Raw genomic sequence first — 144,179 nt, 5'->3', positions numbered from 1 at the left:
GCAAAAGGGGTACAAGTGCTATAACCCCTCTACTCGGAAGGTTCGTGGAAGTCGGGATGTCATCTTTGACGAATCAAAATCACGGTACAAACCCGAGCGGATTCCTCCTGAATCATCTACGAATGACCTCGACAACACAGACGATGATCAACTAAGGTCAATAACCGAGGAGAGTCCTATCTCAACCAGATTGAGCGGACCACAAGAACCTCCAAGAAATCAAAGCACATGTCGGCCAAGTCCAAAGATGGACAAAGGGAAAGCCAAAAAGCTGGAATATGAAGACACCGGCAACGAATCGACTCACTCACTCGATAGTGAGTTCAATGGGTTTGATATGCCTCTTTTGAGGTCACCCAGAGTTAAGAAGGCACTTACATCGACATACGAAAACCTTCGTCGCTCCACCCGTGAGAAGAATCCTATTAGCCGATTCGGCTACAAAGATTATATGGCATACCATTATGCCTTTATGATAAAGGTGGTAGCAGTTTGAGAATAGGAGAGCATTACCGAAGCCGCTAAAGATCCACAATGGGTCGAAGCGATAAACGAGGAGATGCAAGCTCTCAGCAAGAACGAGACATGGGATCTTGTCCCACACTCACACCAGAAGAAGGCAATCGGATGCAGATGGATATACAAAGTGAAGTATAATGCCGACAATTCTGTCAACCGCTACAAACCTCGACTCGTAGCAAAGAGCTACACACAAACACATGGAGTCGATTATGAATAGACCTTTGCCCTAGTGGCAAAGATGACGTCTGTGTGGATCGTGATCGCACTTGCAACGGCGAAAGGGTGGCACCTCCACCAGATGGACGTCAAGAATGCCTTTCTTCAAGGTGAATCAGAAGAGGAGGTGTACATGATACAACCACCCGGCTTCAAATCCAACATTCATTCGAAAGCCATTTGCCGACCCAAGAAGCCTCTCTACGTCCTTAAGCAAGCACCACGTGCTTGGCACTCGAAGATAACACAATATCTTCATCGAATTGGCTCCTGAATGTCAAAATCCGATAATTCTCTCTATGTAAGAAGTGATTCCGAAAGTCTGATCATCATCATCCTGTACGTGGATGATCTGGTCATTGGAGGTGAGCATCTAGTCGACATCAACAAGGTCAAATACCTCCTTTCCAACAAATTCAAGATGACGGACATGAAAGAGCTCCAGTACTTCCTTGGCATCGAGGTAATTCAGACTCCAGCTGGGATTATGATCTCCCAACGACACTACATTCTCAACATGTTATACAAGTTCGAGATGACTGAGTGCAAGTTTGTGGCAACACCTCTCGACCGAAACCTCAAACTAGATGCCAATTCTAGCACCACAAAGTGTGAGTTGACTCAGTATCGACAACTGATCGGTAGTCTTATCTACCTCATGATCACTCGACCAGACTTGAGCTATCCGGTTGGCCTTTGTAGCCAGTTCATGAAAATGCCACGAGATATCCATTTTGATTGTGCTAAGAGAGTGCTACGATACGTGAGTGGAATGATGGACTATGGCATTCTCTATAAGTCGGCCACACCAATTCAACTTGAGGGGTACACAGATGCCGACTGGCCAGGCTACAAAGCCGACTGACGATCAACCTTTGGTTTCGTCTTCTCCCTCGGAAGTGGAGCCATATCCTGAAGTAGCAAGAAGCAACCAACTGTCACTCTTTCGAGCACATAGGCCAAATACAGGGGTGTAGCGGTGGCTGCATCTGAAGCCATATGGCTTAAGAGGATATTGAAGGATCTGGGCTTTCCCATCAAAGATCCAATTCCCCTTTACTTCGACAACATGATCAATATTTATCTGGCTCGGAACCCCGTGTTCCACGCACGCACGAAGCATATCGAAGTGCACTATCACTTCATTCAAGAGCGCGTTCAGGCTGGCGATGTCGACCTTCAACATATCACTACGAATCTTGAGACAACTGACATCTTCACCAAAGCCCTAGGAGCCGACAAGCTTTGGCAATTCCTGCTAGACCTTGGATTGATGGTCCCGGACTTGCCAAGCTTGAGGGGCAGTACAAGCGAAAACCGGATACGAGCTGAAGCGGACATCAACCGAAGTAGCTGACCAAAGTTGAGCTTGAGGGGGCGTGTTGAGAATCAAGCTCAACCTAGTCTAGTGTGTGAACCTAGTCTTGCATAGTTTTTTAATGCCGATGTCTTCAATTTAGGTTCAACAATTCGTGAAGCAATTAGAGACGCAACGTATCAACATAACACACTTGGAGAAACCGTTATATTCATGAAATTGTAAGGGGAATCTGATATGTCCATGGTCACTATGTATGTAAGATGGATTCGATATGTCGGACTCCATCATCATTACGCTCCAATGTGGGATAACACAATTGGAGACGCGGGGTATCGATCCCCATACCTCTCGCATGCGAAGCAAGCACTCTACCATTTGAGCTACATCCCCTATCTTGTGTGCTCGTAAATGTTGGGGTCTTCAATCCACGGTTCAACAACACGTGAAACAATCGAAGGCGCAACATATCAAGTTAACACAATTGGAAAAGGGGGGTATTGGTTCTCGTACCTCTCACATGTGAAGCGAGCGTTGTACCATTTGAGTTACATCCCTTATCTTGCATACTCTTTAAGGCCAAAGTCTTCATCCAAGTTTAACAAAACGTGAAGCAATCGGTGATTGAATGTATCAAGATAACACAATTGAAGAAGTAGTTATATCCATGAAAATGAAAGGAAGATCCAATATGTCCATGGTCATTATGCTTCAATATGCATGTAAGATGGATCCGATATGTCGATGATCATTATGCTCCAATGAGAAGTGGGGTAACACAATTGGAGAAGTGGATATCAATCCCCTCACAATTGAAGAAGCGGTTATATTTATGAAAATGAAAGGAGGATCCGATATGTCGAAGGTCATTATGCTCCATTAATATTATGCACATAAGATGGATCCAATATATCCATGATCATTATGATCCAATGGGAAGTGGGGTGACACAATTGGAGAAGCGGGGTATTGATCCCTGTACCTCTTGCATGCAAAGCAAGCGCTCTACCATTTGAGCTACATCCCCTGTGTTATACATCTTTAATGTTGAGATCTTCAATCCATGATTCAACAACACGTTGCTGTGAGGAATTCCGGCTACTAGTAGAAAAGGTATCTGAGAACACATGAACGGGGCGCGCATTGATGCACTCGAAATGTCTTTGTACAATCATGTGTAAATAAGTTAGTGTTAGTTTAAGTATTGAGGAATACTAGGTAGGAGTGATTCGATAGGTATTTTAAGGCAACACGCACAGAGAATAAGAATAATATCCGATGGAGGAAATTCAACCCGGAAATCTTTGCCCGAAAGCGAATGGCTTTATGGTGATGTAACAACCTCCCCTTGCTCTATAAAAGGGGAGGTTTGAGATTGTTTGAGGGATCCACGATTTGGGAGGATGAAGTGCTGTTGGTTTGAGTTCCGAACTCTCTCTCTTCTCTCTCTGTCTAGTGCTCTATACTGAGTCTAGGAAGAAGGTGAAGTCTTTGCTTGTGCAGGAAGCTCGTGAGCTCCCGACTAGAGGTTCACCGTCCTGAGTTTATGTGTGTGTGTGTGTGTTTTGAGAGCGCGTAGCTCTGATACCGGGGAGGTTCGGTTGTACTCTTCTTTGCATAATCTATTTCGTTTCATTGTATCCGATTGCTCTTTGTGTGTTGCGTACGCGTCACCATTTTGTCATTAGAGGTAGACCCTTATAATTTTAGTTCTTCTTTCTCTCATCCCTATTTTCGTTTTAGGGTTTTGGTTCTAGTTTCCACTCTCTCTCATTTTCTTCCCTTGATTTGGGTTTAGTTCTTCTTCTTCTTCTTCTTCCTATTCGGTTAGGTTTTCTTCTAGTTGAGCTTGAGGCCGGCCGATACGACCACAGTTTTAAATCGTACTATGGCTTTCGTGCCCTATAATGGAATTAGCTTGATGAATCTTGTCTTGGTCTAGCTCTTTCTCTTGTCAATCTTCTCACATTGTTCTTCCCCCTTTACTGCCTAATCCAAGACCCCCGTGTTCCCGCCTTATCCGACATGCAGGCGTAGATTTTCGCGACATCATTGGTGAACCTGATGTGAACAAGGCGGAAAATGAGTTAGAAAATGAGGGGAAGTGAACTTGCGGAGGCAATGGCGGTGGCTGTCGACTGCTTGTTGAGCGCTCTTGAGGGCACGAACACCCTCGACTGAACCATCGAGGTTATAGTCGGCGCGATTAGTCGGTTCAATGGCACGTGACAAGCTACATGGAGGCTTACCGGCCCGAAATGATGATGAGGGATATTCCAGTGGATAGATGGCTGGTCTGCTTCCCTCGAGTTGTTATGCCTAGCATCCATGCCGAGGTGCTCGAGGGGCAAGAAGATTGCCGTAACTGGGCAGAATTCGAGGGGCGCCTCCTCGAAAGGTACGGCTCGGACGACTTGCTCCGGCTGACGAAGAAAGAATTTATGGATTGGGTCAAGCGCCCTGTCAAAGGCCTGAATATGTCAGCGCTTCTTCAGGAATTCGAGAAGTTGGTGCACAACTCTCGACACTAGACTGGACCGTGCTCGATACGAGGAAGGTTCTCATGTTTGAGAAGTTGGTCGACTTGCTTAATTGCGAGAAGGTGGGTCTCCTCTTGGAGAAGGATGAAGGGCTCACGACCGACTGGGCCATGGTTAAAAGATTTTGCGTCCATTTCAAAAAACAACGCGATTGGAATAATGCAGGTCCATTGGCAACGGGCCTGGTGGCTGGGAAGAAGCTGGAGGAACTGATTCCGGCACGGCCGGAGGAGACAAGATGATGGCTCAAATCGGGGGCGACTCCAACCAACATGGTTGCAGGACCATATGGTGGCGCGACAATAGAGGAACTACCCAAGATGGTGCGCGATCTCTAGATCGCACAGGCCCAGAGAGATGGCAGGTGCTAGTCGCATGACAGGAGGCTTCCGAATGACCAACGATGCATGTGGTGTGATGCCGTGGGCCACGTCCAGAGAGAGTGCACCGATTTGGGTACACGCGTGCGACACGCGGAGGCCCCTCGAGGTGAGCACCAGATGAGGAGGCATGAAGAGGATAATGGAGGAATCCGTGGCCCGAAACACCGAGGCCATTCACTACTTGGTGTCGGTAGGGATTCGAGTAGGCGGAGAGAAGGGCACCGTATCTGGAAGCAAAACCGGAATTTGGCCGCTTGTACAAGAAGGCCTATCGGGGGTAAGGCTAAGGAAGGAAGAGGTGGACCGCGCGGAGAGGCGGGTCCAAGAGGGCTTTCCATGCGTCCAACGCGATTGGAATAATGCAGGTCCATTGGCAACGGGCCTGGTGGCTGGGAAGAAGCTGGAGGAACTGATTCCGGCACGGCCGGAGGAGACAAGATGATGGCTCAAATCGGGGGCGACTCCAACCAACATGGTTGCAGGACCATATGGTGGCGCGACAATAGAGGAACTACCCAAGATGGTGCGCGATCTCTAGATCGCACAGGCCCAGAGAGATGGCAGGTGCTAGTCGCATGACAGGAGGCTTCCGAATGACCAACGATGCATGTGGTGTGATGCCGTGGGCCACGTCCAGAGAGAGTGCACCGATTTGGGTACACGCGTGCGACACGCGGAGGCCCCTCGAGGTGAGCACCAGATGAGGAGGCATGAAGAGGATAATGGAGGAATCCGTGGCCCGAAACACCGAGGCCATTCACTACTTGGTGTCGGTAGGGATTCGAGTAGGCGGAGAGAAGGGCACCGTATCTGGAAGCAAAACCGGAATTTGGCCGCTTGTACAAGAAGGCCTATCGGGGGTAAGGCTAAGGAAGGAAGAGGTGGACCGCGCGGAGAGGCGGGTCCAAGAGGGCTTTCCATGCGTCCAAGAGGGCACCGGATGGGACGATCTGGTCAAAGAGAAAACCGGCTTCATGGAAGCCGCGTGCCAAAAATACGAGGTTCTGGTTGAAGACAAGAGGGTCAGGAGGAGTAGGCCCCTCCAATCAGTACGAAACCCAAAATGGGTCAAGGAAGGAGGATGTTAGTTTCACTAACCGACAAGAGAAAGGAAAGGTGAAGATTCTGGGCTTCCGGTTGAGCTCGAAGATTGAGAGGATGATGGATCTGCAGAAGGTCCTGGAAGAAAGGATCCTCGACAACAAGGTGGAGCTCTTGTTGAGAGAGGTGCTAGGAATCGCGAAGAAGGAATCCCACAATTCCATCGTGGACCTGATGAAAAGGAAGTGGCTCTCGGCAGAGCTAGAGCCGGAGAAGCCGGTCGAAGTGAAGGCGGCCCAAATTCAAGAGGTGGTGATGGAAGAGGAGTTTCCGAATAGCCACTATATGAACCGACACTGGGCCAGAGCGACGATGGAAATCTAATGTTAAAGAGCCGGTGGTGACATTAATCAACCATGGATGGGAGATTAACCTAATGTCCATGGACATCTATAAGAAGGGTAAGTGGTCGATTAAGACTGGAAGATTCGTGTGGCAACTTGCACCACGGAAGAGCTTCACGGGGCATGCCCAAATGTCCGGGTAATAGTTGACGATGTTGAAATAGACCAACACTTCTTTGTATAGGACTAGTCATCGCATCCGATTATACTCGGTGAACCTTACATCACGGTGGCACAGATGGGGACTAAAGTGTTGGACAACAGTTCAGCATACGCGAGGGTAAAGAGCCAGGATGGTAAACACTCCATCTAACTTTCTTAATAGTGAGGCTGAATCATGAAAGAAATTGAGATTCTCTCAGCGGCGAGAGCCGAGAGGATTTTTAGAGAGGACTATCAAGGTGTGGGGTCGCGATCGTCCAGACAACGGGACGAAACCTCACACTTGTACAGTAGGCAGTAGTTTTTGGCCCTCTGTTAATGGAGGTTGTACCATAACCAACATCGGTGGCCGGGAGAAGAAACAAGTCGAAGGACGCTTAAAGGCAGCTTCGACGACACCCTCGGGGAGATCGAGAAGATAGCCGAAGAGGATCTTAACGAGGACCGGGTCGTTCAGGTAAATTCCATTGAGATGTACGAAGTCATCACGGACTTCAAGAAGATGATCGGGTGTCATGATATGGCAGGACTCGAACCCATGACCTTATGTTACGTGGGTCGAGCTCTTGACCATTAGACTATATGTTGTAATACAAAGAATATTATTTTCATTTAAGTTTTACTATAGAAAATTGATGTATATTACAAATTTCTCTAGAACTTTCTAGAAACTTTAGGAGTACTCCTGAGAACACTATAAAAGGAGGCACAAGGCATTATTTCGAACCAAATCGGTTCAACGCCAGTCTTAAGCCTCCTAGCTACTATTGTATATTCCCTTAACATAATATATATCTTTTGCTATCCTCATTCTCTCTCTCTCTCTCTCTCTCTTTCCTTCTCTCAAGAATTCTACACCTCCCTTAGTACTAATCCTCATCTTTTAGTACTAATTCCTTCTATGTTTTAGTACTGTTCCTGACAATACTTCTCTATCTTAGTACTACTCCTGACAATTTGAATTGATTTGCCTCTCCTTCCTTCTCTTCATTTATCTTCTTACTTCTCCCTCCCTTCATACTAATCTCTTATTCCTCTTTTCTCTCATACTATGGCCACTGTTAGCACTGAAGAATATCAATCCGTTCTCTCAGAGTTGCAATGCTTGAACGAGAAGTTCCTTGCTTTGGAACAAGAAAATCAACGGTTGTTGGGGGACCTTCAACAAATCTCCTTAGAAAAGCAACAAACGCAACAACAACATGGGGAACTAGTGGTACGCGTGCAACAACTCAAAGAAACCTTAGTAGCGATGCAACAACAAGGACCCAATACGCAAGTGATTCATAAAGAACCCAAGATCGGCCTTCCCATGAAATTTGATGGAACGCGATCATAGTTTAGAGGAATCCTTAATCAGGTATGATTAGTCATTCAAATGCATCCTTCTCAATATCCCACCTATGCATCACGAGTGAGACTAGTAGGCACTCTACTTAGTGGCACGACTTTGGCATGGTTCGCCCCCCTATTAGAAAAAAGCTCTCCTTTGTTAAATAATTTCGAAGAGTTTATTACCGAGTTTAAAACCTGTTTTGGAGATATCGAAAGTGTTAGAACAACAATCACCAAAATCTGAAGATTGTGCCAAGGTGAGTGGACGGCCTTAGCTTATGCTGCGGATTTCAGTCTTTTCGCCACCGATATTCCCTAGGATCACCAGGCACTAATAGAGCAATTTTGTTTTGGCCTACGTAATGATGTTAAAGATTTACGCTTAACTTTCCTTGAGGAGCCAAACTCATTGATAGAAGCAATCAGTTGTGCGGTGCGATGCGATAATCGCCTCTTCGAACTACATTCGGAACGTCAGTTCCAAATGCCATGGACAAGATCGGAGCCCACCTATGCTTCAATCGTAGCAAAGCCTTTCCCAAGGGAGTCATTCAATATGTCTCCAACAAATACTCTGACTCCAATGGAAATCGACACCACACGTCGTCGCGGACCACTATTGGAAGAAGAAAAGCAGCGATGCAGGGCAAATCAATTATGTCTTTATTGCGGTGGACTAGGGCATATTGTAGTGAATTGCCCCCATCGACCGAAAAGGCAGGTAAATCAAATAACCGCTAGTACTAATAGTACCCTGAGTTTATTCCTCTAAGTGTGTCTGATAGTCCTAATAGCCCAAGCCTTTCAAACAAATTTGAAATCCTTAGTCAACTAGAAGAAGAGTTAAACGATTAAGTCCAGCCAAAATAGGAGCCGTTTGGTTGGAGCAACTCTAGATCTATGCAGCCCATTAGTGGTTCCATTTCCTTTAAGCAAGTTAGCAATGTGTTCTTAGCTCAAGTAATGGTTAGTACTAAAAGTACTCCTCCAGTACATGTCTTAGCACTCTTAGATTCCAAAGCCAACTCTTGCTTCATGGATAGGAATTTTGCCCAAGCTCATTAGATATCACTAAAGAAACTCCCATGTCCAGCCTCTGTAGTAGTCATTGATGGTCGTCCCATTGCTTCTGGGAATATTATAGAAGAGTCAGAACTCGTTAATATTGTCCTAGATAACTTAGCGTGTGTAGTATCATTTAATATAATTAGTATCCCAGAACATCCCATTGTTTTGGGATTACCATGGTTCGAATTACATAACCCAGCCATAGATTGGAGAACAAGAGAAATACGGTGTCGACAAACCTGAGGATCTACTCATAAGATTGCAACCATTTCGCTACATCAGTTGCATGAGGAAGGATGCAAGGAAGAAATGTTTCTCTTCGCAATATCAGTAAACCCCTCCAGTATCAATAAAGAGGAGTCCACCGTTCAACTTCCAGAGAAGTATCGTCATTATGCCGATGTGTTCGATAAAGTACGAGCTAATACACTTCCTCACCATCGACCGTAGGAATGCCCCATCGATTTACAATCGGGATAAAAGCCACCATGAGGACTGAACTACAATTTGTCACCAACCGAGCTAGAAGTCCTTCGAGCCTATATAGAGGAGAATTTGGCAAATGGTTTCACTCGACATTCGAAATCTCCAGCCAGCACACCCATTTTCTTCGTCAAGAAAAAGGATGGATCACTTTGTCTCGTCGCAGATTACCGTAGGTTGAATAAAGTCACCATCAGGAATATGTATGCACTTCCCCTTATCTCAAGTCTTTTAGAACGGATCAATGATGCAAGGTTCTTCACAAAGATCGACTTACGAGGAGTGTATGACCTCGTACGGATCTGACTAGGAGATGAATGGAGGACTGCATTTCGCATCAGATATGGGCACTTCGAGTATACGGTCATGCCATTCGGCCTCACTAATGCACCAACAGTCTTCCAACACATGGCAAATGATATATTCCGAGATCTCTTGGATGATTTTTTGATCATCTATTTGGATGATCTACTGGTTTATTCGAAGACCCAAGAAGGGCATGTTTCTCGAGTACTGTTAGTACTAAAATGACTTTGAGAACATGGACTTTATGCAAAGTTGGAAAAATGTAGTTTTGGGTGCAACCAGGTAGAATTTCTGGGTTATGTCATTTCCTCGGAAGGCATCTCCATGGATCCAGCTAAGGTCAAAATGGTGGTAGAGTGGTAGACTCTGCGTTCGTTGCGAGATGTGCAATGCTTTTTAGGCTTTGCCAATTTTTACCGCAAGTTCATACAGGATTACTCAAAGCTTGTTCTGCCTCTCACACAACTTACCAAGAAGGGAAAATCGTTCGTTTGGTCTGAAGAAGCGGACATTGCTTTTGAGAGTCTTAAGAAGGCATTTACATCAGCTCCTATTTTAGCTCATGTTGATCCAGAAAAACCATTCATCATTGAAGTAGATGTGTCAGATTTCGCCTTGGGTAGCATTATGTCTCAACAAGGCGATGATGAAAAGCTACATCCCGTGGCTTTCCATTTACGCAAGTTTGACGCTGGGGAAATCAACTATGAAATTCATGATAAGGAGCTATTAGCAATAGTGGATTCTTTTACACAATAGAGACATTTTCTAGAGGGGTTTTCTCATCAAGTCATGGTATTCGGTAATCACAAAAACCTTGCCTACTTTCAGAATGCTCGTATGTTAAATCGACATCAAGATCGGTGGGCCCAATTCCTCACTCGTTTCGACTTCAAAATTACATATAATCCGGGAAAGCAGCAAGGGAAGGTAGATGCATTATCACGACGTTCGTATCTAGCACCGCGTCTCGGCGAGCAGGATTTCGATAACTGTTGAGAGACAAGCTCAACATTCGTGCGTAATACGATGCGTAACCTAGTGTGTAGACTGGTTGCGTAAATTGGTACGCATAACATGGCCGTATCGGTGTGAAAACCATGAGGCCGTTGGGAAGATATTCCTCGTAAGGAATAATTTTGGAGTTAGTGTAGTAGGCTCATTTATGAGTGGTTAAGTACTGTCAGTACTTGTGTCAGCCCTATTGTCAGGGCTTCTATAAAAGGTGCTCACTAAGCACGGTGTATATATAGATTAAGTATTATTTTGAATTGATCTTCTGTGTGCTCTCTCTGTCTCTCCCGCGTACTGTGTATATTCAAGCTCTCCATTAAACCTGCGTATTTTCTGTGTTCGGTTTTCTATTGCTTCTGCACGCTATTCTTTTTCATGGTATTAGAGCACGAGGGTTGAAAACCTCTACAACCGACATAGCTTTAAAAGAAAACTAACCAAGAAGAACAGGAAAAACAAAATGGATAGGGGCATGGCTAGCTCACTTCCTATCGAGAAGCTCGACAGAAACAACTACGTGTCTTGTCCTACAAGATGCACCAGTACCTGCTCGGGCACGGTTACTGGAGCTATGTCGACGGAGCAAATGACACAACACCCAAATCGACACACAGAGATTTCCCGGCGTGGGAACAGTCGGCGAGCAGAGTACTGTATTGCTTCGTGTCTTGTGTGGGCGACCAACTCCTGAGCTATATTCGGGATGCGAAAACTCCAAAGGATGCTTGGGGAAACCTGAAGAAGATTTTCGCCGCAAGCACTACAACCAGGAAGCTTCAACTCCGACAAGAGCTGAGCTACCTACGACAACGCGACTTGTCGGTGGCTGATTACACCTCGAAGATCAAAGAGATATGTGACTCCTTATCCTCTATCGATGTGAATGTGGAGGAAGGCGAGATGGTGCAAATCTGTCTTGGGGGACTGGCGTTGAAGTTCGGAGCGTTCTGAACTGCTGTGTGTACACGGGAGAATATGCCATTGTTTTTCGACTTACAATCAATGCTCCTTATAGAGGAGAACCACACGGGTGCATCGACGAGCACGCATGCCGACAACAAGATGTTGTACACGAGGGGAGATAGGCCCCGTGGTCGTGGCGGACGAGGCGAGTCGGTGCGCAATGGAGGCGACCGACGAGATCAAGGAAGAAGGCACTGAAGTGATGCCGACAACAATTCCGGACCCTCCGGAAATAGGGGGAGTCGAGGCGATGACAAACCGAGAAAGGAAATCAGCAGCGATCGCACTATGCCGAAGGATCCGGAAAAGCCAGAAAAGGGTCAGTCTTCGTGACGAGACACGAAGCAAACTTGATGAAGAAGATCACCCCGAAGTCGGACGAGGTGTGGTATGTCGACTCCGGCGCGTCAAACCACATGACGTGCCACAAGGAGTGGTTCTCGTACCTAGAAAAACCGATGCAACCGGGAATAGTCGCAATTGGAGACGACACTCCGCATCCGATCACGAATGTCGGTGAAATTCTCTTGAGCCATGTCGGGCAGAAAGGGAAACTCATGAACGTGTTACATGTTTCGACAATCACGAAGAATCTGGTGTCTATTGGGCAGATCGTTGACCAGGGGATGCAAGTCCGGTTCACGCATCTTGGGTGCTTCATCGAGGAAGAAGGCAGAGTTATGGCGCAAGGGCGTAGAGACGGGAGGATGTTCATCCTCGACTCTAGTGACGGTGGCACCACAATGTTCGCGAAAGGACAAAAAGTCGAGTCGGATATCGACTTATGGAACAAGCGGATCGGCCACGTCAACTATCAACGACTTTAGGACCCGCAATCGAAACAGGTGGTGTTCGGATTGCCCAAATTTAGTGGCCGGAAGGCACGAATTTGTGAAACCTACCAGCTAGGGAAGCAACACTGACTTCCTTTCCCCAACGAGCATAACTGGAGCCAGAACAAGCTCGACTTGATACATTCCGATGTATGGGGGCCAACACAGAACGTTAGTCTTGGCGGGAGTCGATATTTCGTCTCCTTCATCGACAACTATACGCGGCACACATGGATCTACCTCATCGAGGAGAAGAGTGAAGTCTTCGACTGTTTCTGGGACCTCAAAGGGTTCGTGGAAACGGAAACAGGACGAAAGATCAAGTGCTTGCGGTCGGATGGCGGAAAAGAGTAATTTTCTGGTCAATTCAACGGGTACCTACAATAGATGGGAATTCGACGCGAATTCAGTTGCAGATATACGTTGGAGCAAAACGGCGTGGCCGAGAGGAAGAACCGGTCAATTGTAGAAACGGCACAAGCAATGTTGGAGGAGAAGAGCTTGCCCAAGTTCTATTGGGCCGAGGTGGTACAAACCGCGGTGTACATTCAGAATTGGATCGGAGAAAAAGTGTTGGCGCATGAACTGTATTTCGGAAGGAAGCTGAATCTACGACACTTGAGAGTTTTCGGTAGCATTGCGTATGTGCATGTGCCAAAGGAGAAGCAGAGGAAGCTGGACGCGAAAGCTAAGAAGTGTATCTTGGTCGGCTATTCGGACGAGCAGAAGGGGGTTATAAGTGTTATAACCCTCGCACCAAACAAGCGCGTGTGAACCGCGACGTTGTGTTTGACGAGTCCACGTCCTGGTACTTGCCTCCGACTCCGGACCTCACCTCCAATCCGAGTTCTGACGGTGAGGTCAGCGTGACCGAGATGCCTCTGGATGAGCCTAAAATCAGGACCTACGAAGAGAGTTTGATTTCGTTTCGGTTAAGCGGACCGGATGGACGATTGACTCTGTTCGACCAGTCCAATGAAGAGCCGGCGAGTAGTGGAGACTCGGCCGTGCATTCCCTGTGCAGCAAGCCGAGGAGACAGCTTACGCGCAAGGAAAAAGGGAAGAAGAAAGTGTCAGATTACGGCTCGGATAAGAACGAGTCGAATCGATGTGAGTCCGACTCCGAGGGAAGTGATGATGGATCTTCGAGAGTGAAGTCCGCGTCTGCTAAGATAGCCTCAACATCGACTAATGAGCAATTGCACCGATCTACCCGCCAAAAGAACCCTCTTGTGCGGTTCGGATACAATGAGTACATGGCGCATCACTATGCGCACATGACGTGTGTAGCGGAAGTGCGTGAGCTAGAGAGCTACGCAGAAGCGGCAAAGGAGGCGAATTCGCGTGCCGCAATGGAGGAAGAGATGCGCTCAATGGAGGACCTGGTTGACGCACCGAAAGGTGTGAAGCCGATCAGATGTAGGTGGGTGTAAAAGTTCAAGTACAACACTGACGGCTTGATCAACCGATACAAGGCCCGGTTAGTAGCGAAAGGCTACGTGCAGAAACACGACATCGACTACGATGAGACGTTTGCGCCTGTCACAAAGATGACAACCGTCCGTTGTCGTGAAGATTTTCGTCCATGAGCGGAAACCCGAGCAACGAGAGCCAAAGAGCGATGTGCAACGTTGCACACGTACATAATGTATTTGTAATAATAATAGGGGCAAAGGGTATGGTGCTAGAAATGCCCCATAAGATCCCTAAGGTATAAAGGCGATGTGGTCTTGTGCGCACATCCACGCGAGAGAGGGAGAGAGGTACTATGCGGTACATAGGTACCTAGTTGTTTGTGAGGAGGTGGGAGTTAAGGGGCCATCAATCTCACCCTCCCCAAATCAAGGCAAATATCCATTTTGAATGAAAGGGGATATTTTAGTCTCACTTTTGTAAACGGTCTTCCCTCCTTGTGCTATAAAAGGAGAGGGAAGGCACCATTGTGGGGGTTGCCTATTTTGAGTGTGCGAGGTATACCACATAGGTCGAGCGTTAGGGTTAGGGTTAGGGATTCTTTATCTTTATCTTCATCTTTGTCGGTTAGGGTTTCGAGTAGTCATTTGGTACGGCCTATGCGGCCACCATTTTGTAATCGTTCATTTCGTTTTAATACATCTTGTTGTTCATCTTGTCTCCATCTTCCTCTTGTTCGATCTAGTCTCTTGTTTATTCTTCTTCTTCTTGAGCAAAGCTTCCATTCCGTGTCCGATTCCTTCTCCTCTACTCCTTAGTCCAAGACCCCCGTGGTCCCGCCCTTTTCCACGCACGCGCGTAGCAACGCGACACCGTGTTTTGCTCGCGGTAGCTGCGGCAAAGGGGTGGCACTTACATCAAATGGATGTAAAGAATGCGTTCTTGCAAGGTGAGCTTGAGGAACAGGTGTACATGGTACAACCCCCCGGATTTCACTCCAGAATGAACAATTCGGCGGTGTGCCGATTGAAGAATTCCCTTTACGGACTAAAGCAAGACCTGCATGCCTGTAATGCGAAGATCATGCAACAATTGCGTCGGTTGGGCTTTGCGAAGTCAAAATCGGACTCCTCACTGTTCATCCGGAAAGGTCGACTCGGGCCGGTTAGCATTTTACTTTATGTTGATGACTTGGTCATCACCGGCGTCGACCTAGGTGAGATTGACCGCGTGAAGCTCCAACTTGCGGCATCATTTGACATGAAGGATTTGGGGGACCTTCATTACTTCCTCAGGATCGAAGTGATCCGCACCTCCGAAGGAATACTGATCAGCCAACGACATTACATACTGAGTATGCTCTTCAAATTCGGGATGGCAGACTGTAAGTTCATCTCGACTCCTCTAGATAGAACCGTCCAGCTTCGCCCCGATTCCGGAAAGGTATGCGACCCGACGAGGTTCCGATAGATAGTCGGAAGCCTTACATACTTGACCATCACCCGACTAGATCTCAGCTACTTGGTCGGGGTGATTAGTCAGTTCATGGTGCGACCGACCGAGGAGCACCTTCCGTGCGCACAATGCGTACTCCGGTACGTTAGTGGCACTAAGGACCGGGGGCTACTATCTCGGACCGATACTGCCGTGTAGTTGGTCGGTTACACCGATGCTGATTGGGCCGGAAATGCCGGCGATCACCGATCCACGTCTAGTTTCGCGTTCTCTCTTGGGAGTGCCGCGATCACATGGAGTAGAAATAAGCATTCGACACTTGCGTTGTCGAGCACCGAAGCCGAGTATAGAGGAGCGGCTGTCGCGACATGTGAAGCCATATGGTTGAAGCGGCTACTTAAGGATCTGCAGGTGGAGGTATCCGATCCAACGACAATCTACTTCGACAACCTCAACAACATTCAACTAGCTAAGAACCCCGTCTTCCACGCCTGGACTAAGCACATTGAGGTGCACTACCATTTCATCCGTGAGCATGTCCTCTCCGGTGAAGTTGAACTTCAGTATGTTCCGACGGATCGGAAGAACGCTGACATCTTCACCAAGCCTCTTGGTCTGGACAAGTTGCGACAATTCTTGGGTGCACTTGGGTTGCGTCACCTCGACCTGCTGAACTTGAGGGGTGGAGACATCCATGATGACCATGGAAGGGAGAAGGAAAGGAGCGGAAAAGATCGTGACGCCGAGTCGGATGACGAACTCGATTTCGGATTGGCTGAAGAAGCCGAGGGTGGATCCGCGGAAGAGTTCGAAAGCGGACATAAGGGGAGCAGTCGAAAGAAAGAGCCGAAGCCAACTAAGCGTGGGGGAGGCAAAGCCATCAAGGGTGAGAAGACCGAAGATGAGTTGGAGACGAGTCGGTTCGGATGTTTGATTCGGATACGCTGAATCAACCAAGGGCCAAGCGGAAGAGAAGGTAACAGAAGAGGCGCCAACACCGCAACAACAAGGAAGCTGAGAAGGGCCATGTAAGCAGACAAGCTGACTGGAAGGGTCAAGGCGCGTGGAATCGACCGGGTCAAGGAGCACGAGCGAGGCATAAAGCCAGAAGGAACCGGAGCGTAGATCTGGCGGAGCAGGTGGAACCTCAAGTTGAGCTTGAAGGGGAGTGTTGAAAGACAAGCTCAACATTCGTGCGTAATACGATGTGTAACCCAATGCGTAGACTGGGTGCATAAATCGGTACGCATAACATGGCCGTATTGGTGTGAAAACCACAAGGCCGTTGGGAAGATATTCCTCGTAAGGAATAATTTTGGGAGTTAGTGTAGTAGGCTCATTTATGAGTGGCCCATATCATGCCATGTACTAAGGAAATCTCCAATGAAGAAACCGCCGAAATGGTCAGGCTTGAAGTATGTCGGCATCATGGCCTTCCCGATAGTAGCATCAGCGACCGTGGACCCTAGTTCGTCTCGAAGTTCTAGAAGCACCTTGCTTAAGGTCACTTGTAACCTCTCCTCCGGCTACCACCCGCAAACAGACGGCCAAGCAGAACGAACAAATCAAACGTTGGAGCAGTATCTTTGGTGCTTTTTAAGATATCATCCAAATGATTGGGCAAATATTCTTCACTTTGCCGAATTTGCATATAATAACTCTGTCCACTCATCGACAAAGGTGACACCATTTTATGCTTACACGGCTTGTTACCCCCGGTGGTGTGTATTTGAAACCCTAGAGTTACCTACAAATCCTTGTGCAGAGATCGTTTAGAGCGGCTACGTAAGATACCAACGGATTTATCTACTCATCTACAGCAAGCTCAACAAACACACAAGGTTTACACGGATCGTCATTGGCTTACATCCAGCTTTGACATTGGAGATCGGGTATGGCTACTACGACGACACATCAAGACTACTCACCCATGCGAGAAGTTGGATTACCGACGATTAGGTCCTTACCATATTATCGGAAAAATTAATGATGTCGCTTTTCGTCTTGACCTACCTCCACAAATTCGGATACATCCGGTGTTTCATAGTTCTCTCCTCGAACCCTATCAAGACAACACCATCCCAGGTTGTATTAAACAACCTCCAGCCCCAATCGAGCTTGAAGATGGACATGAGTACGAGGTTGCGGTCATCCTCGATTCCAAGATTGTTCGCAACAAGCTCTATTATTTAGTCAATTGGCTAGGATATAGTCCCGACGAGCGTACTTGGGAACCAATAGAGAATGTGACCAATGCTGGTGATCTTCTTGAAGACTTCCATCGTCAATATCCAGACAAACCGGGTCGTCAATCCAAAACAACTCATGACACTCGTCGTTTTAAAAAGGAGATAGTGTCATGGTATGGTAGGACTCGAACCCATGACCTTATGTTACATGGGTCGAGCTCTTGACCATTAGACTATATGTTGTAATACGAAGAATATTATTTTCATTTATAGAAAATTGATGTATATTCCAGATTTCTCTGGAACATTCTAGAAACTTCAGGAGTTCTCCTGAGAACACTATAAAAGGAGGCACAAGGCATTATTTCGAACCAAATCGGTTCAACGCCAGTCTTAAGCCTCCTAGCTACTATTTTATATTCCCTTAACATAATATATTTCTTTTGTTATCCTCATTCTCTCTCTCCCTCTCTCTCTTTCCTTCTCTTTCCTTCTCTTGAGAATTCCACGCCTCCCTTAGTACTAATCCTCATCGTTTAGTACTAATTCCTTCTTTGTTTTAGTACTGTTCCTGATAGTACTTCTCTGTCTTAGTATTGCTCCTGACATCGGGTCGGATCGGACCGCCCGAGTAGATACCAAGTACAAGACTGTGGACCGAAAGGTGAGGCCAGTCGCGGCTCCCTTGCTGGAGCACAGTTGGGAACGGATGAAAGGGGTCGCGACGAACCCAAGTTTACGAGATCCGGCCGGCACAGGGCACCGGTTTACTGACGAGATGCTACAGGAGCTGAAGATCGGTGAGGGTGGCTTCCTATTGTCGGCGGAGGAGGACCGGTTTCGGAGGATGCTCGGAAGGCACGAAAAAGCCTTCGCATTCTCACAGGGGGAGATCAGGTGTGTTGATCTTGCTATCGTAAAGCCAATGGTGATCTTCATGGTACTACATGTACCGTGAAATCTCAAGCTGATTCCAGTGCTGAGAGCTCACATCACGAAGTTGATGGAGTTGCTCAAGCAGAAGATGCAGATGGGGATCCTCGAGTCATCGAGTGCTCCTTATTCAAATCAATGGTTTATGGTGCCGAAGAAGAACGGCACGCCGCGCTTTATTAAAGGACCTGCAACCCATCAACAAAGTGACAATTTGGAATGCATGAGTTGGACCGACCATCGATGAGTTCATGGAGGCCTTCGCCGGAAGGTCGATCTACTCGGTCAGAGACTTATACTTCGGGTACGACCAGTTCCAACTAGCCTTGTAGAGGAGGGATATCACGACGATGCGAACACCACTCTACCTAGTTCGAATGTGTACCCTACTGCAAGGGGAGACCAATTTGGTGGCACACATGGTCAACGCAATGAGCAAAGTATTAAGGGATTGCATCCCGGACATCACCATGCCGTTTTTGGACGACATCTTGATCAAGGGCTTTCTGGAGGATGCAAAGGACGGATCAATCTGAACGGACAGATGCCGAAAGTTTTTCGCGGACCACATCCCTCATTGTGAGAAGATGTTGCAGAGGCTTGAGGGCACTCAATTTACCTTCTCTGGGGAGAAGTCGGCTTTCGGACAATCAGAGATCCTAGTGGTCAGTCACCTGTGCAGACCATATGGCCGGAAACCGTCTCCGGCAAAGGTAGAAGGCATCTCAGCGATGAAGGAAGAGTGCAAGTCGGTCACGGAGGTCCGGCGGTTCCGAAGAGCGTGTGCATTCTACCACATTTGGATTCCGCAGTACGTGCATATCGCCGAACCACTCTATGGCTTGCTGAAGAAAAACCGAAAATTTGAATGAGGCACAGAGCAGACAAAGGCGGTTCAGAAACTAAAGGAGATGTTGACGGCACCACTGGCTCTCCGGAAAACTGTGTACAAGTTGGATACTCCGGTTTATGTAATGGTGGATACTGTCATGATATGCCAAGACTCGAACCCATAATGTTATGTTATATAGGTCGAGCTCTTGACCATTACATTATCTATTCTAATATGTAGGATATTATTTTCATTTAAGTTTTACTATAGAAAATTATTGTATATTCTAGATTTCTCTAGAACATTCTAGAAGCTTCAGGACTATTCCTGAGAACACTATAAAAAGAGGCCCAAGGCATTATTTCTAACCAAATTGGTTGAACGCCAGTCTTAAGCCTCATAGCTATTTTGTACTTACTCTTCACATAATATATCATCTGCTATCATCATCCTCTCTCTCTCTCTCTCTCTCTCTCTCTCTCTCTCTCTCTCTCGTGAGTCTTACGCAGTCTATCCTCTTAGTAGTAATAGTACTTCCCTTCTCTAGTACTAATTCTCTCTTTGTTTTAGTACTATTCCTGACAGTTTGAACCAAAATTTCCCTCTGGTCTTCTTTTCGGTTTCCCTTATCCTCTTACCCCTTTTTCCAATACTATGGCTACTATTAGCGCCCAGAAATATCAATCCGTTTTTTCCGAGCTACAGTGTCTAAAAGAAAAATTCGTTGCATTGGAACAAGAAAACCAACGATTGTTAGGGGATCTTCAACAAATTGCTTTAGAAAAACAGCAAATGCAGCAACAAGATGGGGAGTTGCAATAGCAACATGGGGAGTTAGCGTTATGCGTACAACAACTCGAAGCAACCATTGTAGCGTTACAACAACAAGGATCAAGTCCCCAAGGACTTCATAAAGAGCCCAAGATTGGTCTTCTTGTGAAATTCGATGGAACGCGCTCACAATTCAAAGGATTCCTTAATCAGGCACGCCTAGTCATGCAAATGCATCCATCCCGATACCCCATTGATGCATCCCTTGTAGGCCTAATAGGCATGTTGCTTAGAGGCTTAGCCTTGGCATGGTTCGCTCCGCTTTTGGAAAAACAATCTCCCTTAATAACTTTGAAGACTTTATTAGCGAGTTTAAAGCCTGCTTTGGAGATACTGACAACATCAGTATGACGATCAACAAAATCTGACGATTGCGTCAAGGCGATCGTCCAGCCTCTGCCTACGCAACAGATTTCCGTCTACTTGCCTCAGACATCCCCTGGGATGATCAAGCACTAATGGAGCAGTTCCGCTATGACTTGTGAAACGACGTCAAAGATTTACTTTTAACCTTTCCCGAAGAACCAAAATCTCTTACAAAGGCAATCAATCGAGCGGTCCGATGCGACAACCGCCTTTTCGAATGACGTTCGGAATGTCAATTTCAAATGCCATGGACTAGGCCAGAGCCCACATACGCCTCAGTCGCAGCTAAACCGGTTGCATGAGATGGATCTCAGGCAAATACTCTGATGTCGATGGAGATCAACACCATGCGTCGATGTGGCCCATTATCGAAAGAAGAAAAGCAACGACGACATGCCAATCGATTATGTCTTTATTGTGATGAACCAGGGCATATCGCCATCAACTGTCCCCATAGGCCAAGAAGACAAGTAAATCAAATTGTAGCCTGTACTAAACCCGAGTCAATTCCCTTAGGAGTGTCTGATAGTATTAATAGTGTCTGATAGTATCTCAAACAAATTTGAAATCCTTAGTCAATTAGAGGAAGAGTTAAATGTCTAAGTCCAGCCAAAATAGGAGTTGTTTGGTTGGACAGCCCTAGATTTGTGTAGCCCATTAGTGGTTCCATTCCCTCTAAGTAAGTTAGCAATGTGTTCTTAGCCCAAGTCATGATTAGTACTAAAAGTACCCCTCTAGTACATGTCTTAGCACTTTTAGATTCCGGAGCGAATTCCTGTTTCATGGATCGGAATTTTGCCCAAGTTTCTTAGATATCCTTAAGAAAACTTCCTTGCCCTGCATTTGTAGTAGTCATTGATGGTCATCCCATTGCTTCTGGGAATATCGTAGAAGAGTCAGAACCCATTCATGTTGTCCTAGATAGCTTTGTGTGTTTGGATTATCTTGGTTTGAAGTACATAATCCAGACATAGATTGGAGAACAAGAGAAGTCTGGGACCGATTTACAATTTGTCACCAACCGAGTTGGAAATCCTTCGAGCCTACATAGAAGAGAATTTGGCAAGAGGGTTTATTCGTCATTCGAAATCTCCGGCCGGTGCACCTATTTTCTTTGTCAAAAAGAAAGATGGATCCCTTCGTCTCGTCGTTATTTACCGCGGCTTGAATAAGGTCACCATTCGGAATAGGTATGCACTTCCCCTTATATCAAGTCTATTAGAACGTGTAAATGGTGTCAAGTTTTTTACAACAATCGACTTACGAGGAGCATATAACATCGTGGGGATCCGACCGGGAGACGAATGGAAGACCACTTTTTGCACCCAATATGGGCACTTCGAGTATACCGTTATGCCGTTCGGTCTAACCAATGCGCCGGCAGTCTTCCAACACATGGCAAATGATATATTCAGAGATCTCTTGGATATCTGTTTGATCATCTATTTGGATGATCTATTGATTTATTCGAAGATCCAGGAAGAGCATGATTCTCATGTACTATTTATTAGTACTAAAATGACTCCGAGAGCATGGTCTTTATGCCAAACTAGAAAAATGTAGCTTTGACTGCAAGCAAGTGGAATTTCTGGGCTACGTCATCTCCTCAAAAGGCATCTCCATGGATCTAGCTAAAGTCCAAACTGTGCTAGAGTGGCAAACTCCATGTTCGTTACGAGATGTGCAATGTTTCCTAGGCTTTGCTAACTTCTACCGCAAGTTTATACAAGATTACTCAAAGATTATTTTACCTCTCACACAACTCACCAAGAAGGGACAATCATTTCTTTGGTCCAATGAAGCGGACATGGCTTTTATGCATCTTAAGAAAGCGTTTACATTAGCTCCTATTCTAGCTCATGTGGATACAAACAAACCATTCATCATGGAGGCCGACGCATCGGATTTCGCCCTCGATAGCATCCTTTCACAACAAGGAGATAAAGAAAAGTTACATCCTGTGGCTTTCCACTCACGCAAATTTGATGCCGGGGAAATTAACTACGAGATACATGACAAGGAGTTATTAGCCATCGTGGATTCGTTTGTGCAATGGTGGCACTTCTTAGAGGGCTCTCCTCATCAGGTCATCGTCTTCAATGATCACAAAAATCTTGCTTACTTCCAGAACGCTTGTGTACTAAATCGACAGCAAGCTCGGTGGGCCCAATTCCTCACGCTGTTTGACTTCAAAATCACATATCGGCCGGGGAAGCAGCAAGGAAAAGCAAATGCACTATCACGACATTCATATCTTGCACCTCGTCTGGGTGATCCAACATTTGATATCAAAAGCAGGTAACCTTGGGACCAACACATTTGCACACAACGCGGAATTTTCACACTCCATTGGATTCCTGGATTATCGATGCCATACGTGCCAACTTCAAGACGGATAGTTTTGCTCAAGCCATTCTAGCGCAAATTGATGCCTCTCAGGCATCCTATTCCCAGTCTCAACAACCAGGTATGGACTACCGACAATTTGAATATCATGATGGTTTATTATTCTTTAAAAAGCTCGTGTATGTTCCCGATTGCTCTTGTCGCCTTCAAATCGTCCAAAATTGTCACAACACCCATACAACTCGACATTTCGGTAGTACTAAGACGTTGGATCTAGTTTGACGATCCTTTTGGTGGCCCCATATGTGACATTTTGTCGACGACTACGTTCAGACTTGTGATGCTTGTTGCCAAGCAAAGATGCCACGACATCGTCCATATGACTTGTTGGAATCCTTACCAATTCCAAGTAACCCGTGGCAATCCTCTTTTCTTGATTTTATCACAGATCTTCCAGTCTCGAAGGGTTTCGATGCTATCTTAACCGTTTTGATGCTATCTTAACCGTCGTCAATCGATATACTAAGATGGCACATTTTGTGCCTTGTACTAAGGCCATCACTAGTGAGGAAACCATAACCCTTGTCATGCGTGAGGTATTTCGGCATCATGGCCTCCCAGACAGTATCATCAGGACCGAGGACCTCAATTTTTCTCCAAAATTTGGAAGCATCTCTTCAAGATGCTCAAGGTCTCTTGCAACCTCTCCTCCGGCTACCATCCCCAAACCGATGGGCAAGCGGAATGAACGAATCAAACGCTGGAACAATATCTTCGGTGTTTTCTGAGTTATCAACAAGACGATTGGGCTTATATTCTCCACTTTGCAGAGTTTGCGTATAACAATGCTATTCACTCCTCGACTCGGGTCTCGCCATTTTACGCTTATGTCGGTTCCCATTCTCGCTGGTCTATGATCGACATTCCGGAGCTACCTACCAATCCTCGTGCCGGGGATCATTTGGAGAGGCTACGCAAGATTCAGACGGATCTATCTACTCATCTTCGTCATGCTCAACACACTCAGAAGACTTATGCATATCGTCATCGGCTTCCCTCCGCTTTTGCCATCAGAGATCGAGTATGGTTCTTACATCGTCACATCAAGACAACTTGACCGTGTGACAAATTGGATTATCGTCGACTCGGTCCTTTCCTAATTACCGGAAAGATTAATGATGTCACGTTCCGCCTTGATTTTCCTCCGCATCTTCAGATACATCCGGTTTTCCATACAAACCCGGTCCACAATCAACACCGACTCGTGACATTCGTCATGTTAAGGGGGGCGATAGTGTCATGAGATGGCAAGACTCGAACCCATAACCTTATGCTATATGGGTCGAGCTCATGACCATTACATTATCTATTGTAATATGTAGTATATTATTTTCAATTAAGTTTTACTATAGAAAATTATTGTACATTCCAGATTTCTCTAGAACATTCTAGAAGCTTTAGGACTATTCCTGAGAACACTATAAAAAGAGGCACAAGGCATTATTTCGAACCAAATTGGTTTCAACGCTAGTCTTAAGCCTCATATTATACTTACTCTTCACATAATATATATATCATTTGTTATCATCATCCTCTCTCTCTCTCTCTCTCTCTCTCTCTCTCTCTCTCTCTCTCGCCTTCGCTATCTCTCTCTCGTGAGTCTTACGCAGTCTTTCCTCTTAGTACTAATAATACTTCCCTTCTCTAGTACTAATTCTCTCTCTGTTTTAGTACTATTCCTGACAGATACGAGTCAGACGGGAATAAGATGGGTGGTTAATTATGAAGACGAGGACGGTGCACGGTTCCCCACCCGGTTCGGTGCAAAGGTGCTGAGCAAGTGGCAATGAGGATACGCCCAGGTTAAACGCAAAGTATAGGGTATCATTTCGGCGGTCAAGGCCGATATAGACTACTTAATCGGGACAGAAGTGATAATCGAGATGGATTGCCTATCGATTCTCAGTATGGTTTCCAGATGCGCGACTCCGGACCTGGTGATGCACAAGTGGATCCCATACATCAAGTCCCTAAATCTAGAGATATAAAACATCTCTGGAAAGGACAACACCATGGCCGATATGCTTTCAAGAGCAATGTTTGAGAACGAGGATGGCATGGTGTTGGAAGACAAAGAGTTCGGCGTGCATTTCTTCGAGTCGGCTGGAATGTCGACGAACAAGCAGAGCACTCTGGCCATAAGCGAGTTCGACAAGAATGACTATGATGGGGAATGGCTCCAGATTGGTAAGTTTCTAAGCATGTTGGGGCCAGATGAGGCATGGACGAAAGACAAAACAAACCGGATCCGGAAGAAGGCTTACTGGTTCTTCCTATAGAACGGTAAGATATGTCACGAAAGCCCCTGGTACGGACACCAGAGAACGTGGGCCACATTCAAGAAGCTGAAGGAGAAGTATTGGTGGCCAGGGACGTATCGTGATGCGCATCACTTCGTGACAACATGTGAAAGCTGTCAGATGCATTCCGGAATCTGGCACTGCAACGAGTTCCACCTAACCTACCCGCCAACTATTTACTTCAAGTGGATGGTCGATTTAGTAACGATGGGGGTAGGATAGATGCGGTACCTAGTGTTTGCAAGGGAAGATCTGACGAACCAGGTGGAGGGCCGGGCTTTAACGAATAAGACGACTGCCACGGTTTGCCATTTCCTGATTGAGGATGTGATTTGCTGGTATGGATACGTGGGAAAGATGGTAGCCGATCAAGTGGAGTTGGACACGCAAGAAGCTGAGAAGCTATATGACCGGCTAGGGGTCAAGCTATCCCTCACGACTGCGTACAATCTGGAGGCGAACGGGAAGGTCGAGCGAGGGCATGGGATGATCTTCAAGGTTATAGTAGGAGCATGCAATGGTCAAGTTGGAAAGTGGCCGAGGCTACTACCTTACGCATCGTGGGCCGACCGGACTACGCACAGTTTGGTAATCGGGTACATGTTGGTGGAACATATGTTCGGGCAAAAAACCGATCATGCCCGTGGAGCGGAGGATATGAGCAGAGAGGACCTGTTGGGGGCATGGATTCGACATCTCGAGCGAAGATCGGAGGACGTCGAACGAGCGACAACGAGAACAAAGGAGGCGTGGAAGAAAAACAATCGCCAATTTGACCGAACCCACCAGCTTCAGCCAAGGAAGATTGAGGAAGGTGACTGGGTGCTAGTATACTACAACAACCTCGACAATCAGCACCGGTCAACCTGGAAATTCACACGATGGTGGTTCGGGCCCTATGTGGTAAGAAGTGCCAACGACAATGCCACATATCACCTTGCGGAGCTAGACGGAACGAGAATTTCAACGCCAGTTGCGGGGAAATGGACTAAGGCCTTCAAGAAACAGCATGAAGCGGATCCAGATCCGGAGATTGAAGACGAGGGTGACGAGTTGGATGAAGACCGGACCAATGACAGATTAGGGAAGGAGGAGTTAAGAGTAAGCCGGAATCACCATCACTTTAGTACGTGGCACATGCCGATGGATGTGCGGTTTAGTGGGGGTGGATGTCATGAGGAACTTCGACTACTAGGGGAAAAGGTGTATTGAGAGCGTGTGAACAGGGTGTGCATTGATGCACTCGAAATGTCTTTGTACAATCATGTGTAAATAAGTTAGTGTTTGTTTAAGTATTGAGGAATACTAGGTAGGAGTGATTCGATAGGTACTTTAAGGCCACACGCATAGCAAATAAGAATAATATCCGATGGAGGAAATCGAGGGAAATCTCTGCCCGAAAGCGGATGGATTTATGGTGATGTAAGGGCCTCCCCTTGCTACATAAAAGGGGAGGTTTGATAGTGTTTGAGGGATCCACGATTTGAGAGGACAAAGTGCTGTCGGTTTGAGTTCCCAACTCTCTCTGATACCGGGCAGGTTCGGTTGTACTCTTCTTTGCATAATCTATTTCGATTCATTGTATCCGATTGCTTTCTCTGTGTTGCGTATGCATCACCATTTTGTCGTTGGAGGTAGACCCTTATGGTTTTAGTTCTTCTTTCTCTTATCCCTATTTTCGTTTTAAGGGTTTGGTTCTAGTTTCCGCTCTCTATCATTTTCTTCTATTGATTAGGGTTTATTTCTTCTTATTTTTCTTCCTATTCGGTTTGGTTTTCTTCTAGTTGAGCTTGAGGCCGGCTGATACGGCCACGATTGTAAATTGTAATGTGGCTTTCATGCCCTATAATGGAATTAGCTAGATGAATCTTGTCTCGGTCTTTCTCTTTCTCTTGTCAATATTCACACATTGATCTTCCCCCTTTACTCCCTACTCCAAGTCCCCCGTGGTCCTGCCTTATCCGACACGCACACGTGGATTTCGACGACAACATGAAGCAATCAAAGACACAACGTATCAAGATAATACAATTGGAGAAGTGGGGTATCGATCCCCGTACCTCTCACATGCAAAGCGAAAGGTCTAAAATTTGAGATACATCCCCTATCTTGAATGCTCGTTAATGCCGAGGTAACCTAGGTTCAATAATACTTGAAGCAATCTGAGACGCAATGTATCAAGATAACAGAATTGGATAAGCGGTTATATTCATGAAATTGAACGGAGGATCCGATATGTCCATGGTCACTATGCTCCCATATGAATATAAGATGGATCCAATATGTCGATGATCATAATGCTCCAATGCGAAGTGGGGTAACACAATTGGAGAAGCGTGGTATCAATCCCTGCAAAATTGAAGAAGTGATTCTATTCATGAAAATAAAAGGAGGATACGATATGTCCAAGGTGATTATGCTCCAACATGCATATAAGATGGATCCAATATATCCATGATCATTATGTTGCAATGGGAAATGGGGTGACACAATTGGAGAAGCAAGGTATCGATCCATGTACCTCTCGCATGCGAAGCGAGCACTCCACCATTTGAGCTGCATCCCTTGCCATGCATGTTTTTAATGCTGAGGCCTTCAATCCACGATTCAACAACACGTGAAGCAATCAAACTTGACGCAACATATCAAGATAATCCAATTGGAGAAACGGGGTATCAATCATCGTACCTCTCGCATGCGAAGCGAGCGCTCTACAATTTGAGCTACATCCCCTGTCTTGCATAGCTTTTAATGTTAATGCAAATATCTTCAATTCAGGTTCAACAACAAATGAAGTAATCGGAGACGCAACGTATCAAGATAACACAATTGCAGAAGCAGTTATATTCTTGAAATTGAAAGGAGGATCTGATATGTCCTTGGTCACTATGCTCCAATTTGCATATAAGATGTCCTTGGTCACTATGCTCCAATTTGCATATAAGATGTCCTTGGTCACTATGCTCCAATTTTCATATAAGATGGATTCGATAGGTCAAACTCCATGATCATTATGCTCCCATGCGAGTGGGGTAACACAATTGGAGAAGCGGGGTATCGATCCCCCTCTCGCATGTGAAGCAAATGCTCTACCATCTTAGTTAAATCCATGGTTCAAAAACATGTTGTCGTGAAGATTCCCGGCCACAGTGAGAAAACCGGGTGAGATAGAAAGGGTCGGCAATGTGCACCGTGTGCACATGTACATTCGAAAATGTGTATGAAATAAAAGGGGAAATTTATCCCACATTGTAACATCCTTCCCTCCTTGGACTATAAAAGGAGGAAGGGTCTCTTGTAAAAGGGTTGCCCATTTTGAGTTAGGAGGGTATACCACTTAGGTCCAAGGTATGGTAGCTTTCTCTTTACTTACTTCTCACTTCTTTAGGGTTTCGTCTAGGTCTTCTTCTTCATCTTCTTCTTCTTCTTCGTTGTTGTGTAGGTTGAGTCTTCGTGTCCATTTAGACCTTAGTCCGGCTCGAGGTTAGAGTTGTATTTCGTTGTCTTGTACGAATATATATATATATATATATATATATATATAAAAACTTCTGTGTGCGTTTTCTGTGCAAAACGTTGATGTTCTATTCATGAATCTCCACGGGTGCGTGTGCCGGGTGTTTTTGAGTGTCGGGTCTCAGAGCGCTATCCCAGGCCCCTCTTTGTCTGCGTTCGGTTTGAGTGTCGGGGTTTTGCTGATCCCATGTCCATGTGTGTGTGTGTGTGTGTGTGTGTGTGCATGCGAGCACAGTGAACCGGGTCGTAGTCCATGTATTTAATATTATGCATATAAATATATATACGCAAATATCTATCGGGCCTTCTGTACATACGGCTCGCGAAGGGCCAGCGGATGTCCATACCGTGTACGCGCGTGCTCGTCCTCTACGCGTCATGGTCGTATTTCGGGATGCGCCCGGATCGGTTGTCTCCGGGTCACATCCGGAACCATTCCGGCTGGAGTCTCGACAACATATCTGGCTCTGGAGAACTCGAACTTCAAGAAACCCATCTCTCCCCAGTCCAAGACCCCGGTGGTCCCACCCGGATCTGACACGTACACGCGGATTACCGCATCATATTTGGTGAACCCGACGTGAAAGGGCGGAAGGTAGGATGGAGTTGGAAGACGAAGAATTCGCGGAGATGGTGGCCGATGTGTTGATGGAGTTCGAACGAGTGACGATGAGACGAGAAGCGGCACAACAAGCTATTGAGCAAGTGGTCGAAAGAGTCGGTTGTTTCAACTGGGACAAAGTCCCATTCTACTTGGAAGCCTACAACACGGAAATGGAGGTGCGAGACATAGACAAGGTGTTGAGGTTGGAGTTCTTCTGTTGGGTCGTCGTCATCCATATGCATGCGGAAGTAAAGGAGCTCCGAGAAGCTCATAGTTTATGGGAGACATTCGAAGAGGTGCTCCTGTAGGCATACGGAGGACGGTCAAAGAGCCGAGGATGATGCGACTTCGACTAGTGGATTGTATCGGTGAAGACCCAACGGGGCACAATGAAGGCGTTCCAAGAGTTCGAGTGGCGCTTTAGTCGGCTCCCAGAGCAGGAACAAAGACTGGTGGGGGTGGACAAAGTCCTGTTGTTCGTTAGGTCGATTGATAGAGCAGAAAGGGAGGCCATTGGAATCGAGCTTGAAGATGACGACGGAGCGAATGGCCTTACCGAGGACTGGTCGGAAGTTGAACAAGTATGCTGACGGTTGGATGAGGAGTGCTTTGCGAAAGGTAAAGGTAAGATAACGCGCGACAACGCGTCTTAACAACAGGAAATGTCGAGGCCCTAGTCTGGGAAGCGTACAGGCTCTGAAGGCTATGATCGAGGAAGAGGAGATAACCGGCCTGTGGTCGGATTCCAGGGATCCAGAGCTAGTCGGCCTTCCGGACGAGGTAGACGTGGCCCATGTCGAGGCTGAAGGACGGTACGACGGGAGAGGGTGCAGAGCGTGACACCTTCTCGACTTGCGGAGAAAGACCGACCAAGGATAAGATTAGATTCGGGGAGATAACGATCGCGGGCTTGGAAAGAGACTAGTGGTTTCGGGCACCGTTTCCCGAAATTCCGGACATTGGAGAAGCCAGCCCAGGCGGGGCTTGCGCGATCAAAGATGAATGCAAAGAAGATCCCTCCACACTGATTTCGGAGACTTCGGCAGTCGAGCCCGGGTGTCGACATGAGACCGGAGAGTTGGAAGGTGGCAGCGAGGAGTCCTTGCATGATGCCAACAAAGATGGATTGGAGATGGCCAACAGGAAGGCCAAGGACAGAGCCGCGGCGGAGCGAAATATAGAAACGAGAGGCGGCACCGAAAGGAGCGTAGTTGGATGTCGGCCTAACCAGGAGTCGATCCGGTCGGCATTTTGATTCAGATGGAGCACGATCCGAGCATGGATCGTTCGTCCGAAACCGGGCCGAAATGCGGAGAACAACAGAGGCCACGTGGGCCAATTGGGTGAAGAAGGTGTTCCTCATAGCGGAACAACGTTATTGAAGGATGCGGAGGACACCAAACCAGAGAGGACTGACTCGGGAGTCGGGGAAAATGTGTGCTGAACCGAAGAAGTGCACAATGAAAAGCGGAACGAGAAGCGTGCAATATGGTTCTGTAAGGGACGAGTAGCGAGCACGGAGGGGATCAACGACGATGGGGAGAAACGGTAAAGGCGGTTGACCGAAGTATGGGTCCTCCACACTCGTTCCTGAGACTTAGGCGGTTGCATCCAACAACCAACGGAAGACCTAAGAGACGGAAAAGTGGCGGCGAGGACGCAGAGGTCACGGCCAATACAAAGTGATGAAAGCGGAGGACGGAGCGTGGGTTAGAAGGGCGATCCTATGGCGATCCTCGCGCCAATCCGGAGACTCTGGCAGTTGGCCCGAGAGCCGGCGTGAGACCTAGAGAGATGGACGGTGGCGGCAAGTAAACGGGATACCAAGATTTGGTGAAGTGTGGATAGGGCGATCCTCACACCGATCCGGAGACTCTGGCAGTCGGCTCGAGAGCCAACGTGAGACCTAGAGAGATGGACGGTGGCGGCAGGTGAACGAGATCTGAGAAAGCAAGAACCGAAGAGCGGAAAGAGGTATAAGGACGGCGATGCGGCCACAAACCAGAAACAGACCCGATCGGCAGGGTCGGAAGAACAAATGAAGGACATGCAAGGTGTGCGGGTCGTAGGCCTCAAAGGACAGAAGGCCCGAGAGGGATCCTCCACACTGGTTCCGGAGACCTCGACAGTTCGGCCGCCGTGGCAACATAAGACCGAGGAGATGGAAGGTGGAGGCGAGGGGACGAAGGCGGTATCATCGGAGGCACCGAGCAACCAAGGCATCGCGGGGACAACGGAGGCCAGGTAGGCCAAAACGGACAAGGTTTATCCCCGTACGGGTAGCAATGCCTAAGGCTACCAAGGAAACCCAAGTGAAGAGCGGTGTGCCGAGCCGGAAAGGGCACACCTGGAAGTGAAACGAAGGACGTGCGTGTGGCCATCGAGGGCCGAGGTATGAGCACGGGGAAAGACCGGAGTTCGGCACAGGCGGTGCCGAGCGAAGGAGGACAGAGGCTCTCACAAGGCAAGTCAAAGGCAGGATGGCACACAGTCAAGCGTGGAACAGACTGCAAGGGTCGGTGGCCCTGAAGGACATCAGAGGCCAAAGAGGGATCCTCCGCACATGTATTGAAGACATCGGCGTCTTGGTCAAAGTGGCAACGACTAGTGTGGCAAGCGTAAGCCCGAGGTGACAAGCAGATGGGGCGAGGGGGCCAAGCGGGCCGAGCGGGCCATTACGGGGTGTTCCTCGGGCACGGAGGACACTGGATATACTGTTGAAGTGAAGATGCGTGATCTGGTCGGGCAAGGGACGAGTAGCATGCACAGGAGGTTTGGCGTGCGACAAGGTTGATCAAAACGGGCGCAGGCAAGGTCCAACCTTCGACAATCAGTCGAGAGGAATGAAATCCACACCACGCAAAACGAAGGACGGGTCGTGACCGACATCCGGGATATCTACCGGACCGGAGAAGGGGTGAATCCGGAAACCGGGACCGGCTAACCGGGTGGAGAGGCCGGATGAGCTCGGAGCGGAGAAGGAAAACAACAAAACGAAGGGCGTACATATGGTCGATCAAAGGACCAAAGGTGCAAGCACGTGTACGAAAGGGGTCGTGGCAAACTACCCACCTAGAGGTCGGAACGAGCCTACGGAGAGGCAAGCGCAAGGAAGGAACCGAAGCGGACGTTTTGGGATCGGCGGAGGTCGACACGGCAACCAGGGTGCGGATTACGGAAGATCGGTTGTTCACAGCGGCCAGAATCCCTCACACTTCACTTTGTTGTGGTACATACCGGTGAATGTGCGGTTTGGTGGGGGCGGATGTCATGAAGATTACCGACCACAATGAGTAAACCGGGTGAGATAAAAAGGGTCGGCAATGTGCACCGTGTGCACATGTACATTCGAAAATGTGTATGAAATAAAAGGGGAAATTTATCCCACATTGTAACTTCCTTCCCTCCTTAGACTATAAAAGGAGGGAGGGGTCTCTCGTAAAAGGGTTGTCCATTTTGAGTTAGGAGGGTATACCACTTAGGTCCAAGGTATGGTAACTTTCTCTTTACTTCTTACTTCTTTAGGGTTTCGTCTAAGTCTTCTTCTTCTTTTTCTTTGTCGTTGTGTGGGTTGAGTCTTCGTGTCCGTTTAGACCTTAGTCCGGCTCGAGGTCAGAGTTGTATTTCGTTGTCTTGTACGAATATATATATATTTAAACTTCTGTGTGCGTTTCTTGTGCAAAGCGTTGGTGTTCTGTTCATCTCCACGGATGTGTGTGTCGGGTGTTTTTGAGTATCGAGTCTCTTAGAGCTATCCCGGGCCCCTCTTTGTCTGCGTTCGGTTTGAGTGACGGGGTTTTGCTCTTCCCAAGTATATGTGTGTTTGTGTGCGTGCGTGCATGCGTGCATGCGAGCACAGTGAACCGGACTGTAGTCCGTGTATTTATTATTATGCGTATAAATATATATACACAAATATCTATAGGGCCTTATGTACATACGACTCGCGAAGGGCCAACGGGTGTGCGTACCGTGTACGCGTGTGCTCGTCCTGTACGTGTCCCGATCGTATTTCGGGACGCGCCTAGATCGGTTGTCTCCGGGTCGCATCCGGAACCATTCAGGCTGGAGTCTTGACGGCATATCCGGTTGTGGAGAACTCGACCTTTCGGAAACCCATCTCTCCCCGGTCCAAGACCCCGGTGGTCCCACCCAAATCCGATACGTACGCTCGGATTACCGCGACAACGTGAAGCAAATGGATATGCAACGTACCCAGAAAATACAATTGGAGAAGTGGGGTATCTATCCCTATACCTCTCGCATGAGAAGCGAGCGCTCTACCATTTGAGCTACATCCCTTGTCTTGCATAATTTTTTAATTATTAACCGATTTCTTCAATTCAGGTTCAACAGCACGTGACGCAATCTCGGAGACGCAACGTATCGACATAACACACTTGGAGAAACCGTTATATTCATGAAATTGACAAGAGGATCCGATATGTCCATATCCATAGTCAATATGCACTAATATGTATATAAGATAGATTCGATATGTCGGACTCCATGATCATTATGCTCCAATGTGAAATAGGATAACATAATTGGAGAAGCGGGATATTGATCCCCGTGCCTCTCGCATGCGAAGCAAGCATGCTACCATTTGAACTATATCCCCTGTCTTGTATGCTCTTTCATGTTGAGGTCTTGAATCCACGGTTAAACAACACGTGAAGCAATCAGAAACGCAACGTATCAAGATAACACAATTGGAAAAGGGGGGTATCGGGCCCCGTACCTCTCACATGCGAAGCAAGCGCTCTACCATTTGAGCTACATCTCATATCTTGCATACACTTTAATGCTGAAGTCTGCAATCGATGATGCAACATATCAAGATAACACAATTGACGAAGCGGTTATATTCATGAAAATGAAAGGAAGATCCAATATGTCCATAGTTATTATGCTCCAATATGCATAATATAAGATGGATCTGATATGCCGATGATCCTTATGCTCCAATGCGAAGTGGGGTAACACAATTGGAGAAGCGGGGTACCGATCCCCGCAAAATTGAAGAAGCGGTTGTATTCATGAAAATGAAACGAGGATCCGATATGTCCAATATCATTAAGCATATGAGATGGATCCGATATGTGCATGATCATAATGCTCCAATGCGAAGTTGGGTAACACAATTGGAGAAGCGGGGTATCGATCCCCGTACCTCTCGCATGCGAAGCAAGCACTCGACCATTTGAGCTACATCCCCTGTCTTGCATACTCATTAATGTTGAGGTCCTCTCACATGTGAAGCGAGAGGTGTACCATTTGAGATACATCCCCCATCGTGCATGCTCGTTAATGCTAAGGTCTTTAATCCAGGTTCAATAATACGTGAAGAAATCATAGACGCAATGTATCAAGATAACACCATTGGAGAAGTGGTTATATTCATGAATTTGAAAGGAGGATCTCATATGTCCGTGGTTACTATGCTCCAATATGCATATAAGATGGATCTGATATGTCGACAATCATTATGCTCCAATGTGATGTGGGGTAACACAATTGGAGAAGCGGGGTATCGATCCCCGCCCAAATGAAGAAGCAGATTTATTCATGAAAATGGAAGGAGGATCCCATCTGTCCATGGTGATTATGCTCCAATATGCATATAAGATGGATCTGAAATGTCCATGATCATTATGCTCCAATGTGAAGTGGGGTAACACAATTGGAGAAGCAGGTTCACGATCCTTATACATTTCGCATGCGAAGGAACCACTCTACCATTTTGGCTACATCCCTTGTCTTGCATGCTCTTTAATGTTGATGTTCTCAATCCATGTTTCAACAACACGAGAAGCAATCGGAGATGCAATGTATGAAGAGAATACAATTGGAGAAGTTGGGTATCCATCCCCATACCTATCGCATGCATGGTTGTTAGGTACGTTAGGTACGGTACGGATACCATACATATATAACGTATTAATACGCGTATAATACCTCCCAATTAAAAAATACGTTAAATACGTTTTGTAATATGTTAAGTACTTATAAAATACGCAAAATACGTATTTTACGTATATTACGTAAAATACTTCTAGAATTTGAAAATTATTTACATTTCAAGAAAATATTTGTAATATTGTAAAAAGCACACACTATCTGTAGTCGTTGGATATGTACACCCCCCTTTTGAAACCATCTCCTCTAAACAAAAAATAGGCTCCTTGTTATGCCCTTGTTTGGCATTTCTTACCATCAATGAGTTTAGTGAAACCACATCTCACACCACTAGAGTGTTAAACAAGTAGTGGGCAGTCGACAATAACCCACAATTCACATACATGTTGACTATTGTGTTTTCAACAAGGACATCTTTTTCAAAGCCTATTTTGACGATGTCGGCATGTATTTCTCGGTCTTTTTGTCTATCTCTCAAGCTTCCACAAGCTTTCAACCCACAAGACAATGAAAATGCATGTGGCAAGAGGCAACAATGTTTCCTCATCTTTTCAAAACAATCCAATGCCACTTGAGTCCTTATTATGTCCATGTTTAGAATATCCCGATTCCCACCATGAGTGATCTCCATGAAACTATATCTCGAACCAAATTTCTCTCAAACACTTCTTGTGCTTCATTTAATGCACCACAAGAGCTTCTATTTCTAACCCTTTCTTTGCAACCTCGACATGAATTTCTTTACACTTGGCTAGAGATCCTACATTGGAACAAGCTTTCAATAGAGCCACCAATGTGATTCCATTCATTGAGATACCCTCACATTGCATTTGGTCAAAGAAATAGAATGCATTCTAACAACAAAATTTAGAGCAAAAACCTTAACAAGACATAACATCAAATATTTCAAGGTTCATGAAAGTAAATGAAGGTAAAAAAGAACCACATGATGAAAATTTTACTCTAATAAAATACGATATTGATACAACTCTAACTATGTCCAATGTATCAAAATGGAGCTTAGATCAAAGACAAGTAACATAAGGTTATTGAGCTTAATAATAACGTATAGAAATTAGAAGTATTTGTCTTTAGATCTGGTCCTCATCACCATCTTCATCATCGGATTCTGTGTTAGTTGATGACATCAACACTAGTTCTTCGTTCGTAAGATCATCGTAATTAGTATGAACTGCTTCTTCTATTGCATTGACATTATCTTGATGATCTAGTGGTAAAGAAGCAAATGTACTTGATCGTGTTATTCTCCTATTACAAGAAGACTGCTCATCATCTCTTCTTGGCCTTTGCCTTCATATTCGATTAGTAGGGACTCCATCACTTGATGTTGTCATATGTGATCTTGTCATGCTCCTTGTCCTTCTTCTCAAGCTCATTGTTTCTTGAAAATAAGTTTCATAGAATTCTCTATCCATATCATTTTCATGGCTAATAGATGGAATATCAGGAGTCTTAGAGACATCTATCTCATTTGGATTCACCTGCAAACAAGTTTATAAAAGCTTTAACTTCTAAGTATCACAAACTAGTGTGTCGATGGCAGAAACTAGTTATTAGTACTTAAGAATATTGAGGAATATAAATTATAAAAAGAATGAATAAAAAAATACCTGCATTGGAGATGCATTCACAGTCTCAAACTTGCGAACTAGCCGTAAGTTCTCTCGCACATATACCAATCGTTCAAGTTGGGCTACCTTTAGTTTGTTTCTATTTATCATATGTGTGAGAGCATGTACATTCCAATTACTTTCTGCTGCCCCAGAAGAGAAATCCTAATAAAAAGTAAAATATGAAATAAAATGTAGTACACAAAAGTGAGCTATTTCAAAACTTATAAAATTGATCATTTTTTCAACACTTGACACTTACTTGGGATAATATGCGAATAGCTAATGCTTGGAGCTTTGGAGTTCTTCCACCAAAATTTTCCCACCAAGTGACTGGCATCATCATAGATCTCTCCTCATGTGCTAATTCATAGCTAAATGTCCCTGTACCATTCAGATATTCATGCAATTCACAAAATAAGATATAACATTCAAGTGTCAAGTACAATTTTTCCACATAAATTAGTGGGTCTATTAATACGTGATACATACTACATCTTATATAGTTTTCAATAGATTTTCAAAAGAATAGATGTTTGTAGATACATTTTTCTGTGTGTATTCTTGCCTACCATAGCTACTCATATCCTTGGGTTGCACTTTCATATTAACCTTCATGTTCATGGCTAGTGAAAACATAATTTAAAACCAATTAAACGAAATACATGATTGAGCTGCACAAGCTATGAATGCCATGTGAAATACTCTAACTGAAACTAATTGAAGCTTAATTGAATTAGCCTCCCCTTCCAATGGCTGCTCTTTAGGTACTCAATTACTAATAAACTAACCAAGACTAGAACTTAAATTCATACTAAGACTAGAACTGAAAAGAGAAGACTACAACATTTTCAAAAGAATAGATGTTTGTAGATACATTTTTCTGTGTGTATTCTTGCCTACCATAGCTACTCATATCCTTGGGCTGCACTTTCATATTAACCTTCATGTTCATGGCAAGTGAAAAACATAATTTAAAACCAATTTAGCGAAATACATGATTGAGTTGCACAAACTATTAATGCCATGTGAAATACTCTAACTGAAACTAATTGAAGCTTAATTGAATTAGCCTCCCCTTTCAATGGCTGCTCTTTGGGTAATCAATTACTAATAAACTAACCAAGCATTCTAATCAAACATGAAATCAATAAGCAAGACTACACTATTGTTTTTAGGCTAGTAGGTCCATCTTTCTCTATGCTAGTGAATGAAAACCAAAAAGAAAATGTGACTTCATTGCATATTAAAGTTAGAAAACTACTATCCAAGCATATGCATATTAAGGTTAAACATACCTCACACTCACAAGAATTGGGCCCAATAAAAATTTGTCTTCTATATAGTGTAGATCTTTGTTTGTTGCCTTTGTATGAAGACAATTGATTGTCTTCAAACCAAGGTTTCGATTGATTCCTCGTCCTCTTTCTTCTTCTTCTTCTTCCTCTTCTTGGTCTTCTTGTTCTTGTTCTTCCTCTTCTTCCTCTTCTTGTTCGTCTTCCTTCGTTTTCTTCTTCTTCTTTCTTCCTTCTTCACTAAAATCGTTTTTTTCTTTTCTTTATTTTAGGGTTTTGCATACATTTTTTTTATAAATACGTATTATACCTATTGTTTTAAAAGTACGTTAAATACCGTATTAGAAAAATTTACATGATATTTGACTGAACAACATTGACATATAGTACGTACTATACAAAGTATGAGGTATTATACGTATTGATACGTTAAATACGCGTACGTAAACAACGCTGATCACATGTGAAGCGAGCACTCTACCATTTGAGCTACATCCCTTGTTTTGAATAGTTTTTATTGGCGATATCTTCAACTTAGGTTCAACAACACGTTAAGCAATCAGGAACGCAACGTATCAAGATAACACAATTCTCGAAGTGGTTATATTCATGAAATTGAAAGGAGGATCTGATATGTCCATGGTCACTATGTTCCAATAGGCATATAAGATGGATTCAATATGTTTGACTCCATGATCATTATGCTCCAATGTGAAGTGGGGTAACACAATTGGAGAAGGGGGGTATGGATCCCCAAACCTATCACATGCAAAGCAAGCACTCTACCATTTAGCTACAACCCCTATCTTGTATACTATTTAATGTTAAGATCTTCAATCCACGTGAAACAGTTAGAGATAACACGATTGGGAAAGGGGGGTATGGGTCCCGGTACCTCTCAAATACGAAACGAGCGCTCTACCATTTGATCTACAACCCCTATCTTGCATACTCTTTAATGTCGAAGTCTTCAATCCAAGTTCAACAACACGTGAAGCAATCGGCGATGCAACGCATCAAGATAACACGATGGAAGAAGTGGTTATATTCATGAAAATGAAAGGAGGATCCAATATGTCCATGGTCATTATGATCCAGTATGCATATAAGATGGATCGGATATGTCGATGATCATTATGCTCCAATGCGAAGTGGGGTAACACAATTGGAGAAGCGGGGTATCGATCCTGCACAATTGAAGAAGCGTTATCTTCATGAAAATGAAAGGAGGATCCAATATGTCCAAGGTCATTATCCTCCAATATGCATATAAAATGGATCCAATATGTCCATGATCAAAATGCTCCAATGCGAAGTGGCGTAACACAATTGGAGAAGAGGGGTATCGATCTCGCACAATTGAAGAAGCGGTTATATTCATGAAAATGAAAGGAGGATCCAATTCTCCAAGGTCATTATGCTCCAATATGCATATAAAATGGATCCAATATGTCCATGATCATTATGCTCCAATGCATGCGAAGTTTGGTAACACAATTGGAGAAGCGGGGTATCCATCCCCGTACCTCCCGCATATGAAGCAAGCGCTCTACGATTTGAGCTACATTCCCTGTCTTGCATGTTCTTAAATGTTGAGGTCTTCAATCCATGGTTCAACAACATGTGAAGCAATTGAAAACACAATGTATCAAGAAAATACAATTGGAGAAGTGGGGTATCGATCCCCATACCTCTTGCATGCGAAGCAAGCACTCTACCATTTGAGCTACATCCCCTATCTTGCATAGTTGTGCCAATGTCACCAACTGAGGTTTAACAACACGTGAAACAATCATAGATGCAACCTACCAAGATAACACAATTGGAGAAGCGGTTATAATCATGAAATTTAAAGGAGGATCTGATAAGTCCATGCTGGCAATGCATATAAGATGGATTTGATGTGTCGGACTCCATGATCATTATGCTCCAATGCGAAGTGGGGTAACACAGTTTGAGAAGCGGTGTATCGATCCCGTACCTCTTGCATGCAAAGCAAGCATTCTACCACTTGAGCGACATTCCCTATCTTGTATGCTCTTTAATGTTGAGGTCTTCAATTAGAGATGCAACATATCAAGATAACATAGGGTGTAATCGGTCCCCGTACCTCTCACATGCGAAGAGAGCGCTCTACCATTTCAACTACATCCCCTATCTTGCATACTCTTTAATGCCGATGTCTCCAATTCAGGTTCAACAACACGTGAAGCAATCGTAGAGGCAACATATCAAGGTAACACAATTGGAGAAACAGTTATATTCATGAAATGGAAAGGTGGATCCGATATGTCCATGTTGATTATGCTCCAATATGCATATAAGATGGATGCAATATGTCGGACTCCATGGTGGATCCGATATGTCCATGTTGATTATGCTCCAATATGCATATAAGATGGATGCAATATGTCGAACTCCATGATCATTATGCTCGAATGCGATGTGGGGTAACACAATTGGAGAAGCAGGGTATCGATCCCTGTACCTCTTGCATGCGAAGCAAGCGTTCTACCATTTGAGCTACATCTCCTATTAGTGTTGAGGCCTTCAATCCATAGTTCAACAACACGTGAAGTAATCGAAGACGCAATGTATCAAGATAACACAAATGGAATAGGGGGTATCGGTCCCCATACCTCTCACGAAGCAAGCGCTTTACCATTTCAGCTACATCCCCTATCTTTCATACTCTATAATGCCGAATTCTTCAATCCAAGTTCAACAATACGTGAAGCAATCGGTGATGCAACATATCAAGATAACACAATTGATGAAGTGGTTATATTCATGTAAACGGAAAGGACTATCCAATATGTCCATGCTCATTATGCTCCAATATGCATATAAGATGGATCAAATATGTCAATGATCATTATGCTCCAATGTGAAGTGGGGTAACACAATTGGAGAAGCAGGGTATCGATCCACGCACAATTGAAGAAGCAGTTATATTTATGAAAATGAAAGGAGGATACAATATGTCGAAGATCATTATGCTCCAATATACATATAAGATGAATCTTATATGTCCATGATCAAAATGCTCCAATGCGAAGTGGGGTAACACAATTGGAGAAGCGGGGTATCGATTCCCGTACCTCTTGCATGCGAAGCAAGCACTCTACCATTTGAGCTACATCCCCTGTCTTGCATGCTGTTTAATGTTGTTTTCTTCAATCCATGGTTCAACAACATGTGAAGCAATAAAAAATGCAGTGTATTCTAATAATACAATTGGAGAAGTGGGGTATCCATCCCCATACCTATCGCATGCGAAGCGAGCGCTCTACCATTTGAGTTGTACATCCCCTATCTTGCATAGTTTTCGATGTCTTCAACTTAGGTTGAACAACACATGACACAATCAAAGATGCAACGTATCAAGAGAACACAATTGGAGAACTTGTTTTATTCACGAAATTGAAAGGAGGATCCGATATGTCCAAGGCCAGTATGCTCCAACATGCATATTAGATGGATTCCATATGTTGGAATCCATGATTATTAAGCTCCAATGTGAAGTGGGGTAACATAATCGGAGAAGTGGTGTATCGATCCCCATACCTCTTGCATGCGAAGGAAATGCTCTACCATTTGAGCTACATGTTGTGTCTTGTATGCTCTTTAATTTTGAGGTCTTTAATCCACGATTTAACAACACGTGAAACAATCAAATATGCAACGTATCAAGATAACACAATTGGAAAAGGGGGTATGGGATCCGGTACCTCTCAAATGCGAAACGAGCGCTCTACCATTTGAGCTACAACCCCTATCTTGCATACTCTTTAATGCCGAAGTCTTCAATCCAAGTTCAACAACATGTGAACCAATCGGCGATGCAACGTATTGACGAGAACTGCACGCTCCCTATACACGACGCTCGGCCACAACCAAGCTTAGATCATACATAGAAAACGGGAAATAATGAACGACACGAAGAAGAGACGAGTACGCAGGATGTTTACGTGGAAAACCCAAACTAAGGGAAAAAACCACGGCAGCCCACAGGCTGGAAACTATCATTATGTTAGAATGTACAACAATGAGTTCATGGAGGCAACGACCTCGTGGTCACAATCCTCGCCACAGGCGGCGGTTACAACATAGGCAACAACCTCTTTCTCTCTCTCTCTCTCTCTCTCTCTCTCTCTCTCTCTCTCTCTGTACACAGTTACGCGCTCTCTCTCTCCTTGCACCAACAAGAATGACAACACTACTAAAAGTTTGCCCTAAGTCATATTTATACTAATATGACATTTCGGCTATTTACAAATATAGCCATGATGGACTCTCAGAAACATATTTACGAATATGTCTCTTCATTCGGTTCTCACCGGGTCTACACCATCCAGCTCTCCGTAGTAGGGTACTCCTCATCCGGTTCTCACCGGCTCTGCACCATCCGGCTTTCCGTAGCCGGGTACTCCTCATCCGGTTCTCACCGGGTCTGCACCATCCGGCTCTCCGTAGCCGGCTACTCCTCATCCGGTTCTCACCGGGTCTACACCATCCGGCTCTACGTAGCCGGGTACTCCTCATACGGTTCTCACCGGGTCTGCACCATCCGGCTCTCCGTAGCCGGGTACTCCTCATACGGTTCTCACTGGGTCTGCACCATCCGGCTCTCCGTAGCTAGGTACTCCTCATCCGGTTCTCACCGGGTATGCACCATCCGGCTCTCCGTAGCCGGGTACTCCTCATCCGGTTCTCACCGGGTCTGCACCATCCAGCTCTCCGTAGCCGGGTACTCCTCATACGGTTCCAGCCTCGGCCTATCGGCCTCGGCCGAGTTTGTTCATAGGCACTATTCTTCTCCCTTCCCATCCGGAGGGACCTGTCTCCCAACAAACTCCCCCTTCACTCCGGCATGGGGTGTCTTACTAGTCCGATCCTCTTACGACATGCATCCAGCTTGTCGGGTATCAGCACTTTGGTCAGCATATCTGATCCGTTCTCGGCCATGTGGATCTTCGTCAGCGCGAACTCAGGGTCATCTACTCTTTCCCGGATCCATTGATATCTTCGCTGGATATGCTTCGTCCGGGAATGGTAGGCCGCATTCTTAGCAAGATGGATGGCACTTTGACTATCGCAATAGAGCCGGTATTCATCTTGCCGGATACCAAGCTCTCCGATGAAGTCCTTCATCCATAAGATTTCCTTGCCGGCTTCCATAGCTGCTATGTACTCCGCCTTCGTGGTTGACAATGCAACCGTCTTCTACAGCCTCGACTGCCACGAAACAGCACCCCCTGCATATGTCATTACATACCCGGATGTAGACCGGCTGGTGTCCACATCAGCTGACATGTCCGAATCGGTGAAACCGTCAAGTTGAGGTTTTCTAGAGCCGAATCGGAGAAACATATTTGAAGTGCCCTTCAAATACCGGAGTATCCATTTGACCGCGTTCCAGTGCTCCTTGCCGGGATTGCTCATAAACCGGCTCACCACTCCGACTGCGTATCCTATATCCGGTCGGGTACACACCATTGTGTACATCAAGCTCCCGATGGCAGAGGCATATGGAATCTTCATCATATCCGCCTTCTCTGCTTTCGTCTTCAGGCTTTGCTTACCGGATAACCTGCAGTTTGCCGGAAGTGTCGATCCAACCGGTTTCGCATCTGACATGTTGAACCGATGAAGCACCTTTGTCACGTACTTCTCCTATGACAACCATAATTGCTTCTTTGATCGGTCCTGAATTATGTGCATCCCCAGCATCTGTCTTGCCGAACCCAAGTCTTTCATTAAGAAGGTCCCATCCGGAGGGACCTGTCTCCCGACACGTATCAAGGTAACACGATGGAAGAAGTGGTTATATTCATGAAAATGAAAGGAGGATCCAATATGTCCATGGTCATTATGCTCCAATATGCATATAAGATAGATTGGATATGTCGATGATCATTATCCTCCAATGCAAAGTGGAGTAACACAATTGGAGAAGCGGGGTATCGATCCCCGCACAATTGAAGAAGCGGTTATATTCATGAAAATGAAAGGAGGATACGATATGTCGAAGGTCATTATGCTCCAATATACATATAAGATGGATCCGGTATGTTGATTATCATTATGCTCTAATGCGAAGTGGGGTAACACAATTGGAGAAGCGGGGTATCGATCCCTGCACAATTGGAGAACCGGTTATATTCATGAAAGGTCATTATGTTCCAATTGACGGGAACTTGTCGTTCCTTATGTGCAAGACTCGGCCACAACCGAGATTCTTTTCATACACAGAAAACGGGAAATAGAACACGACACAAAGAAGAGAAATGGTACACAGGAGGTTAACGTGGAAAACCCCAAACTAGGGGAAAAACCACGGCAGCCCACAGGCTGCAAACTGTCACTATGTATGAATGTACAAAACAGTGAGTACACGGAGGCAACGACCTCGGACTCACGATCTTCGCCACAGGTGGCGGTTACAACAGAGGCAACGACCTCGTTCTCTCTCTCTCTCTCTCTCTGTACAGTTACGCGCTCTCTCTTCTTCTTGCACCAACAAGGGAAAAAAAAAAAACAGCAACTAACAATTACTAAAGGTTTGCCCTAAGTCATATTTATACTAATATGACTTTTTGGCTATTTACAAATGTAGTCACAATGGGCTCTCAGAAACATATTTACGAATATGTCTCTTCCTCCGGTTCATACCGGTTCTGCACCATCCGGCTCTCCGTAGCCGGGTACTCCTCATCTGGTTCACACCGGGCCTGCACCATCCGGCTCTCCGTAGCCGGGTACTACTCATGTGGTTCACACCGGGCTTGTATCATCCGGCTCTCCGTAGCCGGGTACTCCTCATACGGTTCTCACCGGGTCTGCACCATCCGGCTCTCCGTAGCCAGGTACTCCTCATCCGGCTCTCCGTAGCCGGGTACTCCTCATCCGGTTCTCACCGGGTCTGCACCATCTGGCTCTCCGTAGCCGAGTTTGTTCGTCGGCACTGTTCTTCTCCCTTCCCATCCGGAGGAACCTGTCTCCCAACACCAATATGCATATAAGATGGATGATATTCATGAAAATGAATGGAGGATCTGATATGTCCAAGGTCATTATGATCCAATATGCATATAAGATAGATTATATTCATGAAAATGGGAGAATGCGATATGTCCAAGGTCATTATGCTCCAATATGCATATAAGATGGATCCAATATGTCCATGATCATTATGCTCCAATGCGAAGTTGGGTAACATAATTGGAGAAGTGGGGTATCAATCCCCATACCTCTCACATGCAAAGCAAGCGCTCTACCATTTAAGCTACATTCCTGTTGGGATTACGGTCCCTTCGCATGGGATGGTCGGATATCGGAGATGAATGCCGACAAGCCCGGTTTCGGTTTCGGATCCGGATGACGAAGACCCCGGTTTCGGTACCGGATGACGAATGTACCCGGAGAGCGATCCGGATGCAGGGACATATCCGTGAATATGTTCGCTATGGGCCCCTGAGGCTACAGTTGTAAATAGCCCAAAGTCATATAAGTATAAATATGACTTAGGGCAAATAGTTTTGTTGTTGCTTCTCATTTTTCTGTTTTTCCACTCAAGAGGAGTGAAGTGTAAGCAGCCGTGAGAGAGAGAGAGAGAGAGAGATAGAGCGCAAGAGAGGAAGAGGTAGACGCCTCTGTGTATTTCCGCCGCCTGTGGCGAGGACAACGAGCTCAAGGTCGTCGCCTTGCAGCTCGCCATTGTATACTTCTCTGTATAGTGTTGGGTTGGAGTCTTGTACTCCCGTGGTTTTTCCCGTCTGGGTTTTCCACGTTAATCCCTGTGTACTCGCGTTTTTGTTTGTTTCGTGTGGTTCCTATTTTCTGCTGCATTGATCCGCGATTACTCGGTTGTGGCCGAGTGAAGAAGGTGAATCGAAGCGTTGATTCTCGTCAAACTGGTATCAGAGCGACTGTTGCAGAAAATGGAAGGCGGCGGCAGCGGGCAGCCGGGGATGATGGTGCTGAATGCACAGAGTTACGCCGACTGGAAGATCAAGATGGAGGATCTTCTGATTGTTCGGGACCTGTACGAACCGATTGACAGGTCGGAAATACCGAAGGGGGTACTTGAGTCGGAGTGGAAGCTCCTGAACCGGAAAGCCGTAGCGACGATCCGACAATATGTCGATGTAAGCGTCCTACAACATGTGGCGAACGACACCAACGCACATGAGATGTGGAAGAAGCTGTCGGGCCTCTACGAGAGGAAGAATGCGTTGAACCGGACCTCCCTGATGAGGAAGATAGTGAACCTCAAGTACCGGGACGGCGAGAGTATGGTTGAACACGTAAGCACGTTCATGGGATTCGTGAACCAGCTTGCGGCGATTAAGTTCCCGTTGGAGGATGCAATGCAAGCCATCATCCTGATGTGTACATTGCCAGAAAGCTGGGAGAACTTGGTGGTGACTCTCAGCACCTCCTGCACCGAAGATAACTTGTCCTTACAAACGGTAAAGACAAGTATTTTGAATGAAGAAGCGCGTCGGAGAGATAAGGAACCGGCCTCCGACCCGAAGATGTTGTTTACCGAATCGGATCGGGGAAGACAATGGAACCGGAGTCCGCAAAGACGGGAGAAGTCGGGGACCCGGTCGCAGTCAAGAGGAAGGCCCACATGCTTCCACTGTGGGAAGCCGGGGCACTTCCGAAAGAATTGTCGGCATTACCGAAAAGACAATGGAACCGACAACACCGATTCGAAGAAGTCACCGGAGAGAAACGGTGCATACCGGGGAGCCACGGACCGGAATGGTTCGGATCGGCGAGGACAGGACCGGAAAGGAACGACGGCACTCGCGGCAAGTGAAGAGGAGATCATGCTCATCACCGAAGAAGGTGAACTAAACATTGCCGGCGATGAGACGACCTGGGTGGTCGATTCCGGAGCATCGTTCCACCTGACCCCGGAGAGAAGATACTTCTCATCCTACACAGCCGGCGAGCATGGCTGTGTTCGGATGGGAAACGAAGGTACGTGCCGGATTGACGGCATAGGAGACGTGTGGTTGACAACCCCGACCGGATGCAAAATGCTGCTGAAGAATGTCCGACACGTTCCGGAGGTCCGACTGAACCTGATTTCGGCCGGGAGGCTAGATGATGAAGGCTACACGGGTAGCATCCGGAACGGTGTCATGAAGTTCAGCAAGGGGAGCTTGATAGTGGCTCGGGCCCGGAAGGTCAACACACTGTACCTGATGAATGCCCGGTTATGTCCGGAAGAGCTGAATGTGGCAGCCGACACTGCCGGTGAGCTGTGGCACAAAAGACTGTGCCACATGAGTGAGAAGGGGATGAAGAGGCTTGCAGAAGACAACCTTATTCCGGTGAAGCATGTGCACCTGGAGAAGTGCACTGACTGCCTGGCCGGTAAGCAGAACCGAACCTCCTTCCACTCAAGGCCACCGACGAGACGTAGCGCACCATTGGAGTTGGTGCACACCGACGTGTGTCAGGTAGAAACGAAGTCACATGGCGGAGCCCAGTACTTCGTAACTTTCATAGATGATCACAGCCGAAGACTGTGGGCGGCACCGTTGAAGACAAAGGACCAAGTGTTGTGCGTCTTCAAAGAACTCCACACGAGAGTGGAAAGGGAATCCGGCAAGAAGCTGAAAGCGATACGAGCGGATAACGGAGGGGAATACCGAGGGCAGTTCCAGGAGTACTGTCGCTCGAAGGGAATCCGGCTCGAGTTTACTGTGCCGAAGACGCCGGAACTGAACGGGCTGGCCGAGAGGATGAACCGGACCATAATGGAGAGGGTTCGGAGTATGCTGGCGCATGCGAAATTACCCAAGGGGTTTTGGGCTGAGGCAATGTCGACGGCGACATATGTGATAAACCGATCACCCTCAGTACCTTTGGACGGAGACACGCCGCAAAAAGTGTGGACCGGTAAGGAAGTGTCCTACCGGCATCTGAAGGTGTTCGGGTGTCTCGCATACGTGCATGTGGCAAAGGACCGGAGAGGAAAGCTAGATCCAAAGACCCGGCCATGCATATTCCTCGGATATGGTGACGACGAGTTCGGCTACCGAGTATGGGACCCGGTCGACAAGAAGATATTCAGGAGTCGAGACATCATCTTCATGGAGGACAAGACACTCGCCGACTGGGAGTCGGAGAAGAAGATGAAGAGCTCCAAGTCGACCGGTGAGGATAAACTCTACGAGGAGCAGTCCCGACCGGCAAGGGACCGGTTAGCACTCGAGGATCCGGCCGAAGACGGTGAAGAAACCGAACCGGCCGAAGAAGACGAAAATGATACCGGAACCGGCCCCGATCCCGAAATGGATTCGGATGAAGAAGAATCGGAAGAACCGGTTACCGAAGCTCCGAAACGGAGATACCCTCAAAGAGAGAGAAGGGCCCCCCGGAGATTTCCGGAACCAGAGCACGTGTTGCTAACCGACGAGGGGGAGCCGGAGAGCTTTGAGGAAGCGAAGCATGACACCCAGAGCCGCAGGTGGTTGAGTGCCATGCAGGACGAGATGGATTCCCTGCATGAGAACCACACATATGAACTTGTGGAGTTGCCGAAAGGAAAGCGGGCACTTCGAAACAAGTGGGTGTTCAAGCTGAAACCGGGAGATGCCGGAAAACCCCCGAGATACAAAGCCAGGATCGTGGTGAAGGGGTTTCAGCAGAAGAAGGGCGTCGACTTCGACGAGATATTTGCCCCGGTAGTGAAGATGACCTCCATCCGGACGGTGCTGAGCATAGCGGCAAGCATGGACCTCGAGGTAGAACAGATGGACGTGAAGACGGCATTCCTTCACGGCGACCTCGATGAAGAGATCTACATGCAGCAACCGGAAGGATTCGAGAAGAAAGGGAAGGAGCACCTGGTATGCCGGTTGAAGAAGAGCCTTTACGGACTGAAGCAGGCTCCCCGGCAATGGTACCGGAAGTTCGACTCCTTCATGACCGACGAAGGGTACCTCAAAACGCAGTCCGACCACTGCGTGTTTGTGAAGAAGTTCGAAGGAGGAGACTTTCTAATACTCCTTCTGTACGTGGACGACATGTTGATCGTCGGACGGGACCAGGTCAAGATACGGATGCTGAAGAAGGCTCTTCACCGAACCTTCTCAATGAAGGACTTGGGTCCGGCGAGACAAATACTAGGGATGCACATTATTCGGGACCGGAGCAAGAAGCAGTTGTGGCTGTCACAAGAGAAGTACGTGACAAAGGTGCTTAAACGGTTCAACATGTCGGAAGCAAGACCGGTCGGATCGACCCTCCCGACAAACTGCAAGCTGTCCAGCAAGCAAAGTCCCAAGACAAAGGCTGAAAAGGAGGATATGATGAAAGTGCCGTATGCCTCAGCCGTCGGGAGCTTGATGTACGCCATGGTGTGTACGAGACCGGACATCGGATATGCAGTCGGAGTGGTGAGCCGGTACATGAGCAATCCCGGCAAAGAGCATTGGAACGCGGCCAAGTGGATACTCCGATACCTGAAGGGCACGGCAAACGTGTGCCTCCGATTCGGCTCCGGAAAGCCCGAACTCGACGGCTTTACCGATTCGGATATGTCGGCTGATGCAGATACCAGCCGGTCCACATCAGGGTATGTGATGACGTATGCAGGGGGAGCTGTTTCATGGCAGTCGAGGCTGCAGAAGACGGTTGCGCTGTCAACCACGGAGGCGGAGTACATGGCGGCTGTTGAAGCCGGCAAGGAAATAATATGGATGAAGGACTTCATTAGAGAGCTCGGTATCCGACAGGAGGAGTACCGACTCTACTGCGACAGTCAGAGTGCAATCCACCTTGCGAAGAACGCGGCCTATCACTCCCGGACGAAGCACATCCAGCGAAGATATCACTGGATCCGGGAAAGGATAGAAGACAAGGAGTTCATGCTGACAAAGATCCACACGGACGAGAACGGGTCGGATATGCTGACCAAGGTCCTCACACCCGACAAGCTGGAAGCATGCCGAAAGAGGATCGGATTGGAGAGACATCCCATGCCGAAGTGAAGGGGGAGTTTGTTGGGATTACGGTCCCTTCGCATGGGATGGTCGGATATCGGAGATGAATGCCGACAAGCCCGGTTTCGGTTTCGGATCCGGATGACGAAGACCCCGGTTTCGGTACCGGATGACGAATGTACCCGGAGAGCGATCCGGATGCAGGGACATATCCGTGAATATGTTCGCTATGGGCCCCTGAGGCTACAGTTGTAAATAGCCCAAAGTCATATAAGTATAAATATGACTTAGGGCAAATAGTTTTGTTGTTGCTTCTCATTTTTCTGTTTTTCCACTCAAGAGGAGTGAAGTGTAAGCAGCCGTGAGAGAGAGAGAGAGAGAGATAGAGCGCGAGAGAGGAAGAGGTAGACGCCTCTGTGTATTTCCGCCGCCTGTGGCGAGGACAGCGAGCTCAAGGTCGTCGCCTTACAGCTCGCCATTGTATACTTCTCTGTATAGTGTTGGGTTGGAGTCTTGTACTCCCGTGGTTTTTCCCGTCTGGGTTTTCCACGTTAATCCCTGTGTACTCGCGTTTTTGTTTGTTTCGTGTGGTTCCTATTTTCTGCTGCATTGATCCGCGATTACTCGGTTGTGGCCGAGTGAAGAAGGTGAATCGAAGCGTTGATTCTCGTCAATTCCCTGTCTTGCATGCTCTTTAATGATGAAGTTCTCAATCCACGGTTCAACAACACGTTGTGGTGGGAAATTCTGGCTACAAAGTGAAACCTCGCCGGACGCACGTGAACGGCTATTTGCATGTATGCACACGAACTTGTCTTTATGTGTAAACATGTGTAAATAGTTAAGTCTTGATTAAAACTAGGTAGGAGTGATTCGATAGGTACTTTTATGACCACACGGGTAGAGGAATAATGGAGATTGATGAGAGGAGATTGAGGAGAGAATCGGAGAGAAAGCAACTGTCTTAACAACCTGATCTAATAATCTCTCTATCCTTTAACTATAAAAGGAGAGAGAGAACACCGAGAAAGGATCCATCGTTTTGGAGAAGGAAGTGATGTCAGTTTGCGATCCGGAACTCTATCTTTCCCTTTGTCTTCGCTCTGTAATGATTCGGGGAGGGAGGTGAGGCCTCTACTTGGGTAGGAAGCCCGTGTGCTCCCGACTAAAGGTTGATCGTTCTACGTGTGTGTGTTTCGAGAGCGCGCAACTCTGTTACCGTCCGAGTCCAGTTGTATTCTTTCTCTGTTTAATTAACTTTGTTTTCATTGTATCTGATTGTTCCTCTGTGTCGAGCCTGCATCTCTATCTTGCTTCCATCTACTTGTGCGTTTATCCAAGTCCCGAGCCTGTGTGCTCACCGTCTGGCATCCGGAGTCTGGTCCGTATTGGATACTTGTCCGGAACGCACTCCGACGAAGATATCTCGACACTAATGTGGATAATCTCTCTTCACTTACCGGCTCCTTGGTTCAAGACCCCGGTGGTCCCGTCCCGTTTCTACACATCCACACGGAAATCCATGATATATTTGGTGAACCCGACGTGAAAAGGGACGGGAAAGGAGTCTGAAGATGTGTGGGAGTGAATTAGCAAAGGTGATGTCGGTGGCCGTCGATCGCCTGGTGAACGCTTGAGAGGGCATGAGCACCCTCGACAGAACCATTGACTCGATAGTTAGTGCGAGAGGCCGCTTCAATGGCAAAGATGCGACGAGCTACCTAGAGGCCTATAGGGCTGAAATGATGAGGGATATTCCGGAGAATAGACGACTGGCCAGATTCCCTTGGATAGTTACGTCGAGCATCCACACCAAGGTGCTCAAAGTGCAAGCACACTGTTGTAACTAGGCGGATTTCTAGGGACGACTCATTGAGAGGTACCTCTTCGATGACTCGCTCCGGTTGTCGAGGAAAGATTTTATGGATTAAGTTGAGAGCCCCGACAAGGGCCTTAATATGTTGGTGAGCTTCTTCAGGAATTTGAGAAGCGATTCGCTCGACACTCGACACTAGACCAGACTGTGCTCAATACGAGCAATGTCCTGTTGTTGGTCAAGCTTATCGACTTGCACGACTGCGAGAAGGTGGGTCTCCTCTTGGAGACGGATGAAGGGCTCACGACTGACTATGCAATGGTTAAAAGAGTCTACAGCCATTTCGACAAACGGCGCGATTGGAACGACTTGGAATGATGTAACCCGACCCGACTACCGGGAGGGGACCTAAAGAGATCCTGACTCGGTCAGAAGAAATGAGAAGATGGCTCGAGTTGGGCCTGGTTCCGACCAACGTGGTCGAAGGATCAATCGGGGCGCAGCTTTGGAGGAGCTGAACACCGGACGAGGCGTCATGAAGAGGATAATGGAGGAGGCCGTAGCCCGAAACGCTAAGGCCATTCACTATTGGGTGTCGGCAGGGATTCGGGTAGGCGCAGAGAAGGGCATCGGTTCTGTAAGCGGTGCCATATTCTAGCTACTCGTACTAGATGGCTTATCCGGAGTGTGACTAAGGAAGGAAGAGGCGGACCGTTCAGAGAGGCGGGTCCAAGAAGGCACAAGGTGGAACAATCCGGTTGAAGAGAAAGTCGGCTTTGTAGAAGTTCTATGCTAGAACTACGAAGTTCTAGTTGAAGACTGTTGAGATATCAAGCTCAACTAGTTTAATCTAGTTAGTCAACACATGTAACTTAGTAGTTACCTAGATCGAATCTAGTTAATGTGTTGACCTTAAGCCTTTAAATAGGACCGTGTACTTAAGTGGGATATTCTAGATCCTCCACTCCTTAGTACATTTAATGTAGGACTTACACATAAGTACCTATGTTCTACCCACACATGTGCACCTTTGCACATGGGTTGTATATATACCTCATTGTGGGTATTTTTGAATGTTGATGACACTTTTCAATATAGTCAATCATCCCCCATTTATCTTCATGTTCAAGTGTAACTTCCTCTCTCTCTCTCTCTTCCTCTCACACACTCTCACGCGCATATCATACTAATCTTCCGCTGCTTAACATAACCATATAATTAGTCTCTAATTAACCCTAGTTAATTACCTAATTACTTAACATGGTATCAGAGCGCGTGGTTTAGGAAATCCACTAAGCCCACCGCTTATTCGTGATTGTGTGTTCGAGACGCCGACGACAAATCCCGGCTATTCGTTATCCGCTACCGTAGTGCCGCTACGAAGGACGTGTACGCGACCAAGAGAAGAAAAACAAAACGGAAGACACAACAATCAACATGAACAAACAAATGGGAAGCTCACTCCCTAGTGAAAAGCTAGACCGAAGCAACTATTCATCTTGGGAGTACAAGATGAATCAATACCTTGTCGGCCAAGGGTATTGGAGCTACATCAACGGCGCACAAGTAAACAAACCCGAAACCACACACGCCAACTACCCAACATGGGAGCAAGGTGCAAGTCGGGTAATGTATTTCTTGGCAACATGTGTAAACGAACACATGCTTAGCCACATTCGTGACGCCAAGACGCCCAAAGAGGCGTGGGAAAATCTCAAGAAGATTTTCACCGCGGACACATCCGCGCGCAAGCTTCAACTCCAGCAAGAGTTGAACAACATACGACAAAAAGAAATGTCCGTGACGGACTCCACCGCCAAGATCAAGAGCATTTGCAACTCTCTTGGCTCCATCAACGTCAATATCGACGAGGACGAGATGGTGCAAGTATGCTTGGGCGGCCTCGCACAACGATTCAACCCGTTGAGAACGGCAATCTTGGCGAGAGATACCCCTCCCTTGTTCTTCAACCTCCAATCAATGCTATTGGTCAAAGAAAACCGCATTCAGTCAAAGACCAACACATTGGAAGGACAAATGCTCTTCTCCGATACAGATGGTGCCCATAGACGAGGTCGAAGCGGAAGAGGTCAATTCAACCTATCCCTCGAAGGGAATTCACAATTTCGGCAAGGAAACGGAATCCATCGAGGAACCTTCACAAGAAGGGGGAGCTTCCGTGCCAAACAAGGTCGGCAAACGAAGCCACCTACGTGCAACTATTGCGGCAAAATTGTCCATCGCGAAGAGGAGTGCCGAAAAAGACGAAGCGAGTCGGCCTCAACAAGCCAACAACTCACAAATTACGCCGCGAATGCGGAATACGCGGACTACGGCGGACTCTTCGTGATGAGGCATAGAGCGAACTCTATGATGGCCTCCGATCTCGCAAACTCTGCAAGCACCTCCAACTCCAAACACACGTGGTTCGTAGACTCTAGCGCCTCGCACCACATGACGTCGCACCAAGAGTGGTTTCGCGACTTGCAAACACCAGATCGACCCAGCTACATAGAGACCGGAGACGACACTCCGCATCCCACTCGGCACATCGGTGATGTCCCATTTGGGAAAGAAGGCGAGCAAACATGCATCAAGAATGTCTTGCACGTGCCCACAATAACAAAGAATTTGGTCTCGGTCGGCCAAATCGTGGAGCAAGGCATGCAAGTCCGCTTCAACAATGAAGGTTGCTTCATCGAGAAAGACGGTCGACTCATAGCCAAGGGACGGAGAGACGGTCGCTTGTTCATCCTCGACTCGAACGAGGTAAAATCGGCCATGTATGCCAAAGGTCTCAAGACCGAGACAAACATCGAGTTGTGGCACAAGCGAATCGGCCACGTAAACCTCCAACGGCTTCGCGGAATGCAATCAAAGGGAGTCGTAATCGGACTTCTGGCTTTCGAATCGAAACGAGTCGACCGAGTGTGCGAAGCATGCCAACTCAGCAAACAACATCGACTCCCATACCTGAACGAGAGCTCCGCAAGCAAAGGCCTCCTTGACATAATCCACTCGGACGTATGGGGACCGGCTCAAACGCCGACGCTCGGCGGATGCCGCTACTACGTCACCTTCATTGACGACCACTCGCGCTACGCGTGGATATACCCGATGAAGAAGAAGAGTGAAGTGCTCTCCCACTTTCAAAGGCTCAAAAGCCAAGTGGAGAAAGAAACCGGTCGGCACATTCGATGCCTACGATCGGACGGAGGAAAGGAGTACTTCTCCGACGAGTTCACCTCCTACCTCCAAGCTGAAGGCATTCGTAGAGAATTATCATGCTGACACACTCCCCAACAAAACGGAGTAGCCGAGAGAAAGAATCGGCAAATACTCGAGGTAGCACGCATCATGATGCGTGAGAAGCACATGCCGAACTTCTATTGGGCGGAAGCGGCATCCACGGCCGTCTTGGTGCGGACAAACATGTACCAGCCGATTACGGTTACGGAAGGAGGTCGACCAAACCGGAACTCGATCGGCCGAGACCGATCCAGGCGAAGGCTAAGTCGGCATGATTGGAGGCCGAGGCGTATGAGCCACAACACGCGGTGGGAGCCGGTGAGCGTGAGAAGGAGGCTAACCGGGCATGGTGATTACGGGTTGGCGGAAGACCGAGAGCAAGGGAAACCCTCCACACCTATTCTTGAGACTTCGGCGGTTGTGGATCAACATAAGACCGAAGAGACAGCGGGTGATGGCGAGGAGTCGGAGACCGGAACGGACGAGGCTACCGGAATGGGTACCCGGTGCGTGAAGACGGACGAGCACGGCCCAGATGGCAAGCCGGAGTCGGAAGGGGCTACGGCAACAAAGGACGAAGAGACCGACGCGGAGGTTGGGTCTACAGTGGATGAGGCGCGTAATACGAAGTATGCACTACGGCGTAAAATGGAGCATGCACTACGGCCGGCGAAGGGCCAAGAAGCAAGCGTGCATTCAGAGGAGCCGCAACAAGTGACTGACGATGACGGTCGGAGGAAGCCTTCGAGAGGCAAGCGTGGGATGACGGACGGTGCGACGAGACGCCAAGATCGACGGATCGAGACGAGCGTGATCAGCATGAACGAAGGACTATGTCTGGGAAAATGGAGGGGATGCGTGGAGAACGGAGGGTCACGTACCGTGAAGAGAAAACGGGGCATCCCAAAGGATGTGTGCGACCGAGTGGGCCAGGCGGGCCAAGAAGGCGCAAGTCGAGGCGAGGTGGTAACGAGAGCCTCGAGGGACACCGACACGGACGTCGGGATGATGGTACGCTCTACGACGAGAGAGCACGACGGGCAAAGGAGAGGCAAGGAATGCGGAATGGGGCCGCCTAAGGGCCAAAGAATTGGCGCATATTCGGGGGACAACATCGACACATGGGAAGAGCCTACGGAAGGCAAGCGCGGAGCGGGAAGAGTCGACACACCGAGGTGTTCGACATGCGGAGACGATAAAACCAAAGGAGCGGCACGCAAAGGGCGGAAACCGGAGTGCGACCGGAGAGATCCGGAGCGCATCCGGAGGACATGCAAGGCGGACCAAGAGGGTGTACCTCGGGGCGAAGCGGCAACATCGGAGGTTGCGGAGGACACCGAAGACAAGAGCACCGACACGGATGTCGGGGAAGCAACTTACCTTTTCGAAAGGGTACGCAGAGCGGAGCGGAGTGCGAGACGTGTGATCTGGCCACGTAAGGGCCGAACGAAAAGCACGAGGATGATCGGCGAGCATGGAAGGCTATGTCTTGAGAACCGGAGGAGGTGTGTAGAGAGCAACGGCCTACGGAAGCACGGCGTCCCGGAAGGCATGCGAGGCCAAGCGGGCCAAGAGGACGAGAGACAGGAAGAAGCGGTAACGGGAGTCGCGAAGGACACTGACATGGTGGTTGAGATGACAGTACGCTCTACGGCGAGAGAGCACGGCGCACAATGGAGAAGCGAGGAGCGTGTAATGAGGTCATCGAGGGACCGAAGAACGGGTGCATGTTCAGGAGACAACAAGGGCCCACGGAAAGAGCCTACGGAAGGTGAGCGTGAAACGGAGGGAATCGGCACGAGGTGTTCGAGACGAAGGGAGGATCGAGCCAGCGATAGAACACAAGCAGTATGCGAGGGGCAGAATCTGGCGAGCAAACGGGGTGACCAAGGGCCTAATCGAAGGACCTACGTGGCGGACAAAGAAAGAGTGACCGGATCGGCAATGGCATTCGGGAGGACCAACCGGGGAGGAAGGCGCGTGTGGTGGATATGGCGGTTCGGATGGAGCCGTCGGTTCAGGGACACACGGTGGACGTGGTGGATCGGATGGAGCTGACGGGTTGGGGCCGGTAAGGTGCCAACAAGACGGATTGGCGCCGGCAAGGAACCGGCAAGACAGTTGGGTGCCGGTAAGGCGAAAGACCCGGTTGATCACCGTCGCCGAAATCTCTCACCCTTTTCCTTTCTTGGCACATACCGGTGGATGTGCGGTTTGGTGGGGGTGGATGTCGTGAAGATTTTCGTCTGTAGGCGGAAACCGGGGTGGGAAGGCCAAGTCGGTGGTGTGCTACATGTGCACATGTAAACTAGGATATGGTGTATAGAAAGAGAGGGGAAATTTTTTCCCACATTGTAAGGTCCCTCCCTCCTTGGGCTATAAAAGGAAGGGAGGGGTCACTTATGAGGGGTTGCCTATTTTGAGGGAGAGAGCGTTACCACTTAGGTCGAGAGTTTCCTATTCGGTTTTAGGGTTTTGGTTAAGGTTTTCTTCTTGGGTTTTCCTTTAGGGTTTTCTTATAGTCGTTTGGTGCGGCCATGGTGGCCACCATTGTAAAGCATTTATGTTTTCTTAATAGAACTTTTCGTTGAGTATCTTGACTCCATCTTCTTCATCTTCATCTTCTTCTTCTTCTTCTATCATAATGTCATATTCGTTCTCTTCTCCTCTTGAGCTATGAGCTAACCTTCCATTCGTTGTCTTAACCTTTCTCCTCTACTCCCTAGTCCAAGACCCCCGTGGTCCCGCCCCTTCTACACGCACGCGCGTAACAACGCGACAACGTAACCATATAATTAGTCTCTAATTAACCCTAGTTAATTACCTAATTACTTAACAAAGACAAACGGGCCGGAAAGGCCGGAGGGGTTGGTCCCTCCAACCGGTATGAGACTTGGAGAGGTTCAAGGAAAAGTGGCGGGCCAAGCTGGCTCACAGGAGAAGGCTAAGATTCCATGATTCTGGTTGATCTTGGAGATAGAGGGAGCGACGGACCTGCGGAAGCTCTTAGAGGAACAAATCCTCGACAACCAGGTGGAACTCACCCTGAGGAAGGTGCTTGGGATAGCTAGGAAGGAGTTCCATGATTCTATTGTCGACCTCGTGAAAAGAATGCGACTTTCGTCGGAGCCGGAGCCAGAGAAGCCGGTCGAGGTAAAAGCGGCCCATATCAACGAGGTGGTGACCAAGGAAGAACATTGGGCAAGGGCTACGACAGAGACACCGGTCCAAATCGGTGATGTGTTGAAGCCTGTGGTGGCATTGATCGACCACAGATCAGAGGTAAATTTGATGTCGATGGACTTCTACAAGGAGGTGTTGGGAATATGTCCCTCTAGTGGGAGGAAGAACCGACTAATCGGAAAGCCGACGGTCAATGACAGGGAAGATCCGATTGTTCGGAAAGCCGACAGTCGAAGAGTCGAAAATAGTGAGTCGACTATTTTGAAGATTCAACTATTATTATTATAGTAATAATAATGATGATGATGATGATGTTGGGAAACAGGTCTCTCGAATGGGGAGAGAGAGCAGCTGAGTTGATGAGGGACTCGGCCGAGGCCGAAACCGGAATCGTGTATATAACCAACTTGGGAGACTATAATTGTAAATAGTCTAAGAGTACACCCCATGAGGGCTACGTATGTAAATAACCAGAAAGTTGCGTAAGTATATATGCAACTAGGGCAAACATGTTATGTGATGAATTTAGTTAGAACAGTAAGAAATTGTGTGAGTTAGTTGGACAGAGTGTGTGTGAGAGAGAAGGAGAGGCCCGCCATAGTTGTGTGTGTAACAGCAGACGCGAAGAGCCATGTGCGGCAGATACACTCGTCAGAGTATTGTATTCCTCTCTGTATTGTATATCCACTATACTATACTAAAGAATCTATTCACTCATGGTTTTTCCCCGTTTTAGGGTTTCCACGTAAATCTTTGTGCACTGTGTGTCTTGTTTTTCTGGCATTTTCTGTGATTCGTATTTCAGCGCATAGTTCCTTCATTGTGATTTATATTCCGCAACGATTTATCCACAGAAGGACCCGCGCGATAGAAGAGCTTTAGGGTGTCGTGTAGTCAGTCTCGTTCAATGACACCCTCGGAGAGATCGAGAGGGTGATTGACGCAGGCCTAAACGAAGACCGGATGATTCTGGTTGATTCCATCGAAATGTACGAATTCATCGTGGACTTCGAAAGAATGGTCGGTCCGGGCTGGATTGCCCGAGTCGACACGAAGTATAAGACTGTGCATGGGAAGGTGAGGCTAGTTGCAACTCCCTCACCAGAGGACAGCTGGGAGCAAATGAAGGGGGTCGCGAATGACCCGAGCTTGCGAGATCCGGCTGGCATAGGGCACAATTTCACCAACAAGACGCTACGGAAGTTGAAGATCGGTGGCGGTGGCTTCGTAATGCCGAAGGAGGACCGGTTTCGGAGAAGGCTCGAGAGGCATGGGAAGACCTTTGCATTCTCGCCAGAGGAGATCGGGTGTGTCGACCCGACAATCGTGGAACCCATGGTGATCTTCACAGTAAACTGATTCGGTAAACTATACCATGGAATCTCAAACCGATTCGGGTTCCGAGAGCTCACATCCTGAAATTGATGGAGCTACTAAAGGAGGAAGTCCATATAGAAAATGAATGGCATGCTACGCTTCATCCAAGACTTGCAACCCGTCAATAAACTGACGATTCGAAATGTAGGGGTTGGGCCGACAATCGATGCATTTGCAGAGGCCTTCGTCAAAAGGCCAATATACTCAGTCGATGACTTATACTTTGGGTATGACCAGTTCCAGCTAGCCATGGAGAGTAGGGATATTACGACGATGTAGACCCCTCTCAGCTTAGTTCGAAAGTTTACCCTACCTCAGGGAGGTACCAACTCGGTGGCGCACATGGTGAATGCGATGAACAAGGTGTTGATTCCTGAGGGACTGCATCCCGGACATCTCCATGTCGTTTTTGGATGACATCCAGATCAAAGGATGTCCGAAGGACATGAAGAAGGTATTGCCGATTGTGAGAAGGTATTGGAGAGGCTCGAAGGAACTCGGCTCACCTTCTTCAGGGAGAAGTCAACGTTCGGACAATCGGAGGTCTTGGTGGTCGACCACCACTACAGTGCATACGGCCGGAAACTGTCTCCGGCGAAGGTAGAGGTCATCTCAGCAATGAAGGAAGAGTGCAAGTAAGTCACAGAAGTTTGACGATTCCTAAGAGCGTGCGCCTTCTACCACATATGGATCCCACATTATGTGTGCATCGCCGAGCCACTCTACGGCTTATTGAAGAAAGGGAGGAAGTTTGAATGGACAAGAGAGCACACAGAGGCGGTTCAGAGACTGAAGGAGATGTTGATGGCGGCACTGGCTCTCCGGAAAGCAGTATACAAGGTGGACACTCTGGTTTACGTGATGGTCGACACGAGTCGGATCAGAATTGGATGCGTAATCAATCATGAGGGTGAGGCCGGCACACGGTTCCCCATCCAGTTCAGTGCAAAGGTGCTAAGCAAGCGGTAATGAGGACACGCCTAGGTTAAGCGCGACCTTTGGGGTATCGTTTCGGCAGTTAAGGTTGATAAGGATTATTTGATCGAGGTAGAAGCGATAATCGAGACGGATTGCTTGACGATTCTCGGTATGGTTTCTGGGTGTGTGACTCCAGACCTAACAATGCTTAGGTGGATCACATACATAAAGTCCTTGAATCCGGAGATATGGCACATCTCCGGAAAAGACAACGCCATGGCCGACATGTTATCGAGAGCATGGTTCAACAATGAGGACGACATGGTATCGGAGGACGAAAAAGTCTACATGGACTTCTTCGAGTCGGCTTCAATGTCGACGAACAGATGAGGCACTCCGTCCCTTAGCGAGTTCAACGAGAACGACCACAACAAGGAGTGGTTTGTAACTGTAAGGTTCCTAACCACAATGGCACCGGACCCATCGTGGACTAAGGAAGAAGAGAGCCAGATCTGGAAGAAGGTATGTCGGTTCTTCCTACGAGGCATGAAAGTTTGACGGCATCCGAAGAAACGGACCAGCAAAACACTCTAGGTGGTGACGAAAAAGATGGACCAGTCGATGCTAGTATCAAAATTCCATGAAAGCCCCTGATCCAGACACCGGGGCATGTGGGAAACATTTGAGAAGCTAAAGGAGAAGTACTAGTGGTTGGGAATGTATCGTGATGTGTGTCAGGTGTGTTGAGATTCATTCACTTCTACCGCATGAGAAAGACCGACTGTGCGATGGACAATATTGCTGGAATGAAAGAAAATAGAAAATACACGATACACAAAGTTTAGTGTAAAAACGCTAAACGGGAAAAACACGAGAGAAGCAAAGATTCACATAGATACAAGAGAATAAAGAAAATGGTTACAGTCCTCTCTGATGCACACAGAGGATAGCCCGCTTAGGGTTCTTAGCAAGTTCTCTGAACTTTACTACTGCTCTCTCTCTCTCACGCATTCTCTTCTCTATCGCTATACAATAGAGGCTCACATTTATTCTATTCTACGCACAATGTATGGGCTATTTACAAATGTAACCACTGCTACTGTCATTACTATTATAGCGATAATAGTTAATCAACCGACTGGTCGACTAGCCGACTCCTTTGTTGGTTGTCCAGTTGGCCCGACTGGTCGGTCTTATCTTCAACCATCTGGCCGGCCCAGCTAGTCAGTCGTATCTTCGACATGGATCACTTTGTATACATTCGACTCTCCATGTCGACCCCCCTTTGCCTTTGACTGTTGAATCTCGGCCCGACCAGTCATCTCCTCCCATAGGAGGGACATATTCCTAACAACGTGCACCACATGTCGCATTGTTACGCGCGTGCGTGTAGAAAGGTCGGACCACAGGGGTCCTGGACTAAGGAGTGACGGAGCGCAGGAAGTCGTGCTTCACCGTTTCCGGGGCACCCCAGGAGCACACCGGAAGCAACCGAACGAGAGAGAGAAAGAGAGGGAGACAGAGAGGGAGCGCGCATTTGACACCGACTCACGCACGCGCACACACACACACACACGCCGACCTGACTCACGCCCTTATGTGCAGGAACGTAGGAAAGGGGAAGCACCCGACACCAACAAAGACACAAATATACACAGACAGACGCAAAAGTATGTATTACAAGGGAAAGAATACAACCCCAGCTTCGAGACGGACCAAGCTAGGGTAGGTTACAACAGCAGTCTGCAGCCAAGCCGCCGTCCGGGGAGCTCTCGGGCTCGTCTCGCAGAGTGGGGTCTTGCACAGGAGACCGAGCAAAAACAGCCCTCCACAGTCCACCCACACCGCAAAGAAGAGGAAGAAGAAGTAGAAGAACTAACCCTAAATCTAACGGTATACCCTCTAACACAAAATGGGCAACCCCTGTACAAGGGACCATCCCTTCCTTTTATAGAACAAGGAGAGGGATGCGTTACAATGTGGGATAAATCCCAATTGACATGGGATTCTTCGTCCCGACTTGACTCCTATTATTCACACAATTACATGAGGGTGAGTGCACATGGTGCACCCCGCCGATGTAGCCAATATTTCCTGGTTTCCGCCTTTGGACGAAACTCTTCACGACATCCGCCCCCACCTAACCGCATGTCCATTGGTACGTGCCAAATCCGGTGAAGGGTGAGAGATTTCGGTTGGTGAGAAACCGGTCTTCCGTAATCCGCATCTCGGCTCGCTGCCGGTTTGAACCGTTGGCTTAGGTTCTCCCTTCGCGCTTACCTCTCTGTAGGCTCGTTCGACCCGTCGATGGGTCCTTCTCCGCGATCTCCGTAGTACGCGTACTTCCGTTGGCCCTTGTTCGGTCATATGCACGCTCCGTTCTCTGTCGTATGCCCGATGTCCTCCACTTGAGGAACGCCCGTAGTGGCCCACTTGGCTTCCATCGATCATTTGTGTTGTCCTGATTGTCGTCCCATGTTGTTTCGCGTTTCCTTCGTCCTCTCGCCGCCACCTTCCTTCTCCATGGTCTTACGTTGCCGCGTCGGCTCGAACCGCCATGGTCTCCAGAACGGTGTGGAGGATCCTTCTCTAGCCTTCTACGCGCTACCTCCGAACTGCGCAACCCATCTTCGCGCTCGCCTTTACGCTCTGGCACCTCTGTGTGCCGCATCCCCTCGTCGGTTTTTTGGCACCGCTTGTGCCGTACTCCGATTTATTGCACGCCTTGTCGGCCCCTTTCCCGGCCAGATCGTGCATCGCCACTCATCCGCATATCAGTGTCCTCCGCCTCCGAGGAACACCCGTGGTAGCCCGTTTGGCCCTTCCCGTTCTGCACTGCTGCAACAGGTCCTCAATCTTCCACTTTCCGTCGTCCCCTCACCCCCACTAGCTTGTCACCCCGGGCTTGCCATGTCAGTCTTCGATACTTCAACGGAGCTACCGAGATCTACGAAGCGAGTGTGGAGGATCCTCCTCCGGCCACTCTTGACATCCCCTGACTCCGACCCTGTGCAGTCCACTAGGCACCCGTCACCTCGTTCCCGTCACCTCCCTTGTGCCGTCTTCCGCTTCCTTTGTTCGGCACCGCCCGTGCTGAACACCGTCCCGTAGTCAGGCTTCGACCCTGCCCGTGATGGCCACTTGCGAGACTCTTGTTCCTCCCCAGGTGTGCCTTTCCGGCCCGACACACCTCCCTGTGTTTGCCCCTACTGGCTCCTCCCAAAACCATAACCAGCTAGTAAGGGTTTCGCACTCCGTCTGCCCCCGTCTTACCGACTTCCGATCCGTTATCTCATGTCGTCGGGTCCCATTCCCTGCCGCCACCTTCCTTCTCCCTAGGTCTCACGCCGACTCCTGTTAGCCGGCTGCCAGAGTCTCCGGACCGGTGTGAGGGTCCCATAGGACCGGACTTCGTTTCTCCGCTTGCCGAAATTCGGGTGCCTTTTGTCGGAGTCCTTCGCGACTCTCCTCGTGTCTTCCGCGTAGCCAGGTCCCGTTTCCCGCCGCCACCAACCTTCTCTCTCGGTCTCATGTTGCCACGTTGGTCGAATTGCCGGAGTCTCTGGTTCAGTGTGGGGATCCCGTAGGACCAGACTTCCTTACGCCCACTGACCTTGCCGAAGGGCTTGAGATGGTTCGTAGCCGCCTTGCCGGCCTCATACCTTCTTTCTCTGCTTCTGTCGTCCGATCACGTTCACCTGCCGCCACCGATCTCTCCTATAGGACTGTCGGATCGTTGTGAGGATCTTCGTGGGACTGCCCATCCGCGGTCTTTGCCTTCGTCCCCTCGCTGCCACCGATCGTCACTCTAGGTCTCACGCCGGCTCTCGGGCCGACCGCCAGAGTCTCCGGATCCGGTGTGAAGGATCCTCCTCAGGCTCGTTGTATCTTTGACCCTTATCCTGGGTCTTCCTTCTTTCGCAAGTCGAGAGGGTGGCTCGCTCCACACCCTCTCCTGTGGTACCGACGTACCGTGTTCCTGGCCTCTTCGTAGGCCTGCTCTCTTGCTCCCTCCTGGAATGGTTTTCTGGAAGTCCACTCCGCCCGGTTCTCGTCTGGGTCCGTCCGTCATTCTCTGGATTGTCGGGTCCCGTTCTCCTGTCGCCACCGATCTCTCCTATAGGACTCACGCTAGCACTCGGGCTGACAACTGGATCGGTGTAAGGAACTCCATAGTACCGGCCTTCATTCTCCTGTACTTCTCCCGAACTCGTCGTCGCTCTCCTTGCTGCGTTCCCGCCTCGATCTTCCATCTCTTTCGGTCTTACGTTGCCCTGTCGGCCAAACAGCCGAAGTCTCTGGATAGGATGCGGCGTAACCGATTTCGCAACTCGTCCGGGCCACCGCCCCTTTTAGTGGTGTCGGTGGATAGCATCCGCCCTGTGATCAATCAAGCCCCGCCTGAGCTTGATTCTCCGATGCCGACTTTGCCAGACTCGTTCCGAACCTCTGATTACCCTCCTTCCATTCCCAACCTTCGCCCGGTCGGTCTTTCTCCCCATGTAAAAGAGGGCGGCCCGTCCCGCACCGTCTCCCGTATCGGCACCTTTATGCCGAATCCGGCCCCGATCGAACAATCCACAACCGGATCAAGCTCCACCCGTATCGGAGCGTCGCGTGGTTCGGTTCCCGGTCGGGTTGTTCCTTGGTCTCCTCGTCGACCTTTTCGCTGGCCATCTCCCATCCATCTTCGTTGGCATCGTGCCAGGACTCCTCAGTACCGCCATCCATCTCCTCGGTCTTTCATGGGCATACGGGCCCGAATGCCGAGTTCTCCGGAATCGGGTCCATGGGCTTTCATCAGCTCCTTCCCCGTATCGTCTCGCCGGTGATTCTTGTTCTCTCGCCGCCGCCTTCCTCCTCTTGGGACTCACGTGGGCACTCGGGCCCGACTGCCATCGTCTCGGGAGCAAGTGTGGGAAGACACAAAGAATCGCCCGTCCATTTTACGCCCTTGTCCGTAGCCACCGGCTCTTCGTGGTTCTCGTCTCGGTTGCCCGCCTTGCCACCGCAACCGCCCGTCGCTCTAGGTCTCACGCCGGCACTCGGGCCGACCGTCGGAGCCTCTAGGGCCAGTGTGGGTAAGGACCCGGCACCCCCACCCTTTGTGTCATTAGCCTCTTCCGTCCGGACGTCGTTGTCCGCGGCTACCCCGCCTCCGATTGCGCAAGCCTCGATTACGCTTGCCGCCTTCTCTTCCTCGATCTCCTTGCCGATCGTGCAAGCCCCGTCTGGGCTTGCTTCTCCTATGATCGGGGTTTCAGGCTGACACGTCCAACACCGCTGGTTCCAATGTTCTGATCCCGCGATCGGTATCTCGGCCTCGTCCTCAGCCGTTCTATCTCCACAAGTCGAGAGGGCGTTTTGTTCCAAACCCTCTCCCATGGTACCGTCGTACCAATCTTCCGCCATCGCGTGGGGCAAGTCCGTCTCCTCAGTCTTGGCTTGCGGCCTCAATCTTTCCTCTTCCTCAAGCATCGCCTCAAGAGCTGCGTACGCCTCCGCAATCCTGGCCCCAACGCCGACCCTTGCCGACTCTCTTTGTCGTTTGGCCTCTTCCCGCTGTGATGGCACGCCGTCGCGCCCCTTCCTCTTAGTCTTCTCAGCTCGCTCGTTATCTAGCCGTTGGCACACCCTTCCGACCTTCAACCAGTCCTCCGTAAGCCCATTCGCTCCGTCGTCGTCTTCGAGCTCAATCCCGATGGCCTCCCGTTCCGCTCGGTTGATCGACCTGACGAACAATAGGACTTTGTCCGCCCCCACCAAACCTTGTTCCCGCTCCGGAAGCCGAGCAAGTCGTCGCTCGAACTCTCGGAATGCCTTTGATCCACCCCGGTGGGTCTTTGCCGACGATATCCATTGGTCGAAGTCACGCCTTCCCCGGCCTTTCGGCCGCCCTCTGTATGCCTTCAAGAGCACCTCTTCGAAGGCCTCCCACGAACTATGAGCCTCACGGAGCTCCTTTACTTCCGCATGCATCCGGACAGCTACGACCCGACAGAAGAACTCTAGCCTCAACGCCTCGTCTACGCCACGCACTTCCATTTCCGCGTTGTAGGCTTCCAAGTAAAATGGGACCTCGACCCATTGAAACGGCCGACTCTTTCGACCACTCGTTCAATAGATTGTTGCGCTACTTCTCGCCTCATCACCACTCGTGTAGACTCCAACACCACTTGGGCCACCATCTCTGCAAGGTCATCATATTCCAGCTCCATCCTCCCTTGCCACCTTTCATGTCGGGTTCACCAAATATGTCGCATTGTTACACGCGTGCGTGTAGAAAGGCGGGACCACAAGGGTCCTGGACTAGGGAGCGACGGAGCGCAGGAAGTCATGCTTCACCGTTTCCGGGGCACCCTAGGAGCACACCGGAAGCAACCAAATGAGATAGAGAAAGAGAGGGAGACAGAGTGGGAGCGCGCGCTTGACACCGACTCACGCACACGCGCACACACACGCGCGCCGACCCGACTCACGCCCTTATGTGCAGGAACGCAGGAAAGGGGAAGCACCCGACACCAACAGAGACACAAATATACACAGTTAGACGCAAAAGTATGTATTACAAGGGAAAGAATACAACCCCAGCTTCGAGCCGGACCAAGCTAGGGTAGGTTACAACAGCAGTCTACAGCCAAGCCGCCCTCCGGGGAGCTCTCGGGCTCGTCACGCAAAGCGGGGTCTTGCACAGGAGACCGAGCAGAAATAGCCCTCTACAGTCCACCCACACCGCGAAGAAGAGGAAGAAGAAGTAGAAGAACTAACCCTAAATCTAACGGTATACCCTCTAACACAAAATGGGCAACCCCTCTACAAGGGACCATCCCTTCCTTTTATAGAACAAGGAGAGGGATGCGTTACAATGTGGGATAAATCCCGATTTACATGGGATTCTTTGTCCCGACTTGACTCCTATTATTCACACAATTACATGAGGGTGAGTGCACATGTTGCACCCTGCCGATGTAGCCAATATTTCCCGGTTTCCGCGTCTGGACGAAATTCTTCACGACAACGTCGTCACGTAATGCGAGAGCTGTCAGATTCAATCCGGCATACGGCACTAAAATGAGTTGCACCCGACCTGTCCGCCAACCATTCACTTCACATGGATGGTCGATTTCGTGACAATGCTAATGGGGGTAGGGCAAATGCAGTAGCTGGTGCTTGCACAAGAGGACTTGACGAACCAGGTGGAGAGTTGAGCATTGACGAACAAGAAAACCACAGCCATATGCCGATTTCTAATCAATGGCGTGATTTGGCGGTACGAGTGTGTGGGAAAGATTGTGGCCGACCGAGGGGAGCTGGACGCACAAGAAGCCAAAGAGCTATTCAATCGACTAGGGGTCAGGCATTCCCTCACAATGGCGTACAATCTAGAGGTGAATGGGAAGGTCGAACGAGGGCACCGGCCAATTTTCAAAGCAATAGTACGAGCATGCAACGGATGAGTCGGAAACTGGTCGAGGCTCCTAGCTTATGCACTATGGTCCGAACAGACTACGCACAATTTGGTGAATAGATAAATGCCATCCGAACTTATGTTCGAACAAATGCCGATAATGTCGGTGGAGTGGACGATAGCATCGTGGACAGCAATCAATCGGACAGACGAGATGAGCTTGGAGGATCTGTTGGTGGCGCGGATCCAACAACTAGAGTGAACGCTGGAGGACGTGGAATGAGCAACGACAAGGGTGGAAAAGGAGAGGAAGAAGAACAAGGGCAGCTTCGACAGAACGCACCAACTCTAGCCAAAGAAAATTGAGGAAGGTGATTGGGTGTTGGTCTACGACAACAGCGTCGAGAATCAGCACCGGTTGACCCTGAAGTTCGCGGGGCGGTGGTTCAGGCCTTACATGGTAACGAGCGCCAACGACAACGCGACATACCAACTAGCTAAGCTCGACGAGATAAGGTTAACTATGCCAGTAACAGGGAAGCGGGTCAAGGCCTTCATGAAGTGACACGATTCGGAACCGAATCTGGAGCTGGAAGACGAGGAGGCCAATGATGACAAGGGGCCGGATGAGGGTCAGAATGACGACAAATTGGAAGAGGATGAGTAAGGATCATCCTAGAATCCCATTGTTTCTCTACTTGGCACATGGCGGAGGATGTGCAGTTTGGTGAGGGTGGATGTCGTGGGAAATTTCGGCCACAAGGTGAAACCTCTCCGGACACGCGTGAATAGTTGTGTGCATGGATGCACACGAACTTGTCTTTATATACAAACATGTGTAAATAGTATAGTGTTAGTTAGGTGTTGATGAAAACTAGGTAGGAGTGATTCGATAGGTACTTTTATGACCCCATGAGTAGAGGAATAAAGGAGATTGATGAGAGGAGATCGAGGAGAGAATCGAGGAGAAAGGAGTTTCCTTAACAGCCTGATGTAATGATCTCTCTCTCCTTGAACTATAAAAGGAGAGAGATAACACTGAGAAAGGATCCATCGTCTTGGAGAAGGAAGTGTTGTCGGTTTGAGATCCAGAGCTCTGTCATTCCCTCTGTCTTCGCTCTGTATTGATTCAAGGAGGAAGGTGAGGCCTCTACTCACGTAGGAAGCCCATGTGCCCCCGACCAAAGGCTCATAATTCTGCGTCTATGTGTTTCGAAAGCGCGCAGCTCTGTTACTGGTCGAGTCCGGTTGTACTCTTTCCCTGTTTAATATATTTCATTTTCGTTGTATCTGATTGTTCTATCTGTGTTGAGTCTACATCTCTGTCCTGCTTCCATCTTCGTGCGCGTTTATCCGAGTCCCAAGCCCTATGCTCATCACGTTGTCATGAAGATTTTCGGCAATGGTGTGAAAATTGCGAGGAACATACAAAATTGAGTGTGGTTCTTCACACATGATATGAAACAATAATAGTATAAATACTATTTTAGATTAGTTTAATATCTTGGTACAAAAAGATAGAGCTTCCGAATGTACTTTACTACATTTGAAACGGACAACTAAATGTCAAGTTATGTGAATGTGAAGTTTGAGAAGAAGAAGAGAAAAACAAAACTATGAGATATCCCACATAGATAGGACATATCAAGATCCCACAATATATAAGCAGAGCAAGAACTTATTACTTTTTGTTTATGTGTGGAGCACATAATGTTCTTGGGCTAAATTGTGGCTTAACTACTCGTAATGGTTTTGGAGGACCGGATCGGACAGACGACGACGAAACCGAAACCGGAACAGATAAACGACGACGAAACCAGAACCGGACCGGCGGACGGCACCGGAACTGGAACCGGACCAGATCGGATCACCAGACCAGATGGATCAGATCACCAGACCAGATGGATCGGATAGACGAATCGATCGGATAGGTTGATCGCGACGATTTTGGTGTGAAACGAACAAAATCATCTTGATTGGAAAAAAAACCTAGTAAAAATTTGTATACAAAGGGATGCAAGCAAGGCTTGAACCTTGCACCTCCAAGATAGGAGGCAATAAACTTACCACTAAGCCAAGTCATTTTTTTAGAAAAAAAAAATCTTCCATTATACTTTCACATGTAAATTCTCATATTAGAGCTTGAATGAGTGACATGGTTATCATGCATCACATGTAATGCATGAGCGCCAAATGGCAAACATGCATCACACGCATTCCATGAATTGTATGCATGTCTTGTACCCTCACATGCATCATATGCATGGGGGCATCTATAAAAGAGTGGATGAAAAAGATCAAAGGGAGTTAGGTATTAATCAAGAATTTAATAAGAAGAAAATTCATTATCCAATTGATGATATATCTTGTTCCTCAAATCTAAAGTCAAGGGTTCAATCTTAATCTCTCTCTCCATTTCAATCTCTCTCAATCTAAAGTCAAGCATTCTATCTTATCTCAATCTCTCTCTCTTTTAATCTATCTTAAATACTTTCTCACTAAAGCTAGTGCAAACTTCGAATCCTTCCGGTCCAAGACCCCGGCGGTTCCGCCTCACAATCCGCACATAGTGACAGATTTTCACGACAGCGTGCTACCCGACAATAGGTTGGGAGCATTACACGTGTCTTAGCCCGTGTGCTCACCGTCCAGCATCCGGAGACTGGTTCGGATCGGATACTTGTCCAGACCTCACTCTAGCAAAGATATCTGGACACCGATCCGGATAATCTCTCTTCACTTACCGGCTCCTTGGTCGGAGACCCCGATGTTTCTGCCCTGTTTATACACATGCATGCGGAAATGCGTGACAACGTGAAGCAATCGGAGACGTAACATGGGATCGGATACTTGTCCAAACCTCGCTCTAGCAAAGATTATCCCAACACCAATCCGGATAATCTCTCTTCACTTACCGGCTCCTTGGTCGGAGACCCCGATGTTTCTGCCCTGTTTATACACATGCACGTGGAAATGCGTGACAAAGTGAAGCAATCGGAGACGTAACATATCAAGATAATACAATTAGAGAAGTGTGGTATTGATCCTCGTACCCCTCGCATGCGAAGCAAGCTATACCATTTGAGCTACATCCCCTGTCTTGGATGCTCTTTAATGTTGATTCAGTCTTCAATCCACAATTACACAACACGTGAAGCAATCGGAGACGCAACGTGTCAACATAACACAATTGCAAAAGGGGCGTATCGGTCCCCCTACCTCTTGCAAGCGAAGCGAGCGCTCCCATTTCAGCTACATCCCTTGTATTTCCTACTCTTTAATGCGGTCTTCAATCCACGGTTCAACAACACATGAAGCAATGGGAGACGCAACATATAAAGATAACACAATTGGAGAAGCGGTTATATTCATGAAAATGAAAGGAGGATCCGATAAATGTCCATGGTCATTATGCTCCAATGCAAAGTGGGTATTCATCCCCGTACCTCTCGCATGCAAAACGAGGGCTCTACCGTTCGAGCTACATCGCCCATCTTGCATGCTCTTTAATGCCGAGGCCTTCAATCCACGATTCAACAACACGTGAACAATCGGAAACACAACGTATCAAGATAACACAATCGGAGAAGCAGGGTATTTGTCCCCATACCTTCGAAGCGAGCTCCCATTTGAACTACAACCCTTGTATTGCCTACTCTTTAATGCCGAGGTCTTCAATCTACGGTTTAACAACACGTGAAGCAATCAAAGACGCAACATGTCAAGATAACACAGTTGGAAAAGCAGGGTATCGATCCCCATACCTCTCGCATGCGAAGCGAGGGCTCTACCGTTTGAGCTACATCCCTTGTCTTGTTTGCTCTTTAAAATGCCAATCCCGGTTCCGGTTCAACAACATGTGAAGCAATCAGAGATGCAACTTATCAAGATAACACAATTGAAGAAGCGGTTATATTCGTGAAAATGAAAGGAGGATCTGATATATGTTCATGGTCATTATGCTCCAATGCGAAGTGGGGTATCAATCCCCGTACCTCTCGCATGCAAAGCAAGCGCTCACATTTAAGCTACATCCTCTATATTGCTTACTCTTTAATGCCGAGGTCTTCGATCAATGCGGTTCAACAGTTACACGTGAAGGAATCAAAGACGCAACATATCATGATAACACAATTGGAGAGGCCATCAATCCCCGTATCTCGCATGCGGGGTAATGATTCCCTTACCTCTCGCATGTGAAGCGAGCATTCTACCATACTCTTTAATGCCGAGGTCTTCGATCCATGATTCAACAAAATGTGAGATGCAACATATCAAGATAACACAATTGGAGAAGCGGGGCATCAATTCCCGCGCCACTCGCCTGCGAAGTGGACGCTCACATTTGAGCTACATCCCCTATATATTGCTTACACTTTAACACCGAGTTCTTCGATCAATGCGGCTCAACAACACGTGAAGGAATCAAAGACACAACATATCAAGATAACACAATTGGAGAAGCGGGGCATCGATCCCCGTACCTCTCGCATGCGAAGCGAGCGCTCTACCATTTGAGCTACATCCCCTATCTGACAATCGTGGGTCAAGAGATACTCAATGGGGATGTAGGCGGAGGGTTCCAGGGAATACAGATTATAACTTCCTGCATATACTCTTTAATGTTGAGGTCTTCAATCCAAGTTCAACAACGCGTGAAGCAATCGGAGACACAACGTATCAACATAACACACTTGGAGAAGCGGTTATTTTCATGAAAATGAAAGGAGGATCCGATATGTCCAAGGTTATTATGCTCCAGTATGCATATAAGATGGATCCAATATGTCCATGATCATTATGCTCCAATGCGAAGTGGGGCTAACACAATTGGAGAAGTGGGGCATCAATCCCCGTACCTCTCGCATGCGAAGCGAGCGCTCTACCATTTGAGCTACATCCCCTATCTTGCTTACCGTCTAATGACAACTTGTAATCCATAGGACGCTCTATTGTCGATGCGGATTAGGTTTTAGAATCATTATTCACTCATTGTGTGATGAGTCGCTACAATTGAGGGGGATGTATAATTGAAATGAAGAAAATTATGATGTATTTAAACACTATATATCTTAAATAACCGAGAAAGTGGAGATGAAACCACTCAGAGACGTGCCAACGTATCAAGATAACACAATTGGAGAAGCAATGTATCGATCTCCGTACCTCTCGCATGCAATATTAGAGCCCTAACATCTGAGGTTCCCTTTCTTGGTTACTTTTTAATGCCGAAGTCTTCAATACATAGTTGAATGACACATGACTCGATCAAAGTCGCAACGTATCAAGATTCCTGTACATTTCAAGGACCCCCCTGTTGACCCATTGATTGCAATGCCTTCCACTATAAATCGTATATTCATAATAATCATGTGTTTATGCTTCTCACTTCCTCTTTAATCTTGCATATTTCATAGACCTTTGTCCAATTTAATGATGATTATTTTAATCCACAATTAGACAAAATGCTAAGAGATTGGAAATGTAGGGTTTTATGATAACACGATGCAGATGCATGGTATTGATTCTTGTACCTGTCGTATGCTAAGCATGGACTTTACATACCATTTAAGCTACATCAACTTTGACATGGCAAAGAGTAGTAGAGATATAGAGAGAGTTATTTTGTCAGGACATCTATGTGACAACGAAGTAAGGGTTTCTTGTGCTCCGATGATTTCAAGGACTAACGGTTGGTTGCAATGCTTCCTCTAGAACTGTGTTTTCATAAGAATGTTAGGTATGTGCTTCTCGCCTCCTCTTTAATCTAGTTTCACAAGCATTCATAGTGTTTAATTGATGACTTTAATCCATAGTTCCATAACGTGCTTGTAAAGAATCAAGAGATGGATTCTTGTGAAGCGAAAGAGATGTGAGTTATGTGTGTGTGTGTGTAAGAGAGAGAGAGAGAGAGAGAGTGAGTGAAACACAGAGAATACGCAAGGTAAAAGTATATTGACAAAGGAGAAAGACTCAACATTATACAAGGTGGGAGGAGGGTGCTTTATGTAGTCACCCTCTCTCTTCATTAACTAGAAGCCTCATGGAGCATGGGGAATGTGAAAGCTCATCAGTTATGTGTCATAGAATATGATTCTATGACTCATACTAAATGATAGAATACAAAGTGGTGACATAATGGTGACTCTTGACCGTTGGAGTGTCTCCTCACTCTCAAGGTGAGTTCACACACTAGACCAAGTTGAGCTTGATCCTCAACACGCCCCCTCAAGCTCAAGTCGGGTCGGTTTCAGACGGTATCCGAAATCCGCTTCAACTCGCATTCCGGAGTCCGCGTCGGCTCGCTTTATGCGGAGTTGAGGAATCCGTGCTCCAGCTTGCGTTGTGCGTAGTTATGAAGTATCTGCTTCAGCTTGCGTGCGTAGTTGCGAAGTCTATGCTTTGGCTTGCGTGCGTAGTCGCAAAGTCTGTGCTTCGGCTTGCGTCTTTCTTCGCGGCTTTGTTGCGTAGTTGTGGAATCCACGCGTTATTGCGTAGTGCGCGGTTGCGAAATCTACGCATTATTGCGTAGTGTCTTCAGTACTCCCCCTCAAGCTTGGCAGGTCAGGGATCGTCAATCCGAGATCGGTCATGAATTGCCATAACTTGTCGACTCCTAAGGCTTTTGTGAAGATGTCAGCCATTTGAAGATTGGTGCTAATGTGTTGTAGGTCAACATCGCCAGCTAGAACGCGCTCTCAGAAGAAGTGATAGTGCACTTCAATGTGCTTTGTTCGCGCATGGAACACTGGGTTCCAGGCCAGATAAATACTGCTCATGTTGTCGCAGTAAAGGGGAGTCGGATCCGTGATGAGAACGCCCAAATTCTTCAAAATCCTCTTAAGCCATACGGCTTCATATGCAGCTATGGCGACGCCCCTATATTCCGCCTCCGTACTCGAAAGAGCGACGGTAGGCGGCTTCTTGCTACTCCAGGATATTGCTCCGCTGCCGAGGGAGAAAACAAATCCGGAGGTTGATCTTCTATCGGCTTTGTAGCCGGCCCAATCGGCGTATGTGTACCCCTCGAGTCGTATTGGCATCGCGGTCTTGTAGAAGATGCCGCAATCCATTGTGCCGCTCACGTATCGTAGAACTCGCTTAGCGCAATCCAAGTGAGTATCACGCAGCGTTTGCATGAATTGGCTAAGGAGACCGACCGAATAACTGAGATCGGGTCGAGTGATCGTGAGGTAGATGAGACTCCCGATGAGTTGCCGATACTGAGTCGACTCACACGCTTTGGTGCCGGAGTTCGCATCAAGTTTGAAATTGCGATCAAGCGGGGTTGCCACGGATTTGCACTCAGCCATCCCGAACTTGTATAACAAGTTGAGGATGTAGTGTCATTGAGAGATCATGATTCCAACCGGAGTCCGAATTACCTCGATGCCGATGTTGCGTTGTTACGCGCGTGCGTGGAGAAACGAGGCGGGACCACCGGGGTCTTGAACCGAAGGGCAGGTGATACAAAGGGGAAAGAGAAGGAGAGAGACGCCCGGTCACGTATGAGCAAAGAAACACAAGGGCGTGGCCCGTCAACACAAAGACGCGAATGGACACAGAGACAAGGAAAGACAAGTGTTTGTATATTAACGAATAACAAGTACACAGCAGAACACGCGAGCGGCTACGACCGAACAGGCCGGCAAATAGAGGCTGATGCCTGTTCGTCTACGCATGAAATGGGGATAAGATGGAGGTGCTGCCGGAAGCACACGGGCGTTCCTCGAAGCAGCATGAGCCTCCCGACACCTGCAGAGAAGAGCAACAGAGAACAGACAGAGGAGAAGCGTTCGGTTCCAGTCCGACAGCACTTCGTCCTCCTCAAAAATAATGCCCTTTCCCCCTTGCGTCTCCCTCTCCTTTATAGCGTCAAGAGGGAAGTCGTCTCACTCATTTACTTCCTACCTACCGAATCTAACTACCCCGGATCTCTCCCTGTACCTAATTCTCTATTATATACACTAAGAGCGCGCACACGTGAAGGGCCGGTTCATGTGCACTATTCACCGATTGCGCCAAGGGACGGTTTTCTTCACGACACCGAGGAAGTAGTGGAGCTACTTCATGTCCGTCATCTCGAACTTGTCGGAAAGGAGGGATTTGACCTTATTGATTTCGACGAGATGCTCACCTCCAATGACTAGGTCATCCACATATAAGATGATGACGATCGGACTTGCGGAATCTCTTCGTATGTAGAGGGAGTTGTCCAATTTTGACATACGGAGGCCGATTTGATGAAGATATTGCGTTATCTTCAAATGCCAAGCACGTGGTGCTTGCTTGAGGAGGGATTTGACCTTATTGATTTCGACGAGATGCTCACCTCCAATGACTAGGTCATCCACATATAAGATGATGACGATCGGACTTGCGGAATCTCTTCGTATGTAGAGGGAGTTGTCCGATTTTGACATACGGAGGCCGATTTGATGAAGATATTGCGTTATCTTCAAATGCCAAGCACGTGGTGCTTGCTTGAGGCCGTAGAGTGGCTTCTTGAGTCGGCAAATAGCTTTTGGATGGGTGCTTGAGTTGAAGCCGGGTGGTTGGATCATGTACACCTCCTCTTCTAATTCGCCTTGTAGAAAGGCGTTCTTGACGTCCATTTGATGGAGGTGCCACCCTTTCGCCGCGGCAATCGCAATTACGGTCCGCACCGTTGTCATCTTTGCCACCAGGGCAAAGGTCTCTTCGTAGTCGACGCCATGCTTCTGAGCGTATCCTTTCGCTACGAGTCGAGCTTTGTAGTGGTTTACGGAGCCATCGGCGTGTACTTCACCTTGTAGATCCATCTGCATCCGATCGCCTTTTTGTGTGGTGAGGTGGGAAAGAGATCCCACATCTCGTTCTTCCGTAGTGCCTGCATCTCCTCGTTCATTGCTTTGATCCATCGTGGTCCTTCGTGGCTTCCGAAAAGGTTTCCGGCTCCCGTACTATCGCTACCTTCATCATAAAGGTGTAATGTGTTGAGGAATACGCGGAATAGTCTTCGGCAATAACCGAAGAGTGAATCGCTTTGTACAGTCGAACACAGAAGAAATGAAAATGGAGGTAAGTGCACAAACAGAAAGAAAAAAGAGAATACACAGGATATTAACGTGGAAAACCCTGAGAGGGAAAAACCATGAGAGTCCACAGACTCCAACCTATCACTATATCACAATGATTACAACAGTGAGCTCATGGAGGCAACAACCTCGTGCTCACGATCTTCGCCATAAGTTACAATAGAGGCAACGACCTCTCTATATCTCGAGCTCTCTCTCTCTCTCTCTCTCTCTCTGTATACGGTTGCTCTCTCACAATCGCGACAATGACAATGACAACAACACCTTATACTAAGTTTGCCCTAAGTCATATTTATACTAATATGACTTTCCGGATATTTACAAATATAGCCCCGATGGACTCTCAGAAACATATTTACGAATATGTCCCTTCATCCGGTGATCACTCCTCACCGGGCCTGCATCATCCAGCGCTTGTCGGGCACACATCATCCGCTTCTCACCGGGTCTTCACCATCCGGCTCTTGTCGGGTACTCGTCATCTGGTTCTCACCAGGTCCTCCGTAGCCGAGTACTCGTCATCCGGTTCTCACCGGGTCTTCCGTAGCCGGGTACTCGTCATCCGGTTCTTTTTACTTCCATCTGGAGGGACGTGTTTCCTAACAAACTCCCCCTTCACTCCGGCATGGGATGTCTTACTAGTCTGATCCGCTTTCGACATGCATCCAGCTTGTCGGGTATCATTACTTTGGTCAGCATATCTGACCCGTTCTAGGTCGTGTGGATCTTCGTCAGCGCGAACTCCTCGTCATCTACTCTTTCCCGGAGCCAAGGATACCTTCGCTGGATATGCTTCGTCCGGGAATGATAGGCCGCATTCTTAGCAAGATGGATGGCACTTTGACTGTTGCAATAGAACCGGTATTCATTTTGTCGGATACCAAGCTCTCCGATGAAGTCCTTCATCCATAATATTTCCTTGCCGGCTTCCACAGCCGCCATGTACTCCGCCTCCGTGGTTGACAACACAACCGTCTTCTGCAGCCTCGACTGCCACGAAACAGCTCCCCCTGCATATGTCATTACATACCCAGATGTAGACCGGTTGGTATCCACATCAGTCGACATGTCCGAATCGGTAAAACCGTCAACTTGAGGTTTACCGGAGCCGAATCGGAGACACATATTCGAAGTGCCCTTCAAGTACCGGAGTATCCATTTGACCGTGTTCCAGTGCTCCTTGCCGGGATTGCTCATAAACCGGCTCACCACTCCGACTACGTATCCTATATCCGATCGGGTACACACCATTGCGTACATTAAGCTCCCGATGGCAGAGGCATATGGAACCTTCATCATATCATCCTTCTCTGCTTTCGTCTTCGGGCTTTGCTTACCGGATAATCTGCAGTTTGCTGGGAGTGTCGATCCGACCAGTTTCGCTTCTAACATGTTGAACCACTGAAGCACCTTTGTCACGTACTTCTCCTGTGACAACCACAATTGCTTCGTTGGCCGGTTCCGGATGATATGCATCCCCAGCATCTGTCTTGCCGGACCCAAGTCTTTCATTGCAAAGGTTCGGTTGAGAGCCTTCTTCAGCATCCGTATTCGGGCTTGGTTCCGTCCGACGATCAACATGTCGTCCACGTACAGAAGGAGTATCAGGAAGTCGCCTCCTTCGAACTTCTTCACAAACATGTAGTGATCAGCCTGCGTCTTGTGGTACCCTTGATCGGTCATGAAGGAGTCGAACTTCCGGTACCATTGTCTGGGAGCATGCTTTTGTCCGTACAAGCTCTTCTTCAACCGGCATACTATGTGCTCCTTCTCTTTCTCCACAAATCCTTCTGGTTGCTGCATGTAGATCTCCTCTTCGAGGTCACCGTGAAGGAATGTCGTCTTCACGTCCAGCTGCTCTACCTTGAGGTCCATGCTTGCCGCTATACTCAGCACCGTCCAGATGGAGGTCATCTCTACTACCGGGGCAAATATCTCGTCGAAGTCCACGCCCTTCTTCTGTTGGAACCACTTCACCATGATCTTGGCTTTGTATCTCGGGGGGTTGCCGGCATCTCCCGGTTTCAACTTGTACACCCACTTATTTCGGAGTGCCCGCTTTCCTTTCGACAACTCCACCAATTCGTACGTATGGTTCTCATGCAGGGAATCCATCTCACCCTGCATGGCACTTAACCATTTGCGGTTGTGGGTGTCATCCTTCGCTTCTTCGAAGCTTTCTGGCTCCCCCTCATCGATTAGCAGCATATGCTCTATATCCAGAAATCTCCGGGGGGGCCTTCTCTCTCTGAGAGGATATCTCCGTCTTTGGGCTTCGATAACCGACTCCTCCATTTGCTCTTTATCTGAATCCGATTCGGGGTCTTGGCCGGTTCCGGTTTCAGCTTCCTCTACTTCTTCTTCTACCAGTTCAGTATCCTCACCGTAACCGGCTGGTTCCTCGAGTGCTAACCGGTCTCTTGCCGGTTGGGTCTGCTCATCGTAGAATCGATCCTTACCAGTTGACTCGGAGTTCATTATCTTCTTCTCCGACTCCCAGTCGGCGAGCATCTTGTCCTCCATGAAGATAATATCTCGACTCCGGAATACCTTCTTGTCGACCAGGTCCCACACTCAGTAGCCGAACTCCTCGTCGTCGTAACCGAGGAATATGCATGGCCGGGTCTTCGGATCTAGTTTTCCTCTCCGGTCCTTAGCTACATGCACGTACGCAAGACACCCGAACACCTTCAGATACCGGTAGGACACTTCCTTACCGGTCCAGACTCTCTGTGGCTTGTCTCCGTCCAAGGGTACTGAGGGTGATCTGTTTATCACATATGTCGCCGTCGACAGTGCCTCAGCCCAAAACTTCTTGGGTAGTTTTGCATGCGCCAGCATACTCCGGACCCTCTCCATTATGGTCTGGTTCATCCTCTCGGCCAGCCCGTTTAGTTCCGGCGTCTTTGGCATGGTAAATTCGAGCCGGATTCCCTTCGAGCAACAGTACTCCTCGAACTGCCCATGGTATTCTCCTCCATTATCTGCTCGAACCGCCTTCAGCTTCCGGCCGGTTTCTCTTTCCACTCTCGCGTGGAGCTCTTTGAAGACGGATAACACTTGATCCTTCGTCTTCACTAGTGTGGCCCACAGCTTCCGGTTGTGGTCATCTATGAACGTCACAAAGTACTGCGATCCGGCATGTGACTTCGTGTCCACTTGACATACATCAGTATGCACCAACTCCAGTGTGCATTACGTCTCATCGGTGGCCTCGATCGGAAGGAGGTCCGGTTTTGTTTACCGGCCAGACAATCAATGCACTTCTCCAAGTGCACGTTCTTCACTGGAATGAGGTTGTCGTCTGCAAGCCTCTTCATCCCCTTCTCGCTCATGTGACACAGCCTCTTGTGCCACAACTCACCGGCAGTGTCGGATGCCACGTTCACTTCTTCCGGGCATAACCGGGCATTCATCAGGTACAACGTGTTGACCTTCCGGGCCCGAGCCACAATCAAGCTCCCTTTGTTGAACTTCATAACACCGCTCCGGATGCTACCCGTGTAGCCTTCATCATCTAGCCGATCGGCTAATATCAGGTTCAGACGAACCTCCGGAACGTGTTGGACATCCTTCAGCATCAGCTTGCATCCGGTTGGCGTTGTCAACCACACGTCTCCTATGCCGACAATTCGGCATGTACCTTCATTCCCCATCCGGACACAGTCGTGATCACCGGCTGAGTAGGATGAGAAGCATTTCTAGTCCGGGGTAAGGTGGAATGACGCTCCGGAGTCGACCACCCACGTCATCTCGTCGCCGGCAAGGTTTAGCTCACTCTCCTCGGTGATGAGCATCAACTCTTCTTCACTTGCCGCGATTGCCATCGTTCCCTTCTAGTCCGGCCCCCTCCGGTCTTTACCGTTCCGGTCCGGTGTTCGCTTCGAATCGGTACCGTTGGTTTCCATGTCTTTTCGGAAGTGCCGACAGTTCTTCTGGAAGTGCCCCGGCTTGCCGCAATAGAAGCAAGTAGGCCTCCCTCTTGACTTTGACCGTGTCCCCGACTTTTCCCGGTTTTGGGGACTACGGTTCCTTTGTCTTCCGCGTTCCGATTCGGTAAGAAGCGCTTTGGAATCGGAGTTCGTATCCTTATCTTTCCGACGCGCATCCTCATCTAGCAAGCTCGACTTCACTCTTGCTAGGGATAACCGTTTCCCTTCCGGCCCAACGTTGCCCAAAGTGACAACCAATGTCTCCCAGCTATCTGGGAGGGAACCGAGCAGGAGTAGCGCTAGTACCTCATCGGCGAGAGGTACTTCCAATGATGTTTCCTGGTGTATCAGCCCCTGGAAGGCATTCATGTGCTCCGCCATGCTGGAGCCATCTTGGTACCGGAGTCTTACTAGCTTCCGGAATACCGAAACCTGGTTAACAGCATTTTTGTTCTAAAACATAATGTCGATCTTCTCCCAAAGCTCATGAGCCTTGCTCTCTTCATTGAATTTGTTGTATAGGCTCATGTCGATGAAGCACCGTATGTACGTCGTTGTCTTCATGTGCATGACCTCCCATATCGTGGCATCGATTTTGTCCAGTCTCTTGTCCCCGAACTGAACCGGCAACCAAAGATCTTTGACCACGAGCATGTCCCTCATCTTCGACTTCCATACTGAATAATTGGAGCCGGTGAGCTTGAACATGCCGCCCAACGAATCGTCCATTGTTCTATGTCGGTTCACTCTGATACCACTTTGTTGAGGAATACACGGAATAGTCTCCGGCAACAACCAAAGAGTGAATCACTTTGTACAATTGAACACAGAAGAAATGAAAATGGAGGTAAGTGCACAAACAGAAAGAAAAAAGAGAATACACAGGATATTAACGTGGAAAACCCTGAGAGGGAAAAATCACGGGAGTCCACAGACTCCAACCTATCACTATATCACAATGATTACAACAGTGAGCTCATGGAGGCAACGACCTCGAGCTCACGATCTTTGCCACAGGCAGCGATTACAACAGAGGCAACGACCTCTCTATATCTCGAGCTCACTCTCTCTCTCTCTCTCTCTCTCTCTCTCTCTCTCTCTCTGTACACGGTTGCTCTCTCACAATCGCGACAACAACAATGACAACAACACCTTATACTAAGTTTGCCCTAAGTCATATTTATACTAATATGACTTTTCAGATATTTACAAATATAGCCCCGATGGACTCTCAGAAACATATTTACGAATATGTCCCTTCATCCGGTGAGCACTCCTCACCGGGCCTGCATCATCCAGCGCTTGTCGGGCACACGTCATCCGGTTCTCACCGGGTCTTCCGTTGCCGGGTACTCCACATCCGGTTCTCACCGGGTCTTCACCATCTGGCTCTTGCCGAGTACTCTTCATCCGGTTCTCACCAAGTCCTCCATAGCCGGATACTCGTCATCCGGTTCTTTTTACTTCCATCCGGAGGGATCTGTTTCCTAACATAATGGTACACCATATAATCGTTGTAGCCGAATCGGCTTACAGGGTTCTTTTCACGGGTGGATCGGCGGAGCTTTTCATTTGTAGAGATGAGGGCTTTCTTAGCTCCGATTGGTACCTCAAAACCGCCGAACTCACTGTCGAGTGAGTGAGCCGACGCATCATCGTCGAAGTGATCGTCTACGTATTCCGCCATTTTTTATTTGCCTTTGTCCATCTTCGGGCTACGCCGTGATGTGCTTTGATCACTCAAAGGCTCTTGTGGTCTGCTCAGTCGGGTCGTGATCGGACTTTCTTCGAACATGCGCGTAAGGCGATCTTCATCCTCTATCTCTTGTTCGGTGGATTCCGGGTCGAGCGGAGTCAGAGTTGAAGTTGTCTCTGGTGCGTACCAGGATGCGGACTCGTCAAAAATGACGTCTCGACTTACTCGAGATTTTCGAGCTGAGGGGTTGTAGCACTTGTACCCCATTTGCTCCAGTGAGTATCCTACGAGGATACGTTTCTCCGACTTCGGTTCGAGCTTTTGACGCTTCTCGTCGGGGATGTGCACGTACGCAATGGAGCCAAATCTCCAAACATGTGATAGGTTCGGCTTCTTTCCGAAGAATTTTTCGTGCGGAGTGACCTCATGCACACTGGATGTTGTGCACCAGTTCATTAGGTAGATGGCCGTATTTGCAGCTTCGGCCCAATAAGACTTGGGCATATGCTTCTCATTCATCATTGCCCGCGCTACTTCGAGGATGTGCCGATTTTTGCGCTCGGCTACCCCGTTTTGTTGCGGAGTGTGTCAGCAAGTGAATTCTCGCCGAATTCCTTCCTTTCGGAGATACGCCGTGAAATCGTCTGTGAAGTACTCCTTGCCGCCATCCGATCGAAGACAACGTACATGTCAGCCCGTGGCTTTCTTGACTTCATTCTTGAAATTTTGGAAGTGTCCGAACACTTCGTTATTTTGCCACATTGGATATATCCAAGTGTGCCTAGAAAAGTCGTCGATGAAGAGCACGTAATATCGGCATCCGCCGAATGTCGCCGTTTGAGCCGGACCCCATACATCAGAATGAATTACGTCTAGTACGCCTTTGCTCACGTTCCACTCCTTCGGAAATGGGTGTCGGTGTTGCTTACCGAATTGGCACGCTTCGCATACACCTTCAATATCCTTCTCTTTGAATGTCGGGAGTCCGATGACGACTCCTTTCGATTTCATTGCTTTGAGTTTGTTGAGATTAATGTGGCTGATTCGCTTATGCCATAGCTCTATGTCGGAGTCGGCTTTCGTGCTTTTCGTGAACATGGCGGATTTCATCTCATGCAAATCGAGAATGAACATCCGGCCCTCTCTTCTTCCGCGTGCAATGATTCGGCCTTCTTTTTCGATGAAGCACCCTTCTTGGTCGAATCGTACTTGCATCCCTTGCTCAACCATTTGGCCGACCGAGACCAAAACCTTTGTGATGGTGGGAACATGCAAGACATTTTTAATGTATGTTTTCTTACCTCTTTCGCCGAACGGAACATTGCCGATGTGCCGAATCGGGTGTGTAGTGTCATCTCTAGTTTCGACATAACCGGGTCGCTCCGGCTCTCGAAGTTCGAGAAACCATTCTTTATGGGATGTCATATGGTTTGAGGCTCCGGAGTCAACAAACCATATGTCCTCCGGATTGAGGGCACTAGTTGAGGTAGAGGCCGACATAGAGTTTGCTCTATGTTTCATCATGAACATTCCGCCACGGTCGGAGTTGTATGCGTACATTCCGCCATTGTATGCGTACATTCCGCCACGATCCTCGTAGTCGGAGTTGTGCCCGTACATTCCGTTATACTCTTCGTAGTCGGAATTGTGCGCGCAATTCGTGAGTTATCGGCTTGTGGAAGCTGATTCACGCATCTTCTTTCGGCACTCTTCTTCGTGGTGGCTGAGCTTTCCGCAATATCCGCATTCGGTTGCGTTTTGATGGCTCGGGCCGGAGTGGAAGCTCCCCCTTCTTGCGAAGGTTCCTCGTTGGCTTCCATTTTGCGGCCAAAATTGGGAGTTGTTATCGTAGGTCGGACCTTGTCCGCCTTGTCCTTGGCCGAATCGGCCTCTGGATCGTCTGCGTCCTCTTCCTCTGTTCGAGTGCGTGTAGAGCATGTGGCCTTCCGACTCATTGCTCCTTGTACGCACGTGGTTTTCTTCGACCAATAGCATTGATTGGAGCTCAAAGAAGGAGGTAGATTTCTCCCGTGCTAGAACGGCGGTTCGCATCGCGCCGAACCGTGGTGCGAGGCCGCCAAGGCATATTTGCACCATCTCATCATCATCTATACTTACGCTTATTGAGCTGAGCGAGTCGCAAAGCTCCTTGATCTTCAAGGTGTATGTCATGATGGACATGTCCCTTTGTTGAATGTTGTTCAACTCTTGGCGGAGTTGAAGCTTCCTTGCAGTCATGTTGGCGGCGAAAATCTTTCATAGATTTTCCCACGCTTCCTTTGGCGTCTTGGCTTCACGAATGTAGCCGAGCATGTGATCATGAACACACGTCGCCAAGAAATATATCACGCGGCTTGCAGCTTGCTCCCATGTCGCATATGCGGGAGCCGTTTCGACGGGTCGGTCTTCATGTGCTCCTTTGATGTAGCTCCAATAACCTTGTCCGACAAGGTATTGGTGCATCTTGTACTCCCAAGATGCGAAGTTGTTTCGATCCAACTTCTCGGTAGGGAGAGTGCTCCCCATTTGAGTATTCATTATGTCGATTCTTCTTCTTCTTCTTCTCTCTTCGAATGCGAGCTATGTAGCGAAGCTACGATAGTGATGAGCTGGTTCTTGGTCGTCGGCGTGGAGCACAACACACGATCACGATGAGGCGAATGGGCTAGATCGAGCTACCAAATCACTCTGATACTATGTAAAGAATCAAGAGATGGATTCTTGTGAAGCGGAAGAGATGTGAGTTGTGTGTGTGTGTAAGAGAGAGAGAGAGAGTGAGTGAAACACAGAGAATACGCAAGGTAAAAGTATATTAACAAAGGAGAAAGACTCAACATTATACAAGGTGGGAGGAGGGTGCTTTATGTAGTCACCCTCTCTCTTCATTAACTAGAAGCCTCATGGAGCATGGGGAATGTGAAAGCTCATCAGTTATGTGTCATAGAATATGATTCTATGACTCATACTAAATGCTAGAATACAAAGTGGTGACATAATGGTGACTCTTGACCGTTGGAGTGTATCTTCACTCTCAAGGTGAGTTCACACACTAGACCAAGTTGAGCTTAATTCTCAACAGTGCTTAGAGATTTTTTTAGCTTGAACAAATAGTGGTATTTGTATTTAAGTCATTGAGCAAAGTCGAGGAAATGCCTCTTTTCTGAGTAGGGGAAAATTGTGGTATTTGTGAAAACTCATAATAAGAAGAGAAACACACAAGTTTTTGTTATTTGTTGCGATCAAAGTATAAATGCCTTGTTGCCATGTAGCATTGGATTGTGAATAATGTGCATGTTGTCACAACCCAAGCTTTGAAGACGATGTCAATTTGGAAGAAAAGAAGATAATAACAAAGGAGAAGACAAGAATTTCTATTACCGGAAACCAAGATTACATGGTTGTTGAAGACTGGTGTTGAACCGGAATGTCTCTTTGGTCAATGTGGACAATGTATTGCTATATGTCCTGGACCACCACAATATAGGCAAAGTCGATTTGCTCGACGTCGTTGTTTCTCGGCTTCGGACAAAGGACCTTGACGACGTGCTACATCAATCTCCATTGGAGTAGGTCCATTAAAAGAATTAGGATTAGGAACTTGCATTGGTCCTAAAGGTGGTGAGGCTAATGTTGAAGCAAATGCTTGCTCAAATCTAAGGCGTGTTGACGTTTGTTGGTGCTCAGAACATCTTTCAAACAAACGATTGTCACATCAAACTGCGTGGCTAATAGGTTCTGTCAGTGATTTAGGTTCATCATGAAATGTTAGGAGCAAGTATTTGACATCATTGCGCAAACCATGGCGAAGCAAGTCCATCAAAGCCGGTTCATCGCAAGGGATATCACAAGCAAGAAAACGAAAATCTGTTGCATAAGCTGAGGTTGGCCGATCTCTTTGGCGCAGTGAATCTTTTTTATTGTTGTTCTTACACTATCAATATCACCAAAACTAGCTTGGAATTCGTTGATAAAGGTATCAAAGTTTTCTAGTATTGGGGACTTCTTCTCTAGCAATGGTGCAAACCATGCTAGTGCGGTTCCTGTCAATAATGTTCCAGGAACTAACCCCACTCGAGTTGCATCACTTGGATATCGGTTGGGATGCATATGAATTCTAGGTGTGCCTGATTTAAGAATCCTAGAAATTGAGACCTTGTACCATCAAACTTTGTTGGCAAACTAATTTTGGGTTCCTTCAACAAACTTTAAGAGGTTGAAGCTTGTTGTCAAAGAGATAACACAACAGCTTCAAGTTGTTGGACACATTTCGAGAGTTCCTCATGTTGTTGTGCCTTTTCAACACTCATTTGTTGCAAGTCGCCAAGAAGTTTTTGATTCTCTTGTTCCAATGCAACAAATTTTTTTGTTAAGAGGTCAAGTTCTGATAGAATACAAATATACTCTTGTTTACTAAAGGTCTCCATTGCGACGGGAAAATTTGAATAGATACTCGAGAAAAACAAATGTGGATTCCGGTTCACAATGACAATAAATAATAAAAAACAAGAAGACAAGAATTTCTATTACCGGAAACCAAGATTACAAGGTTGCTGAAGACTAGAGTTGAACCATTCCAGTTCAACACTAAGTAGATCTTCCACTTATATAGTGTACATAGGATTGTGCATGATCACCATTTGGCATACATGTTGTGTGCCACTTGGCGTACATCCATGCATGCCATTTGGCGGTCATCTATTGTGTCTAGTGCACATAATTCTTGAATGATAATAATATGAAAATATGTTTTTTAATTAAAATAAGTTTGTGTATTAGTTAGAGTGTGAGACCCTTGGTTTAAAGGTTAGAAGTTAAAATCTTGATATTGACATTTTGTGACGCATGCATTGCAACTTGTCAAATTTTGGAAATGGTTGTGGAGTATGCAGTTGCCGAAAAAAGTTATTTGTTTTTATTGGCTACTGATGCATTATGCACTTCTTGTTGGTGATTGGTTGAGGCAAAATCAGCAATATGCTTGCGGAATGCATTGTGGTGCACCTATGGAATTTAGTTTGCATGTGTTTTGATTATGTCCTAGGATTAAGCAATTTCGGAGTAAGTTATTTTTATTGCTGAGACAACGTTATTCTGATTCTATTTTCTCTTGGGGTGCAGTATTATAGGGCATCCTTTATGGAGATGTTATGAGGTATGAAAGTACGCATGCTTCTCATGTCTTTCACTTTTCCTGTGGACACCTCTATCTCACCTCATTTCCATCTTCTATTTGATGGTTCATAATTGAAAATCTAGTTATTTGGCATGCTATTACGTCGTTGGATCTTTGGATAATATGGAAAGCGAGATGTGATGTTGTTTTTAACAATGCTCACATACATCTCTACACCATGTTTATTGAATTTTGGATGTTATTTGTCCACACAATACGTGGTCAATATGATGATCTGTAGGGTTCGACTAAATCTGTTCTATGGCAACGTTATGTGGCCTTTAAGAAACAATGGCAAGGGCTTCACTTATTTTCAGATACAACTTCTGGTTTGAGGTGGAATTATACCATGCCTTCCTTTCTATTCCATAGCTCATAGTTATTGCTCCACTTGTTTCATATATGACATCATCTTTTTGATCATATGCTTATACTAGCCTTTGTATCACAATAGAAGTGAGATGAAATGTCTCCTTTTGTTTTCTCTATGTACAATTCTCAAGTAATATACTTTTTTTTTTTTTAAACATAAGTTTTTTAGTGAAGGTAGACAATTATATTCATAGGAACCATGGAGTAGGTGTAGATAGTGGTATTTGTAACAAACTTATAATAAGAGGAGAAACACGCTAGGTTCTTAGCAGAGGCAAATAGCGATGACGTGATGTGGTACGACCAAAGGTAGAAAAAGGAAAAAGTGATGGTTCAGTCACAATCACAAAAAGATATGTATATATAATAAATAAACCGATAGTGGTGTCATGATGTGGCATGGCCAAAGGTAGCAAACGGAAAAGTGATGGACGAGTGTATACCACGGTGCGAATTGAAGATTATTTATTACTTTTTTTTTGGAAGAAAAAGAGGGAATGAAAGCATTAAATGCTGGCAAAATTAGGCACCTCTTTTTTCTATAAAGGAAAGAGAAGAGGGCTTATTTCGGATCATCCATTATGCGGTTTGGGGTGTCATCTTGTGAACCTCATGCTAATCACATGTTTTGATCCTAACCTCACATGTTAATCATTATTCGACTTGTTAGTCCCGTCGACTCTAGGAGCTTTTGAGCTTGTGGAGCCTTCAACTCTGGTGACCATTTAACTCTGAAGACCCTTCAAGTTTGAAGACCTTTTAACTCCCAGGAACCTTCAAGTCTCCAAAAGTCCATGCCCTCCAAGTTTTCCATCCTCCCTAGTCTTTCCATTCTCCCTAGTCAAAGAAGCCATGTGGTCCCACTTGAGTAGCACATGCATGCATGTGTATACAACATAATTTGGTGAACCCTGGCGTGAAAGAGTGGCAGAGCATGATGACAATGGCCAAGGATGATTTCGCAGAGATGATGTCAAGGATGATGATGGGTTTGGCGAGGGAAAGAGAAAAATGAGAAGCAACTCAACATGTCGTCAAGAGCATTGTCGTAATAACTCATGTACTTGTGCTACTTGAGCGGGACCATGGGAAACTAGGACCAGGAAGGACACAAGGACTTGGAAGGTGTGGACGTTAGGTCCTGGGCTCAAAGGATAAGGCTCAAACTCAAGGGGAGCAGAAAGTCGAAGGGAGCCCAAAGTCAAAAGCTCTTCAAACTCGATGGCTCTTCACACTCGAAAGCTCTTTTGATGGGAAGGGAGCGACAACCCGAATGATGATTAACATCTGAGGATAAGATTTTAATACGCGATTAAGGGAATGTACACAAGATTAAGATGAAAATGTGAGGAAAATATATAAGTGATCTCTTTACAAATTAGGGTTTACAATGATTAGAGATAGAGTATCGTGATTTCAGTGGTTTTTACAAAATGGCCATGTATGATTAGAGGACAAAAAAAAACAATAGTGGAGACTATGGAGTTTCTGGTGAAAGTGAGTCAAGTGAGCCGTTGGGACCACGACTACCAGCATTGACTACGTCGTTCGCATGAAGATGTAGTGTTCTAGTGCCACATTCCCTTCCCTTCAATGACTGGAGTGTGAGGTAGCCCAACCCTTCTCTCGAAACCGCTAACGTGTAACATTCTCCATTGCAAAGAAGAACACCAAACCTCAAAAGTAGACATAAGTAGGTGAATAGTTCAATAATTTTAAGAAGCTACCAAAGAAGAATATCAATCAAAACCCCTAAAAGGGAGAAGAACTAAGAGAACTCCTCACAAAGAAGATGGAAAATAAACCCCAAATCCTCAAGTACAATGAGGAGGAGAAGAAGAAAAGAGTAAGAGGCAAAAATCTAAAGTTCGAATAGGAAGAAGAAGAGGAAAGGAAACCTAATGGTATGCTCCAAAACTCAAAGTGGGCGACCTCTAATGGTAAACCCCAAACCAAAATTGGACGAGGTGCCTAATCCCAGCATTCAAAGGGAATAAATAGTTCTTAATCCACACCGCCTATCAGAGATTCAAACTCTACACCTTTTCAACCTATTAATGAATAACTCTAATAACTAGGCTATTCACTTTTATTTATTATCTAAAATATAAAAAAAACTTTTTTCCTCTTCTCCTCTTTTTTTAGAGAAAACGAGGTGCCTAATTCCGACATTCAAAGGGAATAAATAGTTCTTAATCTACACCGTGCTATCAAATATTCAAACTTTACACCTTTTCAACCTAATGAATAGCTCCCGATTGAGAAGGACAATGAATGTGAGGCCTATATGGTTGAGGAGGTAGCTACGAAAAATGACATCATGGAGGAAGTGGCTATGGACAACATGTCAAATGAGGACGGCAAAGACGCTTGGACTTCCTCCTCACAAGTTCTAGAGACTTGGGTAATGGTGGATGAGGACATATCGGTCAATGGAGAAAGGACCATCACTGAAGAGATAGGCCCTAACCAAAGTTAGATCCAAGAGCAGGAGGTGGCAACAAGGAAGCGAAGGTAAAAAAACCCAATACAAAGGGTGATGAGGCCAAACAAAGCACAACAATGCATGACAAGGGCCAAATAGGCCGGGAGAAGATAAAGGGTGTTCCTCCGGATGTGATTGTGACATCCAACTCGAACAAGGACACTATCACAAAGATAAAAGGAAAGGTGGTAAACTCTAATGCGAGTGCATACTACGAAAGAGGGCAAAGGAGGAAACATGCAATGTGGTAGTCTAAGGGCCTAAATGGGACTCGCATGTACTTGAAGAAGAGGCTACAACAAGTAGTCAAAGTCAACATTTGGATGGGACCCAACAAAGGCAAGAGCGGATCATCAGATGAAGCAAGGCCAATTTAAGTGCCTTGACCAAGGAGACAGTAGGAACGAGGGTGCCATATTCGTGGTGCATGAAGGGTTATGCTCAAGGAAAGCGGACAAGGACACGACAATTGGTCATGGTGGTGCAAAGTGTGGGCAAAAGGTATGGTGGATAGGATGGCGAAAATGGTTTTGGTGGGAGAATGGACGTGATCAAGATGGAGAAACAAAGATTACACATGCGAGACGCAAGAAGTCAAGGATTTGAAGGCTAACTACCTTTGTCCCCGCCAATCATCCTCTTTTCATGACACATGTCGAAGGATGTGTGGTTCTGAGGGGGTGGATGTCATCATGTGGTGTGGGCTAGAGGTTAGAGCCCTTATTAGACTTTGCACTATGGGTACAGAGTTTGAATCTCTGCAACATGGTGCGAATTAAGGACTATTTATTCCTTTTTCTTTTTCAAAGAAAAGTAGGGAATAAAAGCATTAAATGCCAAAATTAGGCGGATCTTTTTCCTATAAAAGGAAGAGAAGAGGGCTTATTTTGGGTCGCCCATTTTACAGTTTGGGGCGTACCAATAAGGGTCGCTCATTTTGTTTTTCAAGAGTGCACCATCAGGGTTTTGGGAGGTCTTTCTTCTTCTTCTTCTTCTTCTTCTCCTCCTCCTCCTCCTCAATGTATTAAGGTCTTACGGTTTTATTAAATTCCTCTTCTTCTCAAACATTAGGGTCCTTAGTTCTTGCCAATTCTTTAGCGAGATCCATTACATGTTGATGGATTCAAATGAGAGGTTCGGCAAGCTCGCGCACCACTCGTATCATGTATTTTGATCCAAAACTCACACGTTAATCGTTGTTCGACGCGTCACTCCCTTCGACTCTAGGAGTCTTCGAATCTGTGGAGCCTTTGAAATTGAGGAGCCTTCGACTCTTGGTCTTAATATTGTGTGAACCCTTCGTAATCTCATGATCGCGTATTTTGATCCAAACCTCATGCATTAATCCTTGTTCGAAGCGTCACTCCCATTGACTCTGGGAGCCTTCGAGTCTGTAGAGCCTCGAACCTTGGTCTTAATATTTTGTAAACCCCTCGTAATTTCGTGAACCTCATGTTAATCGCATATTTTGATCCAAACCTCACACGTTAATCATTGTTCGGCTCATCACTCCCTTCAACTAGACCAGGAGCCTTCAACTCTTGGTCTTAATATTTTGTGAACCCCTCACACTCTCGTGAACCTCATGCGAATCGCGTATTTTGATCCAAACCTCACGTCGCGTTAATCATTGTTCGACTCATCACTCTAAGACTCTAAGAGCCAAGTTCGAGTCTGTGGAGCCTTCGACTCCAGTGAGTCTGTCGAGTCTATGGAGCATTCGACTTCGACGAGCCTTTCGAGTCTAAAGAGCCGTTGAGACTGAATCTACCTTTCAACTCACGAGAGCCTTCGAGACTTTTGAACGTTCGTGCCCTCGTAGTCTTTGAGTTGCTCCCTAGTCCAAGAGCCCCATGGCCCCGCGTGAGTAGCACACGCACGCGGTTTTACGTGGTGTAACAATATTCATAATCATAGAAACCATCACAAGTCTGAGAGGCTCTTGGGTGAAGGGCAGATGATGGGATTTGTGAAAACCAGTTTAAAAGAGGAGAGAGAGAGATATGCATGGCTTTTTGAGGAGAGGAGGGGCATGGACTGCTATTTCTCATAAACCCAGATTCCTCTGCGAGTAGAGTCAAATATACCCTGCCAACTATCAAGTTTGATGTTTTTCCTGCGTTGACAGATCCCGAGTTTTCCATTGATTTCATAGTTTCAGGAATTCGAAAGCCCACATTTCCTGCATATCGATCTTCACGGCTTGGCTTGTCTCTAATGTGCAAAAACAGAAGAAGACAAGCAGCAGTAGAAGAAGAAGAAATCGAATAAACAGAAACAGAAACAGAAGAAGAAGAAGAAGAAGAAGAGGATCCATGATTATGATTATGATGGATTCTCTATTAACGAATGATTATCTTTCTGCTTTGGAAGACTTTGCACGTGGTATGATCAAACCGGTGGCTGCTCTGGCGATTGTTGTGTTGGCCATCACCTTGTCTATAATACAGAGGCTGAAGATTGAGAAGGATATGGCATATGCTATTCTTCGATCTTTCATTCAACTTTCCATCATTGGGTTCGTCTTGGAATTCATTTTCTCTCAAGGAAATGTGATCTACATCCTCCTTGCCTACCTTTTCATGGTGAGTTTGACTTACTGTCTTTCTTCCTATAATAATCTTCGCTATAATCTATGATGATGTTTTTCTCTTTGCAACTAGATATTTTTATTGGTTCAAGCATACAGTTAGTTTAAATCTGGATTTCTTTAAATGGTTTTACTGTTAAAAATGGAAGGATTTCAAGGGTTTCTTGCTCTTATGCTTTCTTGGCAATGCAAAAATTTGATGTTTTGAGCATCCAAATTTACTTCAGATGAGTTCAGATTTGTTTGAATGATTTATTGTTCCAGTTGGAGTACTTGAAAGGATTCTTGCTATTATGCTCCCTCTACAATGGAAAATTTTGATGTTTTGAGTATTCAGATTTCCATTGATTGAATTGTGATTTGTTAACATTATTTATGGTTCAATTGAAATATAATATAGATACTTGATGCTTCTTTTTGCAATGAAATTGTTGGTGGTTGCTTCATTGATTTATGTCATTTGCGTTTTATTTTCATGAATTCTGATCCCATGGAAGTGGGGTAGACAGTGCCACATCATTTTGAGATGAAATTTTCTTCTTCTACTACTAATCTTTGCTGTAATGCTTTGTTTGCAATGAATTGCAAATTAAATTCCTTTTTTATTATTAATTGAGCATTTGTTAAGTTGGGCTTAGCATGAATGATCTGTGCCCAATGAAAGTGTGCTAGGAGATTTGGAGTTCTAATGCTTTATTTGTGATGAAAACAATTTTATAAAAATTAGTGCAGTTGAGCTTCTTCAATGATTTATGTTTCCAATGAGATTGAAATATCAATTCTCCGATTCTTGTTATAGTGCTTTCTTGGCAATGAAAACTATTTGATGCTTTGAGCAGCTCACTAGTTATGTTGAGCTTTATTTGAAGAACTTCTGAAAGTGGCTATCAATTTCTTGGTAACAAAAACTTGATGGTTGAGCTCTTGCTTAATTAAGTGGGGATTTCTTTCAATGAAATAATAAACACTAACAAACCTCATAAATATATGTGAGTTGGGTTTATTGCAACAAATCTTACTTAGTTTCCTCAAGTTTTGTTATACTATAATGTTCGCAAATGCCCGAGTTCTCATTATTTCCCTAAATGCCCTTGGACAACCCTTGAAATGGTAACATTTGTTTTATTGGAGCAACTATATGGTGCATTCGTTCGTGTTTTGTTTACCTACTATATATTCTATTTCAGCAATTGTATGATCAATCCATCCCCTCTGTCTCTCTTTCAAGGGGTTGACAAAGGGCATTTGGAAGAATGACGAAAATTCAGGGGTATTTCAGGATATAAAAGAAAATTGCTGGTATTTTGGGGGGTTCCCCACCTAATTTATTTATCGGTGTATTGGGGCAAATCGGGGAAATTTTAGAACTAAAACAGCTTTGTGATATTGTACAGGTGGCAGTTGCGGGATACACGGCAGGGCAGAGAGCTAAACATGTCCCACATGGGAAATATGTTGCTGGGGCTTCTATACTACTAGGGACATCCATCACAATGATGCTTCTCGTTGTCTTGAGAGTCTTCCCTTTCACACCTCGCTATATCATCCCTATAGCTGGCATGATGGTCGGAAACTCGATGACTACCACGGGAGTTACCCTAAGACGCCTCCGTGACGACCTTAAAATCCAGCAAAGTCTGGTCAGTAGTACATAGTAAAGTTTTTTTTTTTGGGCCCACTTTTTCTATTGTTTTACGTTGATTACGCAACAAGCTTAGTTTTCATTTCAGCTTTTTCTCTTTGTCCATTTTGTTCTACCATATCAAAATCGCCCCATCTATGAAACTAGACCGAGTGCTTTGTAACGATTGTTAGACCTCCGTGGACATTAATTTATCATCATCATCTCCCTAGTCGTTGCCATGGTGATTTATACCATAGCATCAAAGTCATAAAATTGTGAGCATGCAAACTCGATCCTCACCATGGAGCTTGTCTGCACATCCTATAGATCAGATTTCAGTCCCATGGACATTAAAAAATCTACATAATCTCTCTTTTCTCATTGCTCACATCTTGTTGGGGCCGTAGTTTTGCGTTGTTCCTATTTCTTAACCTTGTCGTGTTTGTTCTCTGTTCTCACTGGTCGTTTGAGTGCACACCTTGTGGGCAGCATTAAAATTTTCCTTTGTTGATTCCTTTTTTCCTATTCCCACTTCTACTTTGATTTCACACTTTATGCTGAGCATCGGATTTTTTCTCTCCTCCCATTGGTAGTTTAAGTCAGTTGGCATTGTAGTTCTTCATTGTTCTTATTGCTAGTTGAGTTAACACCCTATAGGCTTTCAATGTTCTGTGTCATCTCATTGCTAGTTAACTTGATGCCTTGTTATTCGAGGTTTTGCCTCTCTTAGTTGCTATTTTGATCAGACAACTTTGGCAGACATTGTTGTTTTCCTCATGGACAATTATCTGTTCTAATTGTTAGTTCATTTCTTGTCTTCATATGTTATGGTCAATGAAGTTTTTCCTTGTGTGCATCAGAGTTTTCTTCTCCTCTCATGGCTACTTTGACCCCCACATATTTCTGATTATTTGGAGTTTGTCTCTCTTCTCATTGCTACATGAGTTTAAACCTTGTTGACATTTTTTTTTTGCTCTTTTCTCATCGTTTGTTGAATTGACACCTTGTGGGGGCTCTTGTGTTACTGTACTAGGTAGAGACAGCACTAGCCTTAGGAGCAACCCCAAGACAAGCCACTATCAAGCAAGTGAGAAGGGCATTGGTTGTCGCCCTTGCGCCGGTGATAGATAATGCAAAAACGGTTGGCTTGATTAGTCTTCCAGGAGCAATGACAGGATTAATAATGGGTGGGGCATCTCCGATCGAAGCTATTCAACTTCAAATTGTTGTCATGAATATGATGCTTGGTGCTTCTACTTTCAGTTGTGTTACTTCAACATATCTTAGCTGGCCCTTCTTCTTCACGAAGGCTTACCAGCTACAGAGTAAGGTCTTTGTGGATGAATGAATACCGACAAATATATTGTGTGGTCTAGTTGGATCTCAACAGCTACTTTAGAGGGGCACTAGAGAATTGTCCCCAGAACATATGATTAACCACATTCTTTTACATTACTCACATATAGAATCCATTGATGATGACATGAGATTTACATGGTGAAGAGACAGAAATGGGCCTGGATCTATAATGGTGAAGCTTATCAGAATGATATATAGACCTTTCTTATTCCTAGTAAAATAATTTTCCACCTATCTTTTCTGTACCTTGTAAAATGAGAAGATGAGACGCAATGTCAACATATGCATGTAGGTGCAATGGGTCTCAGCCTCCTCGAGATGAAAAGGTGGTTATAGATTATTATGCTCTTCTGCATTGATATTATCCTATGGCATACCTATCAGACTTCCAATGTTTACTTATATATACCCATAATAAAACAAGCACTCAAAAGTGATCGGTATCCATGATAATGGATCCAATTTGGATGATAACTATCAACGCAAAGCTTTCAACTTTTAGTTTGGGTTTTTGAATATCCATGTTTATATTGTTTTATCAAATGCTCTCTATTTATGTTACACATGTTAATGTTGTAGACATTCAAGACAAATTCAAAAAATTATTGGTAGGATATAATCAGCTATTAGATATTCACTGTTTGATTTCTTGACTTCAATGCTCAGCTTCATTGCACTGTATCTTCACTCCACATGTGGTCCTACTGTAACCACAGAGTAGTATAAAATTTTCCATATTTTATTAGTTATCCCTATCAACTACCAACTTATAACAATGTTCAAGGATAATAAGTGGATACATTTCTGAATAAATCCATTCATTTATTGAAAGTGATGATTATGTTGCCAACTCATAGACCAAAGCAAACTTCGAGTTCTTATAATTTAGCTCAAAGCTTTTATTGATTCATTTATCTATTTATATTGATGATTAAATCACTAACTAGATAGTAGTAACTTTGAGCTCTCATACATGAAGTTGATCTTACTTATTTCAGGCATTTTTGTTACCGCGCCATAACTTTATAAGAGAATTGTCTTAGCAGCAAAGAATCCAAAGTGCTTTCATTACAGTGACTGTTCTTATTGATGAGCCATGACCTCAAATACACAATAATATATGACACAATCATGGAAGGCAATGTACATAACTTAGGAGACAACATCGTTACCCAATAGAGGTTTGTAATTGATCATTCAATTATCATTATAATTAGGACCAAATGTAATATCACAAAGTCAGCTTGTAGAGAAACCAATTGCTTTGATATGCTTGAGCAAACGCAAGTCATAACTAGAGTTACAAATCAATGCATCTATTTTAATACAAATTACTAAACATCCCACAATTTGAACAATTGTGGAATTAGAGATTTGAGGCGTTTTATCAACATGCACTACTTACTCTTGGTTATTGAATATGTTGCTGAATACCCTCTCCACATTGGATAAATATACATTAGTTCCCATGAAAATCTTCCTATGTTGAGGAGCTCAAAGACCATGCTTGGCTCATATCACATCACTAACTGCATTTGCTTGTCTTATTTAAATTTCCATTTAAACACATTCGGCACCTCAACTACAGTATATTATTAACATTGTCAGCAAAATATTCTTAGCAAAGTAAACACAACAATCTTTATACTTTCAATCCAAACATGATTCGTAATACATTCCAAGGATGGATAGAAACTTATTTGTGGTAAAGAGCACACAAATTTTCATTCCCGACATTCATAATAGTAGCAAAAGCTAAATTAATGACATTGCATAGCATCAAATTGTATTGTGAAGGCATCACATTGTAGTATGTATCCATGGATTGGAGAATGTAAAATATTAATTCCCAGTAAACACGCATGCATTGATAAGCTTGGAATCATATGTTCTGCAACATTTTACAGTGTTAATAGAGTTTTTGAAAACAATGGAGAGTACCCTTCTGCGCCCAAGTTTAACAGGCTCAATTTCCTACTCCATAGATAGGAGGTAAATGGTTAATGCCAATGGGAATAAAGAATGTTGAGTTCATTCACATTCGCCTGAGCAAAAACAGTTTAAACAAACCGAAACAATCAAACTCATAAAAAGTGGTGGCTGGCATATTGAACCAAGCCTTCTATATATAGTAGAGGATAGTATGGTATAACACCTCTCTTTATATGCTGACTTCGGCATCATCCAAAGTAACCATATGGTAAACAATCGACTGTGATGCTACACATCAAACATCAGTTCAATTTCCAGCTCCACATAGTAGGTTAACTAGTTGATGCCAGCAAGCACAACTAACAATGGGAATAAACAATAGATGTGGTAGCAGTTCCAGTTCACTCACATATGCCAGATAATAGTGACATGATCAGTTTTACATCTGACAGGTTAATCTGTGCAACCTGAAACAAAATAGTTTGAAACTGAAACAACCAACCTCATAAAAAGGAATGGCTGGCATATAGAGCTGAGTATTCTAGATATAGAAGATGATGGCCTGGTGCTCCCTTTATGCTCAAATCAATTATGTTCAAAATAAATATAAAGTAAATTGCCTGAGCTATACTCCAAGAAGGAAAAATTAGCAATAATAACAGAGGGTGAATAAAATAGACGGGGTAGTTTGCAAGCAGAATCAAAAAAAGATATAATGGAATTTGACCTCACATTCATTCCCACAATTTCCAACTATATATATGGTGATAAAAAGTATATGATCCAACTGTATCTAGTAATATACCCAGTAGATATACAAACTAGCCCTATCATTGGATGCAGCAGGTACATTGCTACTTTATCTCCATGAAGACAAACAGGGGCAATGATCACAGACTGCATATAAACCCATGCCATATATGGATATCTTTCCAGGTTCTAGACACTACTAACGATAAGTCAAACCGTCAAATTAAAAGCAATTAAGATACCAATCTGAGCCGTAAAATTAAAAGTGATTAAAATACGAATCTGATTAGTAAGCAAGCCCAAATCGAGCATATAATGATAAACATACAGAACGTGTCGTCTAAGCCTTAGGGTACATTCACTTGATAAACACGGCTCACACAAAACATGTCGTCAGAGGTACATTCGCTTTTTATAGATTGATCATACTAATATTAACTTAATCCCCATGATCAAAGCATATATATGTTTAGCCTGATTTCAGATCACATCGCGCACGTGAGAAAGTTAAGTTACGACTAGGAATCAATGTCGAAACGGACGGTTAGAATTGAAAGAGTCACGACCACGGCCCCGTCCCCGTCCCCGACCCCCTTGAGGAGCCTCACGTGGACCCGGAATATCACGTGAAGGAGGGCGAGTCCCCGGGAAACGAGAATACTGCAATCGTAGCATTTCGGAACTTCCGTCTGTTTCGTCGAACTTATATCCTGAAAAACGATTTTTATGATTTACGTGGTAGGTTTTGAGCGAAGGTGGAAAAGAAGCCGCCGACGAACTAGATATACGTTTCAAAACTTAGATGTTAGCCAGAAAAATGCAGAATAATAATATCTTTTTAACTAGGCGAAAAAAGTGACGCGCTATTAATGAGTGCAATCAGTAGCTCTACTTTAAAAAGAACCCTTAGAATGACAACACTGTTATAACTTCCCAGAAAGTGGCCTGTTATCAATGATCCAATACCTTCTACTAAACGATTGAATTCAGTGGATTGATAAGGATAAATGTTAAGTGAGAACACTGTATGAAAGAACGCACCATGGACAAATCGAAGGAATGATTACTCATCATTTGCAATGAGTGTCCTTAGAAACAACAGGGCCAAGTAATATATCAGACATCGCAACAAACACCTCCAAATTTGGTTGGATATATAGCACGTGTAAAACTTTTTTTAAATAAACTTTTCTCCTGCGTTCTTAAGACTGACTACTCAGAAATTACTATTAAGGACTAAGGATTTGCCCTTAGTAACATGCGACTGCAAGAAAATAATGATGAAAACAGATATAAACAATTTTATTACAGCCAATATTTTGAGCTATTGGCCGGTTGAAGCCTCTAAACAATGGTAAGTAAATTTCATAATGGCTGTTGGCAATATCAAGAAAATACCTACCAATGCCATAAAAAATAACTGCTCTGCATGGACTTGTAAGTATATCCGTCATAATTTTAGCCAATGAAAAATTTGACAATTAAGTCGCTTGAAACCTCCTTAGGTCTATAAACAAAAACATTTCAAACATTGAATTGTATATGAGACATTGTAAACACCATAACATACCTTGTAAGGCCTCCAATGCAATTGAAGCACACTTTGGATCTGTGAAGTCTACGAAGCACAGTGTAAACTGATCCCCTCCAGGCTGAACATTTGCAAAATGAAACAGCATCAAGAATCAAAAGACCAGAAACAAAATACTTGATAGCTTTAAAATCATTGAGAAACAACTTCAACAAATGAATGCATGAAAAGCAAGACTTGGCTTCAAAACACATACACACTACAAAAAGTTCTGAAACCTTGATTAGGTGTAACTGGTTGACTCACATATTACTCCTAATAAGTGAACACCTAAGCTCTAGTTAAAAGTAGTTAACTGAATCGTTGCCACTAATTGACTCACAGGTTAGACCAATTAAAAGCAGTGTATCTGTCTACAAAAATCTCTTGAAACTTTGTTATATGGGACAAAAGCTAATCAACTAACCCGTTTCGCATCTTTGCGCACTAATCGTATGTCCTTAAATCCAACAAAAGGTCGAAAGATATCTAGAATTCCACATTGAGGAGACTTACATACATCATTAAAAAATAGAATAAAAACCTGTGAAATTAGCAATCATTGATAAAAGAAGGAGATTAGATATGGATACGAGCTGCTTCTCTTCGAGTACAATCTGAGGGAATTCCTTCCACATACAAAGTCGGTGTAGCATCAGGAGGGACTACTCCAAGGCCTGCTGGTCCTCCAAGTAGAGAATCATGCCCGTGATGATAATCTAGTCTCCCTCCACCACTCATTTGGGGTGGTTTTAGAATACCTCGTTCAGACCCTCCAGGTATTTGCCCTCCTTGAGGACCATTCAAAGAAGATAAACCCATGTTTGGAAGGCCAAGATTACCAGAAGGATTAATACTTGAGAAAGGCTGCCCACCTCCTCCAAATCCTACCATATCCGAGCCAGAAATTGTGCCACCTGATCCATATGCATTCTGGAAAACAATGCAATAAATTAAGACTCGTTGACATTCCCTCAGAAAAGAAAATGCATCAAGAAAAATAAAAAAGACAAACTTCTTGAAAATTGAAAGCAAACTTTAAAATCCAGGAAAATGCATGAAAATAAAGATATGGACTTTTCAGAACTCCACAAAAATTTATTAGGTGGGTTCATTATAAGCACACCTGCTACATTGTGTGCATTCAAGGTCTACTTTAAGACCACCTTTTCTGTTGATTTTTAGTTAAAGATGTCCTTGTTTTATTCAATCTTAAAAAACTCTTTTAAATATAGAAAATGTAAACACAATTTCAAGTACAAACACGAGAAAGGGGTACATAAAAACTACCCTTTAAAGTGATGGATAATGACACATATTTCATAGTGACCCCCCCCAAAAAGTGCATCAAACCTAAGGTCAGGAAATATCCAAAAATGATAAAGAATCAGCGCTGTGTCCAAGTTGAGGACACGCATTCTCTTCAAACTACAAGAGAATGTATCCAACTAATGACAAGAAAACAAATCAAACTAAAAGTAAATGAATTTTTTGGATACTTCACGAAAATGCACCGACAATGCCAATGGGATTTTGTCAATGTTTTTAAGCAATTGAAGAGTTAATTCATAAAACTACATACCATGTTCCCTCCAAACCCTAGAGATTCCGGTTCTCTCCATGAGAAGCGTCCATCTCTACCATCATATCGAGGCTCTTCAGACTGCAAAATTCCAGTGCCTGGAGGAATATCCTCTGCAAAAATTGAGGTAATTATGGGTGAAAATGAAGCAAAAGAATTTGAGGATATTCTCTTTGGTGCAACATTGACATTGTACATTAAACAGTCTTACAAATAAGGTAAAAACAGTCATCCGAAGTTTTCACAGATGAGGTAGAGGACAATTGGAGATGTTTTCTGGTCAAGAAAAGAGAAAGCTGGATGTTTTCGTGATAGGAGAGTCATAAAAACGAATATTTTGAGCTTTTATACATGTGAGATTTTCTTTCAGTTTGAAGCACAAAATTCAGAGGATTTTTTGCAAATCCTAAAGAGAAAATTCACGATTTTTTAGGAAATGACAAAACTTGTTTACAGATCGTATAGAGAAAATTCACGGTTTTTTAACAGAAAAGAAAGTCAAATCGCAGCTTATTGTGATACAATTAGACAAAGCAAAATACGATGAAATCCAAGGTTCTTTATGTAGATCGAAAATTTACAGAGGAGACAGTCATATAATTTAAACAGATCTAAAAGAACGGAAGGAAAATGAAAAAAATTATACGTAAACACATGATTGCGGATACATACCGTGTTCTGCACGAGGCCTCTTGGGCGGAACTGAGAGAGGAGGAGCTCGGTCTGAGAAGCGCCAATAATCCGCCATAAACTATCTGCAGGGAGAAGGGGAGAAGGAGAGAAGAGACACAGACACAGATCTGAGAAACCCTAAAAACCTGCGCTCGTCTTTCTTCTTGCAGATGAGAACGCGCAATGAAAGAGAAAAGGCGAAAGTAAAAACAAAACAAAACAAAAAAAGCAAAGAAAACAAGTTTAGGGAAATTATGCAAAAAAATACCCTTGCACTTCAATTTCCAATAATTCCTGAAATATCCCCCAAAAACTCCTCGTTTATTCAAACCAAACCGATAAACCTATAAACCTTTAAACATTCAAAACTTTTAAACCTTTAAACCAAACCACATAAGCCGAAACCGCTAAACCACTAAACCGTGAAATTCAAAACCAAACCGAACTGAAACCACTAAACCGATAAGCCACTAAACCACAAAATTCGAAACCGAACCAAACCGGATCATAATATTTGAAACCAAACTAAACGATTTATTTATCTTTGAACCAATAAACCACGGTTCGGTTCGGTTTGAGCCGAAACCGTGCCCAATGCAAGTTGCATTCCCATTTCCAATCATTCCTGAAATATGTACCCCCAAAACCCTAAACCCTAAACACCCAATAGTACAGAAGTTTTGGGAAGTTAAGCAAAATACCCTTGCATTCCAATTTCCAATCATTCCTAAAAATCGACACATAGTAAACAAGTTTAGGGAAATTACTCAAAATACCCCTAAACCCTAAACCTCCATGCTTACCCAAACCTAGGACACACACTAGCTACATGCACACTCTCTCTCCTACTATAACAAGCTAACATTTGCGAAATCTATTGAATTGGGAACTAGCCAACAAGATAGTGACACTTCTTACTTTGCCAACCTGGCACTCTTTAAATAGTTTCTAAATTTTCCACTTTCTCTATAAAAAACCTAGCATTCTAGTGAGGCTTGTTATGATTTTGTACTAAAAATAGAGTTCAATTGTTTTCTTGTGATGTTTTCACATAGAATAAGTATTTGTCCACCATCTTGACTACTGCCACATGTGTCGCCATTCATTTCCCTTACACCACCTTTGTCTTATTCATAATTCATCATTTGTCTATGATGTTGATGTATGTGTGTGTATGTGTGTAAGGTCAGTTATAAGTTGAGGAAGAAGCCCAATGCTAGTTTAGACGATTTCTAGGTCAAGATTAGCTGGGAATGTCAATACTACCTTTAAGTGAAACCTTGGCAACATTGTTATTTCAAATTGTGATTAGGTTGAAGAGCTCTCACTCGGCGTCAACAAAAAGATGACTTTTAACTGATTGAAATTGTTTTGAAAAGTGTGGCAAACTTATTTCTAGCTTAAGTGTCAATACTACCATTAAGTGAAGCCTTGGCAACATTGTTATTTCAAATTGCGATTAGGTTGAAGAGCTCTTATTTGGCATCAACAAAAAGATGCATTCTAACCAATTGAAATTGTTTCAAAAAGTGTGGCAAACTTATTTCTAGCTTAAGTGTCAATAGTACCATTAAGTGAAGCCTTGGCAACATTGTTATTTCAAATTGGGATTAGGTTGAAGAGCTCTTATTTGGCGTCAACAAAAAGATGTCTTTTAACCAAATGAATTTGTTACAAAAAGTGTGGTAAACTTATTTCTAGCTTAATCTAGGAGCTTACACTGATTTCCAAGTTTGTGTCTAACATTTGAAATATATTTTAATCTTAACAATGTCAAGTTACCAACGCCTTCAATATGTATGTACAATCTATCTACCTTTATGCAGTGTTTAATTAACAGCAGAAATGATGAAGGTAGATGGTATATATCAAAGATCAATGGGATGATGTAAAGAAATGGCGATAAACGGCATGCATTACATGGTAATTTCTGAAGCATTCCTCCATTTCCTATTCTTGTAACCTACAAAAGAGATTTCTGACCCCTCAAATTAAGTTTGCAGAATGAGGTTATCCAATGGTACAAGACTCACCAAGAAGAAGGAAAACAAATGCTCAGAAGAAGTCAATCAGCAAAATGAGTTTCACATGGCAGCCAATCCTTGAAATATGTATTTTTCACATTTTTGTTGTTCTAAATTATTTGGATACAAGAATGCTGCATAAACAAAGTGCAAAAATTAAGCTAGATATCCTTTCTTTGCTTCGACACCGGACTCCATGCTCCAAGTAATGATAGAAACTGAGCATTCCGCTGGTTAGAGAAGCTTATTATCTCAAGTTTAAGTCCATCTATCTTTGGATTGACCTGTTGGCTTTATGCCCACCATGTTGCAAACAAAAAAGGTGTCCATTTCTTCTTTTATCTCAAGCAAACTTGATATCATGAAAAGCAGTGGCAAAACAAGGGACTCTCTCTTTATCCATGTCTCTATGCTGAATACCATATAATAGCTATGTTTTCTTTCCTGGCATTGCTAAAAAAGGTGAGAATGGATCCCTTTGTCATAAAGGCATAATATGAGTGGCTTTTTTCAAGAAAACGGTTCACCCATCCTCATTCTCATTCTCATTCTCTTGAATTAAAATGTCCATAGGTGGTGGCAGTACTTTGCAAAGTCTGGATAAAATAGCGTTCCACTTTGGGGATTTGTCATAGCTGCCACTATGCATACGATACTCTTTCACCCAATTCCACTCTCCTGCATTATACTTTCCTTCTCCAAGAAATATCGATGGAAATACTTACAGCCTCTTGACTGGCAGCCTTTGTTGGCTATACTGGGATGAACCACACTACCCACTTCAGCAAAAGCTCCTGAACTAAATAAAAATCGTCTTCCTTCGAGGTGCTGCTGCATGAGCTTGCTAATTATCTTCAGTGTCTAGCTTTCTCGACAAACCAGAAAATCTATTTCAATAGAACCATCTGACAGATGGAGTAATTCTTGGGCTTCGATGTGATGCTAAATAAACCTTCTAACTTTAATATCAGAAAGTGACATGGATCATGCATGATAATCAATTCTTTCCTGTCTTTGGCTCAAAGACCGTCTTGTCCATGCTTTTCACATTATATTTCTCAAATATCCTCCCACGGTTCTCTGCCCACCATAGCTCTGCTTGCTTTTCAGTGAACCTTCTTCTACTGCAAAACATGTGGTCATAAGCAGAATTTGTCAATACTGAATCAAGAGATTATCAAGAGGTGTATAACTTATGCATACAGACACAATATTTTAATGAGTTAAAAGAGGATGATCCTTTCACAATTTCTTACTAGTCTTTCATTGTATTACTGCTGTATTACTGCAGAAATACAAACAAGAAGGGAACAATATTCACAAATAAGTGGGCAGAAATTCCATTTTTCATGAAGCAGACTTTCTTTATTTAAAGAGCAGAATGTAAATTGTTAGACTTTATTGATCATTTTACAAGAGACAACAAAACTTCAGCTAAAATCTTTGTTAGAATAGCAGGGAGCATGCATCCTGGTACCTCCATGAGAAGGTAGAGTGTCCATTGGAGTTCTCTTTTTGTTACCCTGTTAGCCCAAATGGAGCCATGTAGGGCATTCATAGCCAATCAAGGTATTAAATTTATATATGGTCTGGTAAATGATTATGGGTATGTGCTAAGCTTTCGAGATGCAATATTAAGTCAATATTAGGGTCCTCATCGCAAACTTATCTGCTCAAGAATAATCAAGAACCACAAGCATTTGCACTTGTGCCACCACTAGAGGCATTGAATAGGTTTTGTAATTGGCAATTCAAGAGAGATACCATAGATGTCATATGAAAGGACTACCTACTCCCATCTATAGGTTATTTCATCCACTTCCAAGGGTTCAAAGGCATGGTAATGCTCTTTTGAAAATCACCAGATCTGAGGAATGGTGAAAGAAAAGACATATTTAACTTTGGTAATCAGATTTCAAGCTCAGACAAAAGGTGTTCTAGTGGCGATGTTTATTGGTTATATATTTTCCATTGAATCTCACTTTGAGAAATGGAGAATTAGTCATTCTCTTTGTTTAGTCCGGAATCCTGTAGACTTTGAGCAGCCCTTTATTGTTGTTTTTTGTTTCCTTAAATCCTTTTATAGACAATCTCTTTATGATTGTCTCCAATTTGATGAAATCTCTCTTTCTGTGACACAACATTTCACCTTTATTTTAGGTGCTTTTGCATGCTGAAAGTTTGCACAATTTGCGTGGATTTTTACCCCACATTAAGATTTCCAACCAGTAAAATATGTATACCTAAAATAAAGGAAGCACAGGGGATGAATTGACCACATAGACACTCAAATAGCATATATAATTTATCTTTGAGGATTGACCATGGGTTTAGGGGAGTTTGGGGGTACATGGTGGGAACGGAGTTTGGGAAAAAGACAAATTCGCATATTCCAGAGTTTTCACCTACAAAATATACATAATAAAAAATGAACTTACCTGAACCTCACTCTCTTCAAGTCTCTCCCACCATTAGGGAGGGATACGAGCGTGATGTAAACACCCGATTCATCTTGTTCAACCCACTCTGAAATTCTATCACCTCCGGATGTATTTATAATACGATCTTCCTCTTGCTTCAGAGCTCCTGGAATGCCCATCACAGTTTGCTCATCAACAGCAGCGACATTATTAAGGTGATGGTTTTCTCTAGTATGAACATCCTCACTCCGTGCATCTTCTCTTTTGGGTGTTGTACTAGCTTCAACATCAGCAGTTGCAGCATTGAAGTTTTTTCGTAAATCAAGGTCTCCTTGAGCGGAGGATAGTTGTACACCATTTGGCAATTGATTTTGAGCTTCAGCCCCTGAAACCATCTGTTGCCCTTCTGGTAATCTGTTCACAAAAGCTTTAAGCTGCAACATAAATAGACGTAATCAGCATCACTATGATGAAACCCATCATCATGAAAAGGGAAACTACCAAATACCTGAGTTTTATTTTATTTCCCGAATAACCCTAATCAACCCGAAAAAGAAAAAGAGCTCAAATTGCAGCGACAATTAAAAAAACGGGGATGATTTCGGGAAATGAACCAAACCTCAGGGGTATCTCGGGTATTTCCCTTACTGTATGCAAACCTGTGCAGTAAGTGACTTGATGACTTCCTTAGCAGCCCTCGCCCTCTCAGATTCTTCGGTAACAGCTGCAAGTGCATCATCAAGTTTTTTCTGTAGCTCAAGCTCTCGCAAACAATGTTGTCGGGCCATGTTTTCAACCTGTAATCATCAACAGCAGCCAATAATTCATCCCCAAAAGAATATACACAGTACAAATAAATAGCTTAAACCAACAAACCAAAATGAAAGTGAGAGCAGTGCTCAGTGTTCATAATCAAAATAATTGTAACTAGAGAAAATCATTTTACCTGCGTTTGAAGCTTAAGAACATCTTGGCTTAAAGCTTTATTCGTCTGCTTTAGATCGTCAACAATCACCTTGGGAGATGCAAGACCCCTCATTGTTGGAGTTGGTGTGGTAGATCTCGGTGGGCTCATCCTACTTGAAAATGGTGAGACAGATCGAGAACCTGTTCTAACTGAGTTTCTTCTAGAATGAAGATCCTCGGACGCCAATGTGACACCAGTTCTTTTTGATATTAAATCAGTTGGTGTAGGTGCAACTCGACTCAAAGAAGAATCTGGCTTCTTCCTAGCTCTTGCATGGATTTTAGCATCGGGTATATGTAATAAATTTGGTTGAGATACAGCCGTTTTCATATCAGGTTTGGGTCTTTCAAGGAAGGCATTCTTGTTTGTTGTATCCATTTGATTGACCAGTTGACTTAGTTTTACGTAACAAGAATCGCAAACACGATATGTCTTGTTAGGATTAGGAGCCATCAATGCTTTATAAGATTTCCTGGAGCTACACGTATGGCAAACCACAATGCCACAATTATAGCATTTATGACGTTTCTTGGTGAAACTAAAAGGTTGTCTGCAGCTCGCGCACAAGGGTTGTTCTGACCCAGTTCCCCATTTATGAAGGCAAATAGCTGCTGTAAAGCTTGAACCACAAGCAATGCTTTTCACTTGTCTATCTTTCAAAGCTTCAACAAGCATGGGTGACTTCTTATCCTCAACGTCTCCATGACCTAGCCTTCCATTTTTACCTTTTCCCCATGTATAGACCTCTGATTTGGAAGTCAGAACCGCAACATGATGTGCACCACATGCTATCTCTTCAACCACAGAATCCCAAAGTCTTCCTCCGACACGAACCGGACTCTTACCATTTGCCCGAGGGTCCCCTAGCTGTCCATATACAGTACTGCCAAATGTAAACACATGGCCTGAAGAGGTCAATCCTACTGTTAAACTGTGGCCACATGCAACATGACGAAAATTGTAATCAATTAAAGAGGGCACGCAAGTCGGGACAAGTCTGTGTTCCTTATCCTCGTGACCGAGCCGTCCTTTGTCTCCATCACCCCAGGTGAATAGCTTTCCAGAAGAAAAACTGTTCGAGCTTAAATAGCCCGCCATCACTTCAACAACTGCTGCTGTATGCCAAACTCCACAACTAACCTGAATGGTTTTCAAGCCTTTCAAAGACTCAATTTCCTTGGGAGAAGAGAGGCTCATTCGGTTACCATGTCCAAGAACACCAAACGTCCCATCACCAAATGTGAATAGCTGACCTGAAGCACTTATTAAAGCAGTATGCCAAGGCCCACAAGAAACAGATGAAACACGAACACCCTCTATGCACCCACTGATTCTTTTAGGTATCCAGTGGCTTAGATCTCTTCCATGTCCTAGTAGCCCAAAATTATGTGCACCGTCTCCCCAAGTATAAACGTCCCCAGATTGAGTCAAAGCACATGAATGGTACTCCCCACAAGCAACGAACTCTACTGTATAACTGGCAAGAGCCTCCACTAGTTTTGGATAAGGAACATCCATGATGACCCCGTGCCCAAGCCACCCTCCTGACTCTTCGCCCCAAGTAAAAACTTCCCCTTGTCTTGTGACCAATGCTGCATGCTTTCCACCACAAGCAATCTTCTGTGCGTCTAGTACAACACTTGAACCCACTGCTTTAGGAAAATATGCATCTAAGTTTGCACCAATTCCAGAATCGATAGCATGAATACCTCCACCAAGGAGTCCATCACCTATCCCTTCACCCCACATAAAAATATAGCCAAGTGCGTCATAATCATCTTGCGCAGACCCTTGGCTTGAGGTACTCAGCTGACTTGAAACACTCACCCGAACCGTTTCACCTTTCATCTGTTCAAAACCCAAGAAAAATACAAGCTTCTAAAATAAGTTTGGTTTTTTAGAAGTATAGTTCCTAAAACATGCAAGCATTATACAGACTATAGGAGATTATAGATTAGCATTGAAAGATCTACACGGCTTTTACCTCCCCCCCTCCTTGTCTACTGGAGTTCCAGGACATTAATCACAAAGAATGTCAAATCAGGATGACAGACTTAAGCATACTTCCTTGATGAGAGAAAAATATTCTTCACAATGCAACCTGATACATGCACTTGGATTTAATAGCAGTACTTGTTCACCAAACATGGATGAGGAAGTATCGCCTTCTTTATGTGAATCATATAAAACATATTTGAAAGACATCGATATGTTCACCTAAACCAATTAAACCCTTCACTTGCTCAGCCTTGATTAGTTTGATTTGAATGTTAAATGGCAAGGAGTACAAATTCAATTTTTGAGATCAAGTCAGGTCTGGAATCTATACCAAACTTAAGATAATTACTTGGCTCAAACTAACAATGCTTCTCATAAGATCTAGTAGATTTCAAAGTCAAGCATAGTCTGGAATCTATACCAAACTTAAGTCAATTACTCGGCTCACCAACAATGATTCTCATAAGATCTACTAGATTTCAAAGTCAAGCATAGTTAACTATGCCTATCCTAAACAAATCACTAAATAGACTGCAGCTATCATAATTATGTAATAAGCACTCAAGTCCTTGCTCATGGAGCACAAATAAACCCTTGAAAATACACCATAGAAATTGATTTGGTGCCAAATGGGAGTGGATAAAATGTAGTGTCTGAAAACAAGGCAGAAACGCACTTGACATCATCTACATTGCAACCATGCTACAGCAAAGACTAGGTTAGTGATTACTCACATTCACATGTTGGGATACCAGGACTCTATGATCTTGTTCTTCTTATCAGACTCCACGTAATGATGTGATTTGATCCTGCAACACATATTTGACATATAGGAGGGCAGTTGTTTCCACAGAAAGCTCCTTTGCAGTAAAGCAGATTCTTCACTGTACATATACTCTATCCATTTGGCAAATGATACATTGTGCGTTTGGCCAGAATTTTTCACAGTTTAAATTATCCAAATTCATCGGATCCTTGAGATTCTCAGAACATTCACTGCAAATACCAAGAAATTCAAGAACTGAATTGAATCACATTGTCGATATGCTGCTTAGTTGTGCATAACCAGAGGTTCCACGTGAAAATTTGGGATTCTATCTTTTAAAACCCATACAACAATCACAATCTTCCATTAGAATTTAGCATTTTGAAAAGATGTGTCCCCCCGGTCTTCATTCAAATTCACAGTAGCAAGATCAATTGTACTGTAGATTTCTAAAAATGGATTGTGACGGGTCATTCATCATCATTGTTTTCATGCACGAAGGCTGTGTTCATGCAATAGCTCATTGTGCAGGAAAACTAAGTTCATAGAGTGGCTCATTGTCATCTAACAGGAAAATTATGCTCATGGTGCATAAAGGTGTCGAAGAAGAGGAATAAGAGAGAGAGAGAGAGAGAGAGAGAGAGAGAGCAATTGACTACAAAGCTAACCAAATGCGTCTCCAACTGCTGTAAAGATTGAGAAAGGCACAGAAGGCGAGGAGGGAAAGAATAATGGTATTTCTCTGTTGTGTGGAAATCACAGTAGTGATAAAGAACAGGTAAAGAAGAAAAAGAAGCAGATAGACAGCAGTGGGAATGATGAAGAAGAGGGACAGTAAGAAAGAAAGAGACACTTTCAGCTTTTCCTTCTGATTGTTTGTCTCTTTGACTGAGCTCTTTACTGTAGCTGGCTATGGCGGAAACAGGAAAGTGTTTCTGTGCGTCAGAGCGATGCTGAAAAAAGGGGTAATTAAACCTCTTGATGCTGAACGAGGAAGCGACGAAACACTGTTTTCTTCTGACTCGTGGAAGGTACAGGAGTTATGGAGATCGGATTAAGCAGGAAAAGGATGCAGAAACAAAGCAATGATAAAGAAAGAAGAAGCCGTGGAATGAAAGAAGACAGAGAATCTTTCCTTTTATCGTCGCTTCCTTAAATTCGTTTGTTGACGTTTTGCACTTGATTCTAATTGTCTGTTTGCTTGACCTCGTTTCTCTGTCTGGCTATGGAGGAGACAGGAAAGTGTTTCTGACAGAGAATGGAAACCTATCGTCATAACTGAACTTTCTGTTTCTGCTTTCCCAAAAGAAGAAGAGAAGAAATACTGTTTCTCTCTGACCAAAAGAATAAGCTCCAATACCGATGATGATCGTCAGATAAACGAGAAGAAAGGAGTAGTAACTTATGAAAAATTGAACTGGTGAAGGTCGAAGCATAACAAGAAAGAAGAGAGAGAAGCTTTCAACTTTTCTTCTCCCTTCATTGATGTTTTTGAGGATTCTTCTTGTCTGTTAGCTTGAGCTCCTAGCCATGGCGAAGAACCAAATGTTCAGTATTAATAAAAAGAAGAAGTAGTATTTGAAGAAATAAAGAGAGAGAGAGATATAGAAAGATAGATAGAAAACTGCTTTTTTTCTAATCTGTGCGAGAAGTTTTCTCCAGACGTAGCGATGAGCATGGTAAGATCAAGAAGGAGAAGGACAGAACTAGAAAGCTAATCAAAGATGGAAGAAGAAGATAGGAACTTTCAACTTCCCTGTTCAGTTTGATCACATTCGTTGACGTATTGCAATGATATTCTGCGAATGACTGTAAATTGACAACTAGATGTGAGCTTTGTGGCCGGGTCTAGTTCTGGCTACGGCTATGGCTATGGCATAAGACAGGAAAGTGTTTCTGACAGAAAGAAGAAGAAGAAGAAGAAGAAGAAGAAGAAAAGCACAATCGATAACGATAACTGAAGCTCCTGCTTTTTCTGAAAAGATCCGAAGAAGCGAGAAAACACGGCTCCTCTATCTGAACCGTAGATTCAAGTAGCAATGGAGAGCTGCAGAGAACACACAGCATGAGGAAGAAGAAAGGCCACTGTCCTTTCCGATTGGACGTCTTCCTGTTGGGGGGGGGGGGGGGATCGGATCTTGTTGCGGTCTCTTTTCGTTTGGTTCAGGCTTGTTTGATTCACTGGTTCTGGTCGAATTGCAGGGGGTTCCTTCGTCTGTGTGGCCGTGGCGATGGCGATGGCGATGGCGATGGCGATAGCTATGGCTATGGCGGAACAGACACGCAGGAAAAGTGTTCTGCTGCTCGCGTCGATCTTCTCTGCTGGACGGCAACGGAAACTGACGGTGACGGCGACTTTGACGGTGACGGCGACTTTGACGGTGACGGTGACGGCGACGGCGACCTTGAGAAATCTATTTGTTTATGTTTTGGTTCAGTTTCTTTGTGTTCACACTATGTATTCCAAGCAAAATACCTTCCTTCTCTCTTTCTTTCAGTGAGTTGTGTTCTTATTTAACAAGCGGCGACGGTTCGGTTCGGTTCGGTTCGAGAGTCTCGAACTCAAACCGTTTTAAAAAATCGACACTTAAACCGAACCAAACCACAAAAACTGTTTGAAAACCGAACAACTACAAAAATTTCTGACGCTCAAACTGAACTGTTGTGGAGATTTTCAAACCATTAAAACCGTGGTTTCGCAGTTTGGTTTTGGTCTTCAAGTTAGGTCAAAATTCATAATTTTAAAATTTTCCAATATTTCAAATTTCAAAGAATTTTCTTGAAATATTTAAGAAAATAATCCAACTCTTGATCTTAAACCGTCAAACCATTGGAACCATTTAAACCATGATTTCAAACCGTTTAAACCGGGAACTGTTAAGCCAATAAAGGCTCAAACCAAACCATTAACCCCCCAAACCTCTGCAACTTCTTGGCCCTCTCCACCCAAGCATCGGAACTTTGCATGAATCTTGCTTACTACGTACGATAAAACCCTTGTAAGTATGGCTTTCAAGACACCCCCCTTTTTTCCATCATGTCAAATCAAATTTGGGTGGCTTGGACTAGCTCCTTCGTTCACTCTTCGACCTTTCCTCTCTACAAATTGGCAATGGCATCAAATCTATCAGTAGTATGTGTGAGTTTGGTTTTGGCAAAACATGATTGTTTATGTATCTCACCATCCAATGTTCCTTCTTGAACTCCAATATTGGATTTGTGCCCCTCGATTGCTTCCTCTATTTGATACCCCACTTGTTATGTGGTGGTTGTTGACCCCTTCAAGTCCTCCGTGACATGCAGGACTTACCTGTGCGATTAACTTAAGTATCAATGACACTTAATTGTTGTAACAAATGTCACGTTTCTCAAACTTGCATGTGTATAAATTGAACTCTTGATGCAACCATTAACCCTTGTACAATATGTCATTAATGATATAAACACCCAATATTTGCTTGAATGATTGTGCTTCCTTTAACCACGACACATATAATACGTCATCAATTATTGTTGTTCCTTGTTGCCTTTTAGTTTCTACTTTTCCATGTACCCCTAATAGAGCAAATTGATGGTCACTTCGTCTCAATAATATATGCTCTTTAAGCCATTATATGCTCAATTCATCATCTTCTTCTCTCCTTTTGTTTCCATGCTCTATGAAGGGCATTTGGGGGAACAAGGAAAAGACAAAGGAATAATGAAACATTGTACAAACTTCCAATGTTCTCCCCTCATTTAAATTCAAGGGAGAAACATGAAATACCCCTAACTTGTTGGTATTCTCCATATATCCCTATGTAGTAGTAAACTCATGTATGATGTAAGGGTATTTGGTCAAAATTTTCAAATCTTGAGATATTTTGGCAAACTTTAGCTTTCATTTGTTTATACTAGCTTCCTCTTTTTTGGATTAGACAAAGGGAAGAAACCAAATACAACACTTTAATTTGTTAGGTACAACTATTTTGTCGCTAATGTTCTGGAAAGGGGTGCTTGCCTACTTATATCGTATATTTATAACAAGCCTATTGGTTAGATACTTGTTTATACAACAAATGCCACATTTAAAAATTGTGGCATTTTCTATATTTTCTTAGCGATTTCGTACCATCTTCTTCATTTGTGGTATCTACTCCAAATATCCTTTTATTTAATGCTTGTAAAGGGAAGTCTATTGATTAGTAACGGAAAATTAGAGCATCATTCATGTAAAAGGGATCAAACATGCTAGCAAATCACAATAGTTTAATAACTAGAACTAACGATAGAGAATAAGGTATCAACACTCAGCCTTCTAGGAATCAACTTATGGATCGGAAACATTTGTAAATGTTTGATAGAATCCCATAACTTGTAAATTTTTTTAGAAATCTTTTCAAAGTTTGGGACTTATCATTCTGAATGTATTTATATAAACTAAACCTTATAAAACATATAAAGTTGCTCCTATGTTTCTATATAAAATATCTAGACTTTTCCCATTGACAAATTCCATAATTATTTTACGCATGGAAATGAGAATGTTGGATTCATAAAGATGTTCCCTTCATGAAACCCCAATGTTTGTACACAAAAGTTGACCATGCATTTGATGAGTAGAAGCCTTGATTGCATATCATCTACTTTATATATTGTTTCTTTCAACGATATATCTTAGATCCAGAAACCTTAAAATAGTTGGATAATGTAAATGCTGACAAAAAAAAAAAGAGAATTTTATTAGAAAACTAAGCAATATATCTCTTGTATATTTTGAAAATGGAGAAAAATAAACAATTGTTGGTTAAGTTGTATAATTGTATTTTCTAACAATTTGTTATATTTACAACTCACAACCAAACTTTTCCTTACAAATTCATTCATGTAGATTGTAGTCTCCCAAACTTTTGATAATTTCAAATATTGAAAATTTTCTATAAATATCTGTACTAAGAGGAAAATATTGTTTTTAATGATCAATCTAATCATGTACAAGTCATGGGAGTGTAAAGTGTCATAACCTTCTAGCCTAATTTAGCAAAGTAGGTTCTTAAAATTATAGTGACATGAAGTTCTCATTCTAGTTTTTTTCACTCATACTTAATTTGTACTTTGCTCGTGTTGGAACTTGCATTGGTAGATCGTCGCTTAAAACTCAAAAACTCAAAAAGGTACAATAAGGTTTACAATAACATGTGTTAAATGAATATCAATGTTGCAACTAAAGGCATTGGTAGATCGTCGCTTAAAACTCAAAAACTCAGAAAGGTACAATAAGGTTTACAATAACATGTGTTAAATGAATATCAATGTTGCAACTAAAGCTTGATGCTCTGCTTGGTTGCGTTGTCCCCCATCGTGGAGTTCCTTGACCTACACACTCAAACATAAAGACTGAATCATCCCTAGAATTGGATGTTTTCCCAAACAGAATGCACGTGTACACCTAGCACTCCTTTGTATCCATTAATAGCAAATCTCTCATGGTCGTATGATGTTATTTATATACATGTTCGCTCTTAGGCTTGAAGTTTCAAGATGACTCTTTGAATGATTGAAATGTGGTGCCATGTGGGCATACGAGTCACCTTTTCAACATTACTAAGATTTATATATTTTTTAACGTCCATAGTGAGGCCAATTTTTTACTCTTGTGACTTGAGCACAAAAATTTTCTTGATGTGTGTCTCCTTAAAATATTCATACTTCAAAGTCCAAAGTCTCGATGTGTGCATAAAGCATAAATATATGACCTCAACCTTCTAGGGGTTCTCTTTAACTATGTCTATCAAGACATCGTCCCCTCTTAACATGTCATTATAGTTGTGTCAGCTCTAGGTGTGTTCCACTAAGCGCATCTCTACGGACTAGCAAGAGTTTTGCCTACACACCAATATTGTTGCTTGAGGGGTTTGGATTGTCATATACCTTATTGTTGGTGAATTGGGTGAGAGTGGTTGTCAATTGCTCTCCAACTGCTAGCTACGCTTACTCAAATCTACTAAACAAATACTCATCCTCACTAAGACAACCCTAAAGTTGAGGCTCCATTTGAAAGAATTTTGAAGTTTTTTGAAGTGTGACAATTATTAGGCATTGCACCTAGTTGGCAACAACTACAAAATATTGCATTGATGCAAGGTCCTTTACCTCTACAAACAGGAGAACAACCGTGGATTTATTGGTGTTTACGGTGTTAGATGTCGTTTTTACAAGTGACTACTAATCTTTTGTTTGGATGGATCGTCTAAGGCTGAAGAAGAATGGAAACTACACAAATCGGATCATGGGTGGTAGCAGATCTTAAAACATAATTGGCATTCTAAATTGCCACTTGTAGCAATGGCCTTCATTTGGAGAGTTTGATTGGGGGATTGCCTTTGGGATTAGCTCTAAAACGTTGTGGACTAGCAATGGGTAATTGCTTCTTTTGCACTATTCAAATGGAAGATAATACTCATCGTTTTATACAATGTTTGATTTCTTGTCAAATTTGGAGCTACATTTCTCAAATTTGGGCAGTTTTATCACGATGTTATTTGACGCTTAGATAGTGGGTGTTTGCACAATTAAAATACCTGGCTAACCCAAAATTAGAGACAGAGATCGTTTCCCTATTTTTGAGATATTGCGGATTGCATCATAATTGGGATATGCGCAATGCTTTTGTATTTCATGGTATTCATGGAGTGACAACATATCTACGAAAGTTTAAGGGAGAACTAATGTGACAAATTTCTTTATTGGAGCAAGTGGAATTTTTTTCCTCGGTGGAGAGTTCCTCTTGCCTATTGGTGATTCAACATGTTCTGGTATCCATGTAGTGTTGTCGTGAAGATTTCCAGCAATGGCGAGAAAATCTACTGAAAGTGGGAGAACTAGGCATGTCCACATGTGCACACACAAAGGGGATTCGCGTGCAAGCACATCAGGAAAGGTGAGAAACAAAGTGTGGGTAGAAAGTAAAATAGAAAGTGCAAAAGGGACATGAAAGTAGAATATTTAGTGTACTTTAAGGCACACTTAGGAGAGAAAGAGGGTTAGTTAAGAGGAAGATTGTGGCAGAGATTCCTCTCTGACAAGAGAGGAATTTCAGGGCCTTCCCATTGTAATGATGCTAGCCTTCCCCCATGAGGACTATAAAAGGGGAGTGTTGATATTTGTTTGCTCTTTCAGGGTTTTAAGGTCTAGGAAGGTTGGGGTTCATTTTCCTGCATTTTTTGTCCTCAACTACTACAACGTGAAGCCTCTGCTCAATGTCGCAAGCCCGTGTGCTCCTTAACTGGGAGTCTTGCCTGTGCATATCTGTGTGTTTATCTTATAAGTTGCCAACTTTGTCAATAGCTAGTTTCTGTTGTTTGCTCAATGTCTATCTAACCATGTATAAGTGTTTTTTTCCCCCTATCGTTTGGCGTTGTTCTCTTTCTCTCTCTCTCTCTCTCTCTCCTTCCTTTGCTTGTATTTCTTTTGCTCATATGCTCCTACGGGTCTTCCTTCATAAGGAGGCTCCATTGCGATTATCAATGACCTTTGCTCACTATAGCCAACCCGTGTGCTAACCGTCCGGAGGTCCTGTTTTAGTCTAGCCTCAACCCATTGTCGCGGAAATCCGCGAGTGCGTGTTGGAAGATGTAGGACCACTAGGGTCACGGACCGGGGAGAGGCAGTAATTGGAAGGCCGATTTCTTTGAGGTCGGATACACTGGTTATGGCACCTACCAAAATGATTTTGGACGCGAGCCGGAAGCAACCGAACCAGATAGATCCGGATCGAGGGCAAGGAGAACATGTGCACGCACACAAGATCTACACACGCCCTTATGTACAGAAGAGGGGCAAGTAGAAATCACACGGCCCGATGGGGACCCGGTATATTCAAGACAACGAGTCTCCGAACTGATAAGAGGAGACACACCACGACGCAGGGAGACTCAACACGCACACACACCTACCACGTGCTACCGTGGGAAAAGTGACACTAAAGACACCAACGACGACACAAATACATAGAAGGTTTCTTATGTGTATATATATATATTACAAGAACAATTACAACGCAGGTTATGAGCCGATCCGATTCCAAAGAGGCAAGGGAGTCGTCTGCAGGCGAGCTCCAATCGGGGAGCACACAAGATCGCCTACGTTGTCGTGAAGATTTTCGGCAATAGTGTGAAAATCCCATAAAACGTACGAAATCGAGTATGAATCACATAATACAATAATTGTGAAGATAACATTTTAAATAAATTTAATATCTAAGTACAAAACGATGGAGGTTTCGAATGCACTTTATTACACAAGAAACGGACAACTAAATGTCAAGATATGAGGGTATAAAGTTTGTGAAAGGAAAAGAGAAAATTGTGAGATATCCCACATAGGCACGACAAATACGGCTCTCATCATATATAAGGTAGAGCAAAAGATATTATCTTTGTGTCTATGTGTGGAGCATAGAGAGTTCAAGGTAACTTGAACTAAGAGTGGAGGTGGGCTAGCTACTTGTAAAGGGTTTTGGCCAACCAAAACCGGACCGGCGATGGAGCCGGTGATCCGGCGCCAGTGAGACACTAGCATCCGACGACGAGGTGACGGCATCCAGTGTCGGTGAGACGACGACATCCGGCGGCGGCACCGATATCCAACAGCAATAGGCGACGACACTGATATCCGACAACAATCGGCGTCTGGTGACTAGATAAATAAATATATAAATATATATTCATATATACATATACAAGGAGGGCAAGTAAGGGTTTGAACCTTGCACCTCCGAGTTAGGAGTCAATTGGCTTACCATTAAGCCATGCCATTTAGTTAAATTTATATTTCTATCATTGTACTTTTACATGTAAATTCTCATACATGAGAGCTAAAATGAGTGACATGGTTATTATGCACCACATGTAATACATAAGCGCCATATGGCAAACATGCATTTTATGCATGTCTTGTACCCTCACATGCATCATATGCATGAGAGCATCTATAAAAGAAGGAGGGGGGAGGAGAAAAAACACGTTTTTTTTTGTTATGAAATTAAGAGGAAGAAATTCTTTATCAAATTGATCGTGTAACTTGTTTCTTAAATCCAAAGATAAAAGTTCAATCAATCTCTCTCAATCGTTTGATCTCAACTTCTCTCTTTCCCAATCTATCTTAAGTACTTTCTCCCTAAAGCTTGCACCAAAGCTTGTACCGACTTTGAACCCTTCTAGTCCAGAACCCCGGCGGTTTCGCCTCACGATCCGTGCGTAGTGACGGATCTTCAAGACAACGTGAGTGGAGGCCTTGCATTGGACATGATCTTCTCGCCAAAAACACATTAGCCGTCAGCCGCCAATCGCGGAGCACTCAGGCTCGCCTACGTGAGTGGGGTCTTGCACAGAAGACGGAACTGCAAACCGGAGCCTCAAAGCACATGAACTAAGCAAACCCTACCAGAGATGAAGCAACAGACCCTCATAGAGGAAACTAACAAGAATCGAAAACAAAACCAAAATTGCTTCCACTCCAAGAAAACCCCAACCCTCATGACGACGACGAAGAAGACTTCCAAGAAACCCTAAAAGAAAGAAAGTAAGAAGGCAAGAAGAAAAGAAAACTACCAAACCCTAGGTCTAAGTGGTATACCCTCCTTTGTAGAAAATGTTGGGAAAATGGTCTCTCTGGATGGGATCCAGTGATGAACGAAGAGGATCCGGTGAGATCCGGTGAGAACCAGAAGAGAAGACATATTTGTGAATATGTTTTGAGTAAGCCTATTGAGGCTATATTTGTAAATAACCCTAAGTTCATATAAGTATAAATATGACTTAGGGCAAACACTTTAGTGAAGATTGATGTTGTAGCCAAATTGTTGTATAGTTAGCGAGAGAGAGAGAGAGAGAGTGTGAGATACAGAATGATACTCTGTTGTAACCGCTGGTTGCTGAAGATACAAAGCTTGAGGTCGTTGCCTCTGAGGCTCTGATTGTATCTTTCTCCTATAGTGATAGTTGGAGTCCGAGGGCTCTCGTGGTTTTTCCCTTTTAGGGTTTTCCATGTAAACATCATGTGTATTTCCTTGTGTTCTCTCCATTCCCATTTCTATGTTTCATTCTCTTTGAAGTGATTCAAGGCTCAGTTGTGGCCGAGCAATATTCCGTGCGTTTTCTCTTCAAACTGGTATCAGAGTGAATAACACAAGAAATGGAGGAATCGTTCAACGGCATGTTCAAGCTCACTGGCTCCAACTACTCAGTGTGGAAGTCGAAGATGAGGGATATGTTGGTGGTTAAAGAATTTTGGTTTCTAGTATAGTTCAGGGACAAGAGACTAGATAAGATCGACACCACAGTGTGGGAGGTGATGCACATGAAGACGACGACATACATCTGGTGCTTCATCGACATGAGCCTGTACAACAACTTCAATGAAGAGAGAAAGGCTCATGAACTCTGGGAGAAGATCGACATCATGTTCCAGAACAAGAATGTCGTTAATCGAGTTTTGGTATTCCGGAAGCTAGTGAGGCTCCGGTACCAAGACGGCTCCAATATGGCGGAGCACATGAATGCCTTTTGGGGGCTGATACACCAAGAAACCTCATTGGAAGTACCTCTCGTCGATGAGGTATTCACATTGCTCCTGCTCGGTTCACTCCCGAATAGCTGGGAGACGTTAGTTGTCACGTTGGGCAACGCCGGGCCGGAAGGAAAACAGTTGTCCCTAGCAAGGGTAAAGTCAAGCTTGCTAGATGAAGAAGCTTGCTTGAAGAACCGTGAGTCCGGAACCGATCTAAAGGCCTTGGTCACGAAAGATGACCACAACCGGGGAAGAGGCCGGTATCGGAGTCCCCAAAACCGAGACAAATCAGGGACGAGGTCGAAGTCAAGGGGGAGACCCATGTGCTTCTATTGCGGGAAGCCGGGACACTTCCAGAAGAACTGTCGGCATTTCCGGAAAGAGAAAGGAACCGACAATACCGATTCGAAGAAGAGTTCAGACCGAAATGGTTTAGACCGGATCGGAAGGGAACGTCGGCAATCGCGACAAGTGAAGAGGAATTGATGCTCATTACCGAAGAGAATGAGTTAAACCTTGTCAGCGACGAGACAACGTGGGTTGTCGATTCCGGAGCGTCGTTCCACCTAACACTGGATCGGAAATGCTTCTCATCCTACACAACTAGTGATCATGGTTGTGTCCACATGGGGAATGAAGGTACATGGCGATTATCGGCATAGGAGATGTGTTGTTGATGACATCAACCGGATGCAAGTTGTTGCTAAAGGATGTCCAACACGTTCCGAAGGTTCGACTGAACTTGATATCAGCCAATCGGCTAGATGATGAAGGCTACACGGGTAGCATTTGGAATGGAGTCTTGAAGTTCTGCAAAGGGAGCCTAATAGTGGATTGAGCCCGGAAGGTCAACACACTATACTTGATGAATTCCCGGATATGCCAGGAAGAAGAAGTGAACGTTGCATCTGACACTGCCGGTGAGCTGTGGCACAAGAGGTTGTGTCACATGAGTGAGAAGGGGATGAAGAGGCTTGCTGAAGACAACCTCATTCCGGTGAAGGACGTGCAACTTGAGAAGTTCACCGATTGCTTGGCCGGCAAGCAAAACCGAACCTCCTTCCGGTCAAGACCACCGATGAGATGGAATGCACCATTGGAGCTGGTGCATACCGATGTGTGTCAAGTGGACATGAAGTCACATGCCGGATCGTAGTACTTCGTGACGTTTGTAGATGACCATAGCTAGAAGCTGTGCGTCTCACTGTTGAATACGAAGGATCGGGTGCTATCCATCTTCAAGGAGCTCCGCGCGAGAGTGGAAAGAGAAACCAACCAGAAGTTGAAGGCGGTTCGAGTAGATAACGAAGGAGAATACCGGGGGCAGTTCGAGGAGTACTGCTGGTCAAAGGGAATCCGACCCGAATTTACCGTGCCGAAGACGTTAGAACTAAACGGGCTGGCCGAACGGATGAACTGGACCGTGATGGAGAGAGTTCGGAGCATGTTGGCACATGCAAAGTTACCAAAGACGTTTTGGGTTGAGACGCTAACGACGACGGCCTATGTGATAAACAGATTACCCTCAGTACCCTTGGGAGGAGACTCACCTCAGAAAGTATGGATTGGTAAAGATGTATCTTACCGACATCTGAAGGTGTTCGGGTGCCTCGCATACATGCATGTGGTAAAGGACAAGAGAGCAAAGCTGGATCTGAAGTCCCCACCATGCATATTCCGGGTGTGGGATCTGGTCGACAAGAAGGTGTTCTGGAGTCGGGACATAGTCTTCATGGAAGACAAGACCATTGCCGACTGGGAATCGGAGAAGCAGGTGATCAACTCCGGATCATCCAATGAAAACCAGTTTGAGGACACAAGAACCTACCCGGTTGAAAACCGGATGTTAGCCGACAACCGGATGACACTCGACGAACCGGCCGGATACGGACAAGAAACTGAACCGATCGAAGAAGAAGAAGAAGAAGAAGAAGAAGAAGAAGAAGAAGAAGAAGAAGAAGAAGAAGGAGACACAAGAACCGGACAAGATCCCGAATCAGATTCGGATTCGGAACAAACGGAGGAACCGGTAGTCAGAAGCCAAGGATGGAGATATCCTCTCCGAGAGAGAAGAGCCCCCCGAAGATTTCCGGATGTAGAGCATGTGTTGCTAACCGATGAGGGGGAGTCGGAAAGCTTCGAAGAAGCAAAGAAAGACACCCATAGCCGCAAGTGGTTGAGTGCCATGCAAGACGAGATAGATTCCTTGCATGAGAACCGTGTCGAATACATGTGTATAATGGACGTATTCACACTATCCTGTTTTGGCCACTTATGTAATTAGCATAAAGGGCAGTTGCCCTAAGTCGGTCACTATATATAGTGACCTTGTAACCTTTTTGTAAGGTTGGCTATTGTATTGTTGCTTTATGGAATAAAGAGTCTTTTGTGTCTCTCTCTCTCTCTCTCTCTCTCTGTCCAACGACCTACAGTCTGTCATACGCAGGTATTCAGAAACCATCGAATGCTTCTTGATCTTCCGCACTGACGACCTATAAGCATGTGTTCAGATATCTGCCCGACATCCGGTCCGGAGGGGGAAGATATGAAGTCGGTACCGTATGCACCGGCAGTCGGCTCCCTTATGTACCTGATGGTCGCGACACGGCCTGATATCTCTCATGCCGTAGGAGTCGTTAGCAGATTTATGCACAATCCTGGCCGATCGCATTGGAACGTAGTCAAGCATGTGTTCAGATATCTGGCTGGCACAAAAGACCATGGCATTCTTTTCGGTCCGAACCGAACCTCAGGCGTAGTCGGTTACACCGACTCGGATTTCGCCGGCTGTATAGACAGTCGAAAATCAACAACCGGATACTGCTTCAAATTCGGCAATGGAGCAATCTCGTGGAAGTCGAAACTTCAGGAGTGCACAGCGACCTCAACAACCGAAGCAGAATATGTAGCTGCGTCTGACGCAGCAAAAGAAGCTTTGTGGCTCGGTCGGCTGGCGCACACGTTTCGACAAGTCGACCATGACTCAACTCCAGTTGTCTACAGCGACAGTCAAGGTGCTGTTGCCCTGTCGAAAAATCCGGTTCACCACAACGCCTCCAAACATATCGACGTTCGATATCACTTCGTTCGGGACTGCGTCATCTCAGGGAAAATCGGTCTAGAGAAAATATCCACAACCGACAATGTCGCAGATGGAATGACCAAGTGTCTTTCGGCAGACCGTTTTCGGTCTCTTCGGCATCAGATGGGCGTAACGACAAACCAGTCCGGTTAGAGCCGGACACAGAGCAGGATGGTTCCCGACAACCGACATCAGTTCCTTAATGATCGGCTTCAACTGTTCCGACCCGACCAGTTCGGTCTTCTGCTTTCGGACCCTGCCGACTCGAACAAAGCTGATATGTCTGAGAACCCAAGTCTATACCTGTAATCTTAGATAACCCATGTATACGCCCATTACGGGGGAGTGTCGAATACATGTGTATAATGGACGTATTCACACTATCCTGTTTTGGCCACTTATGTAATTAGCATAAAGGGCAGTTGCCCTAAGTCGGTCACTATATATAGTGACCTTGTAACCTTTTTGTAAGGTTGGCTATTGTATTGTTGCTTTATGGAATAAAGAGTCTTTTGTGTCTCTCTCTCTCTCTCTCTCTCTCTGTCCAACGACCTACAGTCTGTCATACGCAGGTATTCAGAAACCATCGAATGCTTCTTGATCTTCCGCACTGACGACCTATTCTCCAACAAACCGCACATATGAACTGACGGAGTTGCCGAAAGGGAAGAGAGTACTCCGCAACAAGTGGGTGTACAAGCTGAAACCGAGAGACGCCGGAAATCCAACAAGGTACAAAGCCCGGATTGTGGTGAAGGGCTTCTAGCAGAAGAAATGAGTGGACTTCGATGAGATCTTTGCCCTGGTAGTAAAGATGACATCCATCCGGACGATATTGAGCATAACAACAAGCATGGACCTCGAGGTAGAGCAACTGGACGTTGTCGTGAAAAATCCGTCACTACGTGCGGATCGTGAGGCGGAACCTCTGGGGTCCTGGACCGGAAGGATTCAAAGTTTGCACTAGCTTTAGCGAGAAAGTATTTAAGATAGATTGAAAGAGAGAGAGATTGAGATGGAGAGAGAGATTAAGATTGAACTCTTGACTTTAAATTTGAAGAACAAGATATATCATCAATTGGATAACGAATTTTCTTCTTATTAAATTCTTGATTCATACCTCGCTCCCTTTTTCTTCTTCATCCACTCTTTTCTAGATGCCCCCATGCATATGGTGCATGTGAGGGTGCAAGACATGCATGTAATGCATGTAATGCATGAGATGCATGTTTGCCATTTGGCGCTCATGCATTGCATGTGTTGCATGATAACCATGTCACTCATTCAAGCTCTCATGTATGAGATTTTACATATGAAAAGTATAATGATAAAAATATAACTCTAAAGTGACTTAACTTGGTGGTAAGTCATGTGGCTCTTATGTAGGAGGTGCAAGGTTCAAATTCTTACTTCCACCCCTGTAAACACAAAATATTACAAGGTTTTAGTCTTGTTTTTACAAATGTTTAATTGCATATTACATCTTTAGTTGACCACCGATGGAACCGTTAGACAATTTTGTTCGTTTCACACCGAAAAATCTTCAAGACACCGTGCGTCGTGATCAAGCTATTCAACCGACCCGACCGATCCGTCTGTCCGGTCCCAACCGGTTCGATCCGCATCCGATCCGACGTTCGTCTGGTTCCGGTTCCGATTCTGTCGTCGTCCATCCGTTCCAGTTCTGTCGCCGTCCGTTCGGTCCGGTCCTCCAAAACCATTACGAGCTGTTAAGCCACAGTTTAGCCCAAGAGCATTCTATGCTCAACACATAGACAAAAAGTAATAAGTTCTGGCTCTGCTTATATACTGTGGGATCCTGATTTGTCCTATCTATGTGAGATATCTCATAGTTTTATTTTTCTCTTCTTCTTCTCAAACTTCACATTCACATAACTTGACATTTAGTTGTCCGTTTCAAATGTAGTAAAGTACATTCGGAAGCTCTTGAAGACCTCCATCTTCCCGTACCAATATATTAAGCTAATCTAAAGAGTATCTTCACTATTATTGTTTCATGTCTTGTGTGAAGAACCGCACTTGATTTTGTACATTCCATGCAATTTTCACACCATTGCCAAAAATCTTCACGACAACGTCAAGACGACATTCCTACATGGAGACCTCGAAGAAGAGATCTACATGCATCAACTGGAAGGATTTGAGAAGAAAGGGAAGGAGCACCTGGTGTGCCGGCTGAAGAAGAGCCTATATGGACTGAAGCAAGCTCCTTGGCAATGGTACCGGAAGTTCGACTCCTTCATGACTGACCAAGGGTACCACAAAAAGCAAGCCGATCATTGCGTGTTTGTGAGGAAATTTGACAGAGGAGATTTCCTGATACTCCTCCTATATGTGGATGATATGCTAATCGTCGGACGAGACCAAGTTAAGATTCTGATGCTGAAGAAGGCTCTGAACTAGACCTTCTCAATGAAAGCCTTGGGATCGGCAAGACAGATATTGGGAATGCACATCATCTGGGACCGGTCGAAGAAGCTGTTGTGGTTGTCACAGGAAAAGTATGTGACAAAGGTACTCCAAAGGTACAACATGTTGGAGGTGAAACCGGTCGGATTGACACTTCTGGCAAAATGCAAGCTATCCGGAAAACAAAGCCCGAGGACAAAGGCGGAGAAGACAGATATGATGAAGATACCATATGCCTCTGCCATCGGGAGCTTGATGTATGTGATGGTATGTACCTGACCGGATATCGGATATGCAGTCGGAGTGGTAAGCTGGTTCATGAGCAATCCCGGAAGAGAGCATTGGAACGCGATCAAGTGGATACTCTGGTATCTGAAAGGCACCTCGAGTATGTGTCTCCGCTTCGGCTCCGATAATCCCCAACTTGATGGATTCACCGATTCGGATATGTCGGCTGATGCGGATACCGGCCGGTCTACATCCGGATATGTCATGACTTATGAAGGGGGAGCTGTTTCGTGGCAGTCGAGGCTACAGAAGACAGTTGCATTGTCAACCACAGAGGCGGAGTACATGGCAGTTGTAGAAGCCGGCAAGGAGATAATCTGGATGAAGGACTTCATCGGAGAGTTAGGAATCCAACAGGAGGAATACCGGCTCTACTGCGACAATCAAAGTGCCATCCACCTTGCAAAGAACGTAGCCTACCCTTCTTGGACGAAACATATCCAGTAGAGGTACCATTGGATCCGGGAGAGAGTAGAAGATCAAGAGTTCGTGTTGACGAAGATCCACATGGAGGAGAACGGATCGGACATGCTGACCAAGGTGTTGACAACCGACAGGCTGGACGCGTGCCGAAAGCGGATCGGGCTGGCGAGACATCCCATGTTGGAGTGAAGGGGGAGATTGTTGGGAAAACGGTCCCTCCGGATGGGATCTGGTGATGAATGAAGAGGATCCGGTGAGAACCGGAGGAGAATACATATTTGAGAATATGTTTTGAGTAAGCCTATTGAGGCTATATTTGTAAATAACCCTAAGTTCATATAAGTATAAATATGACTTAGGGCAAACACTTTAGTGAAGATTGATGTTGTAGCCAAATTGTTGTATAGTTAGTGAGAGAGAGAGAGTGTGTGTGAGATATAGAGTGATACTCTGTTGTAACCGCCGGTTGGTGAAGATACAGAGCTCGAGGTCGTTGCCTCCTCTTTCTCCTATAGTGATAGTTGAAGTCCGTGGGCTCCCGTGGTTTTTCCCTTTTAGGGTTTTCCACGTAAACATCATGTGTATTTCCTTGTGTTCTCTCCATTCCCATTTCTGTGTTTCATTCTCTTTGAAGTGATTCAAGACTCGGTTGTGGCCGAGCAATATTCCGCGCGTTTTCTCCTCAAAAAAGTCAACAACTGAATGTGGGGATGTTGAGAAGGTAATCTGTTGCATTGAGAATATGTAACAAAAAGGCGTTTCTCAAGTCACTATACCATTACTTTGTAGCGTGAAATCATATAATAGTCTAGTATTCATCAAGCAAATGCATGCTGAGATAATTAAGAAAGGATTCGACAAATATATTCTTATTGGCAGTACATTGGTTGATATGTATGTCCAAATTGGATGATTGAAGTAACACGTCAAGTTTTTGACAACTTGCTAGTTAAAGATGTGATCCTATGGACTGCATTAATAATTAGTTTGTAGAACATGAGCATGTTGAGGAAGCACTAAACCTCATGAAGGAGATGCAAACACATAATATCTTGTCAAATACATGTGTGCTCGTTTCTGGCTTGAAAGTTTGTGGTGATACTCGAGACATCAATCAATGTAGTGTAATACATGTCGAGATTGTGAAGAAAGGGTTACATACTAAAGCCTTAGTGTAATATCATTGCCAATACCTTAGTGGGTATGTAGGCCAAACATGGTTTCCTCTAAACAACACAAGAATTTTTTATGATCTTTCTGTGAAAGATGCAATTTCATGCAATATAGTGACTATAGAACATGTGGAACATGGATATAGTGAGAGAGACAACACTCTCCTGTTTTTAGCAATGCATGCCAAATATGGAGAGTTTGTAAAATCTCAGAAAGTGCTTCAACAGGTTCCTATTTGAGTATAGTATCTTGGATTGCACTTATTGCTAAGTATGCTAAATAAGGTCAAGGCCACAAAGTTGGACCGGTTTAAACATATTCAAAATGATGGCATTGCCCCAAATACTGTCACATATCCTAAATGCTTGTGGGACTCTTTGATTGATATGTACATCAAATGTCGTTTGATAATGGAATGTGATTGCATATGGATATACTAACTATGAGCTCAAAAAGCAGCTGTTTTATGGCCTGGAACAAATGCAAGTAGAAGAAATTTGCTTGATTTGTTTGCTTCTTGAAAGCTTGTTTTGGCGTAGAGTCTCTAACAAGAGGAGGGCAATTACATGGTGATAATGCAAAAGAATTATTTGAAAAATATCCGTTTGTTGGTACAATAAATGTGAACCAATAATTGAAGCCCGAGAACCTTTTGATGGATTATTGTTGGTTGGAGATGTGGTACAATGGACTGTCATGTTATTGGGCTATACTAAGCATGATAAGAATGAGGATGCTACACAACTCTATCTTCAAATGATGGTGCAAGGCCTCTTACCTAATATGATAACATTTTCTGGTAGGTTGAAAGCATGTGGCAACATGGGAGATATACAAAGAGGGAACAACTTCCATGTTCAAATGTCCTCGTAATACATGGAGGTCACACAAACAACTGCCTTATTGAGAAGTATGCTTGAGCTTAACAAGTCTTTGCCATAAGACAAGCAATTAGTTTTGAACTGATGTAACACAATATATGTATATAGTTTCCTTTAATTTTAATACCAATGGAGGATATTTTTTTGGGAGAAAAAAAAAGTGGTATACCCTCCTAACTCAAAATGGGCAACCCTTTCACAAGAGACCCCTCCCTCCTTTTATAGTCCAAGGAGGGAAGGGCGTTACAATATGGGATAAATATCCCCCTTTATCGTTTTGTATACATTTTCTAATGTACATGTTGCACATCGACGACTTTGCCCATTCCATCCGGTTTTCTCACCGTAGCCGGAAATCTTCACTACACCACACATGTCGTTGCAAGCCGTGTGCTTGCCGTCTGCATGGTTGAATGCTCCGGCTCATGCGAGCATTGGTGTTGCTATCTCCTGTGTACCATCATTCTCGTCACCAAGAGAAGAGAGTCCTTGTGTGCTCCCCGTGGCTTGACTAGCTTGGAAATTGCCGGTTTCACAAAGTGCGCTTGCCAGAAGTTGTTGATCAGAGTATAGTCGGGGCCAATCAACCACCTAGCTGATCAACACACGAGGATCCGGATGACCCGACCCGATCATGTCAAGCAAATCGGCCATACACGAGTCAACTAAACGAGCTGGCCAAGCAACATTGGAGTACACTAGGGAAGTTGAGTTTGTGTCACAGAGAGATAATATACACAAGAGACTAGAAGAAAATCAAATGGATGAGTTGATGAATTGAAAGACTTTGTAACTGACATTGGTCACCTTGATTGTAATATAAGTGAACACACATACATATATAAGTTTTGAGATTGAATATCTCTAAAATATACCCAAAAAATATCTCTAGAATATACTAAAGACTAGAATATTCTGGAATGTACTATATGCTAAACTATAGAATATTAAACCATATACAAGTTTATATAACTTAAGAGTTTCAATATGGTTTATCTAACACTATGTATTTGGTGTGTTCTAGGACTAAAATAAAGTAGAGAAGTATCAAGCTCAATTCAAGTCTAGAATGTGACTGTTTGATTCTCAACACCTATGATATCTCTATCTTATCTATTGGAACTTTAGGCACTGGATGTAACAAACATTGTAAGTGCGAATTAACTCATGCATTTGGGAAAAAACAATTCAATCTATGATTTATATTGTCGTGAATTGAAATAAAGTAGAGAAGTATCAAGCTCAATTAGTAAGAACATACCGTCAAAATGAAAAGGTCAAGGGTTCAAATCTTGCAAAGGGAATATGTATATTTGAGTAGGTTAAGTGGAAGCAATGTGAATGGGTGGACATGATGATCAATATTTTGGGCACACTAAGCACCATAGGAAGAAAAGTATAGGTGCATGCTATTTTTATTGCAATAGGAGCTCTAAGAGCCTATAAAAGGGACAAGAGAGCTCATTGTTGGGGATCTCAATATAGGTGTTGCTGCTAATTTTATTGCAAGGGGAGCTCCAAGAGCCTAAAAAAGGGACAAGAGAGCTCATTATTGGGGATCTCAATATAGGTGTTGGGCAAAACCATTGCCAAAATTTTAATTGAGCTTCAGGATTGTGAATCAAGAGGGTGTTCAAGATTGTCGACGAAAAAAGGCGACGAATTCGTCATTCATGGGTTTGTTGAACTGAAACTTCAGGATCTCCTCTTGAAGGTTTCTTCCTATTCTTTTAATATCTTTGTCTTATGTAGTACCATTTTACAACTCCATGTAACGGAGTTGAGATTTTACCTCAATTGTACTCGTTTATTAGTGTAAGCTTTCTGTTGAGAATCAAGCTCAACTTGGTCTAGTGTGTGAACTCACCTTGAGAGTGAATAGACACTCCAACGGTCAAGAGTCACCATTATGTCACATCTTTGTATTCTAGCATTTAGTATGAGTCATAGAATCATATTCTATGACACATAACTTATGAGCTTTCACATTCCCCATGGTCCATGAGTCTTGTAGTTAATCAAGAGAGAGGGTGACTATATAAAGCACCCTCCTCCCACCTTGTATGTTGTTGAGTCTTTCTCCTTTGTTAATATAATCTACCTTGCATATACTCTGTGTCTTACTCCTTGTCTCTCTCACTCTCTCATACACACACAGTTCACACCTATTTCGCTACACAAGAATAATACCTGATTCTTTACATGGTATCAAAGCGGTTTGGTAGCTCCATCTAGCCCATTCGCGTGTGTTGAGTTCTACGCCGACGTTCAAGAAGAACCGGCTCATCGCTATCGTAGCTTCGCTACATAGCTCGCATTCGAAGAAGAGAAGAAGAAGAAGAAGAAGAATCGACATAATGAATACTCAAATGGGGAGCGCTCTCCCTACTGAGAAGTTGGATTGAAACAACTTCGCATCTTGGGAGTACAAGATGCACCAATACCTTGTTGGACAAAGCTATTGGAGCTACATCAAAGGAGAGCATGAAGACCGACCTGCCGAAGCGGCTTCCGGATATGCGACATGGGAGCAAGCCGCAAACTGTGTGATGTATTGCTTGACGACATGTGTTCACGATCACATGCTCGACTACATTCGTGAAGCCAAGACGCCGAAGGAGGCATGGGAAAATCTACGAAAGATTTTCGCGGCGAACACAACCGCAAGAAGGCTTCAACTCCGCCAAGAGTTGAACAACATTCAACAAAGGGACATGTCCATCACGACATACACCTTAAAGATCAAGGAGCTTTGTGACTCGCTCCGCTCGATAAGCGTAAGTATCGATGATGATGAGATGGTGCAAATATGCCTCGGTGGCCTCGCACAACGGTTCGGCGCGATGCAAACCGTCGTTCTAGCAAGGGAGAAATCTCCCTCCTTCTTCGAGCTCCAATCAATGCTATTGGTCGAAGAAAACCACGTGCGTACAAGGACCAATGAGTCGGAAGACCACATGCTCTACACGCACTCGAATGGAGGAAGAGGACGCGGACGAGCGAGAGGCCGATTCGGCCAAGGACAAGGTGGACGAGGTTCGACCTACGACACCAACTCCCAATTTCAGCTGCAAAACGGAAGCCAACGAGGAACCTTCGCAAGAAGGGGGAGCTTCCAGTCCGGCCCGAGCCGTCAAAACGCAACCGAATGCGGATATTGCGGAAAGCTCGGCCACCACGAAGAAGAGTGCCAAAAGAAGATGCATGAATTGGCTTCCACAAGCCGACAACTCACGAATTACGCGCACAAGTCCGACTACGAAGAGTATAGCGGTGTCACGTTGTTACGCGCGTGCATGGAGAAAGGCGAGACCACGGGGGTCTCAGACTATGGAGTGACAGAGCGTAGGAAGTCGTGCTTCACCCTTTCCAGGGCACCCCAAGAGCACACCGGAAGCAACTGAAGGGAGAGAGAGAGAGAGAGAGCAGGCACGCAACATTGACTCTCGCATGAACATGTACATAAGCCAGAAAGAAACACTAAGACACACACACGCACACCAACAGAGACCCGAATATGCACAACCAAATGTATATGTATTTACAAGGCAACGAGATTCAACAACGACTTCAAGCTGGACCTAGGTCGCACAAGATACAACCGTCGTCTACTGCCAAGCCGCCGGTTGGGGAGCTCTCGGGCTTGTCGTACCGAGCGGGGTCTTGCACAGAGTACAGGGCAGAAAACTGGAACGCTAGATGCCAAGGCTCGACGCACAGAAGGACGAAGAAGAAGAAGCAGAGGAGAGCAAGAAGAAGAAACCCTAAAACAAGAGAGAGAGAGAGAGAGAGAGAAAGAGAGAACATCTCTCCGTTTAACGGTATACCCTACTAATACAAAATGGGCAACCCTTCTACAAGGTGTTACCCGTTCCTTTGGGTGAACACCTTCGATAGATCTGTGGCTATCGGTATTCAAGGGCATGGTACGTGAAGGCTCGTAACAGAGGCGTCGAGGGAGAGACAGTGCTCAGAGAGAAAACACTAACGAGATCTGGACAGGCGTGGGCGGCGCTCAAATCATAGGTATGAATCAAAGCACAGACACATGGAGCAAACTGGGCACAATTTAGCTATATTACTGCGACAGAAGAGATTACAGAACACGGCCTACGGCCGGTGACCTTACAAGATTAGCTAGTTACGAGGGACTCAACTAGTGCTTCCGCCTATATTTTTCTTCTCCCCCCCCACTCTGAGGTACTGGTCCTCGTTTAAATAACTTTTCCCCCTAATACACAACTGAGCCGTCCGTGGCCCGTGATACTTGGACTCGACGTTTGCTAATTTCCTAAATTTACATTTCTGTCCTCTGGACAACACCTGGCACACCCGTGGGACAGGACCTTGTTCGTTGGACCCACGACTTACAAAATACTAACAATATTACAAAAATTGCCTTTTAGGCGTGATCCTCGTTTCATTCCTCTTTTAAGATGTCGAGGATGTTTTCGGGGTCTGGGGTGGTGGCAGGGTGGTCTGGTTGGACTGTCGGTGCGGGGGGTTGAGTTTGGTTCGGGGGTGTCATATCTTCTCGGGCGTCCGCCTCAGGTGCGGCTGATTCTTCTGGTGGGGGTGTGGGTTCGAGGGCGCTGATCTCTACTTCGACTAGATCTGGTACCGTGTGGGCGTTCGTGGGATGTCTGTTGGCCGGGGTAAGTTCCTCCTGTGCCGTGTCCGTGATCTCCTTGCTGGAAGGTTCTTCCTTCTGCTCTATGGCTGCTGGAGGGCTGGTTGGGATGGCTGCGAGTCGTTCTCATTCGAAGGCTTCTGCTTCCAGGCGAAACAACATCTAACCATCATTGAAGTCCTCCATTATTTGCTCGATTGCTGCGGTGTGAGATTTTGCCAAGGACTGGTAATCCTCGGTTAAATCTGCATGCAGGTTTTGTATGCTGGCTTCGTCCATTTTGTAGAAGTCGCGGCCCTCCTTCCGTTGGTTCTCGGCGTCAATGCGTAAAATATGCAATTTGGTAGCTTGGCCTGCCCATTCGTCTCCTACGCAACTTAATGTTTCCTCGACCTTTTTGGTAAGGTGTTGGCGCTGTTTCTCGATCAATATTCTGATGCGTGTCTCATCCATGCCGGGCTGTGCTCGGATGGCTGCTAATTCCTGTTTTAAGCCGTCGACCTCGGCCTGAAGCTTCTGTGCTCGTAGTTCATAGATGGCTTGAGTGTTCTTTGCATCCGCGGTTACGAGCTGGATAGCCTGCTCGTAACGCTTGGTGAGTTCTTCGGTGGCTTGCTCCCGTTCTTTTTGACACGTGGCCCGGACTTGTTCCCGTTCGACGATTCTCTCTTCTTGTAGGGCGAAGTAGGAATCCTATAATTCGTCTTTTTGCTCCGAAAGTAGCTTGCATTTGATGAAAAACTCATTAACCATTTCTTTAAGGGTCGTACGCTGACTCTGCAGCTAGGCATTCTCCGCGATCATTCTCTCCTCCCGTTGGCAATTTCTTTCCTCCTGCCAATGGTTCCAGTATTTCGCATTGTCGAGCGCGGCCTGTAGGTCTAGAACCTCCTTCTCTTTCTTTGCCACTGTGGCTGCGTATTCCTCCAACTTGCTTTTGAGTTCGGCTTCTTTGCCCGCGGCTTGCGCTTGTACCCGGCCCAGTGCTTCGTTCTGCTCGTATATCCTTTGGTCGGCCTGGGCTCTAATCTCGGCCATCTGCTTGGAAGCTTCTTCTTTTAGGTGAGCCATCGCCTCTTGATGCCGTTGTCGTGTCTCTCGGTTCGCCGTTGTTCTTCTTTAAGCTCCGCGCGGTAATCCCGGAGCGGGGGTTCTGTCTGGGTTGCCACCTCCTTGGGTGCACGAGGGGGTGGTATCTCGGTCTTCTCCATGGGCGTGGCCGCCTCGGTTGTTGTGCAAGCATCAACCATTTGTAACGAGTCCGTTTGTGTATTGGCCTGCATCGTCAGGATTGAATCTGTGACGGTGCTTTCATCCATCATTGTTATGCGTGGAGGGGCTGGGAGGGCCTCGGTGGTCGTGGCCGGAAGGCTCAAGAGTTGTTGTTCCGGCCGGTTTTGCTCCCAGGCTGCCAGCTTCTGTTTCGCAGCGTGCCATAATTCTATAGCCATCTTAGCCTGTTTTTGGGCTATTTTTATCTTTCGGGCCATGTCTTTGGCTGCCTGCGTAGTGCGATCCAGGTCCCTATATGCCTCGATAAGGGTCGTGTTCAACTCGGGGACCTCCATGAGGAGAGCGGCCTGTTTTGCCTGCTTCTTTCTCCCGATTTTTTGTAAAGCCCTGTCCTCCTGGGGCTCAATTTCACCTATTAGCGCGCGTTGAATCATTTTTGTTTCGGCGTGCTCTTCCGCCATTCGAGCGGCTGCCGCAACTTGGGCTCTAGCGAGGAAGTCGACCAGCTCGAATGTCGTACCGAGGCATAGGAGCGCACTAAATTCGTAAGCCTTCGCGGGGAGGTCCTTATACCCGAGGACTTCATCCTCCGAGATTTGCGTTGTCTGCCCATGCTCGATCTTTCCCTGGTTCAGCGATGCCTCCTCAGGGATGATGGCCAGGTTGCTCTGTCTGACAACTAAGGCTTGCTCCTGTTGTGGCTCTTTTTGTTCTTCCGAGGACTCGCGGTTGAATCGTCTTCTCTTGCTCGGCTGTGTTTGGGGTTCCGGGACCGGTAGTGTCGTTTCCTCTGCCTGCTTCCTTTTCTGGGGTCGTGGTGGTGCAGCTTGCTGTGTGTTGGGGCGTGGGCTAGGCTCTGGGGAAGTTACCGAGGGCTGCGACGTTGGTTGTCGAATGGTGACATCATCGGCTGTGTTATCTTCCGCGGCTACCTCCTCCTCCCATTCTTGGCAGGTCTCGAAAACTGCCCTTTTTTGTTGGGGTTGAGTGGGTGGTGGTGCAGATGCGGGGTTTTGGTTAGCGGCAAGAGGTGGAGGCGATGTGGGCTCCTCCCATGCTTCGTGGCTGATGGCAACGAATTTCTCTTTCTGCCTTCATGGTGGTGGTGGGGACGTGAGTGTGCGAGGGGAAGGAAGAGAAGAGGGTGGGTATAGAACCATCAAAAAGTGGGTAAGAACATACAACATCTTCTTACCGGACTAAAATGAAGCTAAGGCGGCGCGGAGTCCTTCGCCTGTGATGATTCCCCAATCGATTCTGTTTCCTTCATACGCGCTCATGATGATGACTGCCTTGTTCTGTGGCATGCTCGTTGGGTTCGTATGCACGAACGCATACTCCATTAATATACGAGCAATCTCCCCGAAAGCTCTGTTGGGACCGCCATACGTGCGATATGCCTTCCCTGAGGCTGAGTACTCACCGAAATACGCTTTCATCTTTGATGTCGGGGGTATGTCAACCTCATGGTCCCCTCCCCATTGCAGATCCAAAACAGCCCGAAGCACGTTGTTGGTGATAGCTTTGGGAATTATACGTTTAGCCACACCTTGGGCATCTGGGTGCGCGGGGGCATCGATGATCTTCAGGTAACCGCCCATTCCTCGTTCCTGGAGCCAGGCGCGGGTTTCTGTTGAAGCGGTAAGAGGCATGGTGGAGATGGAGACGGGGCTCGACTGTGTGGAAGTGTGAAGAAGAGTGATGAGGCGAGGGCGAGATAGAGAAGGATCAGCAAGAATGGGAAGTTCAGCAGAGGGGTTATGAGAGCGAAAGAGGGCTTGAGAGCAAGAGCGTTTAGCGTGATGAGAGCGAGATGGGGTTTCTGAGCTTGAGAGTGATGGAGATTGGGAGCGATAATGAACTTCTGTGTCTGTGCTGCTGTGTTTTGGAAACGGTTTTAGTAACTTACTCCTAGGGTTTTGTGCCTGAAGCGAATCCTGAAGATTCTGAGTCGTGGGTGCCATAATAAGTGACTAGCACCACGTGTCCTGAAGGTGAGTGGGGTGCTTCTAGTGCTTTGCATGTGCTTAAATAGGTACTAAAAGAGTGGTGGCGAGGGGTGCCCCTAAATTTGTGGGTGCCTAGGTGGGTGGTGTAGGTGTAGCTAATCGGTGGCTAAACTATGGTTAATCCTACCTACTACTACTTTTATTAATTTCAAGAAGGTGGGTGAGTCCTTATTCAGGGGGGCACGTGGCCTCCTCCGTGGTGGTCTCCCGAAACTCGTTTGTGCCGTGTGGCTCGGTAAACGGGTTGGGTGGTGTAGTGCCTCGATATGGTCGAAGTCGGAAACCATTGGTCCAGCTTTTGACAGTGTCGCCGACGAGTGTGCCGAGCTGGAACGTCCCGTTGAACTCGTCGATAATCCAAAATGGACAGGTCCACCGAAATCTTAATTTTCCCGGCATAGACTCGAGTCGTGTTTGAAAAAGAAGAACCATTTTGCCGATGGTGAGCTCCTTTTCCAGCCCGTGTCGATGTCAATCCACGAAAGCCTTGCGTTGCCGTTGGCGTTGTTCAAGCTGGGCCATACTGTCTATCCTATCTTCGCCGAGTTCGAGGAGTTGTTCCAGTCGGTATTGCTCGGATTGGGCCTCGGGGAGCCGTGCTTTGATTTGAACTCGGAGGCTCGGGACTTGGAACTCTACGGGCATTACGGCTTCTAACCCGAACGTCATTCGAAAGGGGGTTGATTGGATGCTTGTTTTGAAAGTCGTACGATACGCCCACATTGCGCTCTGGAGTTTGTCATCCCAATCGATCATGTTTTCATTGACGATCTTCTTCAGTATGGTTTGGAGGATTTTATTGGTCGATTCCGCCAAGCCGTTCGCCTACGGGTAGTATGGTGTGCTTTTCTTGTGCACCACCGCGTAGTGGTGTGTAAGCTCACGTATTATATGATTGATGAAGTACCCACCTTGATCACTAACGAGCTCTATTGGGCATCCGTAACGGCACCAGAGGTGCTCGTACATGAATTTAGCCGTGGATGCCGCCGTGTTATCTCGGAGTGCCTTAGCCTCGACCCATTTGGTGCAGTAATCCGTGGCAACAATAATATACCTATTCCCTGTTCGGGCCGCGGGTGGTTTGAAAGGGCCTACAAAATCCAAACCCCATTTTTGAAATGGGTCCAATGGAAGAATCGGCTGGTGTGGCATCCATGACTGTTCCATTGGTTGCCCCAGTCGTTGGCACAAATCGCACTGCCGGCAAAACTCGTGAGCGTCTTTCTTCGTTGTCGGCCACCACAATCCACTTTGCCAAACTTTCCTTGCCGTGGAATCCCCGACGTAGTGCCCCCCAGCTACTCCTTGGTGGGCTTCCTGAAGAACGACATTCTTCTCGAATTGCCGAATTGCTCGGCGCCATATGCCGTCCGAGCCTTTGTGGTAGAGAATGTCCGAGACGAGGCAAAAATTCCGGCTACGCACTGCTAGGCGTTTTCTCGTGTCAAGGGTCATGTGCTCGGGAGGTACACTGGTAGTGAGAAAATGGGTCATCTCCGTGATCCATTCATCTCCGTTATCGTCTGGGATCGTGGTCAGGTTAAATAGCCTGGCGTCCGGTAGCTCGTCGTACGTTGTTTTCGCCGGTTCCCCTGACTCAAGACGGCTCAAGTAGTCGGCGACGGCATGTTGTACCCCGGGTCGATGCTGAATCTGGAAATCAAACTCTTGTAGTAGGAGCATCCACTGAGCCAACCGTTCGGTGAGGGCTTGTTTATTGACCAATTAAAGAAGGGCCGAGTGATCCACGTGAAAGGTAAATTTTTGGCCCAAGAGGTAATGCCGAAATTTATTGATGCTATAAATCATACCGAGGGCCTCCCGCTCGGTGGTGGAGTAATTCTTTTCCGCGGTCGAGAGCCATCGGCTGGCATAGTACACGGGCCTATACCAATTCGGGGGTGTGCATTGCATCAGGGCACTTCCGATGGCGATGTCTGAAGCATCTACGAAGACATGAAACGGTTCGGACCAAACCGGAGACTGGACCACTGGGGCATGTGACAACATTCGTTTCAGGGTCTGATAGGTCGTGTCCTCGATTGACGTCCATTGGAAGGGAAGGCGATGGACTGCCGCGTGTAGAGGTGTCGCGAAATCAGCCAGGTGCCGTATCATTCGACTGTGCCACCGGATCTATCCCAAAAAATGGCTTAGTGCCTTAGCGTTCGAGGGTGCAGTGGCGGTCAGGATTGCCTTTACTTTATCCGGGTCCATAGCGATGCCTTCTTGACTGACAATGTGGCCGAGAAGGTTGCCGTTGGTGACTAAGAACGCGCATTTCGCCGGGTTTAAGCTCAATCGAGCTTGGCTACATCGGTCCAGGCAGAGTCGTAACTGGGTCATGTGTTCCCGTCGATGGCCATACACGGCGAAATCGTCGAGAAAGACTTGCATGAACGTCGGGATGTAGTCATGAAAGATTTCGGTGATGATGCGCTGGAACGTAGCCGGCGCCGTTTTTAGACCGAACATCATTACTTCTGCTACAAAAACACCCCATTCCGTGACGAAAGTGGTTTTCTCCTGATCCTCTGGGTTCATTCTTATCTGGTTATAGCCGCTGAACCCGTCGAGGAAACTGTAACATTCGTGGCCGGCTACCGTGTCGAGGACACTATCCGTGAATGGAAGAGGGAAACCGTTGGTGACTGTTGCCGCGTTAAGCTTCTGATAGTCGACGCAGACACGGATTTTTCCGTTCTTCTTTGGGACCACTACGATCGGGCTCAACCACGTGGCTCGTTTAACAGGGCGAATGAAGCCCACTCGGAGTAGTTTGTTGATTTCCTCTTTGACTTTAGCGGCGTAGTTGGGGTTCATCCTGTAGCGCCTCTGCTGAACCGACCGAGTGTCGGGTAAGATGTGAATTTGATGTTGGTAGTATTGAGGATCCAGCCCCTTCATATCGGTGTAAGACCAAGCGAAAACATCCTGGTAGTCGGTGAGCAATTTTACGAGGCATGCCCGTTCTCCGGTTGGTAGATTATTGGCAATTTGTAACGTATGGGGATTCTTGTCCGAACCGAGGTTTATTGTTTCCAGGGTTGATGCTTTCACTCGTTGTGAAATGGCGAGTTCGCGTTCGAAAGCCTCCCGAGCATGACGTAGCTCGGCAACTGTGGTTGGATTTGGTTCATCCTAGGGTGGTGACTTCCTCGTCTTTAGATGGCTCGATGGTTGGTAAGGCATTGATTTCGAAGAGAGGGATGATCGTGGGATGATCATCTAGGAAGTCATCGACCTCCTCATTGGCCAAACCGTCAAGCATATGGACCCCTTCTGCGTATAACGGCGAAGTGTTGAGGGCGGCGGGGACTCGTTCTTCAGTGATGATTCAGACTTTTGTCTTTCCTCTTCGCAACGAGATCATGTTGCGTTGCCAATGTTGCTTGATATTCGTTGTACGCAACCATGGTCGGCCTAGTAACATTGGGTAGGCGCCTTGTGTCTCCAATCTTAGCACGACGGCCGAGATCGTGAACATGTGGCCTCCAAGTGTGAAGTCGAGATGGCGAATTAAACCAATGGGGTGAACGGAGCGGGTGTCGGCCATCTAAAGCCAAAAGGGGCATGGTTCCCATTGATTCAGGCCGAGGTTGAGACACGTTGACTCGCTAATAACGTTTACACCGGATCCGTCGTCGATGATGCATCTGTGCAGGTCTTGTCCCTTAATGATGATTCGCACGGCTGGGTTCTGAGAGTCCATGAGTGGTGGACCGGTTCCTGCTTCGGTGAGGTGTACCGGTGGCGTCACGGGCTTATTATTGGCCTGGAGTGCTGCCAGGGTGTCCCGGAATCTCGACATGAGTGGTAACAGTTTATGTAGGGGCAGCGAGATGCGGGAGTTGGTAAGAACATCCCATAGTTGGTCGTCCTCCTCCGACGTGGATGGTGCCGAGGTTTGTGGTACTTCATTGGGCCCGTCTCTCATGTAAGTTTGCATGCGTACTGCATTTTTTTTATTGGCCGTGTCGATCCATTCTTTTGCTACCTGACGTACTTCATCCTGGATTTGCCACTGAGTAGTCTGCGCTTTACTTCGGGTAGTGACCGTTTGAACATTGGCCATGATACTGTTCACCGCGGGTGCCTTGCCACGGTTGGTTGTTGGACATTGCGTGGCGTAGTGGCCTGGTTGGTTACATTTAAAACATGTAACGTTGGCCGAGCTGCTGGTGTCCGCTGGGTCTGTGTGTGGAAGCTGTTGTTGATTCTTCGTCTCGTTTGGTGGTGGGTTGTTCCGAGGTGCGTTGGAGTTGCGCTGGTCATTTTGAGGAGCGTCCCGTCGACGGTTGTCGTTAGGTCTTCTATTGTTGCGTGTGTTGCGGTTGTCGTTTCACCGATCAATGCGTGAGTTCCGTCGGTCATATCGGTCATCGCGATAGTCATCATATCGAGCATAATCGTCGTGCCGGTCATCGCGATAATGATCACAGCGGTCATCACGTCGGTAGTCGTCGTCTCGGCGTCGTCGATCCGGGGATCGCGGTCGGTCGTTATCCTGGTCTCGGTAGACATATCACTTGTCCTGCCGAGAGTATGTATTTCGTGGCTCGATCTGGTGGACCGGTGCCGCCGTTGTGCGGTTCAGCATATTATATTCGCACTGCTCGACAATGTGAGCTCGAGATTGGCAGATCGGACACTGGTTGGTGGGGACATTCGAGGGCCAGGTGCCCTGATCTTGAACACGCCGTGCATTGGAGGGCTTGGCGAAAGCGATTGTCCTCTTGGGGAAGAGAGTTTTGCAAGGATGTCATCGAGAAGGCCGTGCTGTGTTGGGTCCGATCGAGGGCGAGAACCCGCGTTATGACTTGTTCGATAGCATGGTTGGCGAAATTTGTAAGTGCGAGAGTCGTTCGGAGAGGCTCTCGTAAACTGGATAGGAAAGTGTCTGGTATATGTTGTGCTGAGACATCATCGGCCACTTGTCGGTAGAGATCCTAGAACCGGATCGTGAACTGCGTGACCGTTTCGTGCGGTTCCTTTGTATGACAACACCCTTCCCTTTTATCTTATGCTTCACTTCATGCCACTCTCCATCTTCAACATTTGGGCCATCATTATTACATACTCCATTCTCCTCCCCAACACCTCTAACATGACCATGAACTTTAGGATCTCGCTCTAACCCATGAGATGTTCCCTCATCCATGACCATATCAACCATTGAGACAATATCCTCCTCAACATCTTCCTTATTTTTCCTTTTGACATTATTTTTTGGGGATAGTTCACCATGATATTGGCATTCAGCCATAAAATGCCCCAATTTACCACATTTTAAACAATGTCCTGCAAAAGTTTCCCATTGAAGCTTAAAACGAAATCGACCAAATCGAGATGTATCGATACTCAACCATCCTGGAAATTTACAACTTGTATCCCATAACATGCAAAATCTACATTTGTTCAACGAATTAACATGAGGAGCAACCAAAACTTTACCAATTTGGGACATCAATCCTGGTAGTAAATCCCAAAAGAATGAGTTACTACAATCAACGGTCACCCAAATTGGACATTGTTGTTTTAATAAATCTTTATAACTCTCTCTCTCTCTCTCACACACACACACACATTTACCCCCTTGCATGTTAATATTCGTCAAACCAACACATTGTTTTACACATATAAAACACATAGGAACTATAAACACTTAGGAGTAGCAAACTTTCACATAGAAAACAAATGAACATTTCTAAACGTTCCCGCACACACATACATCCTCTCACATGCACATGCACACACACACACACACACACACACTCACTCACTCACTCACTCACACGCATTTACCCCCTTGCACGTTAATATTCTTCAAACCAACACATTGTTTTGCACATATAAAACACACATGAACTATAAACACTTAGGAGGAGCACACTTTCACACACAAAATAAATGTACATTTCTAAACGTTCTTGCACACACATACACACACACACACACACACGCACGCACGCACGCACACATGTCCTCACATGCACACAAGTATACGTAAGGAGTAAAAAGAAATTCCAAGGACCGAAGGCAACAACTAGTGCTCACTCACCCTCTTTGGTTCAAGTCCTAGATGGTCATGCTCACGTTTCACATGCACGTGCGTATTCTTGCGACTATGACAGTTCAACTTCCGCGTCTTTTGTCAGAAACATATAGAACTGCCCCATGCTTCCTCATTTCTCATAAAAGATTGCTTTTATCAAGAATCGGATAGTGCAATTGTTATCGGGGTTTCTGCCCAAATATTTAGACGAGTTTCCAGGATGGAGAGAGTTTGCTC

General features: G+C 45.6%; 3 protein-coding genes and 1 non-coding gene across 7 annotated transcripts; 1 reads left to right on the top strand and 3 right to left on the bottom strand.

The window, feature by feature from the left end:
• Positions 1-72,654: 72,654 nt before the first annotated feature.
• TRNAA-CGC (transfer RNA alanine (anticodon CGC)) lies at positions 72,655-72,727 on the bottom strand. The gene has a single exon. It is a non-coding gene; the product is annotated as a tRNA-Ala (tRNA).
• Positions 72,728-93,171: 20,444 nt separating this feature from the next.
• ALS3 (aluminum sensitive 3) lies at positions 93,172-97,022 on the top strand. Of its 2 annotated transcripts, none has more exons than XM_087326254.1 (3): positions 93,172-93,518; positions 94,918-95,167; positions 96,185-97,022. In XM_087326254.1, the coding sequence occupies exons 1-3, from the start codon at positions 93,249-93,251 to the stop codon at positions 96,493-96,495; spliced, it is 831 nt and encodes a 276-aa protein (XP_087182380.1). In that variant the 5' UTR covers positions 93,172-93,248; the 3' UTR covers positions 96,496-97,022. The 2 variants fall into 2 exon arrangements, with proteins under 2 accessions (XP_087182380.1, XP_087182379.1); XM_087326253.1 differs by having other exon boundaries at positions 93,176-93,518; positions 94,918-95,163; positions 96,181-97,022.
• Positions 97,023-98,449: 1,427 nt separating this feature from the next.
• On the bottom strand, positions 98,450-103,191 carry LOC147858830 (RNA-binding protein 2-like). 3 transcript variants are annotated; one of them, XM_087325400.1, is made up of 7 exons: positions 103,013-103,191; positions 102,341-102,453; positions 101,634-101,691; positions 101,352-101,549; positions 101,186-101,247; positions 100,759-100,840; positions 99,455-99,898 (listed from the first exon to the last, which is right to left on the bottom strand). In XM_087325400.1, exons 1-7 carry the CDS (start codon positions 103,086-103,088, stop codon positions 99,714-99,716), a joined length of 774 nt encoding a protein of 257 aa, XP_087181526.1. In that variant the 5' UTR covers positions 103,089-103,191; the 3' UTR covers positions 99,455-99,713. The 3 variants fall into 3 exon arrangements, with proteins under 3 accessions (XP_087181527.1, XP_087181526.1, XP_087181525.1); XM_087325401.1 differs by lacking the exon at positions 99,455-99,898 and adding an exon at positions 98,450-98,905 and having other exon boundaries at positions 101,352-101,691; XM_087325399.1 differs by having other exon boundaries at positions 101,352-101,691.
• A 1,710-nt stretch (positions 103,192-104,901) lies between these two features.
• On the bottom strand, positions 104,902-113,111 carry LOC147858829 (PH, RCC1 and FYVE domains-containing protein 1-like). The gene is made up of 5 exons (XM_087325398.1): positions 111,156-113,111; positions 108,403-110,271; positions 108,116-108,253; positions 107,475-107,890; positions 104,902-106,160 (listed from the first exon to the last, which is right to left on the bottom strand). Exons 2-5 carry the CDS (start codon positions 110,269-110,271, stop codon positions 106,034-106,036), a joined length of 2,550 nt encoding a protein of 849 aa, XP_087181524.1. The 5' UTR covers positions 111,156-113,111; the 3' UTR covers positions 104,902-106,033.
• Positions 113,112-144,179: the final 31,068 nt, after the last annotated feature.

The sequence above is a fragment of the Azolla caroliniana genome, unplaced genomic scaffold (genome assembly GCF_043228905.1).
Source record: "Azolla caroliniana isolate FFs.n. ecotype wild unplaced genomic scaffold, voAzoCaro1.0.p SCAF_10, whole genome shotgun sequence".
NCBI classification, from domain to species: domain Eukaryota; kingdom Viridiplantae; phylum Streptophyta; class Polypodiopsida; order Salviniales; family Salviniaceae; genus Azolla; species Azolla caroliniana.
This window is presented reverse-complemented; position numbering and strand designations above follow the sequence as displayed.

What these genes read in the sequence shown, in the direction of transcription:
- ALS3 (XM_087326254.1), top strand. Translation starts at nt 93,249, where the DNA reads ATGATTATGATTATGATGGATTCTCTATTAACGAATGATTATCTTTCT. An exon ending in TCCTTGCCTACCTTTTCATG is followed by an intron (nt 93,519 to 94,917) that starts GTGAGTTTGACT and finishes GATATTGTACAG; the next exon opens with GTGGCAGTTGCGGGATACAC. An exon ending in AATCCAGCAAAGTCTGGTCA is followed by an intron (nt 95,168 to 96,184) that starts GTAGTACATAGT and finishes TGTACTAGGTAG; the next exon opens with AGACAGCACTAGCCTTAGGA.
- LOC147858830 (XM_087325399.1), bottom strand. Translation starts at nt 103,088, where the DNA reads ATGGCGGATTATTGGCGCTTCTCAGACCGAGCTCCTCCTCTCTCAGTT. An exon ending in TGCGCAAAGATGCGAAACGG is followed by an intron (nt 100,841 to 101,185) that starts GTTAGTTGATTA and finishes GCAAATGTTCAG; the next exon opens with CCTGGAGGGGATCAGTTTAC. An exon ending in TGCATTGGAGGCCTTACAAG is followed by an intron (nt 99,899 to 100,758) that starts GTATGTTATGGT and finishes ATCGTTTTTCAG; the next exon opens with GATATAAGTTCGACGAAACA.
- LOC147858829 (XM_087325398.1), bottom strand. Translation starts at nt 110,271, where the DNA reads ATGAAAGGTGAAACGGTTCGGGTGAGTGTTTCAAGTCAGCTGAGTACC. An exon ending in TTCTTAAGCTTCAAACGCAG is followed by an intron (nt 108,254 to 108,402) that starts GTAAAATGATTT and finishes TGATGATTACAG; the next exon opens with GTTGAAAACATGGCCCGACA. An exon ending in TTGAAGAGAGTGAGGTTCAG is followed by an intron (nt 106,161 to 107,474) that starts GTAAGTTCATTT and finishes CATGTTTTGCAG; the next exon opens with TAGAAGAAGGTTCACTGAAA.